Source organism: Chiloscyllium plagiosum, unplaced genomic scaffold (genome assembly GCF_037043375.1).
Source record: "Chiloscyllium plagiosum isolate Xiang-an unplaced genomic scaffold, Cpla_swu_hap1 HiC_scaffold_51, whole genome shotgun sequence".
Taxonomy (NCBI): domain Eukaryota; kingdom Metazoa; phylum Chordata; class Chondrichthyes; order Orectolobiformes; family Hemiscylliidae; genus Chiloscyllium; species Chiloscyllium plagiosum.
The window spans coordinates 11,198,086-11,342,264 of NW_028270189.1; the positions used below are offsets into that span (position 1 = coordinate 11,198,086).

The window sequence follows — 144,179 nt, forward strand, 5'->3', positions numbered from 1 at the left end:
AATTTTCTTTTGAATAATGCGAGGACATTGTTCAAACAAACAGTGTTCTTATCTTTTGTTCCTTATTCTTTCATCTAATCTTCCCGTGTAATTTGAGGTGAGATCAGAGTGACTTCCCTTTCAGTTGAAGCAGGACTTGACTGAGAGTGGACTCAAAGACCCTGAGCAAAACTGTGATTAATGGAAATTAGAGAACATTTTGCACTAGGAATGGGAACAATGGGAAATGCAGTCTCTTCAAGGTATCTTCCAAGTTGCATGTCATCAAAAGCAGGGAATAATTTGCTGTTCCTTCACAAGTATATGTTAGAAATCTTGGAATGCTCCTACAAACAGCTCTGTGTGGATCTGCATCACTTTGGATTGAAGAGGTAAACCAGGACAACTCTGTGTTGCTTAGTTCAGAGCCACTGGGGATGACAAATAAACTGCCCTTGCTAGTGCCTTCCCATACCCAAGATGAATATACTCTGTGACATCAGGAGCATGATAAGACATTGATAACAATTGGGATCAGTACTTCAACCAGTTACTTTCAGAGGATTGATCGGATGATGTCATGACCACCGAGTTCAACATTTCCAAAATGCATTATGAAAGTAGCAATAAATTATCGGCATTTAGGGAGCTGTCACGCGCATAGTTTTTGATTTTTCATTCAAAAACCATACCCAAATACTTGAGAGTCAACAGAAATGGCAGCTTCATTGTTCCCTTTCAGATCAGACAATTATCCACAGTCCAAAAGAGTAACTATGTTGAAAGTGCTGGAAAACCATAACAGGTTCTGAGCAGAGAGAAACACATTTATCCTTTTGAGTCCAATATGAGTTTTTCAGAAAAGGATCATATCAGACTCAATATGCTCCCTATGCTTCTCCCTCCAGATCCTGAAGCATCTGTGAGGTTTTGTTACTGTTTACTGTTTGCATTTCAGGTTTACATTTTGCACAGTATTCCCGAGGATAGTGACTTCGTTTGGGGGGGGGGGGGGGGGGGAGGGGAGGGGGAGGAAGAGGGGCAAGTTGTCTCAGGCGTTAGCACGCCTGCCTCACAGTACCAGGGACTCAGTTTGGTTGGGAAGGGGAGGGGTAGGGGGACATGGTTTCTCAGTGGTTAGCACGGCTGTCTCACACTACCAGGGACCCCGGATGGAGGGTGTGGGGAAGGGGTATGGTGTCTCAGTGGTTAGGACGACTATCTCACAGGAGCAGAGACCCGGTTTTAGAGGGAGTGGGAGGGGGGCATGATGTCTCAGTTCTTAGTACGGCTGTCTCACAGTACCAGCGACCCGGTTTGAGGGGGAGGGGGAGCGGGGTATGATGTTTCAGTGGTTAGCACGGCTGTCTCACTGTAGCAGGGTCCCGGTTTGGGGGGTAGGGGGAGGTGGCATGGTGTCTCAGTGGTTAGCACGGCTGTCTCACAGTACCAGGCAATCGGTTTGGGGGGGAGGGGGAGGGGAGCATGGTGTCTCAGTGGTTAACACGGCTGTCTCACAGTACCAGGGACCCGGTTTGGGGGTGGGAGAGGGGGTATGGTGTCTCAGTGGTTAGCATGGCTGTCTCACAGTACCAGGGACCCGGTTTGAAGGTGTGGGAGGGGGCATGGTGTCTCAGTGGTTAGCATGGCTGTCTCACAGTACCAGGGACCCGGTTTGAGGGAGAGAGGGATGGGTGCATAGTATCTCAGTGGTTAGCACGGCTGTGTCACAGTACCTAGGACCCGGTTTGGGGGAGGGGGAGAGGGCATGAAGTCTCAGCGGTTAGCATGGCTGTCTCACAGTACCTGGGACCCGGTTTGGGGGAGAGGGGGAGGGGGATATGGTGTCGCAGTGGTTAGCACGGCTGTCTCACAGTACCAGGGATCCAGTTTGTGGGGGAGGGCGAGGGCGACATGGTATCTCAGTCATTAGCACGGCTGTATCAGAGTACTAGGTACCCGGTTTGGGGGAGGGGGGGGGCATGGTGTCTCAGTGGTCAGCACGGCTGTTTCACAGTACCAGGGACCCGGTTTGGGGTGGAGGGGGTAGGGTTCATGGTGTCTCAGTGGTTAGGTCGGTTGTTTCACTGTACCAGGGACCCGTTTTGTGGTGGAGGGGGAGGCGGACATGGTGTCTCAGTGGTTAGCACGGATGTCTCACAGTACCACGGATGCGGTTTGGGGGACGCAGAGGGGGCATGGTGTCTCAGTGCTTAGCACGGCTGTGTCACAGTACCAGGGATGCGGGTTTGGGAGGAGTGGGAGGGGTATATGGTGTGTCATTGGTTAGCATGGCTGACTCAAAGTACCAGGAACCCGGTTTGTGGGGGAAGGTGAGGGGTGTATTGTGTCTCAGTGGTGAGCACGGCTGTCTCACTGTAGCAGGGACCTGGTTTGGGGGGAGGGGCAGGGGACATGTTGTATCAGTAGTTAACACGGCTGTCTCACAGTAGTAGGAACCCAGTTTGGGGGGCGGGGCAGGGGACATGGTGTCTCAGTGGTTAGTACGGCAGTCTCACAGTACCAGGGACCCGGTTTGAGGGGAGCAGGAGTGGGCATGGTGTCTCTGTGGTTATCACGGCTGTCGCACTGTATCAGGGACCCGGTTTTTGGGGGTAAGGGGAGGGGGCATGGTGTCTCAGTGATTAGCACGGCAGTCTCACAGTACTAGGGACCCGGTTTGGGGGGGGGAGGGAGGGGGGCTGTTGTCTCATTGGTTAGCACGACTGTCTCACAGTACTAGAGACCAGGTTTGGGAAGGAGAGGGAGGGGGGCTGGTGTCTCAGTGGTTTGCACAGCTGTCTCACAGTACCAGGGATCCGGTTTGGGGGTGGAGGTGGGGGAGGGGGCATGGTGTCTCAGTGGTTAGCACGGCTGTCTCACAGTACCAGGTACCCGGTTTGGGGTGGAGGGGGTAGGGATCATGGTGTCTCAGTGGTTAGCACGGCTGTCTCACAGTACCAGGACCCGGTTTGGGAGGGAGACAGAGGAATAAATGGTGTCTCAGTGGTTAGCGCGGCCGTCACTCAGTAGCAGGAATACGGTTTGGGGAAGGCAGAGGGGGCATGGTGTCTCAGTGGTTAGCACGGCTGTGTCACAGTACCAGGGATGGGGTTTTGGGGGGAGGGGGAGGGGTATATGTTGTCTAATTAGTTAGCATGGCTGACTCACTACCAGGGACCCGGTTTGTGGGGGAGGCTGAGGGGGAGCATGGTGTCTCAGTGATTAGCACGGCTGTCTCACAGTACCAGGGACCCGGTTTGGGGGAGGGGGAGGGGGAGGGAGACATGGTGTCTCAGTGTTCAGCACGGCTGTCTCACAGTACCAGCGATCCGGTTTGGGGTGGAAGGGGTAGGGTTCATGGTTTCTCAGTGGTTAGCAGGGCTGTCTCACAGTACCAGTGACCCAGTTTGGGATGGAGGGGTTGGGGTACATGGTGTCTCAGTGGTTAGCACGGCTGTCTCACTGCACCAGGGACCCGGTTTGGGGGGAGCGGGAGGGGGAGGAGTGCATGGTGTCTCAGTGGTTAGCATGGCTGTCTCACAGTACGAGGGTCCCGCTTTGGAGGGGAGGGAGAGGGGACATAGTGTCTCAGTGGTTAGCACAGCTGTTTCACAGTACCAGGATCCCGGTTTGGGGGGGAGGGAGAGGGGACATTGTTTCTCAGTGGTTAGCACAGCTGTCTAACAGTACCAGGGTCCCGGTTTTGGGGGGAGGGAGAGGGGACATTGTTTCTCAGTGGTTAGCACAGCTGTCTCACAGTACTCAGAACACAGTGTAAGTCCACCTTCAGGACTGTCTGTATTGCGTTTTCACATTCTCCCCGGGTCTGCTAGTGTTTCCTCCAGGCGGTCCAGGTTCCTCCCACAGTCAAAACAGGTTCAGTGTATTGATACTAAATTACCCATCATGTGCAGCTAGGTATGTTAGCTATAGGAAATGCCGGGATATGGTAGGAAATGGCTTAGAGAATGGAAGTACAGAAGTGGAGTATGAGGTGGTTCATAGTGCAATTCTCTGCAGAGCGTCAGTGTGAACTCGATGGGCCAATGTCCTGTAAAATAAAAAATGATTAAATCAAACAAAGTAAGTTATTGGCCGATCTGAACCAAAAAGAAACAGAGTGCAAGGGAAGTGGAGCAGTTTTGTCTGCCTCTGTCGAGAGAAAAACAGAGTTCGCATTTTAAATTCACTCACCATGTCTCAGATCTGAAAGCAGCTGAAAAATAGTATAATGTGTGTTGCTGGAATGATTGGAATATGTTGAGAAATAGAAGGATAAAAAAGGGATTATTGATAATCAGCTGCGATGGAAATAAAGTGTGAGATTATCTTCATGTATCTTTCACCGTTTTCCATATTCCTGAGTATCATGCACATGTAGGTATATATCTAAGTCACTGTTTCAAGTAAGGTCTGTCCCCTCTATCTCTCTTTACTGAGTGTGGACATCTAACATTCATTAATGGGACATGGATGTTGGTGGCTGGGCCAGCATTTATTCCCCTTACCGAGTTGGTCTCGAGAAGCTGTTGGGGAACTGCCTTTCTGAACCCATGCACTTCGATGTGCTGTCGGCTGCCAGTTCTCAGGTCTGTCTGGTTTCACTTCTTTGAGAACTTGTAGTGTTATATCTGAATGGCTGTCTTGGCCATTGCAAAGGGCATTTGAGAGAGTACTATTGCTGAGAGTCTGGAATAACATGGAAGTCAGACCAGTGAAGATAGCAAGTTTCCTTCTCTGGAGGACACTAGTGAGCCAGGGTTTTTCTTTAGTTTTGACAGTCATCAATATTTCATTAGATTGCCAATTCCAAATATTTTATTGAATTCAAATTCCACCATCTGCTGTGGTGGGTTTGAAGTCCGGGTTTGGGTCATTGTGTGATGTACTTAGCAGGCTGAATGACATCTTCCTGTGTAAATCTTTAGAGGGCAGAATGGTCTCCTCCTGTCTCATTATAATGAGGCTGGTTGGCTGAATGGGATCGTCCTTTATCTCCGTAATATTACTGAGTACATGACAGAACAACACATGAGGCAGGAGCAGCAGCTGGCCATTCAGCCCGTCGTGCCTGCTGCACCATTCAGAATGTGTATTGTTGATGTGATTGTAACTAAACACCCCTTTCCTCTCTGTTCCCAATAAACATAGATTCTCTTGTTTATCAAAGTTGTATGATACCAACCTTGAGTGCTTTCAGTAACCCAGTCTTCACTGTTACTTCGGCACGAGAATACCACCGATCACAGAACCTTAAAGAGAAAGGAACATCCCTGTCTCAGTCTGAAATAGGAAGGCCCTTAGTCTCAAACTGTGTTACCCTCAAACCAATCGCCAATCTTTTGAGATAAAATGGATGATAATTAGGAGCAGATATTGACCATTCAGTCCCTGAAACCTGTCCATATTCCCATTAACTCTCCTAAATCACATACTCACCAATTTGAGTCTCCACTGAACTTGCGGGAAGACAATCCCAAGCACCGAAAGATCATATCAGCAAGAGACACTAGAGCAGAATTAGGTCATTCATCCCATCTAGTCTGCCATGGCATTTGATCACCGCTGAAATATTTCTCAACTCCATTCTCCTGCCTTCTCAGAATGACCATTGAGGGCTTATTAATAAAAATTATATATCTCTGTATTAAAGACAATATCTGTGCCTGTACGTGGGGGGGGGGGGGGGGTGGGGGGGGGTGGGGGGAGGTATTCGTGTGTTTGTGTGTAAATGTCCATATCCACGTGCAAATGTCTTGTGCATGTGTTATGTGTGTTAGTGTCAGAATCTAAGTTCGTGTGCACCACTGTCTGCATCTTTTCGCAATGTTGGTTTTGAAGAAAATACATTGAAATTGGAATCAGTTTCCTTCCTGCTCTCTCTGTCTGTCCCTGTTGTTCATAGAGTTCATAGAATCCCTACAGTGTGGAAACAGGCCCCTCGGCCCAACACATCCTTACTTACCCTTCGAAGAGGAACACTAACCCTTCGAAGAGTAACACACCCAGACTCATTCCCCTATTATCTGCATTTACTCATGACTAATGACCCTTATCTATACATCCCCGGGCACTGTGGGCAATTTAGTTTGGCGAATTCACCTAACCTGTACATCTTTGGACTGTGGGTGGAAACCGAAGCACCCGTAGGAAACCCACGTGGACACAGGGAGAATGTGCAAACTCCACACAGTCAGTTCCCGAGGGTGACATTGAACCCGGGTGCCTCGTGCTGTGAGGCAGCAGTGAGAACCACTGAGTTTTATGAACAGATTCATATAATACTACACCCTGCTAGTCTCCCCACGCCACTGCATCAGTGGCAGAGTCTTTTTTTACTCTCTGAGAGGGAACAAATCCTTTACTGTTGATCTCTGATATTGCATGGCTGGTGGTTTTTCAAATAATATCTTTGAACACACAGACCAGTTTCGTCAATATTGAGTGATATTACAACCATTGCTAGGCCTTTCTCAAGACTTTCCATTACTTTCTCACATAATGTTTAAGCATTGGAAGACACAGAAGGAGAATTGCATTCTTCTCATCTCCTGACAAAATGGTTCACTCGGAGGTGAGCATTTCCATTCTGACAGGCCCAAGTATATTTATAAACCTCCATCTACCAGCATTGTGTGTGTGTGGGGGGGGGGAGGGGTTAAGTTGTGTGTGTTGATGGTGCTGTCAGGTTGGATGGTGCTGTGAGCTGCTTCCCTCCCTCTCTCCCTCCCAGACTGAATCCTCAAGGGTTATCATACTCTGCCACTGTCGCTGCAGTAGGGTGGGGAGGTCAGCTGCGGGAGAAATTGTGTCATTTTAACCACCATAGAGACTGTCAGACCTGCACCCACATGTAGACACTCACAGAGTTGTGTGTGTTGCTGCAAAAGCACAGCTGGTCGGGCAACATCCAAAGTGCAAGAAAATCAAGTTTTCAGGCCAGGGCCCTTCATCAGGAAGTGTAAATCCTGGAAATCTGGTCTAACCAGAGCCTTAGAAAGCCTCAAAATCCCCACCTTTACATTGTAGTCCTCTCGAGATGAATGATAACATCGTATTAGCCTTCTTAACTAATAACTCAACCTGCAAGTTTATCTTCGGCAAATCCTGGCTTTGAATCCGAAGTCCCTTTGAACTTCAGATTTCTGAATTTTCTTCGCATTTAGTAAATAGTCCATGCCTGTATTCTTCATACCAAAGTGCAAGACCTCACACTCTCCCACATTGTATTCCATCTGCTACTCCTTTTCCCACTCTCCTATACTTTCTAAATCTTTCTGCAGGCTCCCTGCCTCTTCAATACTACCTGCCCACCCACCAATCTTTGCATCATCTGCAAACGTAGCCAGAATGCCCACAGTTCTGCCGTCCAAATCATTAACCTATAAAGTGAAATATTGTGGTCCCAGCACTGACCCTTGTGAAAAACTACTAGTCACCGGCTGCCATCCTGAGAACTATTTTTTCCCCGCCCTGCCTCCTGCCAGACAGCCAACCCTTTATCCATGTCAGATGAATTAGCCATGCTATTTTACCCATAGTGTTATGTGCATTAGTCAGGGGTAAATATAGGGTAGGGGAATGGGACTGGGTGGGTCACTGTTTGGAGGGTTGGTGTGGCCTTCTTGGGCGAAGTGGCCTGTTTCCATACTGTAGGAAATCTGAAAAAAAACGTATTTCAAATCAAACACTGTCTTTCCAAATGCACATAAATCTTATCCCTTGGAGTCTTCTCAAGTAACCTACCTACCACAGATGTTAGGCTTCCTGGCCTATAGTTTCCAGATTTTTCTATGCTTCCCTTCTTGAATAATGGCACAACATTTGCTCCCCTCCAAAATTCTGAACCCTAACCTGTGGCTAACGTTGATGCAAAAATATCAATCAGGTCCCCCTAGTTTCTTCTGTAGTCTCTTGCAGTGTTCTTGGAAGCATCTGTTTAGGACCAAGAGATTTATCCTCATTCATACATTCTAATGCATCCAACAAGTCCTCTCGTATGATATTGACGAACCCAAGATATCACCACGACCTTTGTTAAGCTCCCAAGTCTTCATTTATTTATCCACGGTAAAGACAGTGGAGAAATATTCATTGAGAATCTCACACATCTCCTACGGTTCTAGACAAGCATGTCCACTTTGGACCTTGAGGGGTCATATTCTCATTTAGTTATTCTTATTTTCTTAAAGAACCCCTCTTTAATATAATATACTTAAAGAACCTCTTTGGATTCACCCAAATCTTTTCAGCTAAGGCTAACGTGTGCCCCCTTTTCTCCCACCTGATTTCCTTCTTCAGTAAACTCCTGTAATCCCCTACATACCTCCAGGGATTCCCTTGATCCCAGCTGCATGGACTGAGCCACGCCGCCTTTTTGCTGGTCAAAGGCTCAATACCTCCTGACTTCCAGGGTTCCCTATACCTGCTAACCTTGCCCTTTACCCTCACAGGAACATATAGACCTTGAACTGTAGAAATTTCACTTTTAAAGGCCTCCCACATGCAGGACGTCCCTTCGCCTGCAAATAAACTCCTCCAACCAACACCTACAAGCTCCTGTCTAATTCCATCAAAATTCGCCTTGCCCCAAATTTGAACTTGAACATATGGACCAATTTTGTCCTTCTCCATAACTATTTACAACTAATACAACTATGGTCACTGGTCCCAGCGTGCTCCCCCACTGTCACCTTAGTCACCTGTCCTGCCCTAGTTCTTAGAGTATATCAAGTTTTACCCCTTCCCAAGTTGCACCCTCTACATACTGCTTGGGGAAACTTTCCTGAACACACTTAATAGATGCACCCCATCTTAGTCCTTAATTCTATGTCATTTTCAATCTATGTTAGGAACATTAAAATCTCCTACTATGGCAATCCCATTGGCCCTGCAAGTCTCCCCAATTGCTCTACATATTTTTGTTCTACTAATTCCTCGTTTACTATTTGAGGGCCTATGAAACAACCCAAATAATATCACCATTCCCTTCTTATTTCTAATCTCCCGCACAAATCTTCACTGGATGATCCATCAGTTATTTTATCTCTGATTACTGCTGTAATACTCGCCTTAATCAAAAATGAAACTCCCCACACCTCCTTCCACCATCTCTGTCCCGCATTAAGCACCTGTACCCTGGTACATTAAGTTGCTAGTCCTGTCCCTCGCTTAGCCATGTTTCTGTAATGTCCACGTACCTATCCACACACTGCGTTCATCGGCATTACCTGTCAACCATCTTACATGGAAACAGATGCAATTTAATCCAACAGGCATTCCTTGCTCCCTGTCGTGTTCCTGCCTAACCTATCTCTGCACTTGACTGTTTGTGATTACGGTATCTCCTTCCAGCCGTGCACTTGCCTCCCTGCTGTTGAGGATCCCACGCAGTCCCCCACGCCAGCCAATCTAGCTGAAACACTCCCTTGTAGCACTAGCAAACCTGCCTGCCAGGATATTGCTCCCCTTCCAGTTCAGGTACAACCCATCCTTCCTGAACAGGTAACTTCTGCCCCACAAAAGGTCCGAGTGATCTAAAACTCTGAATCCCTGCCTCCTGAACCAATTATGTAGCCATGCATTCATCTGCCATGTCCTCCTATTCTTACCCTCACTAGCACAGAGTACTGGAACTAAACCGGATATTACTACTGTCGTGGTCCTGGTTTTTACCCTTTTTCCTCGCTCTCTATCATCACTCTGCAGGACCTCATCACTATTTCTACCTGTGTCATTTGTACCAATGTGCACAGTGACTTCTGTTTGCTCCCCCACCCCGTGAGAACGTTCTGCAGCCGAATTGAGACATCTTGGACCCTGGCAGTAGGAGGCTATACATCATCTTGGATTCCCATTTGCAACCACAGAATATCTTGTCTGTTCCCCTCATTATTGAGTCTGAATAATTGCTTCTGAATTTATTCGTCTCGCATAACCTTCTGACAATGGGATTTCTTCCTGAAACAGTTGGATGTGGCTGAATTGCTTTGCTTCAGGCAGTGGGGAGATTCCAATGAATCATCATCAGGAATCCTCCCTGAGTGGAAAAGACGACTCGGATTTGTTTTCACTCCCACACATTGCTGTGTTGAGCGGCAGGGAAACAGAAAAGGAGCAATAGACTATTCCTTCACAGTTAGGCTACACTTTTCCATCTGAAAGTTAAATCAGTAACGTTATCAGACCCCAAGCTGGACCATGTGAGCTCCCGTTGAATATTGTCTGAACTATGTGACTCCATCACATTTTCGACTCCAGGTCAGCATTATAGCTGTTGTCGTATACAGAATCAATTAATTAACAATAAATGGCCTTCCTGTTTTGAAGATGTGTTAATGCGTGCCTGCATAATGTAAAAAATAAGTGTTTGATGACTTCACAATATCTGTGTTAAGATGAATATGTTTTATTTTAAAACTAATACAGAAATTGCAGGAAAAGGTCAGCCTATCTGGCATCAGATATGAAGAGAAATCAGAGTCCCTTTTTTCGGTCCAATGACCTTTCCTTTGAACCTGACTTATTCTTAAATTATTTCCCCAATTTTATTCTCCCACACAAGAAGAAATATCCATCCGTAATTCAACAACTACACTCTTCTTGTGCGAGATAAGCGGCTGTCCGGCCCCATCTCCGGCACATTTATTTCCCTGCCCAGGAACAAAGACACGGAGGAGTCTGTCCAAAACTTTTTCATTCAACTTTGCAAAGTCGGGTGCTGTTCCCGCAGGTACACACACACAAGCATAGTAATCTCCACACATTATATACACGTATATGTGGGCTGGGTCACCTACTGCTGTCTTGACCAATGCGTGCTAGGGTTCCCCACTGTTTTCCTTATTTGGGTTCTGGTGCCTGCGATTATTTTGTTACTCACTTGGCCAATCAGTGTTCGAGTTCCCCGTTCTTTCCTTATATGGATGATGTTGTACAACTGTGGTTAAGGGCGGTCTCTCAACTATCGAGGAAAGCTGTTACAATTGTTTCATTCATAAAAACATGGGGGAGGTCCGGCAACAGTTTTGAGTGTCTGCTTGTGTTTACTATAAGGTAGAAAAGACTAAAATGCAGCTAACCGTTTAAAAATTACACTACCCCCTACAAATCCCCCGTGTCTTTTCTTACGGCCTGTAATTTTTAAACCATAAGTTTCTTCTCCAGGGCGTTTAATAACTCCCGAGCTTGTTCATCAAACTGCCCGTCTCTAATACTACCCCAGCCCAAGAGGGATTCACGTTGTTCCATCTCGAGATTCATTCGTTCAACCTGCCCATAAGGAACATCCCTCTTAGTAAGGGCGGTTTCGATCAGTCGTTGAGTTAATCCCCGGACGCAGGGAATAACACAACACCCAAGGGCAGTGAGTACCCCTGCCACCACTGTACATGAGACAAGGAAGGGAACGACCACCCCCGTCCATTTACCGAACCAAGCTTCCAACCAGTCCGTGAGGCCAGAGTCGATGCCCGAGTTTTTGGCCAGTTCGTCTGCCAATGTGTTGAGTCCATCCAGGGCGCGGGTGATGGACCCATCAGGGGCTGTGTTGTTGGGGATGAAAGTGCAGCACTGAGTGCCTATCATGACACAAACACCCCCCTTCTCTGCCAACATCATGTCTAAGGCCAACCTATTTTCCCACGCCATCCGACTAGTGGCGTCCAGTTGTTCTGCTATTCCTTTCACTGCATCCCGGGTATAATTAATGAACCTCTGCTGATTGTAGTAAATATAATTAATCCAATCCACGTTCTTATTGATGGTCACCCACCAGAACAGTGACGACTCAAAACCCGCCGCTATCTGGTTCCTAGCCTTGTACTCGTCAGGAACACCCCTGGGGACCCCTATGGCATCTAAATATATGTTATCATCGAAAGAGGTCTCCAAAGCTCTCTCAGTTCTTCCACTGGAAGGGGGTTGCTCTTGTTTTTCGAATGCCAGGGTGAATGGGATGGCCAATTGAACGATTGCACAAATGCCCGTCCATTTTCGGTGCAGGGTCTGTCGCAGAACCCTCCCACCACAGTACCACCAGAGGTCTGCCCTAGGCACATGAATGTGGGAGTAATTCCCGTCCCCAGTAGTTTCATTGACCAGCCGAATTGATCCGCTGCACTTGTCAAATGTCCCCACATCGTTGTGCCACTGTAGTCCCGTCCGAGAGACGCAGGCCTGGTGCGTACCCGTTACCCCCGAGAATGATGGCGGACGGGGCGCCCCCTCAGACTTGACGGGGGGAAACTTCAAACTCAAGGGTCGACAAGTGGAGTCGTTCCAGGCCTCTCAGTCCTGGTACAGCCTTATCATGCAGTCCAAGGCTCGTGGGTGTTTCTCCCATCCCAGCGGGAATGGGACCACCTGAGGTTTAGGGCGGGCACCTGTGCATGCGTAGCAATCACTCTTTTTCATGCTCCTCACAGTATATTTAACCCATTCCAATCAGGCATTCGCCTCCCCGTATCCCGTTTCTATTTCAAAGGTCTTTTCCAAATCCGTCACCTCAATTATTCTAATCTTTCCCTGCTCATCGGTGGCGGATGAGCCCCCAGACTCAGCTTCAATGACCGTGATATACGTGCAGCACAGCTGCACCCCCTCCTGTCCTGCCTGGCTCCCAACTCTAATACCCAGTATTGTTCCATTAAGGCTCGCCCCGTTGTTTCCCAAGTTCTTCATGGTCAGATAGAGCGGATTGCACTGATTCTGCCCACAAACCTGTCCAGGGGTGATGGGATCACGGACAACTGACACCATAGCCTGGACCCCGGGGGCTGGAGGCCTATGTATGCCTTCCCTACCATGCAATTGTAATACTAACGCCTGACCCTGGAATCCCCTTTCTCTCTCTCGGTTCCGTTTAGTTTGATTCAGTTCACTTTTAGTCCTGCAGGGCACCAACCCACATAGGTCTAAGCTAAATGTCTGTGTTGGCTTGTTGGCAAGCACGGAGATGGAGAACCACTGACGGTCCTCTACTTGTTTTTTCCGGAGGCCAAATTGGGTAACACGCACACTATGACCCAGCCCAAGGATAATGGCAAAGCAAGTTAACAATACGATTGACCGCATTTTGTCGCGACACCTTTAGCCAGAGGGCACAGTTCCTTTAGACTCGCCAAAGTCCGATTAGTTTGTTCTCAGGGTCTCTGTTCCTTAGCTGCCTTTGTCAGAGAGGTTCGTTCATCCTCCGTCGGTTGTGGCACTGGTCCCTTGACTCGAGTGTAATGTGTCCAGCCCTTTTTCGGCCGTATGGACAGCCGTTTCGGTCGTCAAAAGTACCAGGAAGGGACCGTCCCAAGTTGGTTCGAGGGTGCGTTGCTTCCAGCTTTTAATCAGGACCCACTGACCCGGCTTGACGGTGTGCACCGCAAACTCGAGGGGCGGCGTCTGTGCCAAAAGTCCCTGTTAGCGTAAACGAGATAGAGCAGACCCCAGAGCCACCACATATTTTTGCACAAACATATCCCGAGACACGAATACAGGAGGTTCCCCCTTCGGCCCATGGAACGGGAGGCCAAACAGCATTTCGAAAGGGGAGACGCCCAAATCCCGCCTTGGCTGGGTGCGAATTTGCAATAGGGCAAGGGGTAGGCATTTGGTCCAAGGTAGGCCGATTTCTCTAGTGAGTTTGGTTAGCTGCTTTTTGATGGTCTGGTTCATTCTTTCGACCTTGCCCGAGGAGTGGGGGGGGGATGCCAGGGGGTGTGCAAATCCCAGTCAATCCCCATTGCTTGCACTACATTCTGGAGGACGGTCGAGGTGAAGTGGCTCCCCTGGTCAGAGTCAATAGCGCGGGGTAGCCCAAATCGTGGGATGATTTGTTCGAGTAGAATTTTGCTAACCTGAGTTGCTGTTGCCGTGGCAGTGGGGAAAGCTTCCACCCATCCTGTCAGGTGATCTACTACTACTAATAGATACTTCAGGCGACCTATGGGCGGGAGCTCAGTGTAATCTACCTGGACATACTCAAACGGCCTATAGGCCGGACTCCTACCCCCTTGTCTTGCATGCTGCCGCAGCCCCCTTTTGTTAATCTTTCGACATGTTATGCAATCTCCTGTGACCTGCTTGGCTACCGTGTACAGACCAGGGTGAGCATATCGGCGCAGGAAGGCATCACACAGTGCCTGGACGCCCCAGTGACCCCCTTGGTGTAGACGGGCAATAATGTCCCGCGTCAACGGTCGATTTAGTAGCTGGCGGCCATCGGGTAAGGTCCACTTCCCTTCCCTATCCTTTGTACCCCCAAGAGACACAAGAAGAGTTTCTTCTTTGTCAGTAAACGTGGGCACTTCGGTAATTTCGGATATCTGGGGAATCCTTACCAGGCAGTTTATTACTTCCTTCCCCATCCCGGCCAATTTTGCCTGTTCATCTGCCATTTGATTCCCCAGGGTCTCTATTTTATCGTCTTTCTGGTGCCCTTTCACATGTACTACAGCAATCTCTTGTGGCAGCAACAAATCCTAAAAAGATCATGGCTACTAGTTCCTCGTGGACCAACTCCTTTCCTCTGCTATTTATCATTCCCCTTCCCTTCCAGATCTTCCCAAAGGTGTGTACTACCCCAAAGGCATACTTAGAGTCAGTGTAGATTGTCCCGGCTATTCCCTTTAAATTCCTCAAAGCCCGGTGCAAAGCGTACAATTCGCACGTTTGTGCGGACCAGGCATTCGGTAGCTGTCCACTTTCCACTAATTCCCAACCAAACTCACTAATGACTGCATAACCGTTGTGTCTTTTCCCATCGATCACTCGAGAGGACCCGTCAATGTACCACCGCCTTCCTGCATGTAAGGGGGTGTCCCTCAAATCTTCCCTCACTTTACTCTGGTACTCTATTATGTCTAAACAGCAGTGTTCCAGTTCCTACTCCCCTTCCCATTTCCAAAGAAAGTCCGCCGGATTCTGGCAGCCCCCGACTTGTATTCGGAGGTCTTCTCGGTCTAACAATATGGCTTCATATTTCAGAATTCTCGAGTCAGTCAGCCACCTCCCGGCCTTCTGATTCAGGATAGTTCTAACCTGGTGGTGGGTAGTGACTGTCAAGGGGGCCCCAAAAGTCAACTTCCTACTTTCCTCTACCAGCTTTGCCGTGGCTGCCACCGCTTGGACACACTCCGGCCACCCTCGGGAGACTGGATCCAGAATTTTTGACAGGAAAGCCACGGGCTTCCTTTCTTCCCCCCAATCCTGGGTCAATACTCCAAGAGCGGTTCCCTTTCTGGAGTTCACAAAGAGACGCAATGTCTTACTAAAATCCGGCAAGCTTAAAACAGGTGCGGTCATCAATTTTTCTTTTAGAATTCCAATTAACATTTTCTCCACCTCCTCCCATTTTATTCTATTGGGTGCCTCCTCAATGAGTTTTAGGTACAAGTCTTTAGTAAGGGGGGCATAGTCATCTATCCATAACCGACAATAGCCTAAGAGTCCCAAGAACCTCCGCAACTCCCTCTTGGTCGTTGGGAGGCCTAGTTCGATTATTGCCCGCACTCTTTCTGGACTTCTTCGTTTCTGTCCCTGGCTTATCAAGTGTCCCAGGTACTTAACCTCTTTCTCGACATATTGGAGCTTCTTCTGACTCACTCTTAACCCCTTCTCAGCTAGGTAATTTAACAGGGCATTAGTCCCAAGTAGGACGTCCTCCTCCTTGGGCCCGGATAAAAGGATTGTACACGTATTGTATAAGCTTAAGGGCCGGGGACAAGGTTAGTCCCTCCAATAATTGTTCCAGAATCTGCCCGAACAGAGTCGGGGACTCAGTGAATCCTTGGGGGAGCACGGTCCACCTGTACGGCTGTTTTCTACCAGTATCAGGATCCTCCCATTCAAAAGCAAAAAGATCCCTACTGTCCTTGTCCAGGGGACACGCCCAGAAGGCATCCTTTAAGTCTATAACACTAAACCAGCCGTGGTCCGGGGGTATTCGCCCCAGAATAGTGTATGGGTTCGGTACCACAGGGTGCCGTACTTGGACAATTTTATTTACTTCCCTTAGGTCTTGGACCATTCTGTAGCTCCCGTCCGACTTCCGGACCGGCAGGATGGGGGAATTGTATCGTGACATACAGGGCTCTACCAAACCATCTTTTATTAGGTCTTCCATAACTGTTTTCAGGCCCTGCCTCCCTTTCCAAGAGATGGGGTATTGGCGCACTCTGACGTCGGGGCTCTGGGGCTTTAATTTTACCTCCACAGGTCGAATTCCGAGTCCCCCCCGGTTCCCTTTGGCGACCCAAACCCTCGGGTCTATCTCTGTCAATCGGGACTCACTAAGGTATGACATGGTAACGGCTAATTCATCCTCTTCTCCCACTTCTATTCGTAATCCGAAACGGACTATCAAATCCCGTCCCAACAACCCATAGGGAAGATGGGGGAGATGAAGGAGTTCCACCTGGAGCTCCTCCTCCTCCAGCCGCAAGGGTTGTGGTTCGAATATTTTCGCACTAAAAACCCCACCCTTAACTCCTGAAATGTTTAATGTTTTAGCTTGGAAGCCAACCCCCCTAGGATGGAGGGGGATTGAGGACCTGCCCGCGCCTGTGTCAACTAAGAAGGTAACATCTTGTCTAAATGGGCCCACCCGTAAATTTACCAGGGGTTCTTGGTAGGCCCGTGTTCCGATCCTCCCCTGACTTCCCTAATCCATTTGTTCACGCTCCATTTCATACATCCCTTCTCTTTCCCTTTTAAACTCGGGACAATCCCTTTTGAAGTGTCTCAGTTTCCCGCAATGGTAGCATGCGGCCATTTGAGGCCGCTCAAATCCATAAAATCCTCCTCTCTCACTTCTGCCCCGTCTCGCTTCTCTCCCTCTCCAACTTTTCTTCGACATTCCTCTTTCCACCCCATAACCTCCCTCCCCCATTCCGGTGGACTTACAAGCTTCCCGTACAGCTGCCACCATCATTTTTGTCTTCTGTTTCTTCCTTATTACATCCCTCTGAACGTACACCTTCTGTGCTTCCCGTAATAATTCTGCAACATCTTTTTCAGCCCAATCCTCCACTTTCTGTAATTTCTTCTGAATGTCAGGCCATGACTTAGTCACAAAGTGCACCTTAAGCATGCCCTTGCCTATTTCCCCATCGGGGTCTAAACCTGAATACTTTCGCATGGACTCCCGCAAACGGTCTAAAAACTCACTCGGGGATTCATCCTTTTTCTGTCCAACTTCGAATGCTTTCGCTAAATTCCGCTGTTTGGGCACGCAGGTTTGGATCCCCCTGATTATAAGGCTTCTGAGATCTGTCATATTGGCCCGTCCCCCCGCGTCGTTATGATCCCACCGGGGGTCCTCTAAGGGGTACTTCTGCTCTCCACGCTGAGGGCCGTCCTGATGCTCCCTATCCCAAATGGCCATTGCACTATTCCGGATCATAACAATTTCATCGTAATTAAATAGTATTCTCATCATGCCTTGCAGTTCAGCCCATGTGTATATACTGGGCCCCAGAAATTGATCCAGTTGTATTCCCACACTGATGGGGTCGTCCAGTAGATGGGGTAGTTCGTTACGGAGTTGCCGGATATCCCCAGAATTTAAAGGTTGTACTACGAACCCGGTCCGTTCGTTCCCAAACGGCACCTCTCGTAAGGGGTTCAGCTGTTCAATATTGTCACTCCTCCTAGCTCTCAATTCCTCTTCTCGACCTTTCCGCATCTCGAGTCGGACTGATTTCCTAGTGCCTGGGGTGGGTTCTGCGCCCCCTCCTGTGCCCCCCCCCCCCCCCCCCAGCAGTCCCTGTCTCACTGGTCATAGCCTGCTGGGAATCGGATTTCTCCGTCGCAGGAGGGAGGTCCGCACTGGACGCCTGGTCGTGCACCTGGTCGTGCGCAGGTGGTATATAGGGAGGCGGGGCAGTCGGTGGCAAACCGTCGGTGAGGATGTCCCAAGACTTCTGGGGCTTCCTCGGGTCTGTTTGGGGAATCAGAGGATAGAGACGCGTGGGACTCTCGCTATCGCCCGCCAACCAGGCGGCGGCATAGTTGCTCTCTTCTGGGTCAAACGGTTGTTTTCTGTTAACATATACATTTAGGATTTGACACACCCAGTCTTCATCAGACCCATACTCGGGCCAAACTACCGAGGGGGCGCGGATAGGTTCCTTGGTCCATATAAAACAACAATATTTTATCATGGTCTCTTTCTTTAAGTCCTTTGTTCTACTACTGTCCGTCCACAGACTTAACTTCCGACCTAATGGACTATCGGGGGGTATTTCTTTCCCATTTGCAGTCTTCCCTGACTTCTCCTTAGTAAATCTAGAAGTCTGATTTCCCATGGTCTATCTTCGGTCCTGGTCTTAAACGCCTAAAACGTTTTCACAGACGACCGTCAAAACCACAATTTCCCGTGGTTTATCTTCGGTCCTGGTCTTAAACGCCCAAAGCGTTTTCACAGATGACCGTCAAAACCACAATTTCCCGTGGTTTATCTTCGGTCCTGGTCTTAAATGCCCAAAGCGTTTTCACAGATGACCGTCAAAACCACGCGGCCAACAAGGAAGAACAAAAAAAATCTCTTACCTTGATCCGTGCACGGAGTTGTCTGGCCTTTTTAAATGTGTGTACCCCCGTGTATAGTCACTAACCGGTCGTCCCAACACTCGTCCGTGTGTTCCTTTTTCCAGGATTCAAAATTATTTTTAAATGAGCCGGGTCACATCCTCTCTTGGCCGACAGCCGACGGACCAAGCTGATCAGTGAGAAGTATAAATATATACTAGACGCGTCTTTGTTGTGATCAGGCTTGATCCGTGAGCCGAAGAGACTGCCCCCCCCCCCCCCCGGCAATAATTATTTCATCCCGGACGAGCCCCCAATTGTGCGAGATATGCGGCTGTCCGGCCCTATCTCCGGCACTTTTATTTCCCAGCCCAGGAACAAAGACACGGAGGAGTCTGTCCAAAACTTTTTCGTTCAACTTTGCAAAGTTGGGTGCAGTTTCCCTTCGGTACACACACATGCATAATAATCTCCACACATTATATACACGTATATGTGGGCTGGGTCTCCTACTGCTGTCTTGACTAATGAGTGCTAGGGTTCCCCACTGTTTTCCTTATTTGGGTTCTGGTGCCTGCGATTATTTTGTTACTCACTTGGCCAATCAGTGTTCGAGCTCCCCGTTCTTTCCTTATATGGATGATGTTGTACAACTGTGGTTCAGGGCGGTCTCTCAACTATCGAGGAAAGCTGTTACAATTGTTTCATTCATAAAAACATGGGGGAGGTCCGGCAACAGTTTTGAGTGTCTGCTTGTGTTTACTATAAGGTAGAAAAGACTAAAATGCAGCTAACCGTTTAAAAATTACACTACCCCCTACAAAACTCCACACACTTAGTCGCCTGAGGCGGGAAATGAACCCGGGTCTCTGGCGCTGTGAGGCAGCAGTGCTAACCACTGTGCCACCGCGCCGCCCACGAGGTGTAAGAGAGAGAGAGGGGGGTGAGAGAGAGAATGGGTGAAAGAGAGCGTGGGCCTGAGAGAGGGGGGGTGAAAGAGAAGGGGTTAGAGAGACAGGTGTAAGAGAGAGAGAGGGGTGAGGGAGAGAAAAAAGTGAGATAGAGAGAGGGGGTGCGAGAGAGAGAGAGGAGTGAGAGAGAGGCGGGTTGAGAGAGAGGGGTGAGAGAGAGAGGGTGAGAGAGAGAATGGGTGAGAGAGATGGAGGGCCTGAGAGAGGGGGGTGAGTGAGAATGGGTCAGAGAGAATGGGTGAGAGAGAGAGAGGGGATGAGAGAGAGGGGAGAGAGAGGAGGGTGAGAGAGGGTGTGTGTGAGAGTGAGGGGGTAGAGCGAGAGAGAGATTGTGAGAGAGAGGGTGTGAGAGAGAGGGGAGAGATGAGAGAGAGAGCGGGATGATAGAGAGGGTGGGAGTGAGAGAGGGGGTTGAGAGAGAGGGGGTGTGAGAGAGGGGAGAGAGAGAGGAGGGTGAGAGAGGATGTGTGATAGAGAGAGAGTGAGGGGGTGAGAGCGAGAGAGATTGTGAGAGAGAGAGGGTGTGAGAGAGAGGGAGAGATGAGAGAGAGAGCGGGGTGAGACAGAGAGGGGGTTGAGAGAGTAACAGTGAGAGGGTGAGAGATCGAGGGTGTGAGAGTGAGGAGAGAGAGAGAGTGAGGGTGTGTGTGAGAGAGAGGGAGGGTGAGAGAGTGAGGGGGTGAGAGAAAGAGGGGTTGAGAGAGATGGTCTGAGAGAGAGAGAGGGTTGACAGAAACGGGAGGTGAGAAAGAGTGGGCGAGAGAGTGAGGGGTGAGAGAGAAAGGGGGCTGAGAGACAGTGGGGTTGAGGAGAGAGGCTGAGAGAGAGAGGGATGACAGAGAGGGGTGAGACAGAGGGGTGAAAGAGAGGAGATGAGAGAGAGGGGGTGAGAGAGAGGGGTTTAGAGAGAGAGGGTGAGGGGAAGAGAAGGGGAGAGAGGGGGAGTGGGGAGAGGGGGAGAGGTGTCAGAGAGAGGGAGTGAGAGAGATAGAGGTGAGAGAGTTGGGGGTGAGAGAGTTAGAGGGGGTGAGAGAGAGACGGGTGAGAGGGAGGGGTGAGAAAAAGGGGGGATGAGAGAGGGGATGAGAGACAGGGGGTGAGAGAGAGAGAGTGAGGGGGTGACAGAGAGAGAGCATGTGAGAGAGGGGAGAGATGAGAGAGAGAGTGGGGTGAGAGAGAGGGGTGTGAGAGAGAAAGAGGGCTGCGAGAGGGAGGGGAGTGAGAAAGTGAGAGACAGTGAGAGGGTGAGAGAGAGGGTGTGAGAGAGAGAGGGGAAAGAGAGAGAGAATGGTGGCGAAAGAAAGAAGGGATGAGAGAGAGGGGTGAGAGAGAGGGAGAGAGATGTAGAGAGAAGGGGAGAGAGGGGGGAATGGGAAAGGGCGGAGAGGTGTCAGAGGGAGGAGCCCAGACTAACCTGTCATGATTAAATGTTTAGCTACTCCATCTACCAAAATGTTTTCCTGTCCCAAGCTGATTAGATAGTTAATGTCTTTTTTTTCTGCTACAAGGGTTTCAAGCAGGCTGACTATCAATTAAATATTTAAAGTCAAGTCCTAAATATTTATTGTCACGACTTGTCCCAACCTGCAATGATGATATTTAGCTAGCAAGGTTGACGTTACTAATTGCTATTATCTCACCCTTTCACAGAAACCGTTCAGGCCCAGTCTGACTCTGCTAATTGGTGGAGGAGCAATCCCCTATGCTTATCCCATCCAGCCACAGTGGCCACATCCTGCCACAGTGACCTTTTGACTCGTTTAGCATTCCACCGACCCCTTGTAACAGATCGACAGTAGTATCCATGCATTTACCCCTCCCATGCTTTCATGCTCCCTTGTTTCCGTACGGTGTTCGGGTCTTTGATCAGATATGTGTTTGTCTTCGCCCCACTTTCCAATCCCTGGTGCTTATCCGTGTGTGCTCTTGCTTCTCAAGTACTCGGCTAAATACTCCTGAAGTGTTTTGATGACTCATAGCTTTACCACACGTTTAAACAGTGAGATCCAATGATACAACACTCAGAATGAAAATATTCTTCCTACGTCTCCTCTGATTATTCTCCCTCTTGCGTTTAACATAGATCTATGGTTGTAAACACTTCCCATAAGAAATTTATTCCTATAACACGTACCTATCCCCTTACTGTACACCTTCAACTCTTCCTCACTCTCTCTTCTCCGCTCTAAGATGAAGAGTCTGAGCTAAGCTAATTTATCTTCGCCATGATGAGATTGTCGTGCTGGAAAAGTGCAGCAGGTTAGGCAGCATCCGACGAACAGGAGAACCGACGCTTGTGGCATAAGCCATTCATCAGGGATGAGATGTGTGGGTGGGGGCAGAGAGATAAATGGGCGGCAGTTGGGGTTGAGTGGAAGGTAGCTCGGAAAGCGATAATTGCATGGAGACGGGGGAGAAAGTGATAAGTCAGAGGGGGAAAAGCTTAATAACTCCAGAGGGTGGTGCCGAGTTGGATGCTTCGGACTGTGATTATGTGGGGGGAGGGGAATTGAGGAAGATGTTGAAATCCACATTTACCCCATATGGTTGCAGAGTCCCAAGGCAGAATATGAGGCGTTCCTCTTCCAGGCAGCTGGTGGTAACTGTTTGGCGGTAGCTTATGCCCAAAAAGTCGATTGTTCTGTTCTGCAAACCACATTTCAGGGGAGATGTGAAATACCAAAGACTAAAAAAAGGACAAAACTTATAGAATCAGAGTTAATGGAATTAGACACATTGCAGACCGAAAGCATTTGGCCAATTGAGTCTGCTCTGTCCCGCCGAAGAGATGCAAACTCCCCCACCCTATCTTTCTAAACCCACATTATTGATTCACCTAAAAACATAGAAATGAGTTCAAAAGCTCAGCGGATCAGCTAGCATCAGTGGAGAGAAATCAGACTTAACATTGCGAATCAAAAACTGTTCCAAGAAATAATCTGTTGACCCCAAATGGTCATTCTCTTTTCCCTGAGCTGCAATTCCTACTTTTGTCTTTGATTTTGCCTTTGATTCTACAGTCCATTCAGGGTTTGTTTGCAATCTACCTGAAGTGCACACCTTTGGACACTAAGAAGGAATCGGAGCAGCCAGAGGAAACCCACACGGAAGAGAGAAAAAGGAGCATACAAATTCCACACAGTCAGTCACATAACTCTGGAATCGAATGCGGGTTTCTGGTCTCTTAGCCCTCCCAAGCTGCAAGCGCCCGTCCCGGATGCGAATTGAACCCAGTCTCACGCAGTGACAAGCAGTGGAATTACCCTGGAGTTCTATGCAAAAAGAAGCCTATGCATCAGTACTGGAAATCAATAATCAATTAACTATCCGAACTCTTTTTTAAAATAACTTGACCGACAGCCTTGTACATCTGTCATCAAAACTTCACATCTGACTACTTCTGAATGTCATGAGGATTTCTGACTCTCTAAACTTTGCGTGCACTGAGTTCCAGATTTCAAACACCCGCCGTTTCAAACCGTTTGTCTGCGCATTCACTCAAATATTTCCTCCTCTGTTCTTAAATCTATTACTCCGTGAGTGATCTCTCCATTATAGCAAAACGCTTATTTCAATCTATGCCATCCGTATCCCTGATTATTTTGTATACCTCAATCATGTCTTCTCTCGATCTCTTCTGCTCTAAGTATATCCAGTCTATCAAATTTCTCTTCATAACAGAAACTCTTCTACCCAGATGAGATCCTGGTAAATCACCCCTGCATCATTTCCAGTTCTAATATGATTGCAGAACTGCACACAATAGTCTAGATAGAGCCGAATGAGCAAGTGAAATAAATGATGTGAAAGTCCGCAGAAAGAGGTCTTATTGAAAAAAAAGTTTTTTTTCTCAGTGCTGCCCTGTGTTCTTTTCCTGAGCCTCAAGTTCCAATAATATCTGATCCATGTCATTAAAAGCTGCTCCTTGACCATTGATCTCAAAACCACAGTATCGAATTGGATTGACTGGTCTGAAGGTCGCAATGGTATGATTGTGGCATGTTCACCCACCAACAGTGAGCGCACCAGCACAGACTGAACAGGGATCAATGTGAAAATGATCGTAAGGGAAATGGGAGGGGGAACTTAACGGAGGTCAGTGATTGTGGGAGGGAGAGAAATCTCCAAGAATGGGTGAGTCTGAATTCTGATATTTCCCTCACAGAGATGTGTGTGAGAGGGGTTTGATGAAAAAAAGCATAATATCAGAGCAAGTTTTCATGCAAAATCAATTAATTCATTTCTGTGTTTCGTCGGCATGTACCACAAGGAGTTAAAAAGGGGAGAACATTACATGCCGGAACTCGGATTCAAACGAGGTTACTCCGGCGACAACGCACAACACTGAACATTATACGATCCCTGGGGCATGCAGAGATGTGTGTTTGAAAAGAGCAGTAACTACAGTGACATAGGACATGTTAGGAAGAATGCAGAGACACAGCAGGACGATTTGGCAAGCAATAATAGACATGTGGGAACTCAGAATTGGCTGTATATTCAAATGGGATGTTTCAAGAAGCTGAGGAAGTTCCATCGAGTACTGCATGTTGAAGACTGAGGGTGATAGATTTTTACAAAACATCAAATTCTCAAGGGATACTGCAGGATATTGTTGAAATGCATGTTTCAACAGCAATGTGGTTTCACATTTGTTGCCTCACGAGCTTCCCCACACAAGAAAGTACCCATTTCTGCAGTGGATGACATAATCCCAGTTCCTCCACCCAGAATCAATGGTGCAGTTGCAAAAATCAAACTGGAAATTGGGATAGAAATGATCACATGAAGCTACTGTGTCGCACCAGTCATGCATCGGTGAGCACATTGTCCTTCTATGATGGTGCAGAGGCGCATGACATTCCGACGCTGGGAGTTCTCCTGGTCAAAGGCGGGCAGGAAGGGCATCTTTGACTCTGGTTATTAGATTATTAAGGTACAACAGCAGCATTAACCCGCATTGCAGATTGGCTCAATGGAAGCGTGCTGCAGTCTTAAACAAGAGGTCGATTTATTGCAAGCTTTCAGTGCAATTTTCCTTAACAATGCACTGATTTGTTATTTTGACAGTAAGAACTATTATTTGATCACATCATCCTCTTGCTCCCAGCAAATACTCCAATATAGCGTACATCAGTTTCATTCCGGCACAGCCACGTGTCATATTCTCACTCCCTCTGAAATGATTAGATTTGCCAATGTCATTCTCTGAGATGGAGCGACGTAGCCTTGAGATGGCAGTGTAGTGAACAAAGAAGAACAAAGAACACAGAACATTTATAGCCCAGGAAGAGGCCCTTTGGACCTCCAAGCCTGGGCTGAACCAAATCAACTGTCAAAACCTATCATCCAATTCCTCAGCATCTTTTCCCATCATCTCCCCACTTACTCACGCATCTATCACGGCGCACCTTGAATGAAACGACCGTGCCAGCCTCTACTACCTCTGCTAGCAACGCTTTCCAGGCACCTAACACCCTCTGTCCGAAATACTTTCTACATCTGTCCTCCTTAAACGTTTCACCTCTCAACCTGAATGCGTGACCTCGCATTATTGAATCCCTCACCTGGGGTAAAAGCATATATCTGTACACCCGGTCTGTACCCTTCAAGATTTTGTAGACCTCAATCAAGACCCCTCAATCTCGTTTTTTCCTTTGAAAACGATCATAAACTTCTTAATCTCTCTTCACAGCAAGCATCTTCCATACCAGCAACATCCTCGTAAACCTTCTCTGCACCGTCTCCTAAATGTCCACTTCCTTTTGGTAACATGACGACCAGAAATGTGCACAGTATTGTACATGCGGCCGAACCAAAATCTTGTACAAGCTCTTACACTCAAAACTTGGTCCTATGAAGACAAGCATGCCATATGCTTCCTTGACCACTCTATCCACCTGTGCCGTCATCGTCATGGTACAAAGGACCTGAACTCCCAGATCTCTATGCTCATCAAATTTCTCCAAGGCTGTTCCGTTTACAGTGTAGTTGGTTCTAGAATTAGGCTTCCCAAAATGCATCACTTCACCTCTGACTCAGTTCAAGGTGAATTAAGAATAAACAACAAATAATGTTCAGACCATGATGTTCCATCTCAGAGAATGACATTTGCCGTGATTGAACTCCGTCTGCCACTTCTCCGCTCAACTCTCCTGTCTATCTATATTCTTCATTCTTTGACTGACCCCTATGCTTTCTGCGACTCACCAATCTTCGTGTCAAATGCAAATGTAGTAGCGATATACTGGGCTAGCAACCCTTGGAGACTGGAACATGGCAGCTGCTGGTATTTAATACGATAAAAAAATATGGAATATTAACCCCGATCAGAGGAACAGAAGCAAACGTTTTAATTTGCTGAAAACCCATTCATTCTTGTCCCTTTGAAAGGGGAATTTGCCGTCCTAAACGACACCTGCCAACATATGACTCCAGACACACAACAGTGCGGTTCACCAATAGAATCCCTCTGACTCAGGTCAAGGTGAATTAAGAAAAAACAACAAATAATGTTCAGACCATGATGGCCACACTCCGTGGGAGAATAAAGAAGTATAAAAAAAAACATGGATGACGGACAAAATTGGAAGTCATCCAATTGAGTTGAATTGGACTCAAATTCAACTGATTATCCAAGCTAAATAGACACATGGATACACACACCGCCAAGAAGTCAGGTCCATAGCGGGCTTAAGGATTCAATTACCCGATGAAGTGTAAACCTACGTGCCCAGGCACAATGTGGACAGGTCATTCGCCACTCCCATATGTGAGAAGGGATCACTCAGGAGGCCAACTGGCAGAATCACCAGCATGTTTACAAATGACATAAGGGGTTCGATTGTGCTGTTATTGCAGGTGTTCACCATTCCAGCAATGAACCATGTTTGGACGCCTGTTTCCAGTGGAGTTCCATTGTTTCCTGAAGTAGATCAACATTTCAGACTTAATTGTAAGAGTCATGATTTTGAAGTTTGCAGAGGATTTAACAATTGGTCGTGTATTTGACTATAATGAACAATGTCAGGGCCTGCAGAGATGTATCAGTCAGATGGAAAGTAAAAACGGCGAATGGAATTGAATCCATGCCAGTAAGTGGTAATGAATTTGGAGAGTTGTAACAATAACAGTGAGGATTCTGAGTGGTGAACAGAACAAACAGGAACAAAGAGATCTTGGAGTGGATATTCACAGATCACTGAAGAGTTTTGGACAGGCAGCTCAGTTGGTCGAGAGTATCTTTGGATATTTTCTGTTGTTGACCTCAGACTGTGAATGATATTCGATCTTTAGCAACCGCCAGTTTCGGAAACAACTAAAAGAATGAGCACAAGTCTGGCCAATGCAATAATCAACATTTTTACAAGTTGTAAGATAAAGGATGCACGGCTGAAGTATACCACTTTGACCGTCAAAACCGCTTCATCACTCAATGAATTTACCACTGATACATCTCCAAGTCATGCCGGTATGTGCCTTTGTAGGGTAACTTGCAAATCGTAGCGCTTCAGTACATCTTCAACCTTGTCCTCACAGTCGGTACAGTTTTTGAGCTTTGAATGTTCTGCAAACACAGTCTGGATGAGTTACTCCACCGCATCTTGTAGGTGGTGTACTATAATGCAATTGTGCCTTAGCCGTGAGGGTAATAAATATTCAGGTGTTGAACGCGGTACAGTTAAGTTACTGCATTGTCTTGGAGGATACCCAGTTCCTTCAGTGGTATTGAAGCTTCACACATCCAGGCAAATGGAGAGAGTTCTGTTACACTTTTAATTTGTGCCTTACAGATGATGCAGGCTTCACAGAGACATGAGTTGTGTTAATATTCAAACAAAATCGACTGACGGACGTTGTTTTTGTAGCCAACTTCTTTATATGGGCGGTCAGGTTCCATTTCTCCTAAATATTAGTTCCGAGGGGGATGACACGGAGGACTTTAGTTACACCGAATCCATTGAATGTCATTAGAATATAAATGAATTCTCATTTGTCAAAGTTATCATTACTGTATTTGGTCCATGTGTGGACTAATCCGATTCCAATCACTCTCTGATTTTAAGTTCCAGTTGCCGTGCTGTAATGGACAGCAGACATTTACGAAGATGTTGTCAACTTTGGATAAAATGGAGCTTCGGGGAATGATTGGTCAGGCTCGAATTATGCTCCTTGAAACAGAATCTGGGATTTTGGATAGAGACAGGCAGGTGGCGTGCCCTATGGTCTGAGGAGAAAACCAGAGGACATAATCTCAGAATGAGATATCTCCCATTTAATTCAGAACTGAAGAGTAATTTCCATGCACAGAGAATCTGTGGCTTTTTTTGGCTACCGAAGTAGAGGCTAAGTTGTTGGGTATTTTCAAACTGTGTCCGGTATTTAATCAGAAAGATGATGAAGTTTGTCGTGGTAAGTGAGCAGAATGAAGTTGAAGATTATCAGATCAACCATGAGTTCGTTGTATGGTGAGGCAGACTCGATGGGCTGAATGGTATACGTCCACTTTGTTTAACATTTGGTCTAACGCCAAATTTTATTCATAAGTTCAGAATTATGTGTGGATGGGATGAAGTGATAGAAAACGTTTATCGAACAGATCAAGAACGAAGCTCGTTAGCTCATGAAGAAGAAATGTGCTGTGACCTGGGGGCAACAAATGACACTCTGCACAGCACAGGTGGCTGCCTACAGAAGCTGTGATTTCTGAAGTAAATTGGTCGACCTTGTACAGTTAACAAGTCAGTCATCACGCTGCATGTGAAAGAATGAAAGGTTCATTTCATTGGAGCAGTTTTCTGTGGTTCCAATTCCGAGTGACTGTTTGAAATACTGATCAGATCATTGTGTGAACTGTTTGGTTAAAATAATCATGAACAATCCCACTGGATAAACTTGTACTCCCGATCACTTGTTAGTTCTTTCTCTTTCTGTTGATGCAAATTCATAGAAAGACAAGATGGAATGCGTGGCATAAGGAAAAAACATGTGTTCCTTCTCATTACACCAATTTAATTTTCAACTGAATAGAACATCTGCTGTCATTCTTTATTTCAACTTTAATGTGGTGTTGATCTTGTAAATCTCCCGTGCAGTGAAGGGCAAGAACAAAATTCTCGATCCAGTGTATACCAGAGGTGTGAGATGCAAAGCAAAAATGCAGTGGTGGATTGTTGAATTAGCAACCAAACCCATGAATGCGGTGCATGGTAGTATAATAACCCACCACCGGAATCTCTCGGTCTCAGCACATTGTGGAAAGGGGTGACATGCGACCTCATCAAGGTTAGATGTGATGAAAGTCGTGGATGAGAAATTTCTAGAGCTAAATTGAATCTACAACATTGTGTTTCTGCTTTCACCAGAATTACAACAGCAAAATCCAAGAAATAGCCATGCTCGTCGGAATGAACATCTGTCATTGATTCATTCTGAATCGGAACTGTGTCAGAATGAAACAGCGAACAAGAATTTCCCGTGATATTCACACCCACACTTTGCCTTGACTCATAATTTCTTCAGTCACGTTCTCTCTCACGTGAAGACGTAGCCATGGAGAGAGATGTAAAGGCGATGTTATGATTCAATAGCCGTTCTCATATGGCTCAACTGAATTGGGTTAAATCGCAAGAAACGCTGTTTTGTTCGTTTCATTTTATTAATTAAACTGAAAATCACACTGTTCATTGTACTAATCGGAAGTGAATTAGATTTATCTCATTGGAACGATTCATGATATATGCAAATTTATTCCAAATTTATTTCAGCTGAAAGAATATACTGCTTAGAAAAAGAGACGATTAAAGTCCAAAAGAAAAACCAACAGTTTGTTGCTCGTGCTTTGGCAGATTTCACTGATCATTAAATGGACCAAACATCATGGTGATCACATCGTTTAGCTACGTGATTAAAGATAGAAGTCGATGTCAAGCAACGGGTCACTTACTATTCATTATGTAATATCTTTCCTTTACAATAAAAAAATCCACTGAGTTCCATTTGCAATACTTCAGGTGGAATAGTATGCCAAATCTTTCCAAATCCAGGGTTTTTGAAACAAAATCTTATTCAGCTGTGCACGTTCACGAAATTTCTATACTTTTAAAGTCAATCAACTGAGACATTGTTTCCCCGTGACTTCCAAACGACTACACCCCACCCCTACAACTTTACCTAGCCACGGATATTTCTCTCCTTGTGAAATTTATTCCTTGTATGTCACCAAATGTGCCTTTGCAAGTAGTTTGAAAAACAGGTTCTCGTAGTGTCAGCGATTCTGCTCTCATCATTTCTTTGTCCCTCAAAGGTTTCATCAAAGGTTTTGAAGGTTTGACGTTCTGATATTTACTAACTTGAAAGAGGGAATTTTCCACATATTTACTCTGTTCAAGCATTTCATAACCTGAAAAACCTTGGTTCAGGGATAACTGTTCTAAATTTTGCAACAAAACAAGTGAATAAAATTTCGTCTTCAGTGAACACCGTCAGCATCGTCTCTAATGACTTTACAATCCCGTAAACGCCGGTATTATCCTCTCCGATAGAATCACTGTATTCTACAGTGCAGAAAGAGCATTTCAGTCAATCCAGTCCGTGTCGACTCGCAGAAGAGCATCTCACCCAGGTCTAGTTCCCTTCCCTCTTCCTGTGTATTTCACCTGAATAAGGGACAGCTCTTCCTCATATGATTTCAAATAAACCTGCTGGACTATAACCTGGCGTCTTGTGACTCTGACCCAATTCCGCGCTACCCGTGGCTAATTCACTTAACTTACTTAATTTACATTGCTCAATCTACCTAACCTTCAGCCCTTACAGCGGTGTTAACTACTGAGCCAATATTCTATCACAGTGAGCAAAATATGTATCATTTTTAACGGTTTTATACCCTCGTAACTCAGCCTCATCAAGTCAAGCTGCGCCCCGTGAACCCAAATTCAATGTATCTCAACACTACTCTGTGCTTTACAGTCTCATTAGTGCTGCAGGAAATGATACTGCACTCACATTAAAATACTTTTACCCTGATTCTTCCTCAGCTTCCTGCTTCCAGTAAACACTTCAAACCGGAACAAGTCTGTCAAATGGTTTTCATTCCAATACAGACAAAGGATGCAGCTTGCAGAAGTCACATGTTTGGACTTACACTGACACTCTGCCTCCCTGAGAGCTGCAACCCTTCCCCACCTTGATTCAGGCAGCACTGTCCGTCCTGTGACATGCCCCATCGAGAATGAAAGGACAAATGTCAATACAGCACTTGGGAACGGGACGACAGTTTTAAAATATTTTCACTGTCCCCAGCGGAGAATTGAGCCTTGTGACAGGCGGGGACACAAACCATTATACTACCCAGGACAAGAGTGTCAAAGGAGGCCCTTCAGCCAATTATGGCCACACTTTTCAAAAAAAACAACTGTTTAACGAACTGAATTCCATTTCACAATGTTTATCCCACAGCCTTGTTTGTCTTGGCATCACAAATTCACATCGGAATATTTCTTGAGGTTAAAAGGGTTTCTGCCTCTCTGAACATTACAGACAGTGTATTGCTAATTCCGAACAACCCGCTGGCTGATAAAGCTTTTCCGCACATTTCTCAAACCTTTCTGCATTTTTCCTTAACTCCCTGGCACCCGTTGTTCGATCCCTCCATCAATGGGAAACTCTTTCAGTCTACCATTTCCATACCCTTACTCAATCATGTCTTACCTACATCTCCTTTGCACTGTGAGAAACACTTCACTCTGTCCTGTCTTTCTTCCTATCTGAAATTCTTCAGCCCAAACAATATCCTGGTAGATATCTCCTGAAAATTTCTCCGTGTTATCACATTCCTGCTCTCATGTGAATTGCAAAACTGCACACCCTGCTCTAGCTAGAGCCTAATGAGCCTTTGTTATAAATTTTATGAATTAGTATGAGGGAGATTTTGGCTAAGCAGTATTTACTACCCGTTCCTAATTGACCACAGGGCTGTTGAGACTCAACCATATTGTTATGAGACTGAAGCCACATGCAGGTCAGAGAAAGTAAGATAGCACATGCTATCCCGAAATGACATCAGTGAACTAGATTGATTTTTTACCCCCATCAATGATCAATGGATCTATATTAGTCATTTGATTCTACATTGAAGATATTTATTGAATCCAAATTTTACAATCTTAGCATGCTGGGTTTCAAGTCCGTATACCCAGATTATTACTTGGATCTCTAGATTATTAGTGCTACGAAATTAACACAACACCATCGCAGAAAGCCACAAAAGCTGATCTTTTCCAATAAAATGTGTTTTCCCCAAAACTGCCCTGGGTCCTTTTCAAGGCCCTGATGCTCTAATTGTCTCCTGTCTATGTCAGTAAAATCTGCTACATGGGAGATTGATTTCACAACTGCGGTGTCCAAATAGACCGACTTGTTTGAAAGTCCCAATGGTGGGATGGGGGTCGTTCACTCAAAAAACAGTGACAGCCGCAGTAGACAGAACAGTATCAATGTGAAGAAGAGTGCTAGATTTTGCATTGCCTCCGAGAAATGGAAAGAGGGACGGAAAGGAGGTTTAATGATCGTGGGAAGGAGCGTAATCTCCGACAACGGGTGTGTTTGAATTCTGATACATGAAACGCAGAGATGTGAGAGAACGGAATTTCAAGGTAAAACAATTAATTTCTTAGCAGGTGTCACTAAAAGGACAACGGAGAGAATACTTAGTGTTATGATTTGGTTTTGTACCGAGGTTGCTGTGGTCACAATGCAAATAAAGTCAACTACGATCACAGCAACCACACAACAGCATGCTGGTAAGCAGCAATAAGAATACTAGCAGAGGAAATGTTCTGAAGAACAACAAGTGTACAATATAATTACTCAGCGGACATTGACAGACATGTGGGAACTGAGAATGAGCTGAATGTTTAACTTCAATGTCCTCAGAGGCTGTGGAGATCCCTTGAATGAGAATGTTGAAAACTGACATTGGTGGATTTCCACAAAGCATCAAAGCCTCGGGGGACAGTGCAGGATATTGTTGAAATGTATGCTTCAATAGCATTGTAGTTTTACATCGGTGACTTCACCAGCTACCCCACTCAAGGCAGTAATCAGTTCTGCAGATAATCACACATCATCCCAGTTCCCAGCACCGGAATCAGAGAAACAGTGACGGAGCCACCCAGGTCCAACTGGAAATGGGGATGGGATTGAGTGCGCGGAGTTATTATCTGGCTCCAATCATGCATTAGGTGGGCGTGCTGTCCTTCTATGTTGGAATAGAGGTACAAGAAATTCCAAGGTTGTGAGTGCTCCTGATCAAGAGAATATGTGTCCCCGTTTATACTGTCATAGCGATCCATAGTGCATCTTGCCGAGATAGCTCAGTGGCACAACTGGAACGTGTTGAGCTTTAACTGTGCAGTGGGGGTTTAAAAGCTGATTTTGCTATTTCGATCTGCGTTTCCGACACTGGTGGTGGCAGCTGCTCTTGCTCGCATCAACTCAGAATCAGTTTCTTCCTCACAGTAAAGACTTCAACCTAGAGAAGGTGATGTTGGGGTGATATTTTGACCTAGGCAAAAGTGAGAACTGCAAATGCTGGAAACCAGAGTATAGATCAGAGTGGTGCTGGAAAAGCACAGCGGGGCAGACAGCACCCGCGGACAGGAAAAACTATGTTTTGGGCAAAAGCCCTTCATCAGGAATAGAAGCAGGAAACCTCCAGGGTGGAGAGATAAATGGGGTGTGGGTGGGGCTAGGGAGAATGTAGCAAAGAGTACAATAGGTGAATGGGTGTGGGGATGGTGGTAATACGTCAGAGAGGAGGGTGGGGTAAGTTAGCAAAAGTAGAAAGGTGTATAGGGTGGGGATGGAGGTGATACCTCAGAGGGGAGGGTGGAGCGGATAGGTGGGAAGGGAGATTGGCAGGTAGGGCTGGTCATGAGGACAGTGCTGAGCGAGAAGGTTGTACAGTGGGGGGAGGGGAAATTGGGAAACTGATGAAGTACACATTGAATCCCTCGGTTTGAAGTGTTCCGAATTGGAAGATGAGGTCTTCTTCCTCCAGGCGTCGCGTGGTGAAGGAGTGGCGGTGGAGGAGGCCTGGCACTTGCATGTCCTCAGGAGAGTTAGAGGGTGGGTTGAAATGTTGGGACACTGGGTGGTGGGGTTGATTGGTGAGGGTGTCTCAGAGATGTTCTCCGAAGCGCTCTGCGAGGAGGCAATATTTTAAACGAGTCAGACTTGGCGACTGTGACATGGAACTGGTGATGTTTAAGTTCGATTTATTAAACTTGGAATGCAAGCCTGACCTCAGGAACAGAGATCATGACTTTGATTTCCTGAAATCCTATTCATTCATGACCATTATGCAGGGGATTCTACCATATTTACACAATCCTGCCTACGTGTGACTCCAGGACCAGAAAAACATTAGCTGCCCCTTAATTCGAGAATCCCCACTGTGTGGGGAATCAGGCTATTCGGCCCTTCCAGTCACACCATCTCTCCGAAGCTGCAGACCTGTATCCCATAAGTCTGGATTTCCTATTGCTGATTCCTATAACCGGCATATCTTTGTTCAGAGGAAGAAAATAACACAAACACACAGATAATGTGCAGACTGCACACAGATAGACCCCCGAGGCTGGGATCGAAACTGGGTGCAGCCAGACAGCAGAGAACTAAGGACGAAAAATAAGCATTGTCTTACCCAATGATCGCCACATCCTGTGGCGGAATAAGGAAAAAGAAAGCCCATTCACAATATGGAAAACTATATTTATATTTGTGTGAGCACGATTGAAGCAATCGTTTCCCCTGGATAGAAAAAAGGACACTGATACCACAGAGAGAGCAGGGCAATGGGGAACTGCGGAAGGATTCATTTAACCACTGAGGTGGAAACCCATTTCCTCAATCAGACTGGGGAGTGGCCGTTCACCAGTCCCGTGTGAGGGAAGGGATCACTGAACAAAACAACCTCCGGAGTCACCAACAAGATTACATATCCCATCAGATTTTCAATTATGCTGTCAATGCTGCTGGTAATTCCAACCAGCTTCCGGTTTCATTGCATCAATCATAGAGTCATACAGCATGAAAAAGGACGCGTCAGTCCTACTAGTCCATGCTGAACATACTGCCAAACTAATCTAGTCGCATCTGCCAGCGGAGGGGTGATAATGCTCTTTGAGTTCTATTACTGTATTGTTAATCCAACAGCCCAGGTAATATTTTGTGTGCAAAGGGTTCAGATCCTGGCATCGCAGATGGTGGAGTTTGAATTCAATAAATACCTGGAATTGAAGTGTCTCATGATGACCTGGATCAGTTGTTGTGGAAATCTCTATCTGGTCCACTCATGCCTGTTAGGGAGAGCGAACTGCCATAGTCATCTGCTCTATCCCACATGAGACTCCAGATGTGTAATATCGTGGTGGACTCTTCACTCTGATCTGTGAAATAGTTAAAGGACTAGGCATGAATGAATAGATTTTAGTTTAAAAATCCCACTTGACCTTTCCCATTCTTGTACCAATCCAATTGTCATTTAAATGTCGCAAATGTATCCTCATCTATCTCTTAATCAGACATAAAGCACCCTGTCTCAACGCAAAAAAATGACTCCCATCTCTTTTTTAAAATCTGTTTTCCTCTTAAACATCTCGTCTTGAAATCTCCCTCCTGGGAAAAGGCAGCTATCGTTAACTCCATCTAAACCCTCAATAATTTATAATCTTCTATCAGGTTGCCGCTCAAATCCCTATCCTCGAATGAAAAGAGTCTCAACTAAGAGAAACTGAGGACTGCAGATGCAAGAGATCAGAGTCGAGAATGTGCTCCTGGAAAAGCACAGCAGTTCAGGCAGCATCAGAGGAGCAGGAGAATCGACATTACAGGCAAGAGCCTGCTGAATGGTACTTACACGAAAAAAAAGTTCTCCTGCTCTTCAGATGTTGCATTAACTGTTGTGGTTTCTCCAGCACCCCAATCTCGAATCTGAAAGTAGTATCAACCTATCAGCCTTTCAATATAACTCAAACTTACACACCCAGCAACATTCGCATATAAATCTAATGAACCAACCTCAGCTGATATCATTCTTATAACTGGGAGACCAGAATTGGGCACAGTATTCCGGAAGGGGCCGCGCCAATGTCCTCACACAACTTCAACGCAATGTCCCATCTCCTATATACAATAGACTAAGCAATGAACGCAAGTGTGCCAAATGACGTTTTAACTACTCTGTCTGTATGTAATGCAAACTAAGAAGAGTTACGTATCTGCATCCCGAGCTTCTGTGATCTACAGCACTACACAAAACCTTATCATTATCTAAATAAGCAATACTCATTTTGTTGTGCCAAAGTGCAAAACCTTCCATTTATCAATATTGAATTCCATGTGAGATTTTTCAGTCCAGTGGCGCATTCGACTAAGATCCTTTTGAATATTAAATGGTCTTCTTCACTGTCTCCAATTCTTGTGTCGTCTGCAAACCTACGAAGCAAACGTACCATGCGTTCCATTGTTTTCTCATATAGATCATTGATTTATATTTATTTGTAGTGGCCGTGATTTAGCAGTTTGCTGACCATAAAACAATTAGTCATATAGTTAGCCACGAGGAAGAAAGCTGCAGACTGCAGGGATATATCAAACAATTGGAAAGGAAAATGGTGAAAGCAATTCAATCCAGGGAACTGGATGTTAGTGAAGCAAGCTCAAATTTCATACCAGCCGCTGAACGTTAAGCACTTAATATGCTCCTATTGTGGGACTCAGCTGTTTTAGCAAGATGCACTGTAGATTGCTGTGTTATTACAAACAGGAACAAATTGTCCCTTCTGCCCCGCCTTTGAGCAGGAGCACTCCCAACCTCGGGATTGCTTGCGCCTCTACTACCGTTACAGGAGGACCGTGCATTCATCAATTGCAACACTGGATTCATCGAGTAGGTTTGCGATCTCATTTTCGTCCCGATTTCCAGTTGGATCTTTGCGGTTGCGCTGCACAGTTCCTCTGATTCTGGGGCTGAGAATTGGGACTATGTGGCAGCAGTGGTTACTGCCTTGTGTGGGGAAACACATGAAGTAGCCGAAGTTTAATGCATTGCTATTGCAGCATACATTTCAACAAAACCTGCACTGCCCCGCGAGTCTTTGCTGTTTTGGAGAAATCTATCAATCTCACCCTTCTGCATATTAATGATGGAATCACCGGAGCCTTTGGGAACAGCGGTGTTAAACGTTCAGCTCATTCTGAGTTCCTACATGTCTGTCACAGTTCTGAGAAGTACTGCTGTTGTGCATTTGGAGCTCTGCTTAACATTTGCTCTGCTACCAAATTTATGGCTTTCTGTCGCTGTCGTATTCTATGGAGTGCCATGATCGTGTAGTGGTTAGTAGTCTGCGTTATAGCCGCTATAACTTCGGCTCAAATCTGAATCTCGGTGTTAATTTCTTCCTTTGCCCCAGCGTTTGTGTTACAACTAAGAAATCAATTGTTTTAACATGGTAATATTCTCAGCAGCATTTTTTTTATTAACTGCAAATTCCGCTCGCTCACATCTCTGCGTATCATATGTCAGAATTCAAATCCAGCCGTTCTCAGAGATTTCTCTCCCTCCAATGATCACTGACCGTCGTTTCCGTCCGCCCACATCCCAACCCCCATCCCCCACCACATTTCATTAATTTGGAGATAGTGGAGTTGGACTGGGGTTTGCTAAGTTAAAAATCACACAACACTAAGTTTTAGTCTTTCACGTTAATTGGAAGTTCTAGACTTTGGAGCGCTGCTCCTTCATCACGTGGTTGTTGAGTAATTTCCTTTTTCGTTAAGGCACTGCAGAATCGAAAACTCACTCTCACATTGACACCACACAGTCTGTGCTGCTGTGGTAATTGTTGCTGGTTGAATGTGTCCCAATCTGACGATCAGGACCTTCAAACTAGTTGATCAATTTGGATGCCACGGTTTTGATAAATGTCTTCATGTAGCAGCTTTTACTGACATGACCAGAGATTATTGGAGCATTAGGTACAGGAAAATGAAACACAGCAGTATAGGGGATAAGTGACTTTATTGGAAAATACTTGCTCCATACCTTTCTGCAATGGCCGTGTGCTACTATCACTGGGCTGCTACTTCCGACCCCGAGTTAATGTGCCCAGGGTACGGGTTCGGCTCCAACCGTGCGAAGTGGTAGAATTGAATTGCAATAAATATCTGGAACTACAAATGCGGTGACTCCGAAATATTTTTGGCTAATTGCTGAAAAAATAAAACCATCCGATTCATTAACATCATTTGAGGATGAAAACCGCCATTCATACCTGGTCGGGCCTCCATGTGAATCCAGAACCGTTGTAATATGGTTCAGTATCAACGGCCTACTGAGCAATTAAGGACAGCAATAAATGCTACCGAGCCAGCGACGCACATTATCGTGTAAAAGAATTTTAAAAAATATTCACTTGGCTCTAGCCAGTGAATTGCATGCAGTTCTGCAATTTCTATTATAGCATGGAAGTGACCACACTGGGAACGGTGCAGGAGAGATTCGCTATGATATTTTGCGGGATGAAGAGTTTCAGTTATGAAGCGAGACAGGATAGACATGGGTTGTTTGTCGCCTCGCAGTGGAGATTGAGAGAAGACATGATTGAGATGAACAAATTAATTAGGGAAATTGATAGAAAGAAACTTTTCCTATTGATGGACTGATCGAACATTGGGGGCCAGAGATTTCAGGAAAAAAACAGCAAGGTTTCAATAGTTTTATCAGCCAGCGGGTGGTTGGATTTTGGAATGCACTGTCCGTAAGAGTCAGCGAGACGGAAATCCGCATAACCTGAAGAAATATCCAGATATGAATTGGTGATGCCAAGATATGGGCTAAACGATGGAAAATTTGATTCATTTCGTTGCGTAGTTAGAACATAGAACATGGAACAATATAGTGCAGAACAGGCCCTTCGGCCGTCGATGTTGCGCCGACCTGTGAACTATTCCCAGCTCGTCCCCCTACACTATCCCAAAATCATCCATGTGCTTATCTAAGGATTGTTCAAATCTCCCTAATGTGGTTGTGTTGACTATGTTAGCAGGTCGGGCATTCGACGCTCTTACCATTCTCTGCATAAAGAACCCGCGTCTGACATCTGTCAAATCTATCACCCCTCAATTTGATGTTATGTCCCCTCGTACACGCTGATGTCATCATCCTAGGAAAACAAAAATTCCACTGTCTACCCTATCTAATCCTCTGATCATCTTCTATGTCTCTATCAAATTCCCTCTTAGCTTTCTTCTTGCCAAATGAGAACAGTATCAAGTCTTTCAGCCTTTACTCAGAAGACCTCCCTTCCAGACCAGGCAACATCCTGGTAAATCTCCTATTCACCTTTTCCAATGCTTCCAAATCCTTCACCGAAATATGGGGCAAAGAACTATACACAATATTCCAAGTGTGGCCGCACCGGCGTTTTGTATATTTGCAGCATGATATTGCGGCTCTGGAACTCAATCCGTCAACAAATGAAACCTAACCCATTGTATAATTTCTTAACAGCACAATCCACCTGAGTGGCAACTTTCAGGGGTCTATGTACATGGACTCCAAGATCTCTCTTCACACCCACACGACAAAGAATATTTTCATCGTCCCAGTACTCTGTCTTCCTGTTATCCTTTCCAAAGTGCATCTCCTCACATTCAGCTGCATTGAACTCCATTTACCAACTCTCAGTCCAATTCTGCAGTTTATGAAAGCCCCCCTGCAATATGTAACATGCTTACACACCCTCCACTACACCACCAACTTTAGTATCGTCTGGAAACTTACTAATCCATCCACCTATGCCTGCGTCTAAGTCATTTATGAAAATGACCAACAGCAGTGGTCCCAAAACAGATCCTTGTGGTAGACCAGTAGTAACTAGCTGTTTTTGGTAAATGCGGCCACAACATGCTGAAGGAATTCCTTCGACGTTATTTGCCTCGGTAATATCGTGGTTAGTATCCCAGCCTGTCATATGGTTTAAGTCCCCGCAGGTGGCATTGTAAATATTTTAAAACAGTCGCTCTGTTCCTCAGTGAAGATTATTTATGTTTGTCGTTCCATTCTCGATTGGACATGTCACAGAAAGTAGAGTGCTCTCTGAGTAAGTGTGGGGAAGGACTGCAGCTCCTGGTGAGACAGAATGTAGGTGAAAGTGCAAACACGTGACTTCTGAAAGCTTCACACTGTTTCCGTGTTGGAATGAAAACCACTTGATAGACCTATTCCAGATTGAAGTGTTTACTGTAAGCATGAAGCCGAAGGAGAAACATGGTAAAGCGATTCAGATATGAGCGCAGAAACATTTCCTGCAGCAATAATGAGGTTGCACAGCAGGGAGTCGCGTTTGGATGCTTTGAATTCGGGTTGATGGGCGCAGCTTGCTTTCACTAGGCTGAGTTACGAGGTTATAAAGCCAGTAAAAAGGGAGACATGGTGCTTATTGTGATGGTACATTTGCTCAGTGGTTAACACTTCTGTTCGTTCTGCAGGTTCGGTGGATTGGCCATGTTAAATTGCCCTCTCGTGCACAGCGAGTGAATTCAATAGGTTAAGTTAATTAGCCATGGTAATGCGGGGATAAGGTCAGCAGTAACAAGATGCTAGGTTTTATTCCAGTGGGTTTATTTGAAATCACATGCCAGAGGGCTGTCCCTTCTTCAGGTGAAATATACGAGGATAGAGAGAGGGTCTATGTCTCTGTCACTCAGAGAATCAGTTTCCAAAACATTTGGAAAGGCACATTTGGAGATACACAGCCAGTGAGTTTCACTCGGAGAGATACAGCCTGTGCCGGGGTATAAGTGTCAAACTGGGATGTGGAGGATGGAAAGTGCGTGGAATTCAATGTCTAATTTGGATGACTTTAAATGTAAAGAAATATTGTGAACAGTGCAGCTGAATAAGACTCGGCCAAAAAAAACCAACGATTTTGAGGAATTTGCATTAATATTCCACATGAATCATTATAATTGGAACTGAGCAGATGTGATTGATTGTCAAGGAAAGACATTCTATAATGAATACGAAGTGAGTCATCGTTTGTAGATAGATTTCCTGCATTAATCACATGCCTTAAATATTTGAGAACCATCACCACGATGTTGGGTTCATTTGATACCCACTGAAATCGGCCAAAGTAACTGAGCACCAAAATGGGCGTTTTGTTTTTGCAGTTAAACCTGGTATTTTTATCATCAGTGTTTTGTTTAAGCTGAAATAAATTCGAAATGAAATTTATTATATCTTTAAACGTTCCAATGAAGTATATCCAATTCACTTCCAGTCATTGTACCACACAGAGTGAGATTGCAGCAAAATTAATAAAATGAAACGAACAAAAACAGGATTTCCAGGAATTTCACCCAGCTCAGGTTCAGCCCGTTAAGTGGCTTTGAAGGAGAAAGGCCATCAAGCTAGAATATGACCTTACCTTCTCTATTCATAAATGCTTCTTAACGTGTGAGAGAATCTGACTGAATAAATGAAGAGTCGAGGCGAAATGTGCGTGTGAATGTGACGTACATTTCTTGTTCGAAGGTTCATTCTGAGACAGTTCTCACTCGGAATTAATTATGAACAGCTGTTCCTTCCAAGGAGCACGTTGATTTCTTGGATTTTACTGGTATTATTCCGCTGAAGGCAGGATCATAACGGTGTGGATTCGATTCTGTTCAGGGAATTTCTAATCCTCGACCTTCACCATACATACTCTTGATGTATCACATGTCAGCCCATTTCACCAGCCCATTAAGTGGCCAAGAACGTACACTGGTGGGTTGGAAATTCATTGAGCCCGAGTGGGTTCGAATTCTACTCGGCTTTCTCCTTCCAATAAACACAGATGTGGCTTTCCTTTGTGTCTTCTATTCTTTGGTTGGCATGCGATGAAGAACGTTGCTCTTGTCTTGCAGTGTAAGGGAGGTTCACGAATAATTGAAACCACATCAAAGTCTAAATAAAGCATTTCGATTCTGTTGTAAGTTAAATTGGGATAATGAAAATCAATGCAACATTTCTTTCCTCCTTTCTTTCCATCTTGACTCGAGGAATTTACATCGAATGAAGGACAAACAAATAAGGAGAGAACGGGAGCAATAATTTATCCAGTGGGATTGTGAATTACTGTTTTAACGTAACACTCCTCACTGACCAGTATTTCAAACAGTCAATTGGAATTGGAACCGCAGAAAACTTCTGCAATGAAATGAACTTTTCATTCTTCCACAACTTCTTGCTGTTTGTGAATCAAACCGCGAATCATCCTCTAACGTGATCACAAAGTTGTCAACAATATAAGGTTCACCAATTTTCTTTAACAATCACAGCTTCTGCATATATCCATTTGTGATGTGTCCATTGTCATTTGTTGCCTACAGGTCTTGAATATCTTAGACCCCGCAAGAGGGGCCTTTTGGTTGGAGATCCGTCAAAAGAATTAACGAATGCGGTCTGTTCAAAAAACATGCGTCATTACTTTATTGAATTAAGGTACCTTGAAGCAATTCTATCCAGCAAAACAGAAGTTAGAGCTTCTGTGTTCTGTGATGAAATTGCACAGTTTTATTTGAAAATAAGGCATTATTTACACTTTTTATTGAGAAATACTACAGCCTTAATTACAAGAAAGACTAATCATATATAATATCGTGACGTGATTTAGCAACAAGTTAATCCAATGATAATTCCTGGGAAAGAGTTTTTAATTACAAAAACGTCCACGCAACTGTAATATGGAGGCAAGATTGACAACGTGTTAATCCAATGGTATTTCCTTGGAAAAGAAATCTTATTTACATAAATTGTCATGCCATGGCAAGCGTTCAAGGTTATTTCAAATGGTCAATTAATGTGTGTGTATTCATTTTATGCAAAGTCTGTTGTTCTCTTAGCTTAGAATTTCAGCTTAATTCTGTAAATCACCAGTACAATTTCACAGGGTTCAATCACTATTCTCACCCAAATCATTGTATTCTTTTAAATTGAAAAAAAAGTGTTAAGCCAAAATCCACATATACTTATTGCTTCAAGCAATAAACTAAATTCAAATTTAAATCCTCATCGTCCCCCTTTGGTCATTCTATGACCACATCATAAAGGCATGGAACAAATCATTCCAATTCGATGGCAATAAAAAAACTGCATGTCTTCCTCTTCCTTCGAAGCGGAACCAAGGAGAGGCAATGGTGTTTCCTCATCTTCATCTTAGTGGAGGAGAAGTATTTTCTGGGTGGGCCAATATTGTCATTAGAAGTTAACATTTTAGCAATAATACACTTCACAATCGCAATACCAACAAAAAGACCAATTAAAACCATAGCACTATACATAGCCGTATTAATTAGCCAGTTGCACATTTCTTCTTCATGAGCTTCTGAGGCTAATTCCTGATCTGTTTGATCAGTTTGATAAACCTTCTCGATCACTTCATCCTATCTCGTCGGAATTCTAAACTTATCAATATAAGAAAGTGTTCGACCAAATGATAAAGGATTGGAAGTCGGCCATTCAGCCCATCGAGTCTGCTCGAACATTCAATGAACTCATGGCTGAACTGATAATCCTCAACTCCATTCTCCTGCATTGCTTCGACAAAGATTCATCGTCTATCTGATTAAATATATGTCTGGCACAGTTTGAAAATACCCAACAACTCAACCTCAACAGCGGTTTCGGGAAAGAGTTCCACAGATTCACTGAACGCTGAGCAAAGAAATTACTCGTCATTTCCGAATTAAGTAGGCAATATCTAATTCTGAGATTATGACCTCTGGTGTTCTCCTCACACCAGAGGGAAACCACATGTCCGTATCTACCCTGTCAAAATCCCATGAATATTTAACGTTTATAAATGCTATTACGTGATTATAGAGCTCTCTCTCCTCCCCTCACCCCGCCTCCTTTGTTTCAAGGAAATTAATCCCAGCTTCACCAATCTTTCCAAGAAGCTCAATTTTACACAATGTTGGCAACATGTTCGCAAATATCTGCTGTCCCCTGCAACATCCTTGTATATTATTAAGGCAGGTCGAGACATTTCTGAGAGGCAACATAGAAATTTCAGGCAAAGACGGGAATTGGAACTTGAAATCAGATAAGGATAGGAATCGGATTGGTCCACACAAGGACTAAATGCTGTAATGAGAACTCCGACAAATGAGAATCTAATCATATCCCATTGACATTCAGTGGCTTTACTGTAACCTAACCCTCGTGTAAACGTCTGTGGAGCTAGTATTTAGGAAAAACGGAGTGAGACTGGTGATATAATCACTTTGACAACAGAAACATGTGCGTTGGTAGATATTTTTGTTTACAAACTCAACTCTTACCTCTGTGTAGCCTGCATAGTTTGTAAGGTACAATTGAGATGTGGAACAGAACTCTCTACATTTGCCGAGATGGGTGTGGCTTCGAAGAACTGGACATCCTCCACGACAATGCAGTCACTTGATTGTACTCTCTTCAATACCTGAATATTCATTTCCATCACTGCAAAGGCACAATTGCAGCAGAGTGCACCAACTACAACATGCACTGGAGTAAGTCATCCAGGCATTTTTGACAGGACCTTCAAAGCTCCATATCTAGAAGGATGATGCATTGAAATGCCACCATTTGCAAGTTACCCACCAAGGCACATAGACTTAGAGAGGTATCAGTGATAAACTCATTGATTCATGAAGCGGTCTTGATGGACGAATTTGTATATTTCAGCCCTCCATCTTTTATCTTACAATTTTGAAAAATGTTGATTCATGCAGTGATCAGACTTGTGCTCAGTCCTTTTGCTGTTCCCTAAACTGCAAAAGTTCTACTATCCTATACAGCCTGTGGTCGACAACAGCAAATATCCAAAAACCCTCTGAATCAACTGATTCCCCTCAAGGTTAGAGTGGTGCTGGAGAAGCACAGCCGGTTCGACAGCATCTGAGGAGCAGGAAAAATGGATATTTCAGGCAAAAGCCCTTCATCACGAATGAGACAGGGAGCCTATGAGGTGAAAAGATAAATGGGAGGGGTGGGGCTGTGAAGAAGGTAGCTGAGAGTGCAGTAAGTGAATGGAGGAAGGGTGAAGGTGATATGTCACAGAAGAAAGTGGAGCGGATAGGTAGGGATGAAAATACACAGGTGGGGCAGGTCAGGAGTACGGTGTTGAGCTAGAAGGTTGGAACTGAGGTAAGGTGGAAGGAACGGGAATGATAAAACTGATGAAGTGCACATTGATGCCATGGGGTTGAAGGGTCCCAAGGCAAAGGATAAGGGTTTCTTAATCCAGGCATCGGGTGGTGACACACTGGCAATGGAGGATGCCCAGGACCTGCATTTCCTCGGGAGAGTGGGAGGGGGAGTTTGAATATTTGGCCAAGAGGCAGTGGGATTGATTCTTGTGGGAATCCTGGAGATGTTTTCTGAAGTGCTCCGTGAGAAGACATCCGGTCTCCCAAATTTAAAGGAGACCACATCGGGAGCAACGGACGCAATAAATGATGTGTGTGGAAGGGCAGGTGAACTTTTGATGAATGTAGAAGGCTCCATTGCCGCCTTGGACGAGGTGAGAGGGAAAGATATGGGTGCAGCTTTTGCAATTCCTGCGGTGGCAGTGGAAGGTGCCGGGGGCAAGGCTGGATCATTGGTCATCGTGGACTTGACTGGGTAGATGTGGGGGGAATGGACTTTGGGGAAAGTGGATAGGCATGGAGAGGGATATATATCCCTGGTGGTGGGAACCATTTAAATGTGGCGAATTTGTCGGCGGATGATATGATTTATGTGGAGGTTGGTGGGATGGAAGGTCAGGACCAAGGGTTTCTGTCCTTTTTGTGGTTGCAAGTATGTTGTTCGTGGGCGAAGGGGCGGGCATAGAACAGACGTATTGGAGGACATTTGAACCCCATGGGAACGTATGTTCTGGTTTTTAAAGAAGAAGGGGATCTGGTGCGTTCTGTGTTGGAGATGGTCCTTTGGGAGCAGATGGGGTGGAGGCAGAGGAATTGGGAATACAGTGTAGCATTACTGCAGGAGGCGGGATGGGTAGAGGGGTGATCCAGATAGCTGTGGAAATCTTAGTACAAAATGGTTAGTACAAAAAATGTCTGTAACACGGGACCTCCTGGGATATTTTCCCTCCCCACCCCTATACACTTTGAAATAAGATGGTTCAGTTCGCAAATACCTAGTCAGGTCCACGCCCTCCAACGACGCACCCTCCCATCCCTGTACCTTCCTCTGTAACTGCATGAATTGCAAAACATATGCCCACACCCCCCACCTCTGTCCACTGCCCCAAACGAGCCTGCCACATCCAACAATGTTTCAACAGCATTAGCACACATGTCGTTTGTTGTATCCATTTCTCCCGATGTGTTTACCGCTACATTAGGGCTACATTACACCTTCTTGCAGCGTGCTTCAGAGAACATCTCCAGGATACCCGCAACAATCAAACGCAATGCCTTTTGACCGAATACTTCCACTTCCCCCACTCTACCAAGGGCATGAAGGTCCTGGGCCTCCTCCACTGCCACTGCCCAACCACTCAACGCCTGGTGGAAGGACGCCTCATCTTCCACCTCGGGACCCTGTAACCCCATGGTATCAATGTGGATTTCACCAGTTTCCTCATCCCGACCCCCCCCCACTCTATTTCCAATCTTCCAGCGTGGCACCGTCTTACTCACCTATCTTACCTGTCTATCTTTTTTCCCACCTATCCGCTCCACCCTCTTCTCTGATCGATCATCTTTGTCCCCACCGCCATCCACCTATTGCACTCTGAACTAAATTCTCCCCAGCGCCACCCCTTCCTATTTGTCTCTCAACCCAGCCTCGTTTCTGATGAAGGACTTTTGCCAAAAGCGTGAATATTTCCTGAAGCTCGGATGCTGCCTGGCCTGCTGTGCTTCCTCAGCCCTACTCTAATATTGACTCTGATCTCCAGCATCTGCAGTAAGCACTTCCTCTCAAATGAATTCCCCTGTCCATTGATTGTAAAAGTACACTCCAAGATCTCTTTGTCCGTCTACACCACACAGAATACTCACTGTTATTGTTTCTTCTCCACAAATTCATTAACACTCATTGGTCTGGATTCAATCCGATACACCATTTTACCTTTCCACCTGATTGATGCATCCCTGCAGTCCCTGGCTTTCTTCGTCACTGTCAAATACACGACCAATTTTTGCATTATCAGCAAACGTCTAAATCATGGCTCCTACAACTAAGTCGAAATTATTGATCTACATCAGAAAACAGTTGGAACACCACTGGAAACAGGCATCCAAATCTGGTTCTATTGCTGGTTCGGATTAACTGATGCAATAATAGCAGAATTGATCCCCTGCTGTCATTTGTAAACTTGCTGGTGATTCTGCCAGTTGTTCTCCTGAGTGATCACTTCTCACATATGGGAGTGGTGAATGACCTGTGCGCATTATGACTTTGCAAGTGAGTTTACACCTCAGCAGATAATTGAATCCCATCCTGCAGTCATCCTATGGACCTGACTTCTTGGGGACATGGGTTTCCTTGTTTCTATTTAGTTTGGATAATCAGTTGATTTCGAGTCCACCCGGACACAATTCCTATTTTCCCCGTCGTCCATGTATTTTTATTCTTCATTATTCTCCCACGGAATATGGCTATCATTGGTCTGAAGAGCATTTGTTGTTCAATCTTAATTCCCGTTGAACTGAGTCAGAGATCACTTATGGGTGAAGCGCACTGTTGTGGATCTGGAGTCACATGTTGGTTGGGCTCGTTACAGTCAGCAGATTTCCCTTTCAAAGGGACATGAATGAATGAGTTTTCAGTAAATTAAAGTTATCGTCTCTGTTCCTGAGATTGGGTTTATTTTCCATATTTTATTCATGCATTTAAATAACAGCAGCTGCCACGTTCCAGTCTCCAAAGATTACTCGCCCAGTATATCACCACTGCTGCATTTTTCCATTCAAAGAATGACATTAGATTATCCAAAATGGAGAGAGAATAGGACGCGTTTCTGTGTTGGAATGGAAGCAATGTACGCTGGATTGGAGTATTACTGGAGCAAGAGACTGATGAGCAAACACAATTCTTACTGTCAAAGTAACCAAACACTGCTTGTTAAGGAAAATTTCATAGGCTGCTTTCATTGCATCGACCTCTCACTTAAGTCTCCAGTACGCTCCTCTGAGCCAATCGTCCGTGCGGGTTGATGCTGCTGCAGAATCTTAATAATATAGTAACTGGAGACAAATAAGACCTGCCACCCCGCCTTTGACAAGGAGCACTCCCAGCCTCAGGATTTCACGCGCGTCTATCCGTCATAGAAGGACTGCACCTTTACCAATCACGTTACTGGTGTCACAGAATAGCTCCACGTGCTCATTTCCACCGCCACTTCCGATTTGCGATTCACGGCTGCGCCATTAGGTTTGACTGATACCAATTCTAGGAACTGGGATTATGTGACCGACTTCGGCAATGGGCACTTCCTTGTGTGGGGAATTTGGTGAAGCCATTGTTATTGAAACATACAGTGCAACTGTATCCCACACTATCCCCTGAGCCTTCATTTTTTTCTAGAAATCTCCCAAACTCATTATTCAATATGTAGTACTCTATGGAACCACCACAGCGTTTGGGGATATCGAATTTAAAGATTCAGCCAATTCTGAATCCCTACATGTCTGCGATCACTCGCCTCATATTCCTGTTGTGAATCTGCTACTTTTCCTAACAAATCCTCTGTCACTGTAATTATTGTTGGTTTTAAACGGATGTCTCTGCATGACTCAGTGATGGTTTTAATATTAAAATATTCTGCATTGTTGGCACAGTAATCTCTTTCGAATCCGAGTCACTGCAGGTAACGTTCCCCCATTTTACACCTTGTGACACATGCTGAAGAAACACACAAAGGAATTAGTTGACTTTACGTGAAAACATTCTCCGATATTATGACTTTTTCCATCAATACCCTCTCTCACATCTCTGACAGTCATATATCAGGATTCAGACTCACTCATTATCGGAAAGTTCTCTCCCTCCCACAATCATTTACCTCCTTTAAGTTCTCCATCCTATTTCCCTTACAATCACTTTCACATTGCCCCCTGTTCCGTCTGTGCTGCTGCGATCACTGTTGCTGGGTGACCATGACCAAGTCTTATCATCAGGACCTTCAACCAGTTGATCCATTTCAATACCGCGTTTGTGAGATCAGTCCTCATCCAGCAGCTTTTAACTGACATGGACCAGCGATTATTTAAACCTCGGGCTCAGGAAAAGGACACAGGACAGCATTGAGGAAAACAACAGTTGTTCAAAAACCATCAGTTTCTGTGGATTTTCACATCATTTATTTCACGCGTTGATTCGGCTCCAGCGAGACTACTGTGTGCAGTTATGCAATCCAGGTTATACCAGGGATGTGATAGCACTGGAAATGATGCAGGGGAGATTTGCCAGGTTATTGTCTGGGCTGAACAAGGGAGATTGGCCAATCTGTAGTTGTTTTACTTAGAGCAGAGGAGATTGAGAGGGGTTATGATTCAGATGTACAAAATACTGAGAGATATGGATATCATATTGAAACGGTTTCGATATAGATTTCAATCACGGCGGGCTATCGATTTAAGGTCAGAGGTGGAAAGATTAGAGTGAATACGTGGAAATACGTTTTCAACCAGTGGGTCGTTGAAATCTGGAACTCAATGTATGCAAGTAAATAAGAGGCAGATATCCACAGAACTTGCTGAAGTATTCAGATGTGAATTTGCGATGCAAGACATATAAGACTATGGGTCAATTGTTATAAAAAGGAGTTAGGATAGTGAAGCGATTGTTACTGAACAGTACAGATATTCTGTTCCTAAGTGCGGGTTATTAATACCTGGCTTTCTGTTCTCGAAGTGGCATGTCACAGGTAGCACTGTGCTGACTGAATCAGCGTGGGGAACTATTACAGATCCCAGGGAGACAGAGTGACAGTGAAAGTGCAAAGACGTTACTTCTGAAAGCTGTACCAAGTATCCATGTTGGAATTAAAATCATTAGATAGTTTTACTTCGTACTTATAGCAGGAACCTTAGGAAGATATACATTCTCACTGCACTTTCCACACGAACTGATCCCACTGAATCCCACCCATTACGGACAGTATGCAGGAATATTTCTCTCCATGCACCCTGGTCCTATCCTCCTTGACCCACAGCACTTCCCATATGGCACCATTCCACGAAATCCCAGAAGTTGTAATGCTGCTCGTTTATGATGCCTCTCCTCACGGTGTAAGGTTCCAGTGACTTGTCTGACCATCACTCAATTTAGCAAACTACATTTCCAACTTACAATGTGATATCGTCTAGACTGGGGAGAGAAGAAAAACGGAGCGGTTGACAAACGCGAGTACACCTACGTTCTGTTTGCAAGCTAAAAATGACCCTGAGCTTCCAGGTTCCTGTCACTGCAACATCCCACTCTGTTCCCATGCCTTCATTTCAGTTTGGTCTGCTGCAGAACTCCCACATAGCACAGCGCGAGTTGCAAGAGCGGCACGTCATGTCCTACTGAGAGACCGTGTAATCTTCAGTACCCAACATCCAGTCCAATCTTTTTCGACCTGTCCACCTTCTTTCACGTTCCTGCTACATATACACATGCCATTCGTTTTAAAGGTGGATCGTTTGGCTCGAAAATTTCTCCCCAGATTGGACAAACTGTAATTGGTTTTCTAAGAGCAGAGGAGATTGGGGGGGAGGGGCGTTGTATGATTAAGATGTACAAAATACTCAGGGATATGGATAGCGTAGACTGAAATACATGTTTCACTTTGATGGAGATTTCGATTCCAGGGGGCCATCGATTTAAGATCAGAGGAGGAAAGATTACAGTGAATGCATGGAAAAACGTTTTCAAACAGTGGGTGGCTGAAATCTGGAACACAGTGTATGAAAGGATCGGAGAGGAATACAAGGCTATCAGTCAAGTGATTTGAAAAGGAGTTAGGATAGTTAAGCGATTAGGATAGTTAGATACTCCGTTCCAAGTGCGGATTATTAAACCTGACCTTCCATTTTCGACGGGGCATGTCACAGGAACAACTGTGCTGACTGAATCTGCGTGGGGGAGCACTACTGCTCCTGGGAGACAGACTGACAGTGACAGTGCAAACATGTGACTTCTGTAAGCTGTACCTCGTGTCGGTATTAAATGGACTCAATTCCGTTCCTGGTCATTGTCACCAAAGGTTCAAGGCAACAGATAGCAATGATGGTGATGCTTGACATCTACAAGGCCATTTCTATTCATTAGAATCACAGATTGTCTTACAGATCAAGTGGGAAGGAGAGATGATGATGATCCTTATGGCAACCTGAGACAGTGCGACAATTAATCCCACGTTGTTAGTCTCACTCTATAACATAAGCCAGTTAGCCAGCGCAGTGAGCTAACTGGATTCCGTGTACTGTAAAGCTATAACAAACAAATCAGTATATTAACAATTTGTAGTAGTTCATGTAGAACCAGCCGCGATACCTTTCAACCCCACCAGCTCTTCTTATACTAAACTTCTTCAGTTGCAGTTGTCATACAATTTCTTTCCAATGAAAGCAAAACAATTCATGAGTGTGTCACTTTTGCATCCTCATCCAGGCAGCCCAAAATCTCTGTCGCTGTTAAATTCGCTCCTTGTGTGTCAGCATGTGGCTTTTCAAATATTTTGGAATCAGCTTCTATTTTCTTTTTTCTTTCTGAAAAATCATCTCCGTTTTCTATAACTCTCAGAATAAAAAGTACCTGCTGTAAACTTCTTTGTCATTCCTCGCTGGTTTTGATGCTCTAACTTTTAGTTATACACTCATCTCAACGAGGGAATTTCCCTCCTATTTACCCTTACCAACCTCACATCAGCTGAAAACCCTCCATTAGGATACAACTCAGTCATTCCTGATTTGGTCCGCTTATTCTTCATCTCTCCCACCATCCCATTAAACCCCTTAATTTCTTATCTCTTGGCTTTATCTCCCAGTAAATCTCATTTCCGTCGTCTTGAACGATTTTGTATCAAGGGAACTCTCACCATATCCTTCCTGCCCATACTCCAACCCCCAACACCCATGTATCACATCATGTCTTTACATCCCAGTAAATTTCGTCCTCAGAAATGATGTTGGGCCTAATTCAACGCATGAAAACTTACCACTGTGCTATGTAATCTCATTGCCGGTACAGGAAAGATGTGGGCTATTTCACTTACAGCTGAATCAGTTGGCTGCAGCAACATTGCGTCAAATCGCAGTCACATAGGTGAAAGTTGTGTTCATTTTTAATTTCTTCTCAACGTATGCTGAAGTAACACACTGAGGAATCAATTAATATTGTATGATATACATAAGGGGGCGCGCTAATCTGAGGTTATGGGATCAGAGTCGTTTGAATAACTTAGACCAGAGATTATTCAAATCTCAGGCTCATGAGATTGACAGAGAGCGATGTTGAGCATAATAAACTGTCTTGGCAAAACCCAGTGCTGTGAAGTTGTGGGAATAATGTACTTTAAAGCGTGCTGAAATTTCTGGCTCGCACAAGGAGTCCAGAACAAGGTAACAACATAACATTTGGTCGAAACAACTAAAAGCTTTGTTACATGGCTAAAAAAAATCAATTCGAATTCGCCTAATCAGTTTAAGTTATGCCCCAATCAAGTTTGAAGATGGTATTTTAACAATGTGAAACGATCCGATGGTTTGTGGAACAAATATCAGATATGTTCAACAGGGCTTATGCCCGAAACGTCGATTCTCCTGTTCCCTGGATGCTGCCTGACCTGCTGCGCTTTTCCAGCGACACATTTTCACCTTTGTTCTCCAGCATCTGCAGACCTCGCTTTCTCCTCAAAGATGTTCAAAGGTTACCCAGAGTGGCGAAAAGCAGCAAAGACAGCAGCTAAAATGTCGGATGTCGGATGCGAGTAAGATCTCCGAGGAGTGTCTATCTGGAGAAAGAGATTGCATAGAAAAATGCATCGACACCGACCTGTAGAGAAAATCTAAAGAGAAAGATACAACGAGAAGATTCGACAACTGGCTGGTTTTTAAGTTTGAACATTTTTGTAAAATCAATGGGGTCGGGGTTGGGGAAAACTTTTCAGACCAGTATTGTAGAGCAGATGGTTAAAGACAGGTTTAGAGAAAGGAGTGTAAGTAATTGTAAGTTAATCATTCTCTTTAAAATGTAAAAATGTAATAATGTAGTTATTTTTACCTTAATTTTTGCTATAGTTCTTTGCCTCTTGAATTTTAACAGAATACAGCACGGGGTGAATCCTTACTGTTTTGCTTGTTTACACTAGCAGAGGAGTTTACCCCGTTATGTAATGCCAGTTTCTGTGGTTGCTGTATTGTTTCGCTCATTTGTGCATTTTGTCTCATTAACGAATTTGTCTTCCTTGCGCAGGCGGCTCGCTTCAAAGACAGGAAAGAAGCAGATGCTCTGGTGTCACAGCGCACCACGAATTCCTGAACTTGTCTGTCTGTCAAATGTACCCCAAGGTCGTCTCAGAAAGACCTCATTTGGAAGCTGTCAATCGTTATTCAACGTACGGGAATTGGCACCAGATATCCTGAATCATGTTTTGGAGCAATTCGCACGTTAGTGGCTCATTCAATCAGCAACAGCAATGAAAGAAATTGCACTCTCAGAGGAACCTTTCGACTTGCGCATTCATAGCGTCGCTATTATGAAGGTCCGCACCGAGATCTAAGTCATGTTGGAACTGAAACGGAGAAATCGACAGAGAGGCTACAGAATGACATCGCATCCATTTGGTTTTCTTTAAATCAGTGACGAGCAGGAAAATGTAAACGGGGAGGGCGAGTGGGGAAGTGAGGCAGTTGCAGCTCTGGTGAAATTCCTTCTTTGTGATTCACTCAGCAACCAGAGACGTGAAGGTGACTCAGGGGTGAAAGCTCTTCACATCGAGAACAAAAAGCACTCAAGGGCAGTTAGCACCTCTTCTGGAGTGGGGGTGGGGTGAGGTAATTACCTTTTGACTTCTGTTACTATGTTCAGAAACTGGCTTTTAGATTGAGGTGAACAGAAACTGCATTGCTAAAAAGCACCACGGAATTTAGCAAAATTTATTGAGTCGCTTCTCCTCGATTCCCACACAGGTTTCCAATTCAGTTGGTATCCATGTGGCTCATGTCCAGGAGTGAACGTCTCAGTAGCAAATTGCACGGTTAAGGTAAAAGGCAAGGAAAGTGGCATCTCGAACTGGCTCCGAGGTCAGAGCATTCTCTCAATGTGATCTGTCGTTCTCGGATTGTAATGCTACCTCCGGTTTTAGGGTGGAGAACATTCTTTGGGACTCCTATTCTGAAAAAAAAAAACACAGACACAGTGACTGAAACTATGCTGCACGGTATGATGCGGAACACGGCCTGCTCAGGTTTGTGCATTTTCCCTGTAGTCCGGTGTGTTTCGTGTTCCGTGTAAACGTGAAAGTCGTCCTGTTTCGAGCAATGGGTGAAATCATTTAGCAAAGCAAGAATGGAAATTCCAGTAATGTCAAGCAGCTCATGGTTATTTGACCAAATCATAAGCGAACCCATATTCTCACGCACTCACAGATACATTTGTAGCTGAAAAGAGTCTGAGAAGATAGACTGAGCTTACCATTGATTTTTGCCTGGATTGATGGGCTATCAATATCTGCTGCGAAATTGACATTGTTGCCGGGCACATCCCAGCAGCTGTGCGAGTCCGAGAGGAATCATGGAACCCTTTTCATGTGACTTTGCATCTGTTGTTATGCAGGAGCACAATTGGAAATATAAGAAAATGAGGCGGCGCCGCCGGCTGGTAGTGTGGCCGAGCGGTCTAAGGCGCTGGATCCAGGTTCCAGTCTCGAAAGGGGCGCGGGTTCGAAACCCACCACTGCCATTTCTGCTAATCAACTCCAATGCTGCAGCTTGTTAAAATGCTGTTTCGGTGTCCACTGTATATTGATGTTGAAAACAAAAGTAAAATGGGTTTCCTTCGCAGGGAATTAACTGTGGTGTGGGATACTGCCAAATATTCCAAAATTTCTCTACTGTCATGATCGTGTTCGACTCCCGCGCGGAAAATCGCAAACAGTTGTGCCGTCCCAGGCAAGTTGAGCCTTTACTGGAACCGAATGGAGACTGTTATTTCATCGCTGTTGTGCAACGAAGTCCTACGGTGACTCTACTCGTTGTTATTTGGGTTTCTAGCTAATGGGAAAATCGTTCCAATGAATTTCGATGTCCTACCTTATTGAATTTCTCACATTTCCTTCATTTCCGTCCTGGAAACATCAGAAGGGAAAGGTAATCTAATCGAGACTGTGATTGGTGAAATTCACTTTTTACGGCCAATTCTTATTATGTTCTTTCTTTCTCTCTTTTCAGCATTGTCTGGAAAGTGGTGGTGCAGTAAGGCTGCAGCATGTTTGAAAGAGTCGTTTGGAAATGCCCCGTTGTTAGTTGTGAGATTACTTTATGACTCATGCCCTCGGACTGTATCACATTTAGCATTCATGCATCTCTGTGTCTGAAAATGCGTGAGGTATGCCAGTTTTGTTTGTGTTCCGTGTTAAATGCTTTCTGTTTTGCGATTCGCTCAATACATTTCGATTTAACAGGGTTTCTGAGATAACTTCCAGCAGCCAAAATCCTCAGCTGAGGATCTGGGAAAATATGACAGAGTATGGTCAGTCGGAGCTAAAGTAAGGAAGTCGTTCGTTTCTACAGTGTTTCACAATACTACCTTTCCCGTGAGCAGTCGAACAGACTAAATGATTGTGCCACAGACTGCGATGGCAAACTCCGCTGAAAAGTAATCATTTAAATCATTGGAAGCAACATGACGTTATTGGGGTACACCGTGGAAAAAAATACTTCGGTGGACCCCTCGTCCATGCTCACCACATAGCCAAAATTAAACAAGTCCCGTTCCCCAGCATTTGGCCCCAATCCTACCCAGAAACTCACCCGATTACCTTTGCAATTTTCTGAGTGTAATGGCCTCCTCCACTTCCTCTGGTAGATCATTCCAAACACGCACAACCTTCTTTGTGGGAAATGTGCCTCAGGTCCTTTGTCACTTTCAGCCCACTCACCTTAAAGCTGTGCTGTCGAGTTTTCAACTCACACCAACTTGGGTAAAACACGTAAGTACTCAGTTTACCACCCTTCCATAAGGTCATGACGCAGCTTTTACGCTGCAGGGAAAGTTTATTCCATCAGCCTATTCCATCTCGCCCGACGGTACAAACATCGACGACATCTTTGTCTATATCTTGTCATCAATTTAAAGTGTCTTTTTTACGTTTTCAAGATGTCGATTACGCTGGACAATAACGAGCTATCGGAAACAGAAAGGTGAAACATAGAACGGATTCAACTTTCAGTGCTGGACGCCACAGGGCCGCAGCACGGGTGGCTGTGGCTTGTTTCTGTCGTGTAGTGGTCATCACGTTCGCCTAACACGCGAAAGGTCCCCAGTTCGAAACTGGGCAGAAACTGTTTTGTTCTTCAACTGCAGCCTTTTACATGGACAAGAGCTGAGCTTTCTTGCATCTTTCCCATCTGCAAACCTGCCTTCGAATTTGCTTCAACAAATCTGTTCTCGTCGTGAAATGTAATGCAATTCCATTTAATTACAGTGCAAAGCGTTGTTAAGTTTTTCTCCAACCTGGTTCTGATCATATGCCATTCTGTTGGAGAGTGTAGTTCCCGCCTTCTGATCCTTCCACGAAAAGCAGTAACGCATTTGCCTTCCTTGCGCAGGCGGCTCGCTTCAAAGACAGGAAAGAAGCAGATGCTCTGGTGTCACAGCGCACCACGAATTCCTGAACTTGTCTGTCTGTCAAATGTACCCCAAGGTCGTCTCAGAAAGACCTCATTTGGAAGCTGTCAATCGTTATTCAACGTGCGGGAATTGGCACCAGATATCCTGAATCATGTTTTGGAGCAATTCGCACGTTAGTGGCTCATTCAATCAGCAACAGCAATGAAAGAAATTGCACTCTCAGAGGAACCTTTCGACTTGCGCATTCATAGCGTCGCTATTATGAAGGTCCGCACCGAGATCTAAGTCATGTTGGAACTGAAACGGAGAAATCGACAGAGAGGCTACAGAATGACATCGCATCCATTTGGTTTTCTTTAAATCACTGACGAGCAGGAAAATGTAAACGGGGAGGGCGAGTGGGGAAGTGAGGCAGTTGCAGCTCTGGTGAAATTCCTTCTTTGTGATTCACTCAGCAACCAGAGACGTGAAGGTGACTCAGGGGTGAAAGCTCTTCACATCGAGAACAAAAAGCACTCAAGGGCAGTTAGCACCTCTTCTGGAGTGGGGGTGGGGTGTGGTAATTACCTTTTGACTTCTGTTACTATGTTCAGAAACTGGCTTTTAGATTGAGGTGAACAGAAACTGCATTTCTAAAAAGCACCACGGAATTTAGCAAAATTTTTTGAGTCGCTTCTCCTCGATTCCCACACAGGTTTCCAATTCAGTTGGTATCCATGTGGCTCATGTCCAGGAGTGAACGTCTCAGTAGCAAATTGCACGGTTAAGGTAAAAGGCAAGGAAAGTGGCATCTCGAACTGGCTCCGAGGTCAGAGCATTCTCTCAATGTGATCTGTCGTTCTCGGATTGTAATGCTACCTCCGGTTTTAGGGTGGAGAACATTCTTTGGGACTCCTATTCTGAAAAAAAAAAACACAGACACAGTGACTGAAACTATGCTGCACGGTATGATGCGGAACACGGCCTGCTCAGGTTTGTGCATTTTCCCTGTAGTCCGGTGTGTTTCGTGTTCCGTGTAAACGTGAAAGTCGTCCTGTTTCGAGCAATGGGTGAAATCATTTAGCAAAGCAAGAATGGAAATTCCAGTAATGTCAAGCAGCTCATGGTTATTTGACCAAATCATAAGCGAACCCATATTCTCACGCACTCACGGATACATTTGTAGCTGAAAAGAGTCTGAGAAGATAAACTGAGCTTACCATTGATTTTTGCCTGGATTGATGGGCTATCAATATCTGCTGCGAAATTGACATTGTTGCCGGGCACATCCCAGCAGCTGTGCGAGTCCGAGAGGAATCATGGAACCCTTTTCATGTGACTTTGCATCTGTTGTTATGCAGGAGCACAATTGGAAATATAAGAAAATGAGGCGGCGCCGCCGGCTGGTAGTGTGGCCGAGCGGTCTAAGGCGCTGGATCCAGGTTCCAGTCTCGAAAGGGGCGCGGGTTCGAAACCCACCACTGCCATTTCTGCTAATCAACTCCAATGCTGCAGCTTGTTAAAATGCTGTTTCGGTGTCCACTGTATATTGATGTTGAAAACAAAAGTAAAATGGGTTTCCTTCGCAGGGAATTAACTGTGGTGTGGGATACTGCCAAATATTCCAAAATTTCTCTACTGTCATGATCGTGTTCGACTCCCGCGCGGAAAATCGCAAACAGTTGTGCCGTCCCAGGCAAGTTGAGCCTTTACTGGAACCGAATGGAGACTGTTATTTCATCGCTGTTGTGCAACGAAGTCCTACGGTGACTCTACTCGTTGTTATTTGGGTTTCTAGCTAATGGGAAAATCGTTCCAATGAATTTCGATGTCCTACCTTATTGAATTTCTCACATTTCCTTCATTTCCGTCCTGGAAACATCAGAAGGGAAAGGTAATCTAATCGAGACTGTGATTGGTGAAATTCACTTTTTACGGCCAATTCTTATTATGTTCTTTCTTTCTCTCTTTTCAGCATTGTCTGGAAAGTGGTGGTGCAGTAAGGCTGCAGCATGTTTGAAAGAGTCGTTTGGAAATGCCCCGTTGTTAGTTGTGAGATTACTTTATGACTCATGCCCTCGGACTGTATCACATTTAGCATTCATGCATCTCTGTGTCTGAAAATGCGTGAGGTATGCCAGTTTTGTTTGTGTTCCGTGTTAAATGCTTTCTGTTTTGCGATTCGCTCAATACATTTCGATTTAACAGGGTTTCTGAGATAACTTCCAGCAGCCAAAATCCTCAGCTGAGGATCTGGGAAAATATGACAGAGTATGGTCAGTCGGAGCTAAAGTAAGGAAGTCGTTCGTTTCTACAGTGTTTCACAATACTACCTTTCCCGTGAGCAGTCGAACAGACTAAATGATTGTGCCACAGACTGCGATGGCAAACTCCGCTGAAAAGTAATCATTTAAATCATTGGAAGCAACATGACGTTATTGGGGTACACCGTGGAAAAAAATACTTCGGTGGACCCCTCGTCCATGCTCACCACATAGCCAAAATTAAACAAGTCCCGTTCCCCAGCATTTGGCCCCAATCCTACCCAGAAACTCACCCGATTACCTTTGCAATTTTCTGAGTGTAATGGCCTCCTCCACTTCCTCTGGTAGATCATTCCAAACACGCACAACCTTCTTTGTGGGAAATGTGCCTCAGGTCCTTTGTCACTTTCAGCCCACTCACCTTAAAGCTGTGCTGTCGAGTTTTCAACTCACACCAACTTGGGTAAAACACGTAAGTACTCAGTTTACCACCCTTCCATAAGGTCATGACGCAGCTTTTACGCTGCAGGGAAAGTTTATTCCATCAGCCTATTCCATCTCGCCCGACGGTACAAACATCGACGACATCTTTGTCTATATCTTGTCATCAATTTAAAGTGTCTTTTTTACGTTTTCAAGATGTCGATTACGCTGGACAATAACGAGCTATCGGAAACAGAAAGGTGAAACATAGAACGGATTCAACTTTCAGTGCTGGACGCCACAGGGCCGCAGCACGGGTGGCTGTGGCTTGTTTCTGTCGTGTAGTGGTCATCACGTTCGCCTAACACGCGAAAGGTCCCCAGTTCGAAACTGGGCAGAAACTGTTTTGTTCTTCAACTGCAGCCTTTTACATGGACAAGAGCTGAGCTTTCTTGCATCTTTCCCATCTGCAAACCTGCCTTCGAATTTGCTTCAACAAATCTGTTCTCGTCGTGAAATGTAATGCAATTCCATTTAATTACAGTGCAAAGCGTTGTTAAGTTTTTCTCCAACCTGGTTCTGATCATATGCCATTCTGTTGGAGAGTGTAGTTCCCGCCTTCTGATCCTTCCACGAAAAGCAGTAACGCATTTGCCTTCCTTGCGCAGGCGGCTCGCTTCAAAGACAGGAAAGAAGCAGATGCTCTGGTGTCACAGCGCACCACGAATTCCTGAACTTGTCTGTCTGTCAAATGTACCCCAAGGTCGTCTCAGAAAGACCTCATTTGGAAGCTGTCAATCGTTATTCAACGTGCGGGAATTGGCACCAGATATCCTGAATCATGTTTTGGAGCAATTCGCACGTTAGTGGCTCATTCAATCAGCAACAGCAATGAAAGAAATTGCACTCTCAGAGGAACCTTTCGACTTGCGCATTCATAGCGTCGCTATTATGAAGGTCCGCACCGAGATCTAAGTCATGTTGGAACTGAAACGGAGAAATCGACAGAGAGGCTACAGAATGACATCGCATCCATTTGGTTTTCTTTAAATCACTGACGAGCAGGAAAATGTAAACGGGGAGGGCGAGTGGGGAAGTGAGGCAGTTGCAGCTCTGGTGAAATTCCTTCTTTGTGATTCACTCAGCAACCAGAGACGTGAAGGTGACTCAGGGGTGAAAGCTCTTCACATCGAGAACAAAAAGCACTCAAGGGCAGTTAGCACCTCTTCTGGAGTGGGGGTGGGGTGTGGTAATTACCTTTTGACTTCTGTTACTATGTTCAGAAACTGGCTTTTAGATTGAGGTGAACAGAAACTGCATTTCTAAAAAGCACCACGGAATTTAGCAAAATTTTTTGAGTCGCTTCTCCTCGATTCCCACACAGGTTTCCAATTCAGTTGGTATCCATGTGGCTCATGTCCAGGAGTGAACGTCTCAGTAGCAAATTGCACGGTTAAGGTAAAAGGCAAGGAAAGTGGCATCTCGAACTGGCTCCGAGGTCAGAGCATTCTCTCAATGTGATCTGTCGTTCTCGGATTGTAATGCTACCTCCGGTTTTAGGGTGGAGAACATTCTTTGGGACTCCTATTCTGAAAAAAAAAAACACAGACACAGTGACTGAAACTATGCTGCACGGTATGATGCGGAACACGGCCTGCTCAGGTTTGTGCATTTTCCCTGTAGTCCGGTGTGTTTCGTGTTCCGTGTAAACGTGAAAGTCGTCCTGTTTCGAGCAATGGGTGAAATCATTTAGCAAAGCAAGAATGGAAATTCCAGTAATGTCAAGCAGCTCATGGTTATTTGACCAAATCATAAGCGAACCCATATTCTCACGCACTCACAGATACATTTGTAGCTGAAAAGAGTCTGAGAAGATAAACTGAGCTTACCATTGATTTTTGCCTGGATTGATGGGCTATCAATATCTGCTGCGAAATTGACATTGTTGCCGGGCACATCCCAGCAGCTGTGCGAGTCCGAGAGGAATCATGGAACCCTTTTCATGTGACTTTGCATCTGTTGTTATGCAGGAGCACAATTGGAAATATAAGAAAATGAGGCGGCGCCGCCGGCTGGTAGTGTGGCCGAGCGGTCTAAGGCGCTGGATCCAGGTTCCAGTCTCGAAAGGGGCGCGGGTTCGAAACCCACCACTGCCATTTCTGCTAATCAACTCCAATGCTGCAGCTTGTTAAAATGCTGTTTCGGTGTCCACTGTATATTGATGTTGAAAACAAAAGTAAAATGGGTTTCCTTCGCAGGGAATTAACTGTGGTGTGGGATACTGCCAAATATTCCAAAATTTCTCTACTGTCATGATCGTGTTCGACTCCCGCGCGGAAAATCGCAAACAGTTGTGCCGTCCCAGGCAAGTTGAGCCTTTACTGGAACCGAATGGAGACTGTTATTTCATCGCTGTTGTGCAACGAAGTCCTACGGTGACTCTACTCGTTGTTATTTGGGTTTCTAGCTAATGGGAAAATCGTTCCAATGAATTTCGATGTCCTACCTTATTGAATTTCTCACATTTCCTTCATTTCCGTCCTGGAAACATCAGAAGGGAAAGGTAATCTAATCGAGACTGTGATTGGTGAAATTCACTTTTTACGGCCAATTCTTATTATGTTCTTTCTTTCTCTCTTTTCAGCATTGTCTGGAAAGTGGTGGTGCAGTAAGGCTGCAGCATGTTTGAAAGAGTCGTTTGGAAATGCCCCGTTGTTAGTTGTGAGATTACTTTATGACTCATGCCCTCGGACTGTATCACATTTAGCATTCATGCATCTCTGTGTCTGAAAATGCGTGAGGTATGCCAGTTTTGTTTGTGTTCCGTGTTAAATGCTTTCTGTTTTGCGATTCGCTCAATACATTTCGATTTAACAGGGTTTCTGAGATAACTTCCAGCAGCCAAAATCCTCAGCTGAGGATCTGGGAAAATATGACAGAGTATGGTCAGTCGGAGCTAAAGTAAGGAAGTCGTTCGTTTCTACAGTGTTTCACAATACTACCTTTCCCGTGAGCAGTCGAACAGACTAAATGATTGTGCCACAGACTGCGATGGCAAACTCCGCTGAAAAGTAATCATTTAAATCATTGGAAGCAACATGACGTTATTGGGGTACACCGTGGAAAAAAATACTTCGGTGGACCCCTCGTCCATGCTCACCACATAGCCAAAATTAAACAAGTCCCGTTCCCCAGCATTTGGCCCCAATCCTACCCAGAAACTCACCCGATTACCTTTGCAATTTTCTGAGTGTAATGGCCTCCTCCACTTCCTCTGGTAGATCATTCCAAACACGCACAACCTTCTTTGTGGGAAATGTGCCTCAGGTCCTTTGTCACTTTCAGCCCACTCACCTTAAAGCTGTGCTGTCGAGTTTTCAACTCACACCAACTTGGGTAAAACACGTAAGTACTCAGTTTACCACCCTTCCATAAGGTCATGACGCAGCTTTTACGCTGCAGGGAAAGTTTATTCCATCAGCCTATTCCATCTCGCCCGACGGTACAAACATCGACGACATCTTTGTCTATATCTTGTCATCAATTTAAAGTGTCTTTTTTACGTTTTCAAGATGTCGATTACGCTGGACAATAACGAGCTATCGGAAACAGAAAGGTGAAACATAGAACGGATTCAACTTTCAGTGCTGGACGCCACAGGGCCGCAGCACGGGTGGCTGTGGCTTGTTTCTGTCGTGTAGTGGTCATCACGTTCGCCTAACACGCGAAAGGTCCCCAGTTCGAAACTGGGCAGAAACTGTTTTGTTCTTCAACTGCAGCCTTTTACATGGACAAGAGCTGAGCTTTCTTGCATCTTTCCCATCTGCAAACCTGCCTTCGAATTTGCTTCAACAAATCTGTTCTCGTCGTGAAATGTAATGCAATTCCATTTAATTACAGTGCAAAGCGTTGTTAAGTTTTTCTCCAACCTGGTTCTGATCATATGCCATTCTGTTGGAGAGTGTAGTTCCCGCCTTCTGATCCTTCCACGAAAAGCAGTAACGCATTTGCCTTCCTTGCGCAGGCGGCTCGCTTCAAAGACAGGAAAGAAGCAGATGCTCTGGTGTCACAGCGCACCACGAATTCCTGAACTTGTCTGTCTGTCAAATGTACCCCAAGGTCGTCTCAGAAAGACCTCATTTGGAAGCTGTCAATCGTTATTCAACGTGCGGGAATTGGCACCAGATATCCTGAATCATGTTTTGGAGCAATTCGCACGTTAGTGGCTCATTCAATCAGCAACAGCAATGAAAGAAATTGCACTCTCAGAGGAACCTTTCGACTTGCGCATTCATAGCGTCGCTATTATGAAGGTCCGCACCGAGATCTAAGTCATGTTGGAACTGAAACGGAGAAATCGACAGAGAGGCTACAGAATGACATCGCATCCATTTGGTTTTCTTTAAATCACTGACGAGCAGGAAAATGTAAACGGGGAGGGCGAGTGGGGAAGTGAGGCAGTTGCAGCTCTGGTGAAATTCCTTCTTTGTGATTCACTCAGCAACCAGAGACGTGAAGGTGACTCAGGGGTGAAAGCTCTTCACATCGAGAACAAAAAGCACTCAAGGGCAGTTAGCACCTCTTCTGGAGTGGGGGTGGGGTGTGGTAATTACCTTTTGACTTCTGTTACTATGTTCAGAAACTGGCTTTTAGATTGAGGTGAACAGAAACTGCATTTCTAAAAAGCACCACGGAATTTAGCAAAATTTTTTGAGTCGCTTCTCCTCGATTCCCACACAGGTTTCCAATTCAGTTGGTATCCATGTGGCTCATGTCCAGGAGTGAACGTCTCAGTAGCAAATTGCACGGTTAAGGTAAAAGGCAAGGAAAGTGGCATCTCGAACTGGCTCCGAGGTCAGAGCATTCTCTCAATGTGATCTGTCGTTCTCGGATTGTAATGCTACCTCCGGTTTTAGGGTGGAGAACATTCTTTGGGACTCCTATTCTGAAAAAAAAAAACACAGACACAGTGACTGAAACTATGCTGCACGGTATGATGCGGAACACGGCCTGCTCAGGTTTGTGCATTTTCCCTGTAGTCCGGTGTGTTTCGTGTTCCGTGTAAACGTGAAAGTCGTCCTGTTTCGAGCAATGGGTGAAATCATTTAGCAAAGCAAGAATGGAAATTCCAGTAATGTCAAGCAGCTCATGGTTATTTGACCAAATCATAAGCGAACCCATATTCTCACGCACTCACAGATACATTTGTAGCTGAAAAGAGTCTGAGAAGATAAACTGAGCTTACCATTGATTTTTGCCTGGATTGATGGGCTATCAATATCTGCTGCGAAATTGACATTGTTGCCGGGCACATCCCAGCAGCTGTGCGAGTCCGAGAGGAATCATGGAACCCTTTTCATGTGACTTTGCATCTGTTGTTATGCAGGAGCACAATTGGAAATATAAGAAAATGAGGCGGCGCCGCCGGCTGGTAGTGTGGCCGAGCGGTCTAAGGCGCTGGATCCAGGTTCCAGTCTCGAAAGGGGCGCGGGTTCGAAACCCACCACTGCCATTTCTGCTAATCAACTCCAATGCTGCAGCTTGTTAAAATGCTGTTTCGGTGTCCACTGTATATTGATGTTGAAAACAAAAGTAAAATGGGTTTCCTTCGCAGGGAATTAACTGTGGTGTGGGATACTGCCAAATATTCCAAAATTTCTCTACTGTCATGATCGTGTTCGACTCCCGCGCGGAAAATCGCAAACAGTTGTGCCGTCCCAGGCAAGTTGAGCCTTTACTGGAACCGAATGGAGACTGTTATTTCATCGCTGTTGTGCAACGAAGTCCTACGGTGACTCTACTCGTTGTTATTTGGGTTTCTAGCTAATGGGAAAATCGTTCCAATGAATTTCGATGTCCTACCTTATTGAATTTCTCACATTTCCTTCATTTCCGTCCTGGAAACATCAGAAGGGAAAGGTAATCTAATCGAGACTGTGATTGGTGAAATTCACTTTTTACGGCCAATTCTTATTATGTTCTTTCTTTCTCTCTTTTCAGCATTGTCTGGAAAGTGGTGGTGCAGTAAGGCTGCAGCATGTTTGAAAGAGTCGTTTGGAAATGCCCCGTTGTTAGTTGTGAGATTACTTTATGACTCATGCCCTCGGACTGTATCACATTTAGCATTCATGCATCTCTGTGTCTGAAAATGCGTGAGGTATGCCAGTTTTGTTTGTGTTCCGTGTTAAATGCTTTCTGTTTTGCGATTCGCTCAATACATTTCGATTTAACAGGGTTTCTGAGATAACTTCCAGCAGCCAAAATCCTCAGCTGAGGATCTGGGAAAATATGACAGAGTATGGTCAGTCGGAGCTAAAGTAAGGAAGTCGTTCGTTTCTACAGTGTTTCACAATACTACCTTTCCCGTGAGCAGTCGAACAGACTAAATGATTGTGCCACAGACTGCGATGGCAAACTCCGCTGAAAAGTAATCATTTAAATCATTGGAAGCAACATGACGTTATTGGGGTACACCGTGGAAAAAAATACTTCGGTGGACCCCTCGTCCATGCTCACCACATAGCCAAAATTAAACAAGTCCCGTTCCCCAGCATTTGGCCCCAATCCTACCCAGAAACTCACCCGATTACCTTTGCAATTTTCTGAGTGTAATGGCCTCCTCCACTTCCTCTGGTAGATCATTCCAAACACGCACAACCTTCTTTGTGGGAAATGTGCCTCAGGTCCTTTGTCACTTTCAGCCCACTCACCTTAAAGCTGTGCTGTCGAGTTTTCAACTCACACCAACTTGGGTAAAACACGTAAGTACTCAGTTTACCACCCTTCCATAAGGTCATGACGCAGCTTTTACGCTGCAGGGAAAGTTTATTCCATCAGCCTATTCCATCTCGCCCGACGGTACAAACATCGACGACATCTTTGTCTATATCTTGTCATCAATTTAAAGTGTCTTTTTTACGTTTTCAAGATGTCGATTACGCTGGACAATAACGAGCTATCGGAAACAGAAAGGTGAAACATAGAACGGATTCAACTTTCAGTGCTGGACGCCACAGGGCCGCAGCACGGGTGGCTGTGGCTTGTTTCTGTCGTGTAGTGGTCATCACGTTCGCCTAACACGCGAAAGGTCCCCAGTTCGAAACTGGGCAGAAACTGTTTTGTTCTTCAACTGCAGCCTTTTACATGGACAAGAGCTGAGCTTTCTTGCATCTTTCCCATCTGCAAACCTGCCTTCGAATTTGCTTCAACAAATCTGTTCTCGTCGTGAAATGTAATGCAATTCCATTTAATTACAGTGCAAAGCGTTGTTAAGTTTTTCTCCAACCTGGTTCTGATCATATGCCATTCTGTTGGAGAGTGTAGTTCCCGCCTTCTGATCCTTCCACGAAAAGCAGTAACGCATTTGCCTTCCTTGCGCAGGCGGCTCGCTTCAAAGACAGGAAAGAAGCAGATGCTCTGGTGTCACAGCGCACCACGAATTCCTGAACTTGTCTGTCTGTCAAATGTACCCCAAGGTCGTCTCAGAAAGACCTCATTTGGAAGCTGTCAATCGTTATTCAACGTGCGGGAATTGGCACCAGATATCCTGAATCATGTTTTGGAGCAATTCGCACGTTAGTGGCTCATTCAATCAGCAACAGCAATGAAAGAAATTGCACTCTCAGAGGAACCTTTCGACTTGCGCATTCATAGCGTCGCTATTATGAAGGTCCGCACCGAGATCTAAGTCATGTTGGAACTGAAACGGAGAAATCGACAGAGAGGCTACAGAATGACATCGCATCCATTTGGTTTTCTTTAAATCACTGACGAGCAGGAAAATGTAAACGGGGAGGGCGAGTGGGGAAGTGAGGCAGTTGCAGCTCTGGTGAAATTCCTTCTTTGTGATTCACTCAGCAACCAGAGACGTGAAGGTGACTCAGGGGTGAAAGCTCTTCACATCGAGAACAAAAAGCACTCAAGGGCAGTTAGCACCTCTTCTGGAGTGGGGGTGGGGTGTGGTAATTACCTTTTGACTTCTGTTACTATGTTCAGAAACTGGCTTTTAGATTGAGGTGAACAGAAACTGCATTTCTAAAAAGCACCACGGAATTTAGCAAAATTTTTTGAGTCGCTTCTCCTCGATTCCCACACAGGTTTCCAATTCAGTTGGTATCCATGTGGCTCATGTCCAGGAGTGAACGTCTCAGTAGCAAATTGCACGGTTAAGGTAAAAGGCAAGGAAAGTGGCATCTCGAACTGGCTCCGAGGTCAGAGCATTCTCTCAATGTGATCTGTCGTTCTCGGATTGTAATGCTACCTCCGGTTTTAGGGTGGAGAACATTCTTTGGGACTCCTATTCTGAAAAAAAAAAACACAGACACAGTGACTGAAACTATGCTGCACGGTATGATGCGGAACACGGCCTGCTCAGGTTTGTGCATTTTCCCTGTAGTCCGGTGTGTTTCGTGTTCCGTGTAAACGTGAAAGTCGTCCTGTTTCGAGCAATGGGTGAAATCATTTAGCAAAGCAAGAATGGAAATTCCAGTAATGTCAAGCAGCTCATGGTTATTTGACCAAATCATAAGCGAACCCATATTCTCACGCACTCACAGATACATTTGTAGCTGAAAAGAGTCTGAGAAGATAAACTGAGCTTACCATTGATTTTTGCCTGGATTGATGGGCTATCAATATCTGCTGCGAAATTGACATTGTTGCCGGGCACATCCCAGCAGCTGTGCGAGTCCGAGAGGAATCATGGAACCCTTTTCATGTGACTTTGCATCTGTTGTTATGCAGGAGCACAATTGGAAATATAAGAAAATGAGGCGGCGCCGCCGGCTGGTAGTGTGGCCGAGCGGTCTAAGGCGCTGGATCCAGGTTCCAGTCTCGAAAGGGGCGCGGGTTCGAAACCCACCACTGCCATTTCTGCTGATCAACTCCAATGCTGCAGCTTGTTAAAATGCTGTTTCGGTGTCCAATGTATATTGATGTTGAAAGCAAAAGTAAAATGGGTTTGCTTCGCAGGGAATTAACTGTGGTGTGGGATACTGCCAAATATTCCAAAATGTCTCTACTGTCATGATCGTGTTCGCCTCCCGCGCGGAAAATCGCAAACAGTTGTGCCGTCCCAGGCAAGTTGAGCCTTTACTGGAACCGAATGGAGACTGTTATTTCATCGCTGTTGTGCAACGAAGTCCTACGGTGACTCTACTCGTTGTTATTTGGGTTTCTAGCTAATGGGAAAATCGTTCCAATGAATTTCGATGTCCTACCTTATTGAATTTCTCACATTTCCTTCATTTCCGTCCTGGAAACATCAGAAGGGAAAGGTAATCTAATCGAGACTGTGATTGGTGAAATTCACTTTTTACGGCCAATTCTTATTATGTTCTTTCTTTCTCTCTTTTCAGCATTGTCTGGAAAGTGGTGGTGCAGTAAGGCTGCAGCATGTTTGAAAGAGTCGTTTGGAAATGCCCCGTTGTTAGTTGTGAGATTACTTTATGACTCATGCCCTCGGACTGTATCACATTTAGCATTCATGCATCTCTGTGTCTGAAAATGCGTGAGGTATGCCAGTTTTGTTTGTGTTCCGTGTTAAATGCTTTCTGTTTTGCGATTCGCTCAATACATTTCGATTTAACAGGGTTTCTGAGATAACTTCCAGCAGCCAAAATCCTCAGCTGAGGATCTGGGAAAATATGACAGAGTATGGTCAGTCGGAGCTAAAGTAAGGAAGTCGTTCGTTTCTACAGTGTTTCACAATACTACCTTTCCCGTGAGCAGTCGAACAGACTAAATGATTGTGCCACAGACTGCGATGGCAAACTCCGCTGAAAAGTAATCATTTAAATCATTGGAAGCAACATGACGTTATTGGGGTACACCGTGGAAAAAAATACTTCGGTGGAACCCTCGTCCATGCTCACCACATAGCCAAAATTAAACAAGTCCCGTTCCCCAGCATTTGGCCCCAATCCCTCTAAACGCATCCTATCCAGAAACTCACCCGATTACCTTTGCAATTTTCTGAGTGTAATAGCCTCCTCCACTTCCTCTGGTAGATCATTCCAAACACGCACAACCTTCTTTGTGGGAAATGTGCCTCAGGTCCTTTGTCACTTTCAGCCCACTCACCTTAAAGCTGTGCTGTCGAGTTTTCAACTCACACCAACTTGGGTAAAACACGTAATACTCAGTTTACCACCCTTCCATAAGGTCATGTCGCAGCTGTTACGCTGCAGGGAAAGTTTATTCCATCAGCCTATTCCATCTCGCCCGACGGTACAAACATCGACGACATCTTTGTCTATATCTTGTCATCAATTTAAAGTGTTTTTTTTCCGTTTTCAAGATGTCGATTACGCTGGACAATAACGAGCTATCGGAAACAGAAAGGTGAAACATAGAACGGATTCAACTTTCAGTGCTGGACGCCACAGGGCCGCAGCGCGGGTGGTTGTGGCTTGTTTCTGTAGTGTAGTGGTCATCACGTTCGCCTAACACGCGAAAGGTCCCCAGTTCGAAACTGGGCAGAAACTGTTTTGTTCTTCAACTGCAGCCTTTTACATGGACAAGAGCTGAGCTTTCTTGCATCTTTCCCATCTGCAAACCTGCCTTCGAATTTGCTTCAACAAATCTGTTCTCGTCGTGAAATGTAATGCAATTCCATTTAATTACAGTGCAAAGCGTTGTTAAGTTTTTCTCCAACCTGGTTCTGATCATATGCCATTCTGTTGGAGAGTGTAGTAACCGCCTTCTGATCCTTCCACGAAAAGCAGTAACGCATTTGCCTTCCTTGCGCAGGCGGCTCGCTTCAAAGACAGGAAAGAAGCAGATGCTCTGGTGTCACAGCGCACCACGAATTCCTGAACTTGTCTGTCTGTCAAATGTACCCCAAGGTCGTCTCAGAAAGACCTCATTTGGAAGCTGTCAATCGTTATTCAACGTGCGGGAATTGGCACCAGATATCCTGAATCATGTTTTGGAGCAATTCGCACGTTAGTGGCTCATTCAATCAGCAACAGCAATGAAAGAAATTGCACTCTCAGAGGAACCTTTCGACTTGCGCATTCATAGCGTCGCTATTATGAAGGTCCGCACCGAGATCTAAGTCATGTTGGAACTGAAACGGAGAAATCGACAGAGAGGCTACAGAATGACATCGCATCCATTTGGTTTTCTTTAAATCACTGACGAGCAGGAAAATGTAAACGGGGAGGGCGAGTGGGGAAGTGAGGCAGTTGCAGCTCTGGTGAAATTCCTTCTTTGTGATTCACTCAGCAACCAGAGACGTGAAGGTGACTCAGGGGTGAAAGCTCTTCACATCGAGAACAAAAAGCACTCAAGGGCAGTTAGCACCTCTTCTGGAGTGGGGGTGGGGTATGGTAATTACCTTTTGACTTCTGTTACTATGTTCAGAAACTGGCTTTTAGATTGAGGTGAACAGAAACTGCATTTCTAAAAAGCACCACGGAATTTAGCAAAATTTTTTGAGTCGCTTCTCCTCGATTCCCACACAGGTTTCCAATTCAGTTGGTATCCATGTGGCTCATGTCCAGGAGTGAACGTCTCAGTAGCAAATTGCACGGTTAAGGTAAAAGGCAAGGAAAGTGGCATCTCGAACTGGCTCCGAGGTCAGAGCATTCTCTCAATGTGATCTGTCGTTCTCGGATTGTAATGCTACCTCCGGTTTTAGGGTGGAGAACATTCTTTGGGACTCCTATTCTGAAAAAAAAAACACAGACACAGTGACTGAAACTATGCTGCACGGTATGATGCGGAACACGGACTGCTCAGGTTTGTGCATTTTCCCTGTAGTCCGGTGTGTTTCGTGTTCCGTGTAAACGTGAAAGTCGTCCTGTTTCGAGCAATGGGTGAAATCATTTAGCAAAGCAAGAATGGAAATTCCAGTAATGTCAAGCAGCTCATGGTTATTTGACCAAATCATAAGCGAACCCATATTCTCACGCACTCACAGATACATTTGTAGCTGAAAAGAGTCTGAGAAGATAAACTGAGTTTACCATTGATTTTTGCCTGGATTGATGGGCTATCAATATCTGCTGCGAAATTGACATTGTTGCCGGGCACATCCCAGCAGCTGTGCGAGTCCGAGAGGAATCATGGAACCCTTTTCATGTGACTTTGCATCTGTTGTTATGCAGGAGCACAATTGGAAATATAAGAAAATGAGGCGGCGCCGCCGGCTGGTAGTGTGGCCGAGCGGTCTAAGGCGCTGGATCCAGGTTCCAGTCTCGAAAGGGGCGCGGGTTCGAAACCCACCACTGCCATTTCTGCTGATCAACTCCAATGCTGCAGCTTGTTAAAATGCTGTTTCGGTGTCCACTGTATATTGATGTTGAAAGCAAAAGTAAAATGGGTTTGCTTCGCAGGGAATTAACTGTGGTGTGGGATACTGCCAAATATTCCAAAATGTCTCTACTGTCATGATCGTGTTCGACTCCCGCGCGGAAAATCGCAATCAGTTGTGCCGTCCCAAGCAAGTTGAGCCTTTACTGGAACCGAATGGAGACTGTTATTTCATCGCTGTTGTGAAACGAAGTCCTACGGTGACTCTACTCGTTGTTATTTGGGTTTCTAGCTAATGGGAAAATCGTTCCAATGAATTTCGATGTCCTACCTTATTGAATTTCTCACATTTCCTTCATTTCCGTCCTGGAAACATCAGAAGGGAAAGGTAATCTAATCGAGACTGTGATTGGTGAAATTCACTTTTTACGGCCAATTCTTATTATGTTCTTTCTTTCTCTCTTTTCAGCATTGTCTGGAAAGTGGTGGTGCAGTAAGGCTGCAGCATGTTTGAAAGAGTCGTTTGGAAATCCCCCGTTGTTAGTTGTGAGATTACTTTATGACTCATGCCCTCGGACTGTATCACATTTAGCATTCATGCATCTCTGTGTCTGAAAATGCGTGAGGTATGCCAGTTTTGTTTGTGTTCCGTGTTAAATGCTTTCTGTTTTGCGATTCGCTCAATACATTTCGATTTAACAGGGTTTCTGAGATAACTTCCAGCAGCCAAAATCCTCAGCTGAGGATCTGGGAAAATTTCACAGAGTATGGTCAGTCGGAGCTAAAGTAAGGAAGTCGTTCGTTTCTACAGTGTTTCACAATACTACCTTTCCCGTGAGCAGTCGAACAGACTAAATGATTGTGCCACAGACTGCGATGGCAAACTCCGCTGAAAAGTAATCATTTAAATCATTGGAAGCAACATGACGTTATTGGGGTACACCGTGGAAAAAAATACTTCGGTGGACCCCTCGTCCATGCTCACCACATAGCCAAAATTAAACAAGTCCCGTTCCCCAGCATTTGGCCCCAATCCCTCTAAACGCATCCTACCCAGAAACTCACCCGATTACCTTTGCAATTTTCTGAGTGTAATAGCCTCCTCCACTTCCTCTGGTAGATCATTCCAAACACGCACAACCTTCTTTGTGGGAAATGTGCCTCAGGTCCTTTGTCACTTTCAGCCCACTCACCTTAAAGCTGTGCTGTCGAGTTTTCAACTCACACCAACTTGGGTAAAACACGTAAGTACTCAGTTTAACACCCTTCCATAAGGTCATGTCGCAGCTGTTACGCTGCAGGGAAAGTTTATTCCATCAGCCTATTCCATCTCGCCCGACGGTACAAACATCGACGACATCTTTGTCTATATCTTGTCATCAATTTAAAGTGTCTTTTTTACGTTTTCAAGATGTCGATTACGCTGGACAATAACGAGCTATCGGAAACAGAAAGGTGAAACATAGAACGGATTCAACTTTCAGTGCTGGACGCCACAGGGCCGCAGCACGGGTGGCTGTGGCTTGTTTCTGTAGTGTAGTGGTCATCACGTTCGCCTAACACGCGAAAGGTTCCCAGTTCGAAACTGGGCAGAAACTGTTTTGTTCTTCAACTGCAGCCTTTTTCATGGACAAGAGCTGAGCTTTCTTGCATCTTTCCCATCTGCAAACCTGCCTTCGAATTTGCTTCAACAAATCTGTTCTCGTCGTGAAATGTAATGCAATTCCATTTAATTACAGTGCAAAGCGTTGTTAAGTTTTTCTCCAACCTGGTTCTGATCATATGCCATTCTGTTGGAGAGTGTAGTAACCGCCTTCTGATCCTTCCACGAAAAGCAGTAACGCATTTGCCTTCCTTGCGCAGGCGGCTCGCTTCAAAGACAGGAAAGAAGCAGATGCTCTGGTGTCACAGCGCACCACGAATTCCTGAACTTGTCTGTCTGTCAAATGTACCCCAAGGTCGTCTCAGAAAGACCTCATTTGGAAGCTGTCAATCGTTATTCAACGTGCGGGAATTGGCACCAGATATCCTGAATCATGTTTTGGAGCAATTCGCACGTTAGTGGCTCATTCAATCAGCAACAGCAATGAAAGAAATTGCACTCTCAGAGGAACCTTTCGACTTGCGCATTCATAGCGTCGCTATTATGAAGGTCCGCACCGAGATCTAAGTCATGTTGGAACTGAAACGGAGAAATCGACAGAGAGGCTACAGAATGACATCGCATCCATTTGGTTTTCTTTAAATCACTGACGAGCAGGAAAATGTAAACGGGGAGGGCGAGTGGGGAAGTGAGGCAGTTGCAGCTCTGGTGAAATTCCTTCTTTGTGATTCACTCAGCAACCAGAGACGTGAAGGTGACTCAGGGGTGAAAGCTCTTCACATCGAGAACAAAAAGCACTCAAGGGCAGTTAGCACCTCTTCTGGAGTGGGGGTGGGGTGAGGTAATTACCTTTTGACTTCTGTTACTATGTTCAGAAACTGGCTTTTAGATTGAGGTGAACAGAAACTGCATTGCTAAAAAGCACCACGGAATTTAGCAAAATTTATTGAGTCGCTTCTCCTCGATTCCCACACAGGTTTCCAATTCAGTTGGTATCCATGTGGCTCATGTCCAGGAGTGAACGTCTCAGTAGCAAATTGCACGGTTAAGGTAAAAGGCAAGGAAAGTGGCATCTCGAACTGGCTCCGAGGTCAGAGCATTCTCTCAATGTGATCTGTCGTTCTCGGATTGTAATGCTACCTCCGGTTTTAGGGTGGAGAACATTCTTTGGGACTCCTATTCTGAAAAAAAAAAACACAGACACAGTGACTGAAACTATGCTGCACGGTATGATGCGGAACACGGCCTGCTCAGGTTTGTGCATTTTCCCTGTAGTCCGGTGTGTTTCGTGTTCCGTGTAAACGTGAAAGTCGTCCTGTTTCGAGCAATGGGTGAAATCATTTAGCAAAGCAAGAATGGAAATTCCAGTAATGTCAAGCAGCTCATGGTTATTTGACCAAATCATAAGCGAACCCATATTCTCACGCACTCACAGATACATTTGTAGCTGAAAAGAGTCTGAGAAGATAGACTGAGCTTACCATTGATTTTTGCCTGGATTGATGGGCTATCAATATCTGCTGCGAAATTGACATTGTTGCCGGGCACATCCCAGCAGCTGTGCGAGTCCGAGAGGAATCATGGAACCCTTTTCATGTGACTTTGCATCTGTTGTTATGCAGGAGCACAATTGGAAATATAAGAAAATGAGGCGGCGCCGCCGGCTGGTAGTGTGGCCGAGCGGTCTAAGGCGCTGGATCCAGGTTCCAGTCTCGAAAGGGGCGCGGGTTCGAAACCCACCACTGCCATTTCTGCTAATCAACTCCAATGCTGCAGCTTGTTAAAATGCTGTTTCGGTGTCCACTGTATATTGATGTTGAAAACAAAAGTAAAATGGGTTTCCTTCGCAGGGAATTAACTGTGGTGTGGGATACTGCCAAATATTCCAAAATTTCTCTACTGTCATGATCGTGTTCGACTCCCGCGCGGAAAATCGCAAACAGTTGTGCCGTCCCAGGCAAGTTGAGCCTTTACTGGAACCGAATGGAGACTGTTATTTCATCGCTGTTGTGCAACGAAGTCCTACGGTGACTCTACTCGTTGTTATTTGGGTTTCTAGCTAATGGGAAAATCGTTCCAATGAATTTCGATGTCCTACCTTATTGAATTTCTCACATTTCCTTCATTTCCGTCCTGGAAACATCAGAAGGGAAAGGTAATCTAATCGAGACTGTGATTGGTGAAATTCACTTTTTACGGCCAATTCTTATTATGTTCTTTCTTTCTCTCTTTTCAGCATTGTCTGGAAAGTGGTGGTGCAGTAAGGCTGCAGCATGTTTGAAAGAGTCGTTTGGAAATGCCCCGTTGTTAGTTGTGAGATTACTTTATGACTCATGCCCTCGGACTGTATCACATTTAGCATTCATGCATCTCTGTGTCTGAAAATGCGTGAGGTATGCCAGTTTTGTTTGTGTTCCGTGTTAAATGCTTTCTGTTTTGCGATTCGCTCAATACATTTCGATTTAACAGGGTTTCTGAGATAACTTCCAGCAGCCAAAATCCTCAGCTGAGGATCTGGGAAAATATGACAGAGTATGGTCAGTCGGAGCTAAAGTAAGGAAGTCGTTCGTTTCTACAGTGTTTCACAATACTACCTTTCCCGTGAGCAGTCGAACAGACTAAATGATTGTGCCACAGACTGCGATGGCAAACTCCGCTGAAAAGTAATCATTTAAATCATTGGAAGCAACATGACGTTATTGGGGTACACCGTGGAAAAAAATACTTCGGTGGACCCCTCGTCCATGCTCACCACATAGCCAAAATTAAACAAGTCCCGTTCCCCAGCATTTGGCCCCAATCCTACCCAGAAACTCACCCGATTACCTTTGCAATTTTCTGAGTGTAATGGCCTCCTCCACTTCCTCTGGTAGATCATTCCAAACACGCACAACCTTCTTTGTGGGAAATGTGCCTCAGGTCCTTTGTCACTTTCAGCCCACTCACCTTAAAGCTGTGCTGTCGAGTTTTCAACTCACACCAACTTGGGTAAAACACGTAAGTACTCAGTTTACCACCCTTCCATAAGGTCATGACGCAGCTTTTACGCTGCAGGGAAAGTTTATTCCATCAGCCTATTCCATCTCGCCCGACGGTACAAACATCGACGACATCTTTGTCTATATCTTGTCATCAATTTAAAGTGTCTTTTTTACGTTTTCAAGATGTCGATTACGCTGGACAATAACGAGCTATCGGAAACAGAAAGGTGAAACATAGAACGGATTCAACTTTCAGTGCTGGACGCCACAGGGCCGCAGCACGGGTGGCTGTGGCTTGTTTCTGTCGTGTAGTGGTCATCACGTTCGCCTAACACGCGAAAGGTCCCCAGTTCGAAACTGGGCAGAAACTGTTTTGTTCTTCAACTGCAGCCTTTTACATGGACAAGAGCTGAGCTTTCTTGCATCTTTCCCATCTGCAAACCTGCCTTCGAATTTGCTTCAACAAATCTGTTCTCGTCGTGAAATGTAATGCAATTCCATTTAATTACAGTGCAAAGCGTTGTTAAGTTTTTCTCCAACCTGGTTCTGATCATATGCCATTCTGTTGGAGAGTGTAGTTCCCGCCTTCTGATCCTTCCACGAAAAGCAGTAACGCATTTGCCTTCCTTGCGCAGGCGGCTCGCTTCAAAGACAGGAAAGAAGCAGATGCTCTGGTGTCACAGCGCACCACGAATTCCTGAACTTGTCTGTCTGTCAAATGTACCCCAAGGTCGTCTCAGAAAGACCTCATTTGGAAGCTGTCAATCGTTATTCAACGTGCGGGAATTGGCACCAGATATCCTGAATCATGTTTTGGAGCAATTCGCACGTTAGTGGCTCATTCAATCAGCAACAGCAATGAAAGAAATTGCACTCTCAGAGGAACCTTTCGACTTGCGCATTCATAGCGTCGCTATTATGAAGGTCCGCACCGAGATCTAAGTCATGTTGGAACTGAAACGGAGAAATCGACAGAGAGGCTACAGAATGACATCGCATCCATTTGGTTTTCTTTAAATCACTGACGAGCAGGAAAATGTAAACGGGGAGGGCGAGTGGGGAAGTGAGGCAGTTGCAGCTCTGGTGAAATTCCTTCTTTGTGATTCACTCAGCAACCAGAGACGTGAAGGTGACTCAGGGGTGAAAGCTCTTCACATCGAGAACAAAAAGCACTCAAGGGCAGTTAGCACCTCTTCTGGAGTGGGGGTGGGGTGTGGTAATTACCTTTTGACTTCTGTTACTATGTTCAGAAACTGGCTTTTAGATTGAGGTGAACAGAAACTGCATTTCTAAAAAGCACCACGGAATTTAGCAAAATTTTTTGAGTCGCTTCTCCTCGATTCCCACACAGGTTTCCAATTCAGTTGGTATCCATGTGGCTCATGTCCAGGAGTGAACGTCTCAGTAGCAAATTGCACGGTTAAGGTAAAAGGCAAGGAAAGTGGCATCTCGAACTGGCTCCGAGGTCAGAGCATTCTCTCAATGTGATCTGTCGTTCTCGGATTGTAATGCTACCTCCGGTTTTAGGGTGGAGAACATTCTTTGGGACTCCTATTCTGAAAAAAAAACACAGACACAGTGACTGAAACTATGCTGCACGGTATGATGCGGAACACGGCCTGCTCAGGTTTGTGCATTTTCCCTGTAGTCCGGTGTGTTTCGTGTTCCGTGTAAACGTGAAAGTCGTCCTGTTTCGAGCAATGGGTGAAATCATTTAGCAAAGCAAGAATGGAAATTCCAGTAATGTCAAGCAGCTCATGGTTATTTGACCAAATCATAAGCGAACCCATATTCTCACGCACTCACAGATACATTTGTAGCTGAAAAGAGTCTGAGAAGATAAACTGAGCTTACCATTGATTTTTGCCTGGATTGATGGGCTATCAATATCTGCTGCGAAATTGACATTGTTGCCGGGCACATCCCAGCAGCTGTGCGAGTCCGAGAGGAATCATGGAACCCTTTTCATGTGACTTTGCATCTGTTGTTATGCAGGAGCACAATTGGAAATATAAGAAAATGAGGCGGCGCCGCCGGCTGGTAGTGTGGCCGAGCGGTCTAAGGCGCTGGATCCAGGTTCCAGTCTCGAAAGGGGCGCGGGTTCGAAACCCACCACTGCCATTTCTGCTGATCAACTCCAATGCTGCAGCTTGTTAAAATGCTGTTTCGGTGTCCAATGTATATTGATGTTGAAAGCAAAAGTAAAATGGGTTTGCTTCGCAGGGAATTAACTGTGGTGTGGGATACTGCCAAATATTCCAAAATGTCTCTACTGTCATGATCGTGTTCGCCTCCCGCGCGGAAAATCGCAAACAGTTGTGCCGTCCCAGGCAAGTTGAGCCTTTACTGGAACCGAATGGAGACTGTTATTTCATCGCTGTTGTGCAACGAAGTCCTACGGTGACTCTACTCGTTGTTATTTGGGTTTCTAGCTAATGGGAAAATCGTTCCAATGAATTTCGATGTCCTACCTTATTGAATTTCTCACATTTCCTTCATTTCCGTCCTGGAAACATCAGAAGGGAAAGGTAATCTAATCGAGACTGTGATTGGTGAAATTCACTTTTTACGGCCAATTCTTATTATGTTCTTTCTTTCTCTCTTTTCAGCATTGTCTGGAAAGTGGTGGTGCAGTAAGGCTGCAGCATGTTTGAAAGAGTCGTTTGGAAATGCCCCGTTGTTAGTTGTGAGATTACTTTATGACTCATGCCCTCGGACTGTATCACATTTAGCATTCATGCATCTCTGTGTCTGAAAATGCGTGAGGTATGCCAGTTTTGTTTGTGTTCCGTGTTAAATGCTTTCTGTTTTGCGATTCGCTCAATACATTTCGATTTAACAGGGTTTCTGAGATAACTTCCAGCAGCCAAAATCCTCAGCTGAGGATCTGGGAAAATATGACAGAGTATGGTCAGTCGGAGCTAAAGTAAGGAAGTCGTTCGTTTCTACAGTGTTTCACAAAACTACCTTTCCCGTGAGCAGTCGAACAGACTAAATGATTGTGCCACAGACTGCGATGGCAAACTCCGCTGAAAAGTAATCATTTAAATCATTGGAAGCAACATGACGTTATTGGGGTACACCGTGGAAAAAAATACTTCGGTGGAACCCTCGTCCATGCTCACCACATAGCCAAAATTAAACAAGTCCCGTTCCCCAGCATTTGGCCCCAATCCTACCCAGAAACTCACCCGATTACCTTTGCAATTTTCTGAGTGTAATGGCCTCCTCCACTTCCTCTGGTAGATCATTCCAAACACGCACAACCTTCTTTGTGGGAAATGTGCCTCAGGTCCTTTGTCACTTTCAGCCCACTCACCTTAAAGCTGTGCTGTCGAGTTTTCAACTCACACCAACTTGGGTAAAACACGTAAGTACTCAGTTTACCACCCTTCCATAAGGTCATGACGCAGCTTTTACGCTGCAGGGAAAGTTTATTCCATCAGCCTATTCCATCTCGCCCGACGGTACAAACATCGACGACATCTTTGTCTATATCTTGTCATCAATTTAAAGTGTCTTTTTTACGTTTTCAAGATGTCGATTACGCTGGACAATAACGAGCTATCGGAAACAGAAAGGTGAAACATAGAACGGATTCAACTTTCAGTGCTGGACGCCACAGGGCCGCAGCACGGGTGGCTGTGGCTTGTTTCTGTCGTGTAGTGGTCATCACGTTCGCCTAACACGCGAAAGGTCCCCAGTTCGAAACTGGGCAGAAACTGTTTTGTTCTTCAACTGCAGCCTTTTACATGGACAAGAGCTGAGCTTTCTTGCATCTTTCCCATCTGCAAACCTGCCTTCGAATTTGCTTCAACAAATCTGTTCTCGTCGTGAAATGTAATGCAATTCCATTTAATTACAGTGCAAAGCGTTGTTAAGTTTTTCTCCAACCTGGTTCTGATCATATGCCATTCTGTTGGAGAGTGCAGTTACCGCCTTCTGATCCTTCCACGAAAAGCAGTAACGCATTTGCCTTCCTTGCGCAGGCGGCTCGCTTCAAAGACAGGAAAGAAGCAGATGCTCTGGTGTCACAGCGCACCACGAATTCCTGAACTTGTCTGTCTGTCAAATGTACCCCAAGGTCGTCTCAGAAAGACCTCATTTGGAAGCTGTCAATCGTTATTCAACGTGCGGGAATTGGCACCAGATATCCTGAATCATGTTTTGGAGCAATTCGCACGTTAGTGGCTCATTCAATCAGCAACAGCAATGAAAGAAATTGCACTCTCAGAGGAACCTTTCGACTTGCGCATTCATAGCGTCGCTATTATGAAGGTCCGCACCGAGATCTAAGTCATGTTGGAACTGAAACGGAAAAATCGACAGAGAGGCTACAGAATGACATCGCATCCACTTGGTTTTCTTTAAATCACTGACGAGCAGGAAAATGTAAACGGGGAGGGAGAGTGGGGAAGTGAGGCAGTTGCAGCTCTGGTGAAATTCCTTCTTTGTGATTCACTCAGCAACCAGAGACGTGAAGGTGACTCAGGGGTGAAAGCTCTTCACATCGAGAACAAAAAGCACTCAAGGGCAGTTAGCACCTCTTCTGGAGTGGGGGTGGGGTGAGGTAATTACCTTTTGACTTCTGTTACTATGTTCAGAAACTGGCTTTTAGATTGAGGTGAACAGAAACTGCATTTCTAAAAAGCACCACGGAATTTAGCAAAATTTATTGAGTCGCTTCTCCTCGATTCCCACACAGGTTTCCAATTCAGTTGGTATCCATGTGGCTCATGTCCAGGAGTGAACGTCTCAGTAGCAAATTGCACGGTTAAGGTAAAAGGCAAGGAAAGTGGCATCTCGAACTGGCTCCGAGGTCAGAGCATTCTCTCAATGTGATCTGTCGTTCTCGGATTGTAATGCTACCTCCGGTTTTTAGGGTGGAGAACATTCTTTGGTACTCCTATTCTGAAAAAAAAACACAGACACAGTGACTGAAACTATGCTGCACGGTATGATGCGGAACACGGCCTGCTCAGGTTTGTGCATTTTCCCTGTAGTCCGGTGTGTTTCGTGTTCCGTGTAAACGTGAAAGTCGTCCTGTTTCGAGCAATGGGTGAAATCATTTAGCAAAGCAAGAATGGAAATTCCAGTAATGTCAAGCAGCTCATGGTTATTTGACCAAATCATAAGCGAACCCATATTCTCACGCACTCACAGATACATTTGTAGCTGAAAAGAGTCTGAGAAGATAAACTGAGCTTACCATTGATTTTTGCCTGGATTGATGGGCTATCAATATCTGCTGCGAAATTGACATTGTTGCCGGGCACATCCCAGCAGCTGTGCGAGTCCGAGAGGAATCATGGAACCCTTTTCATGTGACTTTGCATCTGTTGTTATGCAGGAGCACAATTGGAAATATAAGAAAATGAGGCGGCGCCGCCGGCTGGTAGTGTGGCCGAGCGGTCTAAGGCGCTGGATCCAGGTTCCAGTCTCGAAAGGGGCGCGGGTTCGAAACCCACCACTGCCATTTCTGCTAATCAACTCCAATGCTGCAGCTTGTTAAAATGCTGTTTCGGTGTCCACTGTATATTGATGTTGAAAACAAAAGTAAAATGGGTTTGCTTCGCAGGGAATTAACTGTGGTGTGGGATACTGCCAAATATTCCAAAATTTCTCTACTGTCATGATCGTGTTCGCCTCCCGCGCGGAAAATCGCAAACAGTTGTGCCGTCCCAGGCAAGTTGAGCCCTTACTGGAACCGAATGGAGACTGTTATTTCATCGCTGTTGTGAAACGAAGTCCTACGGTGACTCTACTCGTTGTTATTTGGGTTTCTAGCTAATGGGAAAATCGTTCCAATGAATTTCGATGTCCTACCTTATTGAATTTCTCACATTTCCTTCATTTCCGTCCTGGAAACATCAGAAGGGAAAGGTAATCTAATCGAGACTGTGATTGGTGAAATTCACTTTTTACGGCCAATTCTTATTATGTTCTTTCTTTCTCTCTTTTCAGCATTGTCTGGAAAGTGGTGGTGCACTAAGGCTGCAGCATGTTTGAAAGAGTCGTTTGGAAATGCCCCGTTGTTAGTTGTGAGATTACTTTATGACTCATGCCCTCGGACTGTATCACATTTAGCATTCATGCATCTCTGTGTCTGAAAATGCGTGAGGTATGCCAGTTTTGTTTGTTTTCCGTGTTAAATGCTTTCTTTTTTGCGATTCGCTCAATACATTTCGATTTAACAGGGTTTCTGAGATAACTTCCAGCAGCCAAAATCCTCAGCTGAGGATCTGGGAAAATATGACAGAGTATGGTCAGTCGGAGCTAAAGTAAGGAAGTCGTTCGTTTCTACAGTGTTTCACAATACTACCTTTCCCGTGAGCAGTCGAACAGACTAAATGATTGTGCCACAGACTGCGGTGGCAAACTCCACTGAAAAGTAATCAATTAAAGCCGGTGGAAGCAACATGACGTTATTGGGGTACACCGTGGAAAAAAATACTTCGGTGGACCCCTCGTCCATGCTCACCACATAGCCAAAATTAAACAAGTCCCGTTCCCCAGCATTTGGCCCCAATCCCTCTAAACGCATCCTATCCAGAAACTCACCCGATTACCTTTGCAATTTTCTGAGTGTAATAGCCTCCTCCACTTCCTCTGGTAGATCATTCCAAACACGCACAACCTTCTTTGTGGGAAATGTGCCTCAGGTCCTTTGTCACTTTCAGCCCACTCACCTTAAAGCTGTGCTGTCGAGTTTTCAACTCACACCAACTTGGGTAAAACACGTAATACTCAGTTTACCACCCTTCCATAAGGTCATGTCGCAGCTGTTACGCTGCAGGGAAAGTTTATTCCATCAGCCTATTCCATCTCGCCCGACGGTACAAACATCGACGACATCTTTGTCTATATCTTGTCATCAATTTAAAGTGTTTTTTTTCCGTTTTCAAGATGTCGATTACGCTGGACAATAACGAGCTATCGGAAACAGAAAGGTGAAACATAGAACGGATTCAACTTTCAGTGCTGGACGCCACAGGGCCGCAGCGCGGGTGGCTGTGGCTTGTTTCTGTAGTGTAGTGGTCATCACGTTCGCCTAACACGCGAAAGGTCCCCAGTTCGAAACTGGGCAGAAACTGTTTTGTTCTTCAACTGCAGCCTTTTACATGGACAAGAGCTGAGCTTTCTTGCATCTTTCCCATCTGCAAACCTGCCTTCGAATTTGCTTCAACAAATCTGTTCTCGTCGTGAAATGTAATGCAATTCCATTTAATTACAGTGCAAAGCGTTGTTAAGTTTTTCTCCAACCTGGTTCTGATCATATGCCATTCTGTTGGAGAGTGTAGTAACCGCCTTCTGATCCTTCCACGAAAAGCAGTAACGCATTTGCCTTCCTTGCGCAGGCGGCTCGCTTCAAAGACAGGAAAGAAGCAGATGCTCTGGTGTCACAGCGCACCACGAATTCCTGAACTTGTCTGTCTGTCAAATGTACCCCAAGGTCGTCTCAGAAAGACCTCATTTGGAAGCTGTCAATCGTTATTCAACGTGCGGGAATTGGCACCAGATATCCTGAATCATGTTTTGGAGCAATTCGCACGTTAGTGGCTCATTCAATCAGCAACAGCAATGAAAGAAATTGCACTCTCAGAGGAACCTTTCGACTTGCGCATTCATAGCGTCGCTATTATGAAGGTCCGCACCGAGATCTAAGTCATGTTGGAACTGAAACGGAGAAATCGACAGAGAGGCTACAGAATGACATCGCATCCATTTGGTTTTCTTTAAATCACTGACGAGCAGGAAAATGTAAACGGGGAGGGCGAGTGGGGAAGTGAGGCAGTTGCAGCTCTGGTGAAATTCCTTCTTTGTGATTCACTCAGCAACCAGAGACGTGAAGGTGACTCAGGGGTGAAAGCTCTTCACATCGAGAACAAAAAGCACTCAAGGGCAGTTAGCACCTCTTCTGGAGTGGGGGTGGGGTATGGTAATTACCTTTTGACTTCTGTTACTATGTTCAGAAACTGGCTTTTAGATTGAGGTGAACAGAAACTGCATTTCTAAAAAGCACCACGGAATTTAGCAAAATTTTTTGAGTCGCTTCTCCTCGATTCCCACACAGGTTTCCAATTCAGTTGGTATCCATGTGGCTCATGTCCAGGAGTGAACGTCTCAGTAGCAAATTGCACGGTTAAGGTAAAAGGCAAGGAAAGTGGCATCTCGAACTGGCTCCGAGGTCAGAGCATTCTCTCAATGTGATCTGTCGTTCTCGGATTGTAATGCTACCTCCGGTTTTAGGGTGGAGAACATTCTTTGGGACTCCTATTCTGAAAAAAAAAACACAGACACAGTGACTGAAACTATGCTGCACGGTATGATGCGGAACACGGACTGCTCAGGTTTGTGCATTTTCCCTGTAGTCCGGTGTGTTTCGTGTTCCGTGTAAACGTGAAAGTCGTCCTGTTTCGAGCAATGGGTGAAATCATTTAGCAAAGCAAGAATGGAAATTCCAGTAATGTCAAGCAGCTCATGGTTATTTGACCAAATCATAAGCGAACCCATATTCTCACGCACTCACAGATACATTTGTAGCTGAAAAGAGTCTGAGAAGATAAACTGAGTTTACCATTGATTTTTGCCTGGATTGATGGGCTATCAATATCTGCTGCGAAATTGACATTGTTGCCGGGCACATCCCAGCAGCTGTGCGAGTCCGAGAGGAATCATGGAACCCTTTTCATGTGACTTTGCATCTGTTGTTATGCAGGAGCACAATTGGAAATATAAGAAAATGAGGCGGCGCCGCCGGCTGGTAGTGTGGCCGAGCGGTCTAAGGCGCTGGATCCAGGTTCCAGTCTCGAAAGGGGCGCGGGTTCGAAACCCACCACTGCCATTTCTGCTGATCAACTCCAATGCTGCAGCTTGTTAAAATGCTGTTTCGGTGTCCACTGTATATTGATGTTGAAAGCAAAAGTAAAATGGGTTTGCTTCGCAGGGAATTAACTGTGGTGTGGGATACTGCCAAATATTCCAAAATGTCTCTACTGTCATGATCGTGTTCGACTCCCGCGCGGAAAATCGCAATCAGTTGTGCCGTCCCAAGCAAGTTGAGCCTTTACTGGAACCGAATGGAGACTGTTATTTCATCGCTGTTGTGCAACGAAGTCCTACGGTGACTCTACTCGTTGTTATTTGGGTTTCTAGCTAATGGGAAAATCGTTCCAATGAATTTCGATGTCCTACCTTATTGAATTTCTCACATTTCCTTCATTTCCGTCCTGGAAACATCAGAAGGGAAAGGTAATCTAATCGAGACTGTGATTGGTGAAATTCACTTTTTACGGCCAATTCTTATTATGTTCTTTCTTTCTCTCTTTTCAGCATTGTCTGGAAAGTGGTGGTGCAGTAAGGCTGCAGCATGTTTGAAAGAGTCGTTTGGAAATCCCCCGTTGTTAGTTGTGAGATTACTTTATGACTCATGCCCTCGGACTGTATCACATTTAGCATTCATGCATCTCTGTGTCTGAAAATGCGTGAGGTATGCCAGTTTTGTTTGTGTTCCGTGTTAAATGCTTTCTGTTTTGCGATTCGCTCAATACATTTCGATTTAACAGGGTTTCTGAGATAACTTCCAGCAGCCAAAATCCTCAGCTGAGGATCTGGGAAAATTTCACAGAGTATGGTCAGTCGGAGCTAAAGTAAGGAAGTCGTTCGTTTCTACAGTGTTTCACAATACTACCTTTCCCGTGAGCAGTCGAACAGACTAAATGATTGTGCCACAGACTGCGATGGCAAACTCCGCTGAAAAGTAATCATTTAAATCATTGGAAGCAACATGACGTTATTGGGGTACACCGTGGAAAAAAATACTTCGGTGGACCCCTCGTCCATGCTCACCACATAGCCAAAATTAAACAAGTCCCGTTCCCCAGCATTTGGCCCCAATCCCTCTAAACGCATCCTACCCAGAAACTCACCCGATTACCTTTGCAATTTTCTGAGTGTAATAGCCTCCTCCACTTCCTCTGGTAGATCATTCCAAACACGCACAACCTTCTTTGTGGGAAATGTGCCTCAGGTCCTTTGTCACTTTCAGCCCACTCACCTTAAAGCTGTGCTGTCGAGTTTTCAACTCACACCAACTTGGGTAAAACACGTAAGTACTCAGTTTAACACCCTTCCATAAGGTCATGTCGCAGCTGTTACGCTGCAGGGAAAGTTTATTCCATCAGCCTATTCCATCTCGCCCGACGGTACAAACATCGACGACATCTTTGTCTATATCTTGTCATCAATTTAAAGTGTCTTTTTTACGTTTTCAAGATGTCGATTACGCTGGACAATAACGAGCTATCGGAAACAGAAAGGTGAAACATAGAACGGATTCAACTTTCAGTGCTGGACGCCACAGGGCCGCAGCACGGGTGGCTGTGGCTTGTTTCTGTAGTGTAGTGGTCATCACGTTCGCCTAACACGCGAAAGGTTCCCAGTTCGAAACTGGGCAGAAACTGTTTTGTTCTTCAACTGCAGCCTTTTTCATGGACAAGAGCTGAGCTTTCTTGCATCTTTCCCATCTGCAAACCTGCCTTCGAATTTGCTTCAACAAATCTGTTCTCGTCGTGAAATGTAATGCAATTCCATTTAATTACAGTGCAAAGCGTTGTTAAGTTTTTCTCCAACCTGGTTCTGATCATATGCCATTCTGTTGGAGAGTGTAGTAACCGCCTTCTGATCCTTCCACGAAAAGCAGTAACGCATTTGCCTTCCTTGCGCAGGCGGCTCGCTTCAAAGACAGGAAAGAAGCAGATGCTCTGGTGTCACAGCGCACCACGAATTCCTGAACTTGTCTGTCTGTCAAATGTACCCCAAGGTCGTCTCAGAAAGACCTCATTTGGAAGCTGTCAATCGTTATTCAACGTGCGGGAATTGGCACCAGATATCCTGAATCATGTTTTGGAGCAATTCGCACGTTAGTGGCTCATTCAATCAGCAACAGCAATGAAAGAAATTGCACTCTCAGAGGAACCTTTCGACTTGCGCATTCATAGCGTCGCTATTATGAAGGTCCGCACCGAGATCTAAGTCATGTTGGAACTGAAACGGAGAAATCGACAGAGAGGCTACAGAATGACATCGCATCCATTTGGTTTTCTTTAAATCACTGACGAGCAGGAAAATGTAAACGGGGAGGGCGAGTGGGGAAGTGAGGCAGTTGCAGCTCTGGTGAAATTCCTTCTTTGTGATTCACTCAGCAACCAGAGACGTGAAGGTGACTCAGGGGTGAAAGCTCTTCACATCGAGAACAAAAAGCACTCAAGGGCAGTTAGCACCTCTTCTGGAGTGGGGGTGGGGTGAGGTAATTACCTTTTGACTTCTGTTACTATGTTCAGAAACTGGCTTTTAGATTGAGGTGAACAGAAACTGCATTTCTAAAAAGCACCACGGAATTTAGCAAAATTTATTGAGTCGCTTCTCCTCGATTCCCACACAGGTTTCCAATTCAGTTGGTATCCATGTGGCTCATGTCCAGGAGTGAACGTCTCAGTAGCAAATTGCACGGTTAAGGTAAAAGGCAAGGAAAGTGGCATCTCGAACTGGCTCCGAGGTCAGAGCATTCTCTCAATGTGATCTGTCGTTCTCGGATTGTAATGCTACCTCCGGTTTTAGGGTGGAGAACATTCTTTGGGACTCCTATTCTGAAAAAAAAAACACAGACACAGTGACTGAAACTATGCTGCACGGTATGATGCGGAACACGGCCTGCTCAGGTTTGTGCATTTTCCCTGTAGTCCGGTGTGTTTCGTGTTCCGTGTAAACGTGAAAGTCGTCCTGTTTCGAGCAATGGGTGAAATCATTTAGCAAAGCAAGAATGGAAATTCCAGTAATGTCAAGCAGCTCATGGTTATTTGACCAAATCATAAGCGAACCCATATTCTCACGCACTCACACATACATTTGTAGCTGAAAAGAGTCTGAGAAGATAAACTGAGCTTACCATTGATTTTTGCCTGGATTGATGGGCTATCAATATCTGCTGCGAAATTGACATTGTTGCCGGGCACATCCCAGCAGCTGTGCGAGTCCGAGAGGAATCATGGAACCCTTTTCATGTGACTTTGCATCTGTTGTTATGCAGGAGCACAATTGGAAATATAAGAAAATGAGGCGGCGCCGCCGGCTGGTAGTGTGGCCGAGCGGTCTAAGGCGCTGGATCCAGGTTCCAGTCTCGAAAGGGGCGCGGGTTCGAAACCCACCACTGCCATTTCTGCTGATCAACTCCAATGCTGCAGCTTGTTAAAATGCTGTTTCGGTGTCCAATGTATATTGATGTTGAAAGCAAAAGTAAAATGGGTTTGCTTCGCAGGGAATTAACTGTGGTGTGGGATACTGCCAAATATTCCAAAATGTCTCTACTGTCATGATCGTGTTCGCCTCCCGCGCGGAAAATCGCAAACAGTTGTGCCGTCCCAGGCAAGTTGAGCCTTTACTGGAACCGAATGGAGACTGTTATTTCATCGCTGTTGTGCAACGAAGTCCTACGGTGACTCTACTCGTTGTTATTTGGGTTTCTAGCTAATGGGAAAATCGTTCCAATGAATTTCGATGTCCTACCTTATTGAATTTCTCACATTTCCTTCATTTCCGTCCTGGAAACATCAGAAGGGAAAGGTAATCTAATCGAGACTGTGATTGGTGAAATTCACTTTTTACGGCCAATTCTTATTATGTTCTTTCTTTCTCTCTTTTCAGCATTGTCTGGAAAGTGGTGGTGCAGTAAGGCTGCAGCATGTTTGAAAGAGTCGTTTGGAAATGCCCCGTTGTTAGTTGTGAGATTACTTTATGACTCATGCCCTCGGACTGTATCACATTTAGCATTCATGCATCTCTGTGTCTGAAAATGCGTGAGGTATGCCAGTTTTGTTTGTGTTCCGTGTTAAATGCTTTCTGTTTTGCGATTCGCTCAATACATTTCGATTTAACAGGGTTTCTGAGATAACTTCCAGCAGCCAAAATCCTCAGCTGAGGATCTGGGAAAATATGACAGAGTATGGTCAGTCGGAGCTAAAGTAAGGAAGTCGTTCGTTTCTACAGTGTTTCACAATACTACCTTTCCCGTGAGCAGTCGAACAGACTAAATGATTGTGCCACAGACTGCGATGGCAAACTCCGCTGAAAAGTAATCATTTAAATCATTGGAAGCAACATGACGTTATTGGGGTACACCGTGGAAAAAAATACTTCGGTGGAACCCTCGTCCATGCTCACCACATAGCCAAAATTAAACAAGTCCCGTTCCCCAGCATTTGGCCCCAATCCTACCCAGAAACTCACCCGATTACCTTTGCAATTTTCTGAGTGTAATGGCCTCCTCCACTTCCTCTGGTAGATCATTCCAAACACGCACAACCTTCTTTGTGGGAAATGTGCCTCAGGTCCTTTGTCACTTTCAGCCCACTCACCTTAAAGCTGTGCTGTCGAGTTTTCAACTCACACCAACTTGGGTAAAACACGTAAGTACTCAGTTTACCACCCTTCCATAAGGTCATGACGCAGCTTTTACGCTGCAGGGAAAGTTTATTCCATCAGCCTATTCCATCTCGCCCGACGGTACAAACATCGACGACATCTTTGTCTATATCTTGTCATCAATTTAAAGTGTCTTTTTTACGTTTTCAAGATGTCGATTACGCTGGACAATAACGAGCTATCGGAAACAGAAAGGTGAAACATAGAACGGATTCAACTTTCAGTGCTGGACGCCACAGGGCCGCAGCACGGGTGGCTGTGGCTTGTTTCTGTCGTGTAGTGGTCATCACGTTCGCCTAACACGCGAAAGGTCCCCAGTTCGAAACTGGGCAGAAACTGTTTTGTTCTTCAACTGCAGCCTTTTACATGGACAAGAGCTGAGCTTTCTTGCATCTTTCCCATCTGCAAACCTGCCTTCGAATTTGCTTCAACAAATCTGTTCTCGTCGTGAAATGTAATGCAATTCCATTTAATTACAGTGCAAAGCGTTGTTAAGTTTTTCTCCAACCTGGTTCTGATCATATGCCATTCTGTTGGAGAGTGCAGTTACCGCCTTCTGATCCTTCCACGAAAAGCAGTAACGCATTTGCCTTCCTTGCGCAGGCGGCTCGCTTCAAAGACAGGAAAGAAGCAGATGCTCTGGTGTCACAGCGCACCACGAATTCCTGAACTTGTCTGTCTGTCAAATGTACCCCAAGGTCGTCTCAGAAAGACCTCATTTGGAAGCTGTCAATCGTTATTCAACGTGCGGGAATTGGCACCAGATATCCTGAATCATGTTTTGGAGCAATTCGCACGTTAGTGGCTCATTCAATCAGCAACAGCAATGAAAGAAATTGCACTCTCAGAGGAACCTTTCGACTTGCGCATTCATAGCGTCGCTATTATGAAGGTCCGCACCGAGATCTAAGTCATGTTGGAACTGAAACGGAAAAATCGACAGAGAGGCTACAGAATGACATCGCATCCACTTGGTTTTCTTTAAATCACTGACGAGCAGGAAAATGTAAACGGGGAGGGAGAGTGGGGAAGTGAGGCAGTTGCAGCTCTGGTGAAATTCCTTCTTTGTGATTCACTCAGCAACCAGAGACGTGAAGGTGACTCAGGGGTGAAAGCTCTTCACATCGAGAACAAAAAGCACTCAAGGGCAGTTAGCACCTCTTCTGGAGTGGGGGTGGGGTGAGGTAATTACCTTTTGACTTCTGTTACTATGTTCAGAAACTGGCTTTTAGATTGAGGTGAACAGAAACTGCATTTCTAAAAAGCACCACGGAATTTAGCAAAATTTATTGAGTCGCTTCTCCTCGATTCCCACACAGGTTTCCAATTCAGTTGGTATCCATGTGGCTCATGTCCAGGAGTGAACGTCTCAGTAGCAAATTGCACGGTTAAGGTAAAAGGCAAGGAAAGTGGCATCTCGAACTGGCTCCGAGGTCAGAGCATTCTCTCAATGTGATCTGTCGTTCTCGGATTGTAATGCTACCTCCGGTTTTTAGGGTGGAGAACATTCTTTGGTACTCCTATTCTGAAAAAAAAACACAGACACAGTGACTGAAACTATGCTGCACGGTATGATGCGGAACACGGCCTGCTCAGGTTTGTGCATTTTCCCTGTAGTCCGGTGTGTTTCGTGTTCCGTGTAAACGTGAAAGTCGTCCTGTTTCGAGCAATGGGTGAAATCATTTAGCAAAGCAAGAATGGAAATTCCAGTAATGTCAAGCAGCTCATGGTTATTTGACCAAATCATAAGCGAACCCATATTCTCACGCACTCACAGATACATTTGTAGCTGAAAAGAGTCTGAGAAGATAGACTGAGCTTACCATTGATTTTTGCCTGGATTGATGGGCTATCAATATCTGCTGCGAAATTGACATTGTTGCCGGGCACATCCCAGCAGCTGTGCGAGTCCGAGAGGAATCATGGAACCCTTTTCATGTGACTTTGCATCTGTTGTTATGCAGGAGCACAATTGGAAATATAAGAAAATGAGGCGGCGCCGCCGGCTGGTAGTGTGGCCGAGCGGTCTAAGGCGCTGGATCCAGGTTCCAGTCTCGAAAGGGGCGCGGGTTCGAAACCCACCACTGCCATTTCTGCTAATCAACTCCAATGCTGCAGCTTGTTAAAATGCTGTTTCGGTGTCCACTGTATATTGATGTTGAAAACAAAAGTAAAATGGGTTTGCTTCGCAGGGAATTAACTGTGGTGTGGGATACTGCCAAATATTCCAAAATTTCTCTACTGTCATGATCGTGTTCGCCTCCCGCGCGGAAAATCGCAAACAGTTGTGCCGTCCCAGGCAAGTTGAGCCCTTACTGGAACCGAATGGAGACTGTTATTTCATCGCTGTTGTGAAACGAAGTCCTACGGTGACTCTACTCGTTGTTATTTGGGTTTCTAGCTAATGGGAAAATCGTTCCAATGAATTTCGATGTCCTACCTTATTGAATTTCTCACATTTCCTTCATTTCCGTCCTGGAAACATCAGAAGGGAAAGGTAATCTAATCGAGACTGTGATTGGTGAAATTCACTTTTTACGGCCAATTCTTATTATGTTCTTTCTTTCTCTCTTTTCAGCATTGTCTGGAAAGTGGTGGTGCACTAAGGCTGCAGCATGTTTGAAAGAGTCGTTTGGAAATGCCCCGTTGTTAGTTGTGAGATTACTTTATGACTCATGCCCTCGGACTGTATCACATTTAGCATTCATGCATCTCTGTGTCTGAAAATGCGTGAGGTATGCCAGTTTTGTTTGTTTTCCGTGTTAAATGCTTTCTTTTTTGCGATTCGCTCAATACATTTCGATTTAACAGGGTTTCTGAGATAACTTCCAGCAGCCAAAATCCTCAGCTGAGGATCTGGGAAAATATGACAGAGTATGGTCAGTCGGAGCTAAAGTAAGGAAGTCGTTCGTTTCTACAGTGTTTCACAATACTACCTTTCCCGTGAGCAGTCGAACAGACTAAATGATTGTGCCACAGACTGCGGTGGCAAACTCCACTGAAAAGTAATCAATTAAAGCCGGTGGAAGCAACATGACGTTATTGGGGTACACCGTGGAAAAAAATACTTCGGTGGACCCCTCGTCCATGCTCACCACATAGCCAAAATTAAACAAGTCCCGTTCCCCAGCATTTGGCCCCAATCCCTCTAAACGCATCCTATCCAGAAACTCACCCGATTACCTTTGCAATTTTCTGAGTGTAATAGCCTCCTCCACTTCCTCTGGTAGATCATTCCAAACACGCACAACCTTCTTTGTGGGAAATGTGCCTCAGGTCCTTTGTCACTTTCAGCCCACTCACCTTAAAGCTGTGCTGTCGAGTTTTCAACTCACACCAACTTGGGTAAAACACGTAATACTCAGTTTACCACCCTTCCATAAGGTCATGTCGCAGCTGTTACGCTGCAGGGAAAGTTTATTCCATCAGCCTATTCCATCTCGCCCGACGGTACAAACATCGACGACATCTTTGTCTATATCTTGTCATCAATTTAAAGTGTTTTTTTTCCGTTTTCAAGATGTCGATTACGCTGGACAATAACGAGCTATCGGAAACAGAAAGGTGAAACATAGAACGGATTCAACTTTCAGTGCTGGACGCCACAGGGCCGCAGCGCGGGTGGCTGTGGCTTGTTTCTGTAGTGTAGTGGTCATCACGTTCGCCTAACACGCGAAAGGTCCCCAGTTCGAAACTGGGCAGAAACTGTTTTGTTCTTCAACTGCAGCCTTTTACATGGACAAGAGCTGAGCTTTCTTGCATCTTTCCCATCTGCAAACCTGCCTTCGAATTTGCTTCAACAAATCTGTTCTCGTCGTGAAATGTAATGCAATTCCATTTAATTACAGTGCAAAGCGTTGTTAAGTTTTTCTCCAACCTGGTTCTGATCATATGCCATTCTGTTGGAGAGTGTAGTAACCGCCTTCTGATCCTTCCACGAAAAGCAGTAACGCATTTGCCTTCCTTGCGCAGGCGGCTCGCTTCAAAGACAGGAAAGAAGCAGATGCTCTGGTGTCACAGCGCACCACGAATTCCTGAACTTGTCTGTCTGTCAAATGTACCCCAAGGTCGTCTCAGAAAGACCTCATTTGGAAGCTGTCAATCGTTATTCAACGTGCGGGAATTGGCACCAGATATCCTGAATCATGTTTTGGAGCAATTCGCACGTTAGTGGCTCATTCAATCAGCAACAGCAATGAAAGAAATTGCACTCTCAGAGGAACCTTTCGACTTGCGCATTCATAGCGTCGCTATTATGAAGGTCCGCACCGAGATCTAAGTCATGTTGGAACTGAAACGGAGAAATCGACAGAGAGGCTACAGAATGACATCGCATCCATTTGGTTTTCTTTAAATCACTGACGAGCAGGAAAATGTAAACGGGGAGGGCGAGTGGGGAAGTGAGGCAGTTGCAGCTCTGGTGAAATTCCTTCTTTGTGATTCACTCAGCAACCAGAGACGTGAAGGTGACTCAGGGGTGAAAGCTCTTCACATCGAGAACAAAAAGCACTCAAGGGCAGTTAGCACCTCTTCTGGAGTGGGGGTGGGGTATGGTAATTACCTTTTGACTTCTGTTACTATGTTCAGAAACTGGCTTTTAGATTGAGGTGAACAGAAACTGCATTTCTAAAAAGCACCACGGAATTTAGCAAAATTTTTTGAGTCGCTTCTCCTCGATTCCCACACAGGTTTCCAATTCAGTTGGTATCCATGTGGCTCATGTCCAGGAGTGAACGTCTCAGTAGCAAATTGCACGGTTAAGGTAAAAGGCAAGGAAAGTGGCATCTCGAACTGGCTCCGAGGTCAGAGCATTCTCTCAATGTGATCTGTCGTTCTCGGATTGTAATGCTACCTCCGGTTTTAGGGTGGAGAACATTCTTTGGGACTCCTATTCTGAAAAAAAAAACACAGACACAGTGACTGAAACTATGCTGCACGGTATGATGCGGAACACGGACTGCTCAGGTTTGTGCATTTTCCCTGTAGTCCGGTGTGTTTCGTGTTCCGTGTAAACGTGAAAGTCGTCCTGTTTCGAGCAATGGGTGAAATCATTTAGCAAAGCAAGAATGGAAATTCCAGTAATGTCAAGCAGCTCATGGTTATTTGACCAAATCATAAGCGAACCCATATTCTCACGCACTCACAGATACATTTGTAGCTGAAAAGAGTCTGAGAAGATAAACTGAGTTTACCATTGATTTTTGCCTGGATTGATGGGCTATCAATATCTGCTGCGAAATTGACATTGTTGCCGGGCACATCCCAGCAGCTGTGCGAGTCCGAGAGGAATCATGGAACCCTTTTCATGTGACTTTGCATCTGTTGTTATGCAGGAGCACAATTGGAAATATAAGAAAACGAGGCGGCGCCGCCGGCTGGTAGTGTGGCCGAGCGGTCTAAGGCGCTGGATCCAGGTTCCAGTCTCGAAAGGGGCGCGGGTTCGAAACCCACCACTGCCATTTCTGCTGATCAACTCCAATGCTGCAGCTTGTTAAAATGCTGTTTCGGTGTCCACTGTATATTGATGTTGAAAGCAAAAGTAAAATGGGTTTGCTTCGCAGGGAATTAACTGTGGTGTGGGATACTGCCAAATATTCCAAAATGTCTCTACTGTCATGATCGTGTTCGACTCCCGCGCGGAAAATCGCAATCAGTTGTGCCGTCCCAAGCAAGTTGAGCCTTTACTGGAACCGAATGGAGACTGTTATTTCATCGCTGTTGTGAAACGAAGTCCTACGGTGACTCTACTCGTTGTTATTTGGGTTTCTAGCTAATGGGAAAATCGTTCCAATGAATTTCGATGTCCTACCTTATTGAATTTCTCACATTTCCTTCATTTCCGTCCTGGAAACATCAGAAGGGAAAGGTAATCTAATCGAGACTGTGATTGGTGAAATTCACTTTTTACGGCCAATTCTTATTATGTTCTTTCTTTCTCTCTTTTCAGCATTGTCTGGAAAGTGGTGGTGCAGTAAGGCTGCAGCATGTTTGAAAGAGTCGTTTGGAAATCCCCCGTTGTTAGTTGTGAGATTACTTTATGACTCATGCCCTCGGACTGTATCACATTTAGCATTCATGCATCTCTGTGTCTGAAAATGCGTGAGGTATGCCAGTTTTGTTTGTGTTCCGTGTTAAATGCTTTCTGTTTTGCGATTCGCTCAATACATTTCGATTTAACAGGGTTTCTGAGATAACTTCCAGCAGCCAAAATCCTCAGCTGAGGATCTGGGAAAATTTCACAGAGTATGGTCAGTCGGAGCTAAAGTAAGGAAGTCGTTCGTTTCTACAGTGTTTCACAATACTACCTTTCCCGTGAGCAGTCGAACAGACTAAATGATTGTGCCACAGACTGCGATGGCAAACTCCGCTGAAAAGTAATCATTTAAATCATTGGAAGCAACATGACGTTATTGGGGTACACCGTGGAAAAAAATACTTCGGTGGACCCCTCGTCCATGCTCACCACATAGCCAAAATTAAACAAGTCCCGTTCCCCAGCATTTGGCCCCAATCCCTCTAAACGCATCCTACCCAGAAACTCACCCGATTACCTTTGCAATTTTCTGAGTGTAATAGCCTCCTCCACTTCCTCTGGTAGATCATTCCAAACACGCACAACCTTCTTTGTGGGAAATGTGCCTCAGGTCCTTTGTCACTTTCAGCCCACTCACCTTAAAGCTGTGCTGTCGAGTTTTCAACTCACACCAACTTGGGTAAAACACGTAAGTACTCAGTTTAACACCCTTCCATAAGGTCATGTCGCAGCTGTTACGCTGCAGGGAAAGTTTATTCCATCAGCCTATTCCATCTCGCCCGACGGTACAAACATCGACGACATCTTTGTCTATATCTTGTCATCAATTTAAAGTGTCTTTTTTACGTTTTCAAGATGTCGATTACGCTGGACAATAACGAGCTATCGGAAACAGAAAGGTGAAACATAGAACGGATTCAACTTTCAGTGCTGGACGCCACAGGGCCGCAGCACGGGTGGCTGTGGCTTGTTTCTGTAGTGTAGTGGTCATCACGTTCGCCTAACACGCGAAAGGTTCCCAGTTCGAAACTGGGCAGAAACTGTTTTGTTCTTCAACTGCAGCCTTTTTCATGGACAAGAGCTGAGCTTTCTTGCATCTTTCCCATCTGCAAACCTGCCTTCGAATTTGCTTCAACAAATCTGTTCTCGTCGTGAAATGTAATGCAATTCCATTTAATTACAGTGCAAAGCGTTGTTAAGTTTTTCTCCAACCTGGTTCTGATCATATGCCATTCTGTTGGAGAGTGTAGTAACCGCCTTCTGATCCTTCCACGAAAAGCAGTAACGCATTTGCCTTCCTTGCGCAGGCGGCTCGCTTCAAAGACAGGAAAGAAGCAGATGCTCTGGTGTCACAGCGCACCACGAATTCCTGAACTTGTCTGTCTGTCAAATGTACCCCAAGGTCGTCTCAGAAAGACCTCATTTGGAAGCTGTCAATCGTTATTCAACGTGCGGGAATTGGCACCAGATATCCTGAATCATGTTTTGGAGCAATTCGCACGTTAGTGGCTCATTCAATCAGCAACAGCAATGAAAGAAATTGCACTCTCAGAGGAACCTTTCGACTTGCGCATTCATAGCGTCGCTATTATGAAGGTCCGCACCGAGATCTAAGTCATGTTGGAACTGAAACGGAGAAATCGACAGAGAGGCTACAGAATGACATCGCATCCATTTGGTTTTCTTTAAATCACTGACGAGCAGGAAAATGTAAACGGGGAGGGCGAGTGGGGAAGTGAGGCAGTTGCAGCTCTGGTGAAATTCCTTCTTTGTGATTCACTCAGCAACCAGAGACGTGAAGGTGACTCAGGGGTGAAAGCTCTTCACATCGAGAACAAAAAGCACTCAAGGGCAGTTAGCACCTCTTCTGGAGTGGGGGTGGGGTGAGGTAATTACCTTTTGACTTCTGTTACTATGTTCAGAAACTGGCTTTTAGATTGAGGTGAACAGAAACTGCATTTCTAAAAAGCACCACGGAATTTAGCAAAATTTATTGAGTCGCTTCTCCTCGATTCCCACACAGGTTTCCAATTCAGTTGGTATCCATGTGGCTCATGTCCAGGAGTGAACGTCTCAGTAGCAAATTGCACGGTTAAGGTAAAAGGCAAGGAAAGTGGCATCTCGAACTGGCTCCGAGGTCAGAGCATTCTCTCAATGTGATCTGTCGTTCTCGGATTGTAATGCTACCTCCGGTTTTAGGGTGGAGAACATTCTTTGGGACTCCTATTCTGAAAAAAAAAACACAGACACAGTGACTGAAACTATGCTGCACGGTATGATGCGGAACACGGCCTGCTCAGGTTTGTGCATTTTCCCTGTAGTCCGGTGTGTTTCGTGTTCCGTGTAAACGTGAAAGTCGTCCTGTTTCGAGCAATGGGTGAAATCATTTAGCAAAGCAAGAATGGAAATTCCAGTAATGTCAAGCAGCTCATGGTTATTTGACCAAATCATAAGCGAACCCATATTCTCACGCACTCACACATACATTTGTAGCTGAAAAGAGTCTGAGAAGATAAACTGAGCTTACCATTGATTTTTGCCTGGATTGATGGGCTATCAATATCTGCTGCGAAATTGACATTGTTGCCGGGCACATCCCAGCAGCTGTGCGAGTCCGAGAGGAATCATGGAACCCTTTTCATGTGACTTTGCATCTGTTGTTATGCAGGAGCACAATTGGAAATATAAGAAAATGAGGCGGCGCCGCCGGCTGGTAGTGTGGCCGAGCGGTCTAAGGCGCTGGATCCAGGTTCCAGTCTCGAAAGGGGCGCGGGTTCGAAACCCACCACTGCCATTTCTGCTGATCAACTCCAATGCTGCAGCTTGTTAAAATGCTGTTTCGGTGTCCACTGTATATTGATGTTGAAAGCAAAAGTAAAATGGGTTTGCTTCGCAGGGAATTAACTGTGGTGTGGGATACTGCCAAATATTCCAAAATGTCTCTACTGTCATGATCGTGTTCGACTCCCGCGCGGAAAATCGCAATCAGTTGTGCCGTCCCAAGCAAGTTGAGCCTTTACTGGAACCGAATGGAGACTGTTATTTCATCGCTGTTGTGAAACGAAGTCCTACGGTGACTCTACTCGTTGTTATTTGGGTTTCTAGCTAATGGGAAAATCGTTCCAATGAATTTCGATGTCCTACCTTATTGAATTTCTCACATTTCCTTCATTTCCGTCCTGGAAACATCAGAAGGGAAAGGTAATCTAATCGAGACTGTGATTGGTGAAATTCACTTTTTACGGCCAATTCTTATTATGTTCTTTCTTTCTCTCTTTTCAGCATTGTCTGGAAAGTGGTGGTGCAGTAAGGCTGCAGCATGTTTGAAAGAGTCGTTTGGAAATCCCCCGTTGTTAGTTGTGAGATTACTTTATGACTCATGCCCTCGGACTGTATCACATTTAGCATTCATGCATCTCTGTGTCTGAAAATGCGTGAGGTATGCCAGTTTTGTTTGTGTTCCGTGTTAAATGCTTTCTGTTTTGCGATTCGCTCAATACATTTCGATTTAACAGGGTTTCTGAGATAACTTCCAGCAGCCAAAATCCTCAGCTGAGGATCTGGGAAAATTTCACAGAGTATGGTCAGTCGGAGCTAAAGTAAGGAAGTCGTTCGTTTCTACAGTGTTTCACAATACTACCTTTCCCGTGAGCAGTCGAACAGACTAAATGATTGTGCCACAGACTGCGATGGCAAACTCCGCTGAAAAGTAATCATTTAAATCATTGGAAGCAACATGACGTTATTGGGGTACACCGTGGAAAAAAATACTTCGGTGGACCCCTCGTCCATGCTCACCACATAGCCAAAATTAAACAAGTCCCGTTCCCCAGCATTTGGCCCCAATCCCTCTAAACGCATCCTACCCAGAAACTCACCCGATTACCTTTGCAATTTTCTGAGTGTAATAGCCTCCTCCACTTCCTCTGGTAGATCATTCCAAACACGCACAACCTTCTTTGTGGGAAATGTGCCTCAGGTCCTTTGTCACTTTCAGCCCACTCACCTTAAAGCTGTGCTGTCGAGTTTTCAACTCACACCAACTTGGGTAAAACACGTAAGTACTCAGTTTAACACCCTTCCATAAGGTCATGTCGCAGCTGTTACGCTGCAGGGAAAGTTTATTCCATCAGCCTATTCCATCTCGCCCGACGGTACAAACATCGACGACATCTTTGTCTATATCTTGTCATCAATTTAAAGTGTCTTTTTTACGTTTTCAAGATGTCGATTACGCTGGACAATAACGAGCTATCGGAAACAGAAAGGTGAAACATAGAACGGATTCAACTTTCAGTGCTGGACGCCACAGGGCCGCAGCACGGGTGGCTGTGGCTTGTTTCTGTAGTGTAGTGGTCATCACGTTCGCCTAACACGCGAAAGGTTCCCAGTTCGAAACTGGGCAGAAACTGTTTTGTTCTTCAACTGCAGCCTTTTTCATGGACAAGAGCTGAGCTTTCTTGCATCTTTCCCATCTGCAAACCTGCCTTCGAATTTGCTTCAACAAATCTGTTCTCGTCGTGAAATGTAATGCAATTCCATTTAATTACAGTGCAAAGCGTTGTTAAGTTTTTCTCCAACCTGGTTCTGATCATATGCCATTCTGTTGGAGAGTGTAGTAACCGCCTTCTGATCCTTCCACGAAAAGCAGTAACGCATTTGCCTTCCTTGCGCAGGCGGCTCGCTTCAAAGACAGGAAAGAAGCAGATGCTCTGGTGTCACAGCGCACCACGAATTCCTGAACTTGTCTGTCTGTCAAATGTACCCCAAGGTCGTCTCAGAAAGACCTCATTTGGAAGCTGTCAATCGTTATTCAACGTGCGGGAATTGGCACCAGATATCCTGAATCATGTTTTGGAGCAATTCGCACGTTAGTGGCTCATTCAATCAGCAACAGCAATGAAAGAAATTGCACTCTCAGAGGAACCTTTCGACTTGCGCATTCATAGCGTCGCTATTATGAAGGTCCGCACCGAGATCTAAGTCATGTTGGAACTGAAACGGAGAAATCGACAGAGAGGCTACAGAATGACATCGCATCCATTTGGTTTTCTTTAAATCACTGACGAGCAGGAAAATGTAAACGGGGAGGGCGAGTGGGGAAGTGAGGCAGTTGCAGCTCTGGTGAAATTCCTTCTTTGTGATTCACTCAGCAACCAGAGACGTGAAGGTGACTCAGGGGTGAAAGCTCTTCACATCGAGAACAAAAAGCACTCAAGGGCAGTTAGCACCTCTTCTGGAGTGGGGGTGGGGTGAGGTAATTACCTTTTGACTTCTGTTACTATGTTCAGAAACTGGCTTTTAGATTGAGGTGAACAGAAACTGCATTTCTAAAAAGCACCACGGAATTTAGCAAAATTTATTGAGTCGCTTCTCCTCGATTCCCACACAGGTTTCCAATTCAGTTGGTATCCATGTGGCTCATGTCCAGGAGTGAACGTCTCAGTAGCAAATTGCACGGTTAAGGTAAAAGGCAAGGAAAGTGGCATCTCGAACTGGCTCCGAGGTCAGAGCATTCTCTCAATGTGATCTGTCGTTCTCGGATTGTAATGCTACCTCCGGTTTTAGGGTGGAGAACATTCTTTGGGACTCCTATTCTGAAAAAAAAAACACAGACACAGTGACTGAAACTATGCTGCACGGTATGATGCGGAACACGGCCTGCTCAGGTTTGTGCATTTTCCCTGTAGTCCGGTGTGTTTCGTGTTCCGTGTAAACGTGAAAGTCGTCCTGTTTCGAGCAATGGGTGAAATCATTTAGCAAAGCAAGAATGGAAATTCCAGTAATGTCAAGCAGCTCATGGTTATTTGACCAAATCATAAGCGAACCCATATTCTCACGCACTCACACATACATTTGTAGCTGAAAAGAGTCTGAGAAGATAAACTGAGCTTACCATTGATTTTTGCCTGGATTGATGGGCTATCAATATCTGCTGCGAAATTGACATTGTTGCCGGGCACATCCCAGCAGCTGTGCGAGTCCGAGAGGAATCATGGAACCCTTTTCATGTGACTTTGCATCTGTTGTTATGCAGGAGCACAATTGGAAATATAAGAAAATGAGGCGGCGCCGCCGGCTGGTAGTGTGGCCGAGCGGTCTAAGGCGCTGGATCCAGGTTCCAGTCTCGAAAGGGGCGCGGGTTCGAAACCCACCACTGCCATTTCTGCTGATCAACTCCAATGCTGCAGCTTGTTAAAATGCTGTTTCGGTGTCCACTGTATATTGATGTTGAAAGCAAAAGTAAAATGGGTTTGCTTCGCAGGGAATTAACTGTGGTGTGGGATACTGCCAAATATTCCAAAATGTCTCTACTGTCATGATCGTGTTCGACTCCCGCGCGGAAAATCGCAAACAGTTGTGCCGTCCCAGGCAAGTTGAGCCTTTACTGGAACCGAATGGAGACTGTTATTTCATCGCTGTTGTGAAACGAAGTCCTACGGTGACTCTACTCGTTGTTATTTGGGTTTCTAGCTAATGGGAAAATCGTTCCAATGAATTTCGATGTCCTACCTTGTTGAATTTCTCACATTTCCTTCATTTCCGTCCTGGAAACATCAGAAGGGAAAGGTAATCTAATCGAGACTGTGATTGGTGAAATTCACTTTTTACGGCCAATTCTTATTATGTTCTTTCTTTCTCTCTTTTCAGCATTGTCTGGAAAGTGGTGGTGCAGTAAGGCTGCAGCATGTTTGAAAGAGTCGTTTGGAAATGCCCCGTTGTTAGTTGTGAGATTACTTTATGACTCATGCCCTCGGACTGTATCACATTTAGCATTCATGCATCTCTGTGTCTGAAAATGCGTGAGGTATGCCAGTTTTGTTTGTGTTCCGTGTTAAATGCTTTCTGTTTTGCGATTCGCTCAATACATTTCGATTTAACAGGGTTTCTGAGATAACTTCCAGCAGCCAAAATCCTCAGCTGAGGATCTGGGAAAATATGACAGAGTATGGTCAGTCGGAGCTAAAGTAAGGAAGTCGTTCGTTTCTACAGTGTTTCACAATACTACCTTTCCCGTGAGCAGTCGAACAGACTAAATGATTGTGCCACAGACTGCGATGGCAAACTCCGCTGAAAAGTAATCATTTAAATCATTGGAAGCAACATGACGTTATTGGGGTACACCGTGGAAAAAAATACTTCGGTGGACCCCTCGTCCATGCTCACCACATAGCCAAAATTAAACAAGTCCCGTTCCCCAGCATTTGGCCCCAATCCCTCTAAACGCATCCTACCCAGAAACTCACCCGATTACCTTTGCAATTTTCTGAGTGTAATAGCCTCCTCCACTTCCTCTGGTAGATCATTCCAAACACGCACAACCTTCTTTGTGGGAAATGTGCCTCAGGTCCTTTGTCACTTTCAGCCCACTCACCTTAAAGCTGTGCTGTCGAGTTTTCAACTCACACCAACTTGGGTAAAACACGTAAGTACTCAGTTTACCACCCTTCCATAAGGTCATGTCGCAGCTGTTACGCTGCAGGGAAAGTTTATTCCACCAGCCTATTCCATCTCGCTCGACGACATCTTTGTCTATATCTTGTCATCAATTTAAAGTGTCTTTTTTCCGTTTTCAAGATGTCGATTACGCTGGACAATAACGAGCTATCGGAAACAGAAAGGTGAAACATAGAACGGATTCAACTTTCAGTGCTGGACGCCACAGGGCCGCAGCGCGGGTGGCTGTGGCTTGCTTCTGTAGTGTAGTGGTCATCACGTTCGCCTAACACGCGAAAGGTCCCCAGTTCGAAACTGGGCAGAAACTGTTTTGTTCTTCAACTGCAGCCTTTTACATGGACAAGAGCTGAGCTTTCTTGCATCTTTCCCATCTGCAAACCTGCCTTCGAATTTGCTTCAACAAATCTGTTCTCGTCGTGAAATGTAATGCAATTCCATTTAATTACAGTGCAAAGCGTTGTTAAGTTTTTCTCCAACCTGGTTCTGATCATATGCCATTCTGTTGGAGAGTGTAGTAACCGCCTTCTGATCCTTCCACGAAAAGCAGTAACGCATTTGCCTTCCTTGCGCAGGCGGCTCGCTTCAAAGACAGGAAAGAAGCAGATGCTCTGGTGTCACAGCGCACCACGAATTCCTGAACTTGTCTGTCTGTCAAATGTACCCCAAGGTCGTCTCAGAAAGACCTCATTTGGAAGCTGTCAATCGTTATTCAACGTGCGGGAATTGGCACCAGATATCCTGAATCATGTTTTGGAGCAATTCGCACGTTAGTGGCTCATTCAATCAGCAACAGCAATGAAAGAAATTGCACTCTCAGAGGAACCTTTCGACTTGCGCATTCATAGCGTCGCTATTATGAAGGTCCGCACCGAGATCTAAGTCATGTTGGAACTGAAACGGAGAAATCGACAGAGAGGCTACAGAATGACATCGCATCCATTTGGTTTTCTTTAAATCACTGACGAGCAGGAAAATGTAAACGGGGAGGGCGAGTGGGGAAGTGAGGCAGTTGCAGCTCTGGTGAAATTCCTTCTTTGTGATTCACTCAGCAACCAGAGACGTGAAGGTGACTCAGGGGTGAAAGCTCTTCACATCGAGAACAAAAAGCACTCAAGGGCAGTTAGCACCTCTTCTGGAGTGGGGGTGGGGTATGGTAATTACCTTTTGACTTCTGTTACTATGTTCAGAAACTGGCTTTTAGATTGAGGTGAACAGAAACTGCATTTCTAAAAAGCACCACGGAATTTAGCAAAATTTTTTGAGTCGCTTCTCCTCGATTCCCACACAGGTTTCCAATTCAGTTGGTATCCATGTGGCTCATGTCCAGGAGTGAACGTCTCAGTAGCAAATTGCACGGTTAAGGTAAAAGGCAAGGAAAGTGGCATCTCGAACTGGCTCCGAGGTCAGAGCATTCTCTCAATGTGATCTGTCGTTCTCGGATTGTAATGCTACCTCCGGTTTTAGGGTGGAGAACATTCTTTGGGACTCCTATTCTGAAAAAAAAAACACAGACACAGTGACTGAAACTATGCTGCACGGTATGATGCGGAACACGGACTGCTCAGGTTTGTGCATTTTCCCTGTAGTCCGGTGTGTTTCGTGTTCCGTGTAAACGTGAAAGTCGTCCTGTTTCGAGCAATGGGTGAAATCATTTAGCAAAGCAAGAATGGAAATTCCAGTAATGTCAAGCAGCTCATGGTTATTTGACCAAATCATAAGCGAACCCATATTCTCACGCACTCACAGATACATTTGTAGCTGAAAAGAGTCTGAGAAGATAAACTGAGTTTACCATTGATTTTTGCCTGGATTGATGGGCTATCAATATCTGCTGCGAAATTGACATTGTTGCCGGGCACATCCCAGCAGCTGTGCGAGTCCGAGAGGAATCATGGAACCCTTTTCATGTGACTTTGCATCTGTTGTTATGCAGGAGCACAATTGGAAATATAAGAAAATGAGGCGGCGCCGCCGGCTGGTAGTGTGGCCGAGCGGTCTAAGGCGCTGGATCCAGGTTCCAGTCTCGAAAGGGGCGCGGGTTCGAAACCCACCACTGCCATTTCTGCTGATCAACTCCAATGCTGCAGCTTGTTAAAATGCTGTTTCGGTGTCCACTGTATATTGATGTTGAAAGCAAAAGTAAAATGGGTTTGCTTCGCAGGGAATTAACTGTGGTGTGGGATACTGCCAAATATTCCAAAATGTCTCTACTGTCATGATCGTGTTCGACTCCCGCGCGGAAAATCGCAATCAGTTGTGCCGTCCCAAGCAAGTTGAGCCTTTACTGGAACCGAATGGAGACTGTTATTTCATCGCTGTTGTGAAACGAAGTCCTACGGTGACTCTACTCGTTGTTATTTGGGTTTCTAGCTAATGGGAAAATCGTTCCAATGAATTTCGATGTCCTACCTTATTGAATTTCTCACATTTCCTTCATTTCCGTCCTGGAAACATCAGAAGGGAAAGGTAATCTAATCGAGACTGTGATTGGTGAAATTCACTTTTTACGGCCAATTCTTATTATGTTCTTTCTTTCTCTCTTTTCAGCATTGTCTGGAAAGTGGTGGTGCAGTAAGGCTGCAGCATGTTTGAAAGAGTCGTTTGGAAATCCCCCGTTGTTAGTTGTGAGATTACTTTATGACTCATGCCCTCGGACTGTATCACATTTAGCATTCATGCATCTCTGTGTCTGAAAATGCGTGAGGTATGCCAGTTTTGTTTGTGTTCCGTGTTAAATGCTTTCTGTTTTGCGATTCGCTCAATACATTTCGATTTAACAGGGTTTCTGAGATAACTTCCAGCAGCCAAAATCCTCAGCTGAGGATCTGGGAAAATTTCACAGAGTATGGTCAGTCGGAGCTAAAGTAAGGAAGTCGTTCGTTTCTACAGTGTTTCACAATACTACCTTTCCCGTGAGCAGTCGAACAGACTAAATGATTGTGCCACAGACTGCGATGGCAAACTCCGCTGAAAAGTAATCATTTAAATCATTGGAAGCAACATGACGTTATTGGGGTACACCGTGGAAAAAAATACTTCGGTGGACCCCTCGTCCATGCTCACCACATAGCCAAAATTAAACAAGTCCCGTTCCCCAGCATTTGGCCCCAATCCCTCTAAACGCATCCTACCCAGAAACTCACCCGATTACCTTTGCAATTTTCTGAGTGTAATAGCCTCCTCCACTTCCTCTGGTAGATCATTCCAAACACGCACAACCTTCTTTGTGGGAAATGTGCCTCAGGTCCTTTGTCACTTTCAGCCCACTCACCTTAAAGCTGTGCTGTCGAGTTTTCAACTCACACCAACTTGGGTAAAACACGTAAGTACTCAGTTTAACACCCTTCCATAAGGTCATGTCGCAGCTGTTACGCTGCAGGGAAAGTTTATTCCATCAGCCTATTCCATCTCGCCCGACGGTACAAACATCGACGACATCTTTGTCTATATCTTGTCATCAATTTAAAGTGTCTTTTTTACGTTTTCAAGATGTCGATTACGCTGGACAATAACGAGCTATCGGAAACAGAAAGGTGAAACATAGAACGGATTCAACTTTCAGTGCTGGACGCCACAGGGCCGCAGCACGGGTGGCTGTGGCTTGTTTCTGTAGTGTAGTGGTCATCACGTTCGCCTAACACGCGAAAGGTTCCCAGTTCGAAACTGGGCAGAAACTGTTTTGTTCTTCAACTGCAGCCTTTTTCATGGACAAGAGCTGAGCTTTCTTGCATCTTTCCCATCTGCAAACCTGCCTTCGAATTTGCTTCAACAAATCTGTTCTCGTCGTGAAATGTAATGCAATTCCATTTAATTACAGTGCAAAGCGTTGTTAAGTTTTTCTCCAACCTGGTTCTGATCATATGCCATTCTGTTGGAGAGTGTAGTAACCGCCTTCTGATCCTTCCACGAAAAGCAGTAACGCATTTGCCTTCCTTGCGCAGGCGGCTCGCTTCAAAGACAGGAAAGAAGCAGATGCTCTGGTGTCACAGCGCACCACGAATTCCTGAACTTGTCTGTCTGTCAAATGTACCCCAAGGTCGTCTCAGAAAGACCTCATTTGGAAGCTGTCAATCGTTATTCAACGTGCGGGAATTGGCACCAGATATCCTGAATCATGTTTTGGAGCAATTCGCACGTTAGTGGCTCATTCAATCAGCAACAGCAATGAAAGAAATTGCACTCTCAGAGGAACCTTTCGACTTGCGCATTCATAGCGTCGCTATTATGAAGGTCCGCACCGAGATCTAAGTCATGTTGGAACTGAAACGGAGAAATCGACAGAGAGGCTACAGAATGACATCGCATCCATTTGGTTTTCTTTAAATCACTGACGAGCAGGAAAATGTAAACGGGGAGGGCGAGTGGGGAAGTGAGGCAGTTGCAGCTCTGGTGAAATTCCTTCTTTGTGATTCACTCAGCAACCAGAGACGTGAAGGTGACTCAGGGGTGAAAGCTCTTCACATCGAGAACAAAAAGCACTCAAGGGCAGTTAGCACCTCTTCTGGAGTGGGGGTGGGGTGAGGTAATTACCTTTTGACTTCTGTTACTATGTTCAGAAACTGGCTTTTAGATTGAGGTGAACAGAAACTGCATTTCTAAAAAGCACCACGGAATTTAGCAAAATTTATTGAGTCGCTTCTCCTCGATTCCCACACAGGTTTCCAATTCAGTTGGTATCCATGTGGCTCATGTCCAGGAGTGAACGTCTCAGTAGCAAATTGCACGGTTAAGGTAAAAGGCAAGGAAAGTGGCATCTCGAACTGGCTCCGAGGTCAGAGCATTCTCTCAATGTGATCTGTCGTTCTCGGATTGTAATGCTACCTCCGGTTTTAGGGTGGAGAACATTCTTTGGGACTCCTATTCTGAAAAAAAAAACACAGACACAGTGACTGAAACTATGCTGCACGGTATGATGCGGAACACGGCCTGCTCAGGTTTGTGCATTTTCCCTGTAGTCCGGTGTGTTTCGTGTTCCGTGTAAACGTGAAAGTCGTCCTGTTTCGAGCAATGGGTGAAATCATTTAGCAAAGCAAGAATGGAAATTCCAGTAATGTCAAGCAGCTCATGGTTATTTGACCAAATCATAAGCGAACCCATATTCTCACGCACTCACACATACATTTGTAGCTGAAAAGAGTCTGAGAAGATAAACTGAGCTTACCATTGATTTTTGCCTGGATTGATGGGCTATCAATATCTGCTGCGAAATTGACATTGTTGCCGGGCACATCCCAGCAGCTGTGCGAGTCCGAGAGGAATCATGGAACCCTTTTCATGTGACTTTGCATCTGTTGTTATGCAGGAGCACAATTGGAAATATAAGAAAATGAGGCGGCGCCGCCGGCTGGTAGTGTGGCCGAGCGGTCTAAGGCGCTGGATCCAGGTTCCAGTCTCGAAAGGGGCGCGGGTTCGAAACCCACCACTGCCATTTCTGCTGATCAACTCCAATGCTGCAGCTTGTTAAAATGCTGTTTCGGTGTCCACTGTATATTGATGTTGAAAGCAAAAGTAAAATGGGTTTGCTTCGCAGGGAATTAACTGTGGTGTGGGATACTGCCAAATATTCCAAAATGTCTCTACTGTCATGATCGTGTTCGACTCCCGCGCGGAAAATCGCAAACAGTTGTGCCGTCCCAGGCAAGTTGAGCCTTTACTGGAACCGAATGGAGACTGTTATTTCATCGCTGTTGTGAAACGAAGTCCTACGGTGACTCTACTCGTTGTTATTTGGGTTTCTAGCTAATGGGAAAATCGTTCCAATGAATTTCGATGTCCTACCTTGTTGAATTTCTCACATTTCCTTCATTTCCGTCCTGGAAACATCAGAAGGGAAAGGTAATCTAATCGAGACTGTGATTGGTGAAATTCACTTTTTACGGCCAATTCTTATTATGTTCTTTCTTTCTCTCTTTTCAGCATTGTCTGGAAAGTGGTGGTGCAGTAAGGCTGCAGCATGTTTGAAAGAGTCGTTTGGAAATGCCCCGTTGTTAGTTGTGAGATTACTTTATGACTCATGCCCTCGGACTGTATCACATTTAGCATTCATGCATCTCTGTGTCTGAAAATGCGTGAGGTATGCCAGTTTTGTTTGTGTTCCGTGTTAAATGCTTTCTGTTTTGCGATTCGCTCAATACATTTCGATTTAACAGGGTTTCTGAGATAACTTCCAGCAGCCAAAATCCTCAGCTGAGGATCTGGGAAAATATGACAGAGTATGGTCAGTCGGAGCTAAAGTAAGGAAGTCGTTCGTTTCTACAGTGTTTCACAATACTACCTTTCCCGTGAGCAGTCGAACAGACTAAATGATTGTGCCACAGACTGCGATGGCAAACTCCGCTGAAAAGTAATCATTTAAATCATTGGAAGCAACATGACGTTATTGGGGTACACCGTGGAAAAAAATACTTCGGTGGACCCCTCGTCCATGCTCACCACATAGCCAAAATTAAACAAGTCCCGTTCCCCAGCATTTGGCCCCAATCCCTCTAAACGCATCCTACCCAGAAACTCACCCGATTACCTTTGCAATTTTCTGAGTGTAATAGCCTCCTCCACTTCCTCTGGTAGATCATTCCAAACACGCACAACCTTCTTTGTGGGAAATGTGCCTCAGGTCCTTTGTCACTTTCAGCCCACTCACCTTAAAGCTGTGCTGTCGAGTTTTCAACTCACACCAACTTGGGTAAAACACGTAAGTACTCAGTTTACCACCCTTCCATAAGGTCATGTCGCAGCTGTTACGCTGCAGGGAAAGTTTATTCCACCAGCCTATTCCATCTCGCTCGACGACATCTTTGTCTATATCTTGTCATCAATTTAAAGTGTCTTTTTTCCGTTTTCAAGATGTCGATTACGCTGGACAATAACGAGCTATCGGAAACAGAAAGGTGAAACATAGAACGGATTCAACTTTCAGTGCTGGACGCCACAGGGCCGCAGCGCGGGTGGCTGTGGCTTGCTTCTGTAGTGTAGTGGTCATCACGTTCGCCTAACACGCGAAAGATCCCCAGTTCGAAACTGGGCAGAAACTGTTTTGTTCTTCAACTGCAGCCTTTTACATGGACAAGAGCTGAGCTTTCTTGCATCTTTCCCATCTGCAAACCTGCCTTCGAATTTGCTTCAACAAATCTGTTCTCGTCGTGAAATGTAATGCAATTCCATTTAATTACAGTGCAAAGCGTTGTTAAGTTTTTCTCCAACCTGGTTCTGATCATATGCCATTCTGTTGGAGAGTGCAGTTACCGCCTTCTGATCCTTCCACGAAAAGCAGTAACGCATTTGCCTTCCTTGCGCAGGCGGCTCGCTTCAAAGACAGGAAAGAAGCAGATGCTCTGGTGTCACAGCGCACCACGAATTCCTGAACTTGTCTGTCTGTCAAATGTACCCCAAGGTCGTCTCAGAAAGACCTCATTTGGAAGCTGTCAATCGTTATTCAACGTGCGGGAATTGGCACCAGATATCCTGAATCATGTTTTGGAGCAATTCGCACGTTAGTGGCTCATTCAATCAGCAACAGCAATGAAAGAAATTGCACTCTCAGAGGAACCTTTCGACTTGCGCATTCATAGCGTCGCTATTATGAAGGTCCGCACCGAGATCTAAGTCATGTTGGAACTGAAACGGAGAAATCGACAGAGAGGCTACAGAATGACATCGCATCCACTTGGTTTTCTTTAAATCACTGACGAGCAGGAAAATGTAAACGGGGAGGGCGAGTGGGGAAGTGAGGCAGTTGCAGCTCTGGTGAAATTCCTTCTTTGTGATTCACTCAGCAACCAGAGACGTGAAGGTGACTCAGGGGTGAAAGCTCTTCACATCGAGAACAAAAAGCACTCAAGGGCAGTTAGCACCTCTTCTGGAGTGGGGGTGGGGTGAGGTAATTACCTTTTGACTTCTGTTACTATGTTCAGAAACTGGCTTTTAGATTGAGGTGAACAGAAACTGCATTTCTAAAAAGCACCACGGAATTTAGCAAAATTTATTGAGTCGCTTCTCCTCGATTCCCACACAGGTTTCCAATTCAGTTGGTATCCATGTGGCTCATGTCCAGGAGTGAACGTCTCAGTAGCAAATTGCACGGTTAAGGTAAAAGGCAAGGAAAGTGGCATCTCGAACTGGCTCCGAGGTCAGAGCATTCTCTCAATGTGATCTGTCGTTCTCGGATTGTAATGCTACCTCCGGTTTTTAGGGTGGAGAACATTCTTTGGTACTCCTATTCTGAAAAAAAAACACAGACACAGTGACTGAAACTATGCTGCACGGTATGATGCGGAACACGGCCTGCTCAGGTTTGTGCATTTTCCCTGTAGTCCGGTGTGTTTCGTGTTCCGTGTAAACGTGAAAGTCGTCCTGTTTCGAGCAATGGGTGAAATCATTTAGCAAAGCAAGAATGGAAATTCCAGTAATGTCAAGCAGCTCATGGTTATTTGACCAAATCATAAGCGAACCCATATTCTCACGCACTCACAGATACATTTGTAGCTGAAAAGAGTCTGAGAAGATAGACTGAGCTTACCATTGATTTTTGCCTGGATTGATGGGCTATCAATATCTGCTGCGAAATTGACATTGTTGCCGGGCACATCCCAGCAGCTGTGCGAGTCCGAGAGGAATCATGGAACCCTTTTCATGTGACTTTGCATCTGTTGTTATGCAGGAGCACAATTGGAAATATAAGAAAATGAGGCGGCGCCGCCGGCTGGTAGTGTGGCCGAGCGGTCTAAGGCGCTGGATCCAGGTTCCAGTCTCGAAAGGGGCGCGGGTTCGAAACCCACCACTGCCATTTCTGCTAATCAACTCCAATGCTGCAGCTTGTTAAAATGCTGTTTCGGTGTCCACTGTATATTGATGTTGAAAACAAAAGTAAAATGGGTTTGCTTCGCAGGGAATTAACTGTGGTGTGGGATACTGTCAAATATTCCAAAATGTCTCTACTGTCATGATCGTGTTCGCCTCCCGCGCGGAAAATCGCAAACAGTTGTGCCGTCCCAGGCAAGTTGAGCCCTTACTGGAACCGAATGGAGACTGTTATTTCATCGCTGTTGTGAAACGAAGTCCTACGGTGACTCTACTCGTTGTTATTTGGGTTTCTAGCTAATGGGAAAATCGTTCCAATGAATTTCGATGTCCTACCTTATTGAATTTCTCACATTTCCTTCATTTCCGTCCTGGAAACATCAGAAGGGAAAGGTAATCTAATCGAGACTGGAATTGGTGAAATTCACTTTTAACGGCCAATTCTTATTATGTTCTTTCTTTCTCTCTTTTCAGCATTGTCTGGAAAGTGGTGGTGCAGTAAGGCTGCAGCATGTTTGAAAGAGTCGTTTGGAAATGCCCCGTTGTTAGTTGTGAGATTACTTTATGACTCATGCCCTCGGACTGTATCACATTTAGCATTCATGCATCTCTGTGTCTGAAAATGCGTGAGGTATGCCAGTTTTGTTTGTTTTCCGTGTTAAATGCTTTCTTTTTTGCGATTCGCTCAATACATTTCGATTTAACAGGGTTTCTGAGATAACTTCCAGCAGCCAAAATCCTCAGCTGAGGATCTGGGAAAATATGACAGAGTATGGTCAGTCGGAGCTAAAGTAAGGAAGTCGTTCGTTTCTACAGTGTTTCACAATACTACCTTTCCCGTGAGCAGTCGAACAGACTAAATGATTGTGCCACAGACTGCGGTGGCAAACTCCACTGAAAAGTAATCAATTAAAGCCGGTGGAAGCAACATGACGTTATTGGGGTACACCGTGGAAAAAAATACTTCGGTGGACCCCTCGTCCATGCTCACCACATAGCCAAAATTAAACAAGTCCCGTTCCCCAGCATTTGGCCCCAATCCCTCTAAACGCATCCTACCCAGAAACTCACCCGATTACCTTTGCAATTTTCTGAGTGTAATAGCCTCCTCCACTTCCTCTGGTAGATCATTCCAAACACGCACAACCTTCTTTGTGGGAAATGTGCCTCAGGTCCTTTGTCACTTTCAGCCCACTCACCTTAAAGCTGTGCTGTCGAGTTTTCAACTCACACCAACTTGGGTAAAACACGTAAGTACTCAGTTTAACACCCTTCCATAAGGTCATGTCGCAGCTGTTACGCTGCAGGGAAAGTTTATTCCATCAGCCTATTCCATCTCGCCCGACGGTACAAACATCGACGACATCTTTGTCTATATCTTGTCATCAATTTAAAGTGTCTTTTTTACGTTTTCAAGATGTCGATTACGCTGGACAATAACGAGCTATCGGAAACAGAAAGGTGAAACATAGAACGGATTCAACTTTCAGTGCTGGACGCCACAGGGCCGCAGCACGGGTGGCTGTGGCTTGTTTCTGTAGTGTAGTGGTCATCACGTTCGCCTAACACGCGAAAGGTTCCCAGTTCGAAACTGGGCAGAAACTGTTTTGTTCTTCAACTGCAGCCTTTTTCATGGACAAGAGCTGAGCTTTCTTGCATCTTTCCCATCTGCAAACCTGCCTTCGAATTTGCTTCAACAAATCTGTTCTCGTCGTGAAATGTAATGCAATTCCATTTAATTACAGTGCAAAGCGTTGTTAAGTTTTTCTCCAACCTGGTTCTGATCATATGCCATTCTGTTGGAGAGTGTAGTAACCGCCTTCTGATCCTTCCACGAAAAGCAGTAACGCATTTGCCTTCCTTGCGCAGGCGGCTCGCTTCAAAGACAGGAAAGAAGCAGATGCTCTGGTGTCACAGCGCACCACGAATTCCTGAACTTGTCTGTCTGTCAAATGTACCCCAAGGTCGTCTCAGAAAGACCTCATTTGGAAGCTGTCAATCGTTATTCAACGTGCGGGAATTGGCACCAGATATCCTGAATCATGTTTTGGAGCAATTCGCACGTTAGTGGCTCATTCAATCAGCAACAGCAATGAAAGAAATTGCACTCTCAGAGGAACCTTTCGACTTGCGCATTCATAGCGTCGCTATTATGAAGGTCCGCACCGAGATCTAAGTCATGTTGGAACTGAAACGGAGAAATCGACAGAGAGGCTACAGAATGACATCGCATCCATTTGGTTTTCTTTAAATCACTGACGAGCAGGAAAATGTAAACGGGGAGGGCGAGTGGGGAAGTGAGGCAGTTGCAGCTCTGGTGAAATTCCTTCTTTGTGATTCACTCAGCAACCAGAGACGTGAAGGTGACTCAGGGGTGAAAGCTCTTCACATCGAGAACAAAAAGCACTCAAGGGCAGTTAGCACCTCTTCTGGAGTGGGGGTGGGGTGAGGTAATTACCTTTTGACTTCTGTTACTATGTTCAGAAACTGGCTTTTAGATTGAGGTGAACAGAAACTGCATTTCTAAAAAGCACCACGGAATTTAGCAAAATTTATTGAGTCGCTTCTCCTCGATTCCCACACAGGTTTCCAATTCAGTTGGTATCCATGTGGCTCATGTCCAGGAGTGAACGTCTCAGTAGCAAATTGCACGGTTAAGGTAAAAGGCAAGGAAAGTGGCATCTCGAACTGGCTCCGAGGTCAGAGCATTCTCTCAATGTGATCTGTCGTTCTCGGATTGTAATGCTACCTCCGGTTTTAGGGTGGAGAACATTCTTTGGGACTCCTATTCTGAAAAAAAAAACACAGACACAGTGACTGAAACTATGCTGCACGGTATGATGCGGAACACGGCCTGCTCAGGTTTGTGCATTTTCCCTGTAGTCCGGTGTGTTTCGTGTTCCGTGTAAACGTGAAAGTCGTCCTGTTTCGAGCAATGGGTGAAATCATTTAGCAAAGCAAGAATGGAAATTCCAGTAATGTCAAGCAGCTCATGGTTATTTGACCAAATCATAAGCGAACCCATATTCTCACGCACTCACACATACATTTGTAGCTGAAAAGAGTCTGAGAAGATAAACTGAGCTTACCATTGATTTTTGCCTGGATTGATGGGCTATCAATATCTGCTGCGAAATTGACATTGTTGCCGGGCACATCCCAGCAGCTGTGCGAGTCCGAGAGGAATCATGGAACCCTTTTCATGTGACTTTGCATCTGTTGTTATGCAGGAGCACAATTGGAAATATAAGAAAATGAGGCGGCGCCGCCGGCTGGTAGTGTGGCCGAGCGGTCTAAGGCGCTGGATCCAGGTTCCAGTCTCGAAAGGGGCGCGGGTTCGAAACCCACCACTGCCATTTCTGCTGATCAACTCCAATGCTGCAGCTTGTTAAAATGCTGTTTCGGTGTCCACTGTATATTGATGTTGAAAGCAAAAGTAAAATGGGTTTGCTTCGCAGGGAATTAACTGTGGTGTGGGATACTGCCAAATATTCCAAAATGTCTCTACTGTCATGATCGTGTTCGACTCCCGCGCGGAAAATCGCAAACAGTTGTGCCGTCCCAGGCAAGTTGAGCCCTTACTGGAACCGAATGGAGACTGTTATTTCATCGCTGTTGTGAAACGAAGTCCTACGGTGACTCTACTCGTTGTTATTTGGGTTTCTAGCTAATGGGAAAATCGTTCCAATGAATTTCGATGTCCTACCTTGTTGAATTTCTCACATTTCCTTCATTTCCGTCCTGGAAACATCAGAAGGGAAAGGTAATCTAATCGAGACTGTGATTGGTGAAATTCACTTTTTACGGCCAATTCTTATTATGTTCTTTCTTTCTCTCTTTTCAGCATTGTCTGGAAAGTGGTGGTGCAGTAAGGCTGCAGCATGTTTGAAAGAGTCGTTTGGAAATGCCCCGTTGTTAGTTGTGAGATTACTTTATGACTCATGCCCTCGGACTGTATCACATTTAGCATTCATGCATCTCTGTGTCTGAAAATGCGTGAGGTATGCCAGTTTTGTTTGTGTTCCGTGTTAAATGCTTTCTGTTTTGCGATTCGCTCAATACATTTCGATTTAACAGGGTTTCTGAGATAACTTCCAGCAGCCAAAATCCTCAGCTGAGGATCTGGGAAAATATGACAGAGTATGGTCAGTCGGAGCTAAAGTAAGGAAGTCGTTCGTTTCTACAGTGTTTCACAATACTGCCTTTCCCGTGAGCAGTCGAACAGACTAAATGATTGTGCCACAGACTGCGATGGCAAACTCCGCTGAAAAGTAATCATTTAAATCATTGGAAGCAACATGACGTTATTGGGGTACACCGTGGAAAAAAATACTTCGGTGGACCCCTCGTCCATGCTCACCACATACCCAAAATTAAACAAGTCCCGTTCCCCAGCATTTGGCCCCAATCCCTCTAAACGCATCCTACCCAGAAACTCACCCGATTACCTTTGCAATTTTCTGAGTGTAATAGCCTCCTCCACTTCCTCTGGTAGATCATTCCAAACACGCACAACCTTCTTTGTGGGAAATGTGCCTCAGGTCCTTTGTCACTTTCAGCCCACTCACCTTAAAGCTGTGCTGTCGAGTTTTCAACTCACACCAACTTGGGTAAAACACGTAAGTACTCAGTTTACCACCCTTCCATAAGGTCATGTCGCAGCTGTTACGCTGCAGGGAAAGTTTATTCCACCAGCCTATTCCATCTCGCTCGACGACATCTTTGTCTATATCTTGTCATCAATTTAAAGTGTCTTTTTTCCGTTTTCAAGATGTCGATTACGCTGGACAATAACGAGCTATCGGAAACAGAAAGGTGAAACATAGAACGGATTCAACTTTCAGTGCTGGACGCCACAGGGCCGCAGCACGGGTGGCTGTGGCTTGTTTCTGTAGTGTAGTGGTCATCACGTTCGCCTAACACGCGAAAGGTCCCCAGTTCGAAACTGGGCAGAAACTGTTTTGTTCTTCAACTGCAGCCTTTTACATGGACAAGAGCTGAGCTTTCTTGCATCTTTCCCATCTGCAAACCTGCCTTCGAATTTGCTTCAACAAATCTGTTCTCGTCGTGAAATGTAATGCAATTCCATTTAATTACAGTGCAAAGCGTTGTTAAGTTTTTCTCCAACCTGGTTCTGATCATATGCCATTCTGTTGGAGAGTGCAGTTACCGCCTTCTGATCCTTCCACGAAAAGCAGTAACGCATTTGCCTTCCTTGCGCAGGCGGCTCGCTTCAAAGACAGGAAAGAAGCAGATGCTCTGGTGTCACAGCGCACCACGAATTCCTGAACTTGTCTGTCTGTCAAATGTACCCCAAGGTCGTCTCAGAAAGACCTAATTTGGAAGCTGTCAATCGTTATTCAACGTGCGGGAATTGGCACCAGATATCCTGAATCATGTTTTGGAGCAATTCGCACGTTAGTGGCTCATTCAATCAGCAACAGCAATGAAAGAAATTGCACTCTCAGAGGAACCTTTCGACTTGCGCATTCATAGCGTCGCTATTATGAAGGTCCGCACCGAGATCTAAGTCATGTTGGAACTGAAACGGAGAAATCGACAGAGAGGCTACAGAATGACATCGCATCCACTTGGTTTTCTTTAAATCACTGACGAGCAGGAAAATGTAAACGGGGAGGGCGAGTGGGGAAGTGAGGCAGTTGCAGCTCTGGTGAAATTCCTTCTTTGTGATTCACTCAGCAACCAGAGACGTGAAGGTGACTCAGGGGTGAAAGCTCTTCACATCGAGAACAAAAAGCACTCAAGGGCAGTTAGCACCTCTTCTGGAGTGGGGGTGGGGTGAGGTAATTACCTTTTGACTTCTGTTACTATGTTCAGAAACTGGCTGTTCTGAGGTGAACAGAAACTGCATTTCTAAAAAGCACCACGGAATTTAGCAAAATTTTTTGAGTCGCTTCTCCTCGATTCCCACACAGGTTTCCAATTCAGTTGGTATCCATGTGGCTCATGTACAGGAGTGAACGTCTCAGTAGCAAATTGCACGGTTAAGGTAAAAGGCAAGGAAAGTGGCATCTCGAACTGGCTCCGAGGTCAGAGCATTCTCTCAATGTGATCTGTCGTTCTCGGATTGTAATGCTACCTCCGGTTTTAGGGTGGAGAACATTCTTTGGGACTCCTATTCTGAAAAAAAAACAACACAGACACAGTGACTGAAACTATGCTGCACGGTATGATGCGGAACACGGCCTGCTCAGGTTTGTGCATTTTCCCTGTAGTCCGGTGTGTTTCGTGTTCCGTGTAAACGTGAAAGTCGTCCTGTTTCGAGCAATGGGTGAAATCATTTAGCAAAGCAAGAATGGAAATTCCAGTAATGTCAAGCAGCTCATGGTTATTTGACCAAATCATAAGCGAACCCATATTCTCACGCACTCACAGATACATTTGTAGCTGAAAAGAGTCTGAGAAGATAGACTGAGCTTACCATTGATTTTTGCCTGGATTGATGGGCTATCAATATCTGCTGCGAAATTGACATTGTTGCCGGGCACATCCCAGCAGCTGTGCGAGTCCGAGAGGAATCATGGAACCCTTTTCATGTGACTTTGCATCTGTTGTTATGCAGGAGCACAATTGGAAATATAAGAAAATGAGGCGGCGCCGCCGGCTGGTAGTGTGGCCGAGCGGTCTAAGGCGCTGGATCCAGGTTCCAGTCTCGAAAGGGGCGCGGGTTCGAAACCCACCACTGCCATTTCTGCTGATCAACTCCAATGCTGCAGCTTGTTAAAATGCTGTTTCGGTGTCCACTGTATATTGATGTTGAAAACAAAAGTAAAATGGGTTTGCTTCGCAGGGAATTAACTGTGGTGTGGGATACTGCCAAATATTCCAAAATGTCTCTACTGTCATGATCGTGTTCGACTCCCGCGCGGAAAATCGCAAACAGTTGTGCCATCCCAGGCAAGTTGAGCCTTTACTGGAACCGAATGGAGACTGTTATTTCATCGCTGTTGTGAAACGGAGTCCTACGGTGACTCTACTCGTTGTTATTTGGGTTTCTAGCTAATGGGAAAATCGTTCCAATGAATTTCGATGTCCTACCTTATTGAATTTCTCATATTTCCTTCATTTCCGTCCTGGAAACATCAGAAGGGAAAGGTAATCTAATCGAGACTGTGATTGGTGAAATTCACTTTTTACGGCCAATTCTTATTATGTTCTTTCTTTCTCTCTTTTCAGCATTGTCTGGAAAGTGGTGGTGCAGTAAGGCTGCAGCATGTTTGAAAGAGTCGTTTGGAAATGCCCCGTTGTTAGTTGTGAGATTACTTTATGACTCATGCCCTCGGACTGTATCACATTTAGCATTCATGCATCTCTGTGTCTGAAAATGCGTGAGGTATGCCAGTTTTGTTTGTGTTCCGTGTTAAATGCTTTCTGTTTTGCGATTCGCTCAATACATTTCGATTTAACAGGGTTTCTGAGATAACTTCCAGCAGCCAAAATCCTCAGCTGAGGATCTGGGAAAATTTCACAGAGTATGGTCAGTCGGAGCTAAAGTAAGGAAGTCGTTCGTTTCTACAGTGTTTCACAATACTACCTTTCCCGTGAGCAGTCGAACAGACTAAATGATTGTGCCACAGACTGCGATGGCAAACTCCGCTGAAAAGTAATCCTTTAAAGCCGGTGGAAGCAACATGACGTTATTGGGGTACACCGTGGAAAAAAATACTTCGGTGGACCCCTCGTCCATGCTCACCACATAGCCAAAATTAAACAAGTCCCGTTCCCCAGCATTTGGCCCCAATCCCTCTAAACGCATCCTACCCAGAAACTCACCCGATTACCTTTGCAATTTTCTGAGTGTAATAGCCTCCTCCACTTCCTCTGGTAGATCATTCCAAACACGCACAACCTTCTTTGTGGGAAATGTGCCTCAGGTCCTTTGTCACTTTCAGCCCACTCACCTTAAAGCTGTGCTGTCGAGTTTTCAACTCACACCAACTTGGGTAAAACACGTAAGTACTCAGTTTACCACCCTTCCATAAGGTCATGTCGCAGCTGTTACGCTGCAGGGAAAGTTTATTCCATCAGCCTATTCCATCTCGCCCGACGGTACAAACATCGACGACATCTTTGTCTATATCTTGTCATCAATTTAAAGTGTCTTTTCTTACGTTTTCAAGATGTCGATTACGCTGGACAATAACGAGCTATCGGAAACAGAAAGGTGAAACATAGAACGGATTCAACTTTCAGTGCTGGACGCCACAGGGCCGCAGCACGGGTGGCTGTGGCTTGTTTCTGTAGTGTAGTGGTCATCACGTTCGCCTAACACGCGAAAAGTCCCCAGTTCGAAACTGGGCAGAAACTGTTTTGTTCTTCAACTGCAGCCTTTTACATGGACAAGAGCTGAGCTTTCTTGCATCTTTCCCATCTGCAAACCTGCCTTCGAATTTGCTTCAACAAATCTGTTCTCGTCGTGAAATGTAATGCAATTCCATTTAATTACAGTGCAAAGCGTTGTTAAGTTTTTCTCCAACCTGGTTCTGATCATATGCCATTCTGTTGGAGAGTGTAGTAACCGCCTTCTGATCCTTCCACGAAAAGCAGTAACGCATTTGCCTTCCTTGCGCAGGCGGCTCGCTTCAAAGACAGGAAAGAAGCAGATGCTCTGGTGTCACAGCGCACCACGAATTCCTGAACTTGTCTGTCTGTCAAATGTACCCCAAGGTCGTCTCAGAAAGACCTCATTTGGAAGCTGTCAATCGTTATTCAACGTGCGGGAATTGGCACCAGATATCCTGAATCATGTTTTGGAGCAATTCGCACGTTAGTGGCTCATTCAATCAGCAACAGCAATGAAAGAAATTGCACTCTCAGAGGAACCTTTCGACTTGCGCATTCATAGCGTCGCTATTATGAAGGTCCGCACCGAGATCTAAGTCATGTTGGAACTGAAACGGAGAAATCGACAGAGAGGCTACAGAATGACATCGCATCCATTTGGTTTTCTTTAAATCAGTGACGAGCAGGAAAATGTAAACGGGGAGGGCGAGTGGGGAAGTGAGGCAGTTGCAGCTCTGGTGAAATTCCTCCTTTGTGTTTCACTCAGCAACCAGAGACGTGAAGGTGACTCAGGGGTGAAAGCTCTTCACATCGAGAACAAAAAGCACTCAAGGGCAGTTAGCACCTCTTCTGGAGTGGGGGTGGGGTGTGGTAATTACCTTTTGACTTCTGTTACTATGTTCAGAAACTGGCTTTTAGATTGAGGTGAACAGAAACTGCATTTCTAAAAAGCACCACGGAATTTAGCAAAATTTTTTGAGTCGCTTCTCCTCGATTCCCACACAGGTTTCCAATTCAGTTGGTATCCATGTGGCTCATGTCCAGGAGTGAACGTCTCAGTAGCAAATTGCACGGTTAAGGTAAAAGGCAAGGAAAGTGGCATCTCGAACTGGCTCCGAGGTCAGAGCATTCTCTCAATGTGATCTGTCGTTCTCGGATTGTAATGCTACCTCCGGTTTTAGGGTGGAGAACATTCTTTGGGACTCCTATTCTGAAAAAAAAACACAGACACAGTGACTGAAACTATGCTGCACGGTATGATGCGGAACACGGCCTGCTCAGGTTTGTGCATTTTCCCTGTAGTCCGGTGTGTTTCGTGTTCCGTGTAAACGTGAAAGTCGTCCTGTTTCGAGCAATGGGTGAAATCATTTAGCAAAGCAAGAATGGAAATTCCAGTAATGTCAAGCAGCTCATGGTTATTTGACCAAATCATAAGCGAACCCATATTCTCACGCACTCACAGATACATTTGTAGCTGAAAAGAGTCTGAGAAGATAGACTGAGCTTACCATTGATTTTTGCCTGGATTGATGGGCTATCAATATCTGCTGCGAAATTGACATTGTTGCCGGGCACATCCCAGCAGCTGTGCGAGTCCGAGAGGAATCATGGAACCCTTTTCATGTGACTTTGCATCTGTTGTTATGCAGGAGCACAATTGGAAATATAAGAAAATGAGGCGGCGCCGCCGGCTGGTAGTGTGGCCGAGCGGTCTAAGGCGCTGGATCCAGGTTCCAGTCTCGAAAGGGGCGCGGGTTCGAAACCCACCACTGCCATTTCTGCTGATCAACTCCAATGCTGCAGCTTGTTAAAATGCTGTTTCGGTGTCCACTGTATATTGATGTTGAAAACAAAAGTAAAATGGGTTTGCTTCGCAGGGAATTAACTGTGGTGTGGGATACTGCCAAATATTCCAAAATGTCTCTACTGTCATGATCGTGTTCGACTCCCGCGCGGAAAATCGCAAACAGTTGTGCCGTCCCAGGCAAGTTGAGCCTTTACTGGAACCGAATGGAGACTGTCATTTCATCGCTGTTGTGAAACGGAGTCCTACGGTGACTCTACTCGTTGTTATTTGGGTTTCTAGCTAATGGGAAAATCGTTCCAATGAATTTCGATGTCCTACCTTATTGAATTTCTCATATTTCCTTCATTTCCGTCCTGGAAACATCAGAAGGGAAAGGTAATCTAATCGAGACTGTGATTGGTGAAATTCACTTTTTACGGCCAATTCTTATTATGTTCTTTCTTTCTCTCTTTTCAGCATTGTCTGGAAAGTGGTGGTGCAGTAAGGCTGCAGCATGTTTGAAAGAGTCGTTTGGAAATGCTCCGTTGTTAGTTGTGAGATTACTTTATGACTCATGCCCTCGGACTGTATCACATTTAGCATTCATGCATCTCTGTGTCTGAAAATGCGTGAGGTATGCCAGTTTTGTTTGTGTTCCGTGTTAAATGCTTTCTGTTTTGCGATTCGCTCAATACATTTCGATTTAACAGGGTTTCTGAGATAACTTCCAGCAGCCAAAATCCTCAGCTGAGGATCTGGGAAAATTTCACAGAGTATGGTCAGTCGGAGCTAAAGTAAGGAAGTCGTTCGTTTCTACAGTGTTTCACAATACTACCTTTCCCGTGAGCAGTCGAACAGACTAAATGATTGTGCCACAGACTGCGATGGCAAACTCCGCTGAAAAGTAATCCTTTAAAGCCGGTGGAAGCAACATGACGTTATTGGGGTACACCGTGGAAAAAAATACTTCGGTGGACCCCTCGTCCATGCTCACCACATAGCCAAAATTAAACAAGTCCCGTTCCCCAGCATTTGGCCCCAATCCCTCTAAACGCATCCTACCCAGAAACTCACCCGATTACCTTTGCAATTTTCTGAGTGTAATAGCCTCCTCCACTTCCTCTGGTAGATCATTCCAAACACGCACAACCTTCTTTGTGGGAAATGTGCCTCAGGTCCTTTGTCACTTTCAGCCCACTCACCTTAAAGCTGTGCTGTCGAGTTTTCAACTCACACCAACTTGGGTAAAACACGTAAGTACTCAGTTTACCACCCTTCCATAAGGTCATGTCGCAGCTGTTACGCTGCAGGGAAAGTTTATTCCATCAGCCTATTCCATCTCGCCCGACGGTACAAACATCGACGACATCTTTGTCTATATCTTGTCATCAATTTAAAGTGTCTTTTCTTACGTTTTCAAGATGTCGATTACGCTGGACAATAACGAGCTATCGGAAACAGAAAGGTGAAACATAGAACGGATTCAACTTTCAGTGCTGGACGCCACAGGGCCGCAGCGCGGGTGGCTGTGGCTTGCTTCTGTAGTGTAGTGGTCATCACGTTCGCCTAACACGCGAAAGATCCCCAGTTCGAAACTGGGCAGAAACTGTTTTGTTCTTCAACTGCAGCCTTTTACATGGACAAGAGCTGAGCTTTCTTGCATCTTTCCCATCTGCAAACCTGCCTTCGAATTTGCTTCAACAAATCTGTTCTCGTCGTGAAATGTAATGCAATTCCATTTAATTACAGTGCAAAGCGTTGTTAAGTTTTTCTCCAACCTGGTTCTGATCATATGCCATTCTGTTGGAGAGTGCAGTTACCGCCTTCTGATCCTTCCACGAAAAGCAGTAACGCATTTGCCTTCCTTGCGCAGGCGGCTCGCTTCAAAGACAGGAAAGAAGCAGATGCTCTGGTGTCACAGCGCACCACGAATTCCTGAACTTGTCTGTCTGTCAAATGTACCCCAAGGTCGTCTCAGAAAGACCTCATTTGGAAGCTGTCAATCGTTATTCAACGTGCGGGAATTGGCACCAGATATCCTGAATCATGTTTTGGAGCAATTCGCACGTTAGTGGCTCATTCAATCAGCAACAGCAATGAAAGAAATTGCACTCTCAGAGGAACCTTTCGACTTGCGCATTCATAGCGTCGCTATTATGAAGGTCCGCACCGAGATCTAAGTCATGTTGGAACTGAAACGGAGAAATCGACAGAGAGGCTACAGAATGACATCGCATCCACTTGGTTTTCTTTAAATCACTGACGAGCAGGAAAATGTAAACGGGGAGGGCGAGTGGGGAAGTGAGGCAGTTGCAGCTCTGGTGAAATTCCTTCTTTGTGATTCACTCAGCAACCAGAGACGTGAAGGTGACTCAGGGGTGAAAGCTCTTCACATCGAGAACAAAAAGCACTCAAGGGCAGTTAGCACCTCTTCTGGAGTGGGGGTGGGGTGAGGTAATTACCTTTTGACTTCTGTTACTATGTTCAGAAACTGGCTTTTAGATTGAGGTGAACAGAAACTGCATTTCTAAAAAGCACCACGGAATTTAGCAAAATTTATTGAGTCGCTTCTCCTCGATTCCCACACAGGTTTCCAATTCAGTTGGTATCCATGTGGCTCATGTCCAGGAGTGAACGTCTCAGTAGCAAATTGCACGGTTAAGGTAAAAGGCAAGGAAAGTGGCATCTCGAACTGGCTCCGAGGTCAGAGCATTCTCTCAATGTGATCTGTCGTTCTCGGATTGTAATGCTACCTCCGGTTTTTAGGGTGGAGAACATTCTTTGGTACTCCTATTCTGAAAAAAAAACACAGACACAGTGACTGAAACTATGCTGCACGGTATGATGCGGAACACGGCCTGCTCAGGTTTGTGCATTTTCCCTGTAGTCCGGTGTGTTTCGTGTTCCGTGTAAACGTGAAAGTCGTCCTGTTTCGAGCAATGGGTGAAATCATTTAGCAAAGCAAGAATGGAAATTCCAGTAATGTCAAGCAGCTCATGGTTATTTGACCAAATCATAAGCGAACCCATATTCTCACGCACTCACAGATACATTTGTAGCTGAAAAGAGTCTGAGAAGATAGACTGAGCTTACCATTGATTTTTGCCTGGATTGATGGGCTATCAATATCTGCTGCGAAATTGACATTGTTGCCGGGCACATCCCAGCAGCTGTGCGAGTCCGAGAGGAATCATGGAACCCTTTTCATGTGACTTTGCATCTGTTGTTATGCAGGAGCACAATTGGAAATATAAGAAAATGAGGCGGCGCCGCCGGCTGGTAGTGTGGCCGAGCGGTCTAAGGCGCTGGATCCAGGTTCCAGTCTCGAAAGGGGCGCGGGTTCGAAACCCACCACTGCCATTTCTGCTAATCAACTCCAATGCTGCAGCTTGTTAAAATGCTGTTTCGGTGTCCACTGTATATTGATGTTGAAAACAAAAGTAAAATGGGTTTGCTTCGCAGGGAATTAACTGTGGTGTGGGATACTGTCAAATATTCCAAAATGTCTCTACTGTCATGATCGTGTTCGCCTCCCGCGCGGAAAATCGCAAACAGTTGTGCCGTCCCAGGCAAGTTGAGCCCTTACTGGAACCGAATGGAGACTGTTATTTCATCGCTGTTGTGAAACGAAGTCCTACGGTGACTCTACTCGTTGTTATTTGGGTTTCTAGCTAATGGGAAAATCGTTCCAATGAATTTCGATGTCCTACCTTATTGAATTTCTCACATTTCCTTCATTTCCGTCCTGGAAACATCAGAAGGGAAAGGTAATCTAATCGAGACTGGAATTGGTGAAATTCACTTTTTACGGCCAATTCTTATTATGTTCTTTCTTTCTCTCTTTTCAGCATTGTCTGGAAAGTGGTGGTGCAGTAAGGCTGCAGCATGTTTGAAAGAGTCGTTTGGAAATGCCCCGTTGTTAGTTGTGAGATTACTTTATGACTCATGCCCTCGGACTGTATCACATTTAGCATTCATGCATCTCTGTGTCTGAAAATGCGTGAGGTATGCCAGTTTTGTTTGTTTTCCGTGTTAAATGCTTTCTTTTTTGCGATTCGCTCAATACATTTCGATTTAACAGGGTTTCTGAGATAACTTCCAGCAGCCAAAATCCTCAGCTGAGGATCTGGGAAAATATGACAGAGTATGGTCAGTCGGAGCTAAAGTAAGGAAGTCGTTCGTTTCTACAGTGTTTCACAATACTACCTTTCCCGTGAGCAGTCGAACAGACTAAATGATTGTGCCACAGACTGCGGTGGCAAACTCCACTGAAAAGTAATCAATTAAAGCCGGTGGAAGCAACATGACGTTATTGGGGTACACCGTGGAAAAAAATACTTCGGTGGACCCCTCGTCCATGCTCACCACATAGCCAAAATTAAACAAGTCCCGTTCCCCAGCATTTGGCCCCAATCCCTCTAAACGCATCCTACCCAGAAACTCACCCGATTACCTTTGCAATTTTCTGAGTGTAATAGCCTCCTCCACTTCCTCTGGTAGATCATTCCAAACACGCACAACCTTCTTTGTGGGAAATGTGCCTCAGGTCCTTTGTCACTTTCAGCCCACTCACCTTAAAGCTGTGCTGTCGAGTTTTCAACTCACACCAACTTGGGTAAAACACGTAAGTACTCAGTTTAACACCCTTCCATAAGGTCATGTCGCAGCTGTTACGCTGCAGGGAAAGTTTATTCCATCAGCCTATTCCATCTCGCCCGACGGTACAAACATCGACGACATCTTTGTCTATATCTTGTCATCAATTTAAAGTGTCTTTTTTACGTTTTCAAGATGTCGATTACGCTGGACAATAACGAGCTATCGGAAACAGAAAGGTGAAACATAGAACGGATTCAACTTTCAGTGCTGGACGCCACAGGGCCGCAGCACGGGTGGCTGTGGCTTGTTTCTGTAGTGTAGTGGTCATCACGTTCGCCTAACACGCGAAAGGTTCCCAGTTCGAAACTGGGCAGAAACTGTTTTGTTCTTCAACTGCAGCCTTTTTCATGGACAAGAGCTGAGCTTTCTTGCATCTTTCCCATCTGCAAACCTGCCTTCGAATTTGCTTCAACAAATCTGTTCTCGTCGTGAAATGTAATGCAATTCCATTTAATTACAGTGCAAAGCGTTGTTAAGTTTTTCTCCAACCTGGTTCTGATCATATGCCATTCTGTTGGAGAGTGTAGTAACCGCCTTCTGATCCTTCCACGAAAAGCAGTAACGCATTTGCCTTCCTTGCGCAGGCGGCTCGCTTCAAAGACAGGAAAGAAGCAGATGCTCTGGTGTCACAGCGCACCACGAATTCCTGAACTTGTCTGTCTGTCAAATGTACCCCAAGGTCGTCTCAGAAAGACCTCATTTGGAAGCTGTCAATCGTTATTCAACGTGCGGGAATTGGCACCAGATATCCTGAATCATGTTTTGGAGCAATTCGCACGTTAGTGGCTCATTCAATCAGCAACAGCAATGAAAGAAATTGCACTCTCAGAGGAACCTTTCGACTTGCGCATTCATAGCGTCGCTATTATGAAGGTCCGCACCGAGATCTAAGTCATGTTGGAACTGAAACGGAGAAATCGACAGAGAGGCTACAGAATGACATCGCATCCATTTGGTTTTCTTTAAATCACTGACGAGCAGGAAAATGTAAACGGGGAGGGCGAGTGGGGAAGTGAGGCAGTTGCAGCTCTGGTGAAATTCCTTCTTTGTGATTCACTCAGCAACCAGAGACGTGAAGGTGACTCAGGGGTGAAAGCTCTTCACATCGAGAACAAAAAGCACTCAAGGGCAGTTAGCACCTCTTCTGGAGTGGGGGTGGGGTGAGGTAATTACCTTTTGACTTCTGTTACTATGTTCAGAAACTGGCTTTTAGATTGAGGTGAACAGAAACTGCATTTCTAAAAAGCACCACGGAATTTAGCAAAATTTATTGAGTCGCTTCTCCTCGATTCCCACACAGGTTTCCAATTCAGTTGGTATCCATGTGGCTCATGTCCAGGAGTGAACGTCTCAGTAGCAAATTGCACGGTTAAGGTAAAAGGCAAGGAAAGTGGCATCTCGAACTGGCTCCGAGGTCAGAGCATTCTCTCAATGTGATCTGTCGTTCTCGGATTGTAATGCTACCTCCGGTTTTAGGGTGGAGAACATTCTTTGGGACTCCTATTCTGAAAAAAAAAACACAGACACAGTGACTGAAACTATGCTGCACGGTATGATGCGGAACACGGCCTGCTCAGGTTTGTGCATTTTCCCTGTAGTCCGGTGTGTTTCGTGTTCCGTGTAAACGTGAAAGTCGTCCTGTTTCGAGCAATGGGTGAAATCATTTAGCAAAGCAAGAATGGAAATTCCAGTAATGTCAAGCAGCTCATGGTTATTTGACCAAATCATAAGCGAACCCATATTCTCACGCACTCACACATACATTTGTAGCTGAAAAGAGTCTGAGAAGATAAACTGAGCTTACCATTGATTTTTGCCTGGATTGATGGGCTATCAATATCTGCTGCGAAATTGACATTGTTGCCGGGCACATCCCAGCAGCTGTGCGAGTCCGAGAGGAATCATGGAACCCTTTTCATGTGACTTTGCATCTGTTGTTATGCAGGAGCACAATTGGAAATATAAGAAAATGAGGCGGCGCCGCCGGCTGGTAGTGTGGCCGAGCGGTCTAAGGCGCTGGATCCAGGTTCCAGTCTCGAAAGGGGCGCGGGTTCGAAACCCACCACTGCCATTTCTGCTGATCAACTCCAATGCTGCAGCTTGTTAAAATGCTGTTTCGGTGTCCACTGTATATTGATGTTGAAAGCAAAAGTAAAATGGGTTTGCTTCGCAGGGAATTAACTGTGGTGTGGGATACTGCCAAATATTCCAAAATGTCTCTACTGTCATGATCGTGTTCGACTCCCGCGCGGAAAATCGCAAACAGTTGTGCCGTCCCAGGCAAGTTGAGCCCTTACTGGAACCGAATGGAGACTGTTATTTCATCGCTGTTGTGAAACGAAGTCCTACGGTGACTCTACTCGTTGTTATTTGGGTTTCTAGCTAATGGGAAAATCGTTCCAATGAATTTCGATGTCCTACCTTGTTGAATTTCTCACATTTCCTTCATTTCCGTCCTGGAAACATCAGAAGGGAAAGGTAATCTAATCGAGACTGTGATTGGTGAAATTCACTTTTTACGGCCAATTCTTATTATGTTCTTTCTTTCTCTCTTTTCAGCATTGTCTGGAAAGTGGTGGTGCAGTAAGGCTGCAGCATGTTTGAAAGAGTCGTTTGGAAATGCCCCGTTGTTAGTTGTGAGATTACTTTATGACTCATGCCCTCGGACTGTATCACATTTAGCATTCATGCATCTCTGTGTCTGAAAATGCGTGAGGTATGCCAGTTTTGTTTGTGTTCCGTGTTAAATGCTTTCTGTTTTGCGATTCGCTCAATACATTTCGATTTAACAGGGTTTCTGAGATAACTTCCAGCAGCCAAAATCCTCAGCTGAGGATCTGGGAAAATATGACAGAGTATGGTCAGTCGGAGCTAAAGTAAGGAAGTCGTTCGTTTCTACAGTGTTTCACAATACTGCCTTTCCCGTGAGCAGTCGAACAGACTAAATGATTGTGCCACAGACTGCGATGGCAAACTCCGCTGAAAAGTAATCATTTAAATCATTGGAAGCAACATGACGTTATTGGGGTACACCGTGGAAAAAAATACTTCGGTGGACCCCTCGTCCATGCTCACCACATACCCAAAATTAAACAAGTCCCGTTCCCCAGCATTTGGCCCCAATCCCTCTAAACGCATCCTACCCAGAAACTCACCCGATTACCTTTGCAATTTTCTGAGTGTAATAGCCTCCTCCACTTCCTCTGGTAGATCATTCCAAACACGCACAACCTTCTTTGTGGGAAATGTGCCTCAGGTCCTTTGTCACTTTCAGCCCACTCACCTTAAAGCTGTGCTGTCGAGTTTTCAACTCACACCAACTTGGGTAAAACACGTAAGTACTCAGTTTACCACCCTTCCATAAGGTCATGTCGCAGCTGTTACGCTGCAGGGAAAGTTTATTCCACCAGCCTATTCCATCTCGCTCGACGACATCTTTGTCTATATCTTGTCATCAATTTAAAGTGTCTTTTTTCCGTTTTCAAGATGTCGATTACGCTGGACAATAACGAGCTATCGGAAACAGAAAGGTGAAACATAGAACGGATTCAACTTTCAGTGCTGGACGCCACAGGGCCGCAGCACGGGTGGCTGTGGCTTGTTTCTGTAGTGTAGTGGTCATCACGTTCGCCTAACACGCGAAAGGTCCCCAGTTCGAAACTGGGCAGAAACTGTTTTGTTCTTCAACTGCAGCCTTTTACATGGACAAGAGCTGAGCTTTCTTGCATCTTTCCCATCTGCAAACCTGCCTTCGAATTTGCTTCAACAAATCTGTTCTCGTCGTGAAATGTAATGCAATTCCATTTAATTACAGTGCAAAGCGTTGTTAAGTTTTTCTCCAACCTGGTTCTGATCATATGCCATTCTGTTGGAGAGTGCAGTTACCGCCTTCTGATCCTTCCACGAAAAGCAGTAACGCATTTGCCTTCCTTGCGCAGGCGGCTCGCTTCAAAGACAGGAAAGAAGCAGATGCTCTGGTGTCACAGCGCACCACGAATTCCTGAACTTGTCTGTCTGTCAAATGTACCCCAAGGTCGTCTCAGAAAGACCTAATTTGGAAGCTGTCAATCGTTATTCAACGTGCGGGAATTGGCACCAGATATCCTGAATCATGTTTTGGAGCAATTCGCACGTTAGTGGCTCATTCAATCAGCAACAGCAATGAAAGAAATTGCACTCTCAGAGGAACCTTTCGACTTGCGCATTCATAGCGTCGCTATTATGAAGGTCCGCACCGAGATCTAAGTCATGTTGGAACTGAAACGGAGAAATCGACAGAGAGGCTACAGAATGACATCGCATCCACTTGGTTTTCTTTAAATCACTGACGAGCAGGAAAATGTAAACGGGGAGGGCGAGTGGGGAAGTGAGGCAGTTGCAGCTCTGGTGAAATTCCTTCTTTGTGATTCACTCAGCAACCAGAGACGTGAAGGTGACTCAGGGGTGAAAGCTCTTCACATCGAGAACAAAAAGCACTCAAGGGCAGTTAGCACCTCTTCTGGAGTGGGGGTGGGGTGAGGTAATTACCTTTTGACTTCTGTTACTATGTTCAGAAACTGGCTGTTCTGAGGTGAACAGAAACTGCATTTCTAAAAAGCACCACGGAATTTAGCAAAATTTTTTGAGTCGCTTCTCCTCGATTCCCACACAGGTTTCCAATTCAGTTGGTATCCATGTGGCTCATGTACAGGAGTGAACGTCTCAGTAGCAAATTGCACGGTTAAGGTAAAAGGCAAGGAAAGTGGCATCTCGAACTGGCTCCGAGGTCAGAGCATTCTCTCAATGTGATCTGTCGTTCTCGGATTGTAATGCTACCTCCGGTTTTAGGGTGGAGAACATTCTTTGGGACTCCTATTCTGAAAAAAAAACAACACAGACACAGTGACTGAAACTATGCTGCACGGTATGATGCGGAACACGGCCTGCTCAGGTTTGTGCATTTTCCCTGTAGTCCGGTGTGTTTCGTGTTCCGTGTAAACGTGAAAGTCGTCCTGTTTCGAGCAATGGGTGAAATCATTTAGCAAAGCAAGAATGGAAATTCCAGTAATGTCAAGCAGCTCATGGTTATTTGACCAAATCATAAGCGAACCCATATTCTCACGCACTCACAGATACATTTGTAGCTGAAAAGAGTCTGAGAAGATAGACTGAGCTTACCATTGATTTTTGCCTGGATTGATGGGCTATCAATATCTGCTGCGAAATTGACATTGTTGCCGGGCACATCCCAGCAGCTGTGCGAGTCCGAGAGGAATCATGGAACCCTTTTCATGTGACTTTGCATCTGTTGTTATGCAGGAGCACAATTGGAAATATAAGAAAATGAGGCGGCGCCGCCGGCTGGTAGTGTGGCCGAGCGGTCTAAGGCGCTGGATCCAGGTTCCAGTCTCGAAAGGGGCGCGGGTTCGAAACCCACCACTGCCATTTCTGCTGATCAACTCCAATGCTGCAGCTTGTTAAAATGCTGTTTCGGTGTCCACTGTATATTGATGTTGAAAACAAAAGTAAAATGGGTTTGCTTCGCAGGGAATTAACTGTGGTGTGGGATACTGCCAAATATTCCAAAATGTCTCTACTGTCATGATCGTGTTCGACTCCCGCGCGGAAAATCGCAAACAGTTGTGCCATCCCAGGCAAGTTGAGCCTTTACTGGAACCGAATGGAGACTGTTATTTCATCGCTGTTGTGAAACGGAGTCCTACGGTGACTCTACTCGTTGTTATTTGGGTTTCTAGCTAATGGGAAAATCGTTCCAATGAATTTCGATGTCCTACCTTATTGAATTTCTCATATTTCCTTCATTTCCGTCCTGGAAACATCAGAAGGGAAAGGTAATCTAATCGAGACTGTGATTGGTGAAATTCACTTTTTACGGCCAATTCTTATTATGTTCTTTCTTTCTCTCTTTTCAGCATTGTCTGGAAAGTGGTGGTGCAGTAAGGCTGCAGCATGTTTGAAAGAGTCGTTTGGAAATGCCCCGTTGTTAGTTGTGAGATTACTTTATGACTCATGCCCTCGGACTGTATCACATTTAGCATTCATGCATCTCTGTGTCTGAAAATGCGTGAGGTATGCCAGTTTTGTTTGTGTTCCGTGTTAAATGCTTTCTGTTTTGCGATTCGCTCAATACATTTCGATTTAACAGGGTTTCTGAGATAACTTCCAGCAGCCAAAATCCTCAGCTGAGGATCTGGGAAAATTTCACAGAGTATGGTCAGTCGGAGCTAAAGTAAGGAAGTCGTTCGTTTCTACAGTGTTTCACAATACTACCTTTCCCGTGAGCAGTCGAACAGACTAAATGATTGTGCCACAGACTGCGATGGCAAACTCCGCTGAAAAGTAATCCTTTAAAGCCGGTGGAAGCAACATGACGTTATTGGGGTACACCGTGGAAAAAAATACTTCGGTGGACCCCTCGTCCATGCTCACCACATAGCCAAAATTAAACAAGTCCCGTTCCCCAGCATTTGGCCCCAATCCCTCTAAACGCATCCTACCCAGAAACTCACCCGATTACCTTTGCAATTTTCTGAGTGTAATAGCCTCCTCCACTTCCTCTGGTAGATCATTCCAAACACGCACAACCTTCTTTGTGGGAAATGTGCCTCAGGTCCTTTGTCACTTTCAGCCCACTCACCTTAAAGCTGTGCTGTCGAGTTTTCAACTCACACCAACTTGGGTAAAACACGTAAGTACTCAGTTTACCACCCTTCCATAAGGTCATGTCGCAGCTGTTACGCTGCAGGGAAAGTTTATTCCATCAGCCTATTCCATCTCGCCCGACGGTACAAACATCGACGACATCTTTGTCTATATCTTGTCATCAATTTAAAGTGTCTTTTCTTACGTTTTCAAGATGTCGATTACGCTGGACAATAACGAGCTATCGGAAACAGAAAGGTGAAACATAGAACGGATTCAACTTTCAGTGCTGGACGCCACAGGGCCGCAGCACGGGTGGCTGTGGCTTGTTTCTGTAGTGTAGTGGTCATCACGTTCGCCTAACACGCGAAAAGTCCCCAGTTCGAAACTGGGCAGAAACTGTTTTGTTCTTCAACTGCAGCCTTTTACATGGACAAGAGCTGAGCTTTCTTGCATCTTTCCCATCTGCAAACCTGCCTTCGAATTTGCTTCAACAAATCTGTTCTCGTCGTGAAATGTAATGCAATTCCATTTAATTACAGTGCAAAGCGTTGTTAAGTTTTTCTCCAACCTGGTTCTGATCATATGCCATTCTGTTGGAGAGTGTAGTAACCGCCTTCTGATCCTTCCACGAAAAGCAGTAACGCATTTGCCTTCCTTGCGCAGGCGGCTCGCTTCAAAGACAGGAAAGAAGCAGATGCTCTGGTGTCACAGCGCACCACGAATTCCTGAACTTGTCTGTCTGTCAAATGTACCCCAAGGTCGTCTCAGAAAGACCTCATTTGGAAGCTGTCAATCGTTATTCAACGTGCGGGAATTGGCACCAGATATCCTGAATCATGTTTTGGAGCAATTCGCACGTTAGTGGCTCATTCAATCAGCAACAGCAATGAAAGAAATTGCACTCTCAGAGGAACCTTTCGACTTGCGCATTCATAGCGTCGCTATTATGAAGGTCCGCACCGAGATCTAAGTCATGTTGGAACTGAAACGGAGAAATCGACAGAGAGGCTACAGAATGACATCGCATCCATTTGGTTTTCTTTAAATCAGTGACGAGCAGGAAAATGTAAACGGGGAGGGCGAGTGGGGAAGTGAGGCAGTTGCAGCTCTGGTGAAATTCCTCCTTTGTGTTTCACTCAGCAACCAGAGACGTGAAGGTGACTCAGGGGTGAAAGCTCTTCACATCGAGAACAAAAAGCACTCAAGGGCAGTTAGCACCTCTTCTGGAGTGGGGGTGGGGTGTGGTAATTACCTTTTGACTTCTGTTACTATGTTCAGAAACTGGCTTTTAGATTGAGGTGAACAGAAACTGCATTTCTAAAAAGCACCACGGAATTTAGCAAAATTTTTTGAGTCGCTTCTCCTCGATTCCCACACAGGTTTCCAATTCAGTTGGTATCCATGTGGCTCATGTCCAGGAGTGAACGTCTCAGTAGCAAATTGCACGGTTAAGGTAAAAGGCAAGGAAAGTGGCATCTCGAACTGGCTCCGAGGTCAGAGCATTCTCTCAATGTGATCTGTCGTTCTCGGATTGTAATGCTACCTCCGGTTTTAGGGTGGAGAACATTCTTTGGGACTCCTATTCTGAAAAAAAAACACAGACACAGTGACTGAAACTATGCTGCACGGTATGATGCGGAACACGGCCTGCTCAGGTTTGTGCATTTTCCCTGTAGTCCGGTGTGTTTCGTGTTCCGTGTAAACGTGAAAGTCGTCCTGTTTCGAGCAATGGGTGAAATCATTTAGCAAAGCAAGAATGGAAATTCCAGTAATGTCAAGCAGCTCATGGTTATTTGACCAAATCATAAGCGAACCCATATTCTCACGCACTCACAGATACATTTGTAGCTGAAAAGAGTCTGAGAAGATAGACTGAGCTTACCATTGATTTTTGCCTGGATTGATGGGCTATCAATATCTGCTGCGAAATTGACATTGTTGCCGGGCACATCCCAGCAGCTGTGCGAGTCCGAGAGGAATCATGGAACCCTTTTCATGTGACTTTGCATCTGTTGTTATGCAGGAGCACAATTGGAAATATAAGAAAATGAGGCGGCGCCGCCGGCTGGTAGTGTGGCCGAGCGGTCTAAGGCGCTGGATCCAGGTTCCAGTCTCGAAAGGGGCGCGGGTTCGAAACCCACCACTGCCATTTCTGCTGATCAACTCCAATGCTGCAGCTTGTTAAAATGCTGTTTCGGTGTCCACTGTATATTGATGTTGAAAACAAAAGTAAAATGGGTTTGCTTCGCAGGGAATTAACTGTGGTGTGGGATACTGCCAAATATTCCAAAATGTCTCTACTGTCATGATCGTGTTCGACTCCCGCGCGGAAAATCGCAAACAGTTGTGCCGTCCCAGGCAAGTTGAGCCTTTACTGGAACCGAATGGAGACTGTCATTTCATCGCTGTTGTGAAACGGAGTCCTACGGTGACTCTACTCGTTGTTATTTGGGTTTCTAGCTAATGGGAAAATCGTTCCAATGAATTTCGATGTCCTACCTTATTGAATTTCTCATATTTCCTTCATTTCCGTCCTGGAAACATCAGAAGGGAAAGGTAATCTAATCGAGACTGTGATTGGTGAAATTCACTTTTTACGGCCAATTCTTATTATGTTCTTTCTTTCTCTCTTTTCAGCATTGTCTGGAAAGTGGTGGTGCAGTAAGGCTGCAGCATGTTTGAAAGAGTCGTTTGGAAATGCCCCGTTGTTAGTTGTGAGATTACTTTATGACTCATGCCCTCGGACTGTATCACATTTAGCATTCATGCATCTCTGTGTCTGAAAATGCGTGAGGTATGCCAGTTTTGTTTGTGTTCCGTGTTAAATGCTTTCTGTTTTGCGATTCGCTCAATACATTTCGATTTAACAGGGTTTCTGAGATAACTTCCAGCAGCCAAAATCCTCAGCTGAGGATCTGGGAAAATTTCACAGAGTATGGTCAGTCGGAGCTAAAGTAAGGAAGTCGTTCGTTTCTACAGTGTTTCACAATACTACCTTTCCCGTGAGCAGTCGAACAGACTAAATGATTGTGCCACAGACTGCGATGGCAAACTCCGCTGAAAAGTAATCCTTTAAAGCCGGTGGAAGCAACATGACGTTATTGGGGTACACCGTGGAAAAAAATACTTCGGTGGACCCCTCGTCCATGCTCACCACATAGCCAAAATTAAACAAGTCCCGTTCCCCAGCATTTGGCCCCAATCCCTCTAAACGCATCCTACCCAGAAACTCACCCGATTACCTTTGCAATTTTCTGAGTGTAATAGCCTCCTCCACTTCCTCTGGTAGATCATTCCAAACACGCACAACCTTCTTTGTGGGAAATGTGCCTCAGGTCCTTTGTCACTTTCAGCCCACTCACCTTAAAGCTGTGCTGTCGAGTTTTCAACTCACACCAACTTGGGTAAAACACGTAAGTACTCAGTTTACCACCCTTCCATAAGGTCATGTCGCAGCTGTTACGCTGCAGGGAAAGTTTATTCCATCAGCCTATTCCATCTCGCCCGACGGTACAAACATCGACGACATCTTTGTCTATATCTTGTCATCAATTTAAAGTGTCTTTTCTTACGTTTTCAAGATGTCGATTACGCTGGACAATAACGAGCTATCGGAAACAGAAAGGTGAAACATAGAACGGATTCAACTTTCAGTGCTGGACGCCACAGGGCCGCAGCACGGGTGGCTGTGGCTTGTTTCTGTAGTGTAGTGGTCATCACGTTCGCCTAACACGCGAAAAGTCCCCAGTTCGAAACTGGGCAGAAACTGTTTTGTTCTTCAACTGCAGCCTTTTACATGGACAAGAGCTGAGCTTTCTTGCATCTTTCCCATCTGCAAACCTGCCTTCGAATTTGCTTCAACAAATCTGTTCTCGTCGTGAAATGTAATGCAATTCCATTTAATTACAGTGCAAAGCGTTGTTAAGTTTTTCTCCAACCTGGTTCTGATCATATGCCATTCTGTTGGAGAGTGTAGTAACCGCCTTCTGATCCTTCCACGAAAAGCAGTAACGCATTTGCCTTCCTTGCGCAGGCGGCTCGCTTCAAAGACAGGAAAGAAGCAGATGCTCTGGTGTCACAGCGCACCACGAATTCCTGAACTTGTCTGTCTGTCAAATGTACCCCAAGGTCGTCTCAGAAAGACCTCATTTGGAAGCTGTCAATCGTTATTCAACGTGCGGGAATTGGCACCAGATATCCTGAATCATGTTTTGGAGCAATTCGCACGTTAGTGGCTCATTCAATCAGCAACAGCAATGAAAGAAATTGCACTCTCAGAGGAACCTTTCGACTTGCGCATTCATAGCGTCGCTATTATGAAGGTCCGCACCGAGATCTAAGTCATGTTGGAACTGAAACGGAGAAATCGACAGAGAGGCTACAGAATGACATCGCATCCATTTGGTTTTCTTTAAATCAGTGACGAGCAGGAAAATGTAAACGGGGAGGGCGAGTGGGGAAGTGAGGCAGTTGCAGCTCTGGTGAAATTCCTCCTTTGTGTTTCACTCAGCAACCAGAGACGTGAAGGTGACTCAGGGGTGAAAGCTCTTCACATCGAGAACAAAAAGCACTCAAGGGCAGTTAGCACCTCTTCTGGAGTGGGGGTGGGGTGTGGTAATTACCTTTTGACTTCTGTTACTATGTTCAGAAACTGGCTTTTAGATTGAGGTGAACAGAAACTGCATTTCTAAAAAGCACCACGGAATTTAGCAAAATTTTTTGAGTCGCTTCTCCTCGATTCCCACACAGGTTTCCAATTCAGTTGGTATCCATGTGGCTCATGTCCAGGAGTGAACGTCTCAGTAGCAAATTGCACGGTTAAGGTAAAAGGCAAGGAAAGTGGCATCTCGAACTGGCTCCGAGGTCAGAGCATTCTCTCAATGTGATCTGTCGTTCTCGGATTGTAATGCTACCTCCGGTTTTAGGGTGGAGAACATTCTTTGGGACTCCTATTCTGAAAAAAAAACACAGACACAGTGACTGAAACTATGCTGCACGGTATGATGCGGAACACGGCCTGCTCAGGTTTGTGCATTTTCCCTGTAGTCCGGTGTGTTTCGTGTTCCGTGTAAACGTGAAAGTCGTCCTGTTTCGAGCAATGGGTGAAATCATTTAGCAAAGCAAGAATGGAAATTCCAGTAATGTCAAGCAGCTCATGGTTATTTGACCAAATCATAAGCGAACCCATATTCTCACGCACTCACAGATACATTTGTAGCTGAAAAGAGTCTGAGAAGATAGACTGAGCTTACCATTGATTTTTGCCTGGATTGATGGGCTATCAATATCTGCTGCGAAATTGACATTGTTGCCGGGCACATCCCAGCAGCTGTGCGAGTCCGAGAGGAATCATGGAACCCTTTTCATGTGACTTTGCATCTGTTGTTATGCAGGAGCACAATTGGAAATATAAGAAAATGAGGCGGCGCCGCCGGCTGGTAGTGTGGCCGAGCGGTCTAAGGCGCTGGATCCAGGTTCCAGTCTCGAAAGGGGCGCGGGTTCGAAACCCACCACTGCCATTTCTGCTGATCAACTCCAATGCTGCAGCTTGTTAAAATGCTGTTTCGGTGTCCACTGTATATTGATGTTGAAAACAAAAGTAAAATGGGTTTGCTTCGCAGGGAATTAACTGTGGTGTGGGATACTGCCAAATATTCCAAAATGTCTCTACTGTCATGATCGTGTTCGACTCCCGCGCGGAAAATCGCAAACAGTTGTGCCGTCCCAGGCAAGTTGAGCCTTTACTGGAACCGAATGGAGACTGTCATTTCATCGCTGTTGTGAAACGGAGTCCTACGGTGACTCTACTCGTTGTTATTTGGGTTTCTAGCTAATGGGAAAATCGTTCCAATGAATTTCGATGTCCTACCTTATTGAATTTCTCATATTTCCTTCATTTCCGTCCTGGAAACATCAGAAGGGAAAGGTAATCTAATCGAGACTGTGATTGGTGAAATTCACTTTTTACGGCCAATTCTTATTATGTTCTTTCTTTCTCTCTTTTCAGCATTGTCTGGAAAGTGGTGGTGCAGTAAGGCTGCAGCATGTTTGAAAGAGTCGTTTGGAAATGCCCCGTTGTTAGTTGTGAGATTACTTTATGACTCATGCCCTCGGACTGTATCACATTTAGCATTCATGCATCTCTGTGTCTGAAAATGCGTGAGGTATGCCAGTTTTGTTTGTGTTCCGTGTTAAATGCTTTCTGTTTTGCGATTCGCTCAATACATTTCGATTTAACAGGGTTTCTGAGATAACTTCCAGCAGCCAAAATCCTCAGCTGAGGATCTGGGAAAATTTCACAGAGTATGGTCAGTCGGAGCTAAAGTAAGGAAGTCGTTCGTTTCTACAGTGTTTCACAATACTACCTTTCCCGTGAGCAGTCGAACAGACTAAATGATTGTGCCACAGACTGCGATGGCAAACTCCGCTGAAAAGTAATCCTTTAAAGCCGGTGGAAGCAACATGACGTTATTGGGGTACACCGTGGAAAAAAATACTTCGGTGGACCCCTCGTCCATGCTCACCACATAGCCAAAATTAAACAAGTCCCGTTCCCCAGCATTTGGCCCCAATCCCTCTAAACGCATCCTACCCAGAAACTCACCCGATTACCTTTGCAATTTTCTGAGTGTAATAGCCTCCTCCACTTCCTCTGGTAGATCATTCCAAACACGCACAACCTTCTTTGTGGGAAATGTGCCTCAGGTCCTTTGTCACTTTCAGCCCACTCACCTTAAAGCTGTGCTGTCGAGTTTTCAACTCACACCAACTTGGGTAAAACACGTAAGTACTCAGTTTACCACCCTTCCATAAGGTCATGTCGCAGCTGTTACGCTGCAGGGAAAGTTTATTCCATCAGCCTATTCCATCTCGCCCGACGGTACAAACATCGACGACATCTTTGTCTATATCTTGTCATCAATTTAAAGTGTCTTTTCTTACGTTTTCAAGATGTCGATTACGCTGGACAATAACGAGCTATCGGAAACAGAAAGGTGAAACATAGAACGGATTCAACTTTCAGTGCTGGACGCCACAGGGCCGCAGCACGGGTGGCTGTGGCTTGTTTCTGTAGTGTAGTGGTCATCACGTTCGCCTAACACGCGAAAAGTCCCCAGTTCGAAACTGGGCAGAAACTGTTTTGTTCTTCAACTGCAGCCTTTTACATGGACAAGAGCTGAGCTTTCTTGCATCTTTCCCATCTGCAAACCTGCCTTCGAATTTGCTTCAACAAATCTGTTCTCGTCGTGAAATGTAATGCAATTCCATTTAATTACAGTGCAAAGCGTTGTTAAGTTTTTCTCCAACCTGGTTCTGATCATATGCCATTCTGTTGGAGAGTGTAGTAACCGCCTTCTGATCCTTCCACGAAAAGCAGTAACGCATTTGCCTTCCTTGCGCAGGCGGCTCGCTTCAAAGACAGGAAAGAAGCAGATGCTCTGGTGTCACAGCGCACCACGAATTCCTGAACTTGTCTGTCTGTCAAATGTACCCCAAGGTCGTCTCAGAAAGACCTCATTTGGAAGCTGTCAATCGTTATTCAACGTGCGGGAATTGGCACCAGATATCCTGAATCATGTTTTGGAGCAATTCGCACGTTAGTGGCTCATTCAATCAGCAACAGCAATGAAAGAAATTGCACTCTCAGAGGAACCTTTCGACTTGCGCATTCATAGCGTCGCTATTATGAAGGTCCGCACCGAGATCTAAGTCATGTTGGAACTGAAACGGAGAAATCGACAGAGAGGCTACAGAATGACATCGCATCCATTTGGTTTTCTTTAAATCAGTGACGAGCAGGAAAATGTAAACGGGGAGGGCGAGTGGGGAAGTGAGGCAGTTGCAGCTCTGGTGAAATTCCTTCTTTGTGATTCACTCAGCAACCAGAGACGTGAAGGTGACTCAGGGGTGAAAGCTCTTCACATCGAGAACAAAAAGCACTCAAGGGCAGTTAGCACCTCTTCTGGAGTGGGGGTGGGGTGTGGTAATTACCTTTTGACTTCTGTTACTATGTTCAGAAACTGGCTTTTAGATTGAGGTGAACAGAAACTGCATTTCTAAAAAGCACCACGGAATTTAGCAAAATTTATTGAGTCGCTTCTCCTCGATTCCCACACAGGTTTCCAATTCAGTTGGTATCCATGTGGCTCATGTCCAGGAGTGAACGTCTCAGTAGCAAATTGCACGGTTAAGGTAAAAGGCAAGGAAAGTGGCATCTCGAACTGGCTCCGAGGTCAGAGCATTCTCTCAATGTGATCTGTCGTTCTCGGATTGTAATGCTACCTCCGGTTTTAGGGTGGAGAACATTCTTTGGGACTCCTATTCTGAAAAAAAAACAACACAGACACAGTGACTGAAACTATGCTGCACGGTATGATGCGGAACACGGCCTGCTCAGGTTTGTGCATTTTCCCTGTAGTCCGGTGTGTTTCGTGTTCCGTGTAAACGTGAAAGTCGTCCTGTTTCGAGCAATGGGTGAAATCATTTAGCAAAGCAAGAATGGAAATTCCAGTAATGTCAAGCAGCTCATGGTTATTTGACCAAATCATAAGCGAACCCATATTCTCACGCACTCACAGATACATTTGTAGCTGAAAAGAGTCTGAGAAGATAGACTGAGCTTACCATTGATTTTTGCCTGGATTGATGGGCTATCAATATCTGCTGCGAAATTGACATTGTTGCCGGGCACATCCCAGCAGCTGTGCGAGTCCGAGAGGAATCATGGAACCCTTTTCATGTGACTTTGCATCTGTTGTTATGCAGGAGCACAATTGGAAATATAAGAAAATGAGGCGGCGCGGCCGGCTGGTAGTGTGGCCGAGCGGTCTAAGGCGCTGGATCCAGGTTCCAGTCTCGAAAGGGGCGCGGGTTCGAAACCCACCACTGCCATTTCTGCTGATCAACTCCAATGCTGCAGCTTGTTAAAATGCTGTTTCGGTGTCCACTGTATATTGATGTTGAAAACAAAAGTAAAATGGGTTTGCTTCGCAGGGAATTAACTGTGGTGTGGGATACTAACAAATATTCCAAAATGTCTCTACTGTCATGATCGTGTTCGACTCCCGCGCGGAAAATCGCAAACAGTTGTGCCGTCCCAGGCAAGTTGAGCCTTTACTGGAACCGAATGGAGACTGTTATTTCATCGCTGTTGTGAAACGGAGTCCTACGGTGACTCTACTCGTTGTTATTTGGGTTTCTAGCTAATGGGAAAATCGTTCCAATGAATTTCGATGTCCTACCTTATTGAATTTCTCATATTTCCTTCATTTCCGTCCTGGAAACATCAGAAGGGAAAGGTAATCTAATCGAGACTGTGATTGGTGAAATTCACTTTTTACGGCCAATTCTTATTGTGTTCTTTCTTTCTCTCTTTTCAGCATTGTCTGGAAAGTGGTGGTGCAGTAAGGCTGCAGCATGTTTGAAAGAGTCGTTTGGAAATGCCCCGTTGTTAGTTGTGAGATTACTTTATGACTCATGCCCTCGGACTGTATCACATTTAGCATTCATGCATCTCTGTGTCTGAAAATGCGTGAGGTATGCCAGTTTTGTTTGTGTTCCGTGTTAAATGCTTTCTGTTTTGCGATTCGCTCAATACATTTCGATTTAACAGGGTTTCTGAGATAACTTCCAGCAGCCAAAATCCTCAGCTGAGGATCTGGGAAAATTTCACAGAGTATGGTCAGTCGGAGCTAAAGTAAGGAAGTCGTTCGTTTCTACAGTGTTTCACAATACTACCTTTCCCGTGAGCAGTCGAACAGACTAAATGATTGTGCCACAGACTGCGATGGCAAACTCCGCTGAAAAGTAATCCTTTAAAGCCGGTGGAAGCAACATGACGTTATTGGGGTACACCGTGGAAAAAAATACTTCGGTGGACCCCTCGTCCATGCTCACCACATAGCCAAAATTAAACAAGTCCCGTTCCCCAGCATTTGGCCCCAATCCCTCTAAACGCATCCTACCCAGAAACTCACCCGATTACCTTTGCAATTTTCTGAGTGTAATAGCCTCCTCCACTTCCTCTGGTAGATCATTCCAAACACGCACAACCTTCTTTGTGGGAAATGTGCCTCAGGTCCTTTGTCACTTTCAGCCCACTCACCTTAAAGCTGTGCTGTCGAGTTTTCAACTCACACCAACTTGGGTAAAACACGTAAGTACTCAGTTTACCACCCTTCCATAAGGTCATGTCGCAGCTGTTACGCTGCAGGGAAAGTTTATTCCATCAGCCTATTCCATCTCGCCCGACGGTACAAACATCGACGACATCTTTGTCTATATCTTGTCATCAATTTAAAGTGTCTTTTCTTACGTTTTCAAGATGTCGATTACGCTGGACAATAACGAGCTATCGGAAACAGAAAGGTGAAACATAGAACGGATTCAACTTTCAGTGCTGGACGCCACAGGGCCGCAGCACGGGTGGCTGTGGCTTGTTTCTGTAGTGTAGTGGTCATCACGTTCGCCTAACACGCGAAAAGTCCCCAGTTCGAAACTGGGCAGAAACTGTTTTGTTCTTCAACTGCAGCCTTTTACATGGACAAGAGCTGAGCTTTCTTGCATCTTTCCCATCTGCAAACCTGCCTTCGAATTTGCTTCAACAAATCTGTTCTCGTCGTGAAATGTAATGCAATTCCATTTAATTACAGTGCAAAGCGTTGTTAAGTTTTTCTCCAACCTGGTTCTGATCATATGCCATTCTGTTGGAGAGTGTAGTAACCGCCTTCTGATCCTTCCACGAAAAGCAGTAACGCATTTGCCTTCCTTGCGCAGGCGGCTCGCTTCAAAGACAGGAAAGAAGCAGATGCTCTGGTGTCACAGCGCACCACGAATTCCTGAACTTGTCTGTCTGTCAAATGTACCCCAAGGTCGTCTCAGAAAGACCTCATTTGGAAGCTGTCAATCGTTATTCAACGTGCGGGAATTGGCACCAGATATCCTGAATCATGTTTTGGAGCAATTCGCACGTTAGTGGCTCATTCAATCAGCAACAGCAATGAAAGAAATTGCACTCTCAGAGGAACCTTTCGACTTGCGCATTCATAGCGTCGCTATTATGAAGGTCCGCACCGAGATCTAAGTCATGTTGGAACTGAAACGGAGAAATCGACAGAGAGGCTACAGAATGACATCGCATCCATTTGGTTTT

The 144,179-nt window shown here is 45.2% G+C and overlaps 13 non-coding genes across 13 annotated transcripts; all 13 read left to right on the top strand.

Moving 5' to 3' along the window:
- Window positions 1–69,438: 69,438 nt before the first annotated feature.
- On the top strand, window positions 69,439–69,511 carry trnav-aac (transfer RNA valine (anticodon AAC)). The gene has a single exon. It is a non-coding gene; the product is annotated as a tRNA-Val (tRNA).
- Window positions 69,512–72,807: 3,296 nt separating this feature from the next.
- On the top strand, window positions 72,808–72,880 carry trnav-aac (transfer RNA valine (anticodon AAC)). Its single transcript has one exon. It is a non-coding gene; the product is annotated as a tRNA-Val (tRNA).
- Window positions 72,881–82,886: 10,006 nt separating this feature from the next.
- On the top strand, window positions 82,887–82,959 carry trnav-aac (transfer RNA valine (anticodon AAC)). Its single transcript has one exon. It is a non-coding gene; the product is annotated as a tRNA-Val (tRNA).
- A 3,296-nt stretch (window positions 82,960–86,255) lies between these two features.
- On the top strand, window positions 86,256–86,328 carry trnav-aac (transfer RNA valine (anticodon AAC)). The gene has a single exon. It is a non-coding gene; the product is annotated as a tRNA-Val (tRNA).
- A 6,651-nt stretch (window positions 86,329–92,979) lies between these two features.
- On the top strand, window positions 92,980–93,052 carry trnav-aac (transfer RNA valine (anticodon AAC)). The gene has a single exon. It is a non-coding gene; the product is annotated as a tRNA-Val (tRNA).
- A 3,296-nt stretch (window positions 93,053–96,348) lies between these two features.
- Window positions 96,349–96,421, top strand: trnav-aac (transfer RNA valine (anticodon AAC)). Its single transcript has one exon. It is a non-coding gene; the product is annotated as a tRNA-Val (tRNA).
- Window positions 96,422–99,717: 3,296 nt separating this feature from the next.
- trnav-aac (transfer RNA valine (anticodon AAC)) lies at window positions 99,718–99,790 on the top strand. The gene has a single exon. It is a non-coding gene; the product is annotated as a tRNA-Val (tRNA).
- Window positions 99,791–103,071: 3,281 nt separating this feature from the next.
- On the top strand, window positions 103,072–103,144 carry trnav-aac (transfer RNA valine (anticodon AAC)). The gene has a single exon. It is a non-coding gene; the product is annotated as a tRNA-Val (tRNA).
- A 3,296-nt stretch (window positions 103,145–106,440) lies between these two features.
- trnav-aac (transfer RNA valine (anticodon AAC)) lies at window positions 106,441–106,513 on the top strand. Its single transcript has one exon. It is a non-coding gene; the product is annotated as a tRNA-Val (tRNA).
- A 6,651-nt stretch (window positions 106,514–113,164) lies between these two features.
- On the top strand, window positions 113,165–113,237 carry trnav-aac (transfer RNA valine (anticodon AAC)). Its single transcript has one exon. It is a non-coding gene; the product is annotated as a tRNA-Val (tRNA).
- Window positions 113,238–116,518: 3,281 nt separating this feature from the next.
- trnav-aac (transfer RNA valine (anticodon AAC)) lies at window positions 116,519–116,591 on the top strand. The gene has a single exon. It is a non-coding gene; the product is annotated as a tRNA-Val (tRNA).
- Window positions 116,592–126,628: 10,037 nt separating this feature from the next.
- Window positions 126,629–126,701, top strand: trnav-aac (transfer RNA valine (anticodon AAC)). The gene has a single exon. It is a non-coding gene; the product is annotated as a tRNA-Val (tRNA).
- Window positions 126,702–129,982: 3,281 nt separating this feature from the next.
- On the top strand, window positions 129,983–130,055 carry trnav-aac (transfer RNA valine (anticodon AAC)). The gene has a single exon. It is a non-coding gene; the product is annotated as a tRNA-Val (tRNA).
- Window positions 130,056–144,179: the final 14,124 nt, after the last annotated feature.